Source organism: Chelonia mydas, chromosome 7 (assembly GCF_015237465.2).
Source record: "Chelonia mydas isolate rCheMyd1 chromosome 7, rCheMyd1.pri.v2, whole genome shotgun sequence".
In the NCBI taxonomy this organism is placed as follows: domain Eukaryota; kingdom Metazoa; phylum Chordata; order Testudines; family Cheloniidae; genus Chelonia; species Chelonia mydas.
The window spans coordinates 122,140,404-122,279,903 of NC_057853.1; the positions used below are offsets into that span (position 1 = coordinate 122,140,404).

The 139,500-nt window shown below is 56.5% G+C and overlaps 3 protein-coding genes across 5 annotated transcripts; all 3 read right to left on the minus strand.

Annotated features, from left to right (window-relative positions):
* Positions 1-5,693: 5,693 nt before the first annotated feature.
* Positions 5,694-65,278, minus strand: ARHGAP19 (Rho GTPase activating protein 19). Of its 2 annotated transcripts, none has more exons than XM_037905285.2 (12): positions 65,128-65,278; positions 37,430-37,695; positions 18,759-18,839; positions 16,651-16,860; positions 16,037-16,263; positions 15,384-15,470; positions 14,266-14,331; positions 13,229-13,417; positions 12,912-13,010; positions 10,975-11,067; positions 9,777-9,851; positions 5,694-8,885 (listed from the first exon to the last, which is right to left on the minus strand). In XM_037905285.2, the coding sequence occupies exons 1-12, from the start codon at positions 65,196-65,198 to the stop codon at positions 8,829-8,831; spliced, it is 1,521 nt and encodes a 506-aa protein (XP_037761213.1). In that variant the 5' UTR covers positions 65,199-65,278; the 3' UTR covers positions 5,694-8,828. The 2 variants fall into 2 exon arrangements, with proteins under 2 accessions (XP_037761213.1, XP_043407698.1); XM_043551763.1 differs by lacking the exon at positions 65,128-65,278 and adding an exon at positions 45,752-45,977.
* A 1,296-nt stretch (positions 65,279-66,574) lies between these two features.
* Positions 66,575-99,796, minus strand: LOC119566876. The gene is made up of 6 exons (XM_043551968.1): positions 99,791-99,796; positions 98,529-98,678; positions 90,133-90,201; positions 88,932-89,049; positions 74,633-75,166; positions 66,575-69,664 (listed from the first exon to the last, which is right to left on the minus strand). Exons 1-6 carry the CDS (start codon positions 99,794-99,796, stop codon positions 69,222-69,224), a joined length of 1,320 nt encoding a protein of 439 aa, XP_043407903.1. The 3' UTR covers positions 66,575-69,221.
* A 10,283-nt stretch (positions 99,797-110,079) lies between these two features.
* Positions 110,080-135,372, minus strand: RRP12 (ribosomal RNA processing 12 homolog). Of its 2 annotated transcripts, XR_006292277.1 has the most exons (35): positions 135,097-135,328; positions 133,156-133,388; positions 132,374-132,457; positions 131,549-131,625; positions 131,016-131,118; positions 130,516-130,632; positions 130,095-130,233; positions 129,644-129,771; positions 129,182-129,280; positions 128,958-129,049; positions 128,661-128,772; positions 128,350-128,447; positions 128,050-128,164; positions 127,232-127,374; positions 123,509-123,630; positions 122,700-122,764; positions 122,390-122,552; positions 121,659-121,813; positions 121,030-121,097; positions 120,558-120,651; positions 120,107-120,265; positions 119,898-119,978; positions 119,582-119,687; positions 119,091-119,198; positions 118,473-118,630; positions 117,457-117,548; positions 114,523-114,675; positions 114,030-114,199; positions 113,632-113,748; positions 113,062-113,111; positions 112,737-112,815; positions 112,243-112,310; positions 111,529-111,611; positions 110,338-110,556; positions 110,080-110,302 (listed from the first exon to the last, which is right to left on the minus strand). XR_006292277.1 is itself a non-coding variant. In XM_037905096.2 (34 exons), the coding sequence occupies exons 1-34, from the start codon at positions 135,362-135,364 to the stop codon at positions 110,454-110,456; spliced, it is 4,002 nt and encodes a 1,333-aa protein (XP_037761024.2). In that variant the 5' UTR covers positions 135,365-135,372; the 3' UTR covers positions 110,080-110,453. The 2 variants fall into 2 exon arrangements, 1 of the variants encoding a protein (XP_037761024.2); XM_037905096.2 differs by having other exon boundaries at positions 110,080-110,556; positions 135,097-135,372.
* Positions 135,373-139,500: the final 4,128 nt, after the last annotated feature.

Consider the following 139,500-nt stretch of genomic DNA (forward strand, 5'->3'; position numbering starts at 1 on the left):
CTCTCTCCCAGGGCCAAGCCGCAGGCTCCTCCACCCCTGAGCCTGCTCACCGCAGTCCCCAGGGGGACCCCATTACTGCACAGTCCTTCTCGCTGGTCACACACTCCCAGGGGTTAACCGCCCCCTGAAACCGCTCCTCTCTGAGCCTTCAGCACGCCTGGTCCCCGTCAATCCCCCTTCGTTTTACTGCTCCCCAGTCACTTACTGCAGGAAGCGCCGTCCACGGGGTGCAGTACATCCCACCGCTGCCACCAGTTGTCACGGAGTCCCGGGGCGATGCTCTGGAACTGCTCCCCATGAAGCCAGTCAGGACTCTGGGGAAGTCTCCTTTCTGTGAGCAGCCTGTCTGCAGGACACACAGCTCACCCAGCTTCCACCTTCCTGGGTCTGACCTCGGACCATTCAGCATCCTCTGCCCCTCCGTGCGCTTCCCACAGCCAGTCCGCCCAGGCAGGGTCTTGGAGAAGTCAGAGGGTCCTGCCCCCCAGCTCCGCAGTCAGACGGGACTCTCAGCCAGCCAGTAAAACAGAAGGTTTATTAGACGACAGGAACATGGTCTAACACAGAGCTTGTAGGTGCAGAGAACCGGACCCCTCAGCTGGGTCCATTTTGGGGGGCAGTGAGCCAGACAACCACGTCTGCACTTCACTCCATGTCCCAGCCAGCCCCAAACTGAAACTCTCTCCAGACCCTCCTCCTCTGGGCTTTGTCTCTTTCCCGGGCCAGGAGGGCACCGGATTCCTTTGTTCTCCAACCCTTTAGCTCTCACCTTGCAGGGGGGAGGGCCCAGGCCATCAGTTGCCAGGAAACAGGGTGTCGGCCATTCTCTGTGTCCAGACCCCTGCACACACCTGCCCTCTAGGGCTCTGCAATGATCATACACCCTTACCCCACCCCCTAGATACTTAAGAACTGCCTAGGGGAAACTGAGGCACCCCCACATTATTCAGAGGAAACATTAAGAACAGTCCCACTTCGTCACAGTGCCGTCACGGCCATGTGATCCTTGGCAGCCTCAAAGTGTCCAGGGTGGAGGGCAGCTCTAGCTTCTCCACCTGTCACTCCTCCGGGGAGTTGCCGGACACCGGACTCGACGGTCCCCTCAGAGGAACCGAACTCAACGGTGCCAACTCCTGCTGTTTGGGCGCCCACTGCTCCTTCGCAGGATGCACTGGTGATGCGCCTATCGGTCCCGTTGCCTTTGGCATAGGGGAGCGCCCCCCATCGGTCTTCCTATGCTGCTTGTGAGACACTGGTGAATGGGGCAGTGCTGGGCCGAAGCGTGCAGTGCCCGGGAACGCCAGGGCCGAGGGTCTCTTAAGTTGGAGTCCTTCCTCAGCACCGTGTCACGTACCGAGGCCGGGGCGCTCCGAACGGACACGCTCGGTGCCGGGTCCTGACGGTCCGCGGCAGGCTGGGGACGAAGAGCAGTTTCCATCTGCAATTACTTCAGTCGGAAATCTCGCTCCTTTTTCGTCCTGGGGCAGGAAGCTCTGCAGATTTGGCACTTGTCTGTTTGGGGCGCTTCCCCCAGGCACTTCAGAATGAGTCGTGGGGGTCGCTCATTGGCATAGGCTTGCTGGGTTTGAACCCCTGGGCTCGCAGCACGTCCTGGAGCCCAAGGGGGAAGGTTTAGAGATTGGAGAAAAATATGCCACTCCCCAACCTTATCTATCACTATATACACTTTATCCACTAACTGAGAACTAAACTACAGCAATCAGCAAGTACGCTAAGGGAAGCACTTGCTAGGCAAGCGACCGCAGTTCCAGTGACGGTCCCTGGCGGTAAGGAGGACCTGAGGAGACGCCGGGCTGGCAGGGGCATATTCAGCGCCATGAAGGCACCACTTCAGAGGGCTCCACAGCCGACCGACGGGAGCTGCGAAGGGAAAAGTTTCCGAGGGCCGTGCACAGCTCATTGGAATCGACAGGAGCAATCCCTCGAAGAACTCCGCCTTCCCTCCTGCAGCCACAACTCCAAACACGGCAACTAGCCCCAGAAAGGGAACCTACCGCCGGGACACATGGAGGGAGGCTGACTCCTGAGGTGAGCCAGGCCAGACAGGAACAAGCTGCTCCCAGAGGGGGCAGGAACGGTGGGTTTGACTTCTTCCCTTTTCATGCGGGAGGGTGTTAGTGGGATAGGCCCAGCACCACCCTCTGTAAATTACTCTGTGACTGGATCACGTGTGTCCCCCCCAACTCCCTCCATGCGCGCCCTGCTGGGACTGGCTGGGCTTTGTGGGGCTATGGGGCAGTACAAGCAGTGTCTTTGCTGTTAGCTGAAAGCCCTGGGAGAAGCAGAATGACACACACTCTCCCTGGACATCTGGCAGTGGGAGGTTTGAAAACGCCGCTCACTCGGTCAGCTCCCGGGACGCCGTGTGAATTAGGACGGGGCAAAGTCCTTTGCTAGTTGCTCCATGATTCAGATGCACCCGGCTGGGGCTGTGCCAGCCCTCAGGCTGCCAGGCAGCTTCCTCCTCCCCCAGCAAGGCACAGACCAGTCTCGACACTGGAGGGAGACAGTCCCAACCATGGAAGAGAAAGATGAGAAGGTGCAGGTGGGGCTGGGAGGGTGGGCAAGGGGACAGGAAATTAACCAGCTGGAGGCCAGAACTCTGTAGCCTAATTACAAGCCTGCTCCTGCTCCCATTGAAGCCAGTGCCAAAGCTAACAGTGGGTCAGGCCCAGCCAGCTGCAGCTCAGCCTACTGCCAAGCAATGAGGGACTCTGAGTCCCCTTGGCCCCTCCCCAGCATGGCCGTGGGCCTCCAGGCCGGGAGGAGAGACCTGAGCACTCCAGGTAGGCCCAATGGCTGAGCGTCTGGGAGGAGGAAGCACCGACTGGCTGGCTGTGATGAAGCAGGACTGTTCTTAATGTTTCCTCTGAATAGTGTGGGGGTGCCTCAGTTTCCCCTAGGCAGTTCTTAAGTATCTAGGTGGTGGGATAAGGGTGTATGATCATTGCAGAGCCCTAGAGGGCAGGTGTGTGCAGGGGTCTGGACACAGAGAAGGGCCAACACCCTGTTTCCTGGCAACTGATGGCCTGGGCCCTTTCCCCCTGCGAGGTGAGAGCTAAAGGTTTGGAGAACAAAGGAATCAGGTGACCTCCTGGCCCGGGAAAGGGACAAAGCCCAGAGAAGGAGGGGCTGGAGAGAGTTTCAGTTTGGGGCTGGCTGGGGACATGGAGTGAAGGGCAGACGGGGTTGTCTGGCTCACTGCCCCCCAAAATGGACCCAGCTGAGGGGTCATGTTCTCTGCACCTACAAGCTCTGTTTTAGACCATGTTTCTGTCGTCTAATAAACCTCCTGTTTTACTGGCTGGCTGAGAGTCACGTCTGATTGTGGAGTTGGGGGCCAGGATCCTCTGGCTTCCCCAGGACCCTGCCTGGGCGGACTCGCTGTGGGAAGCGCACAGAGGGGCAGAGGAGGCTGAATGCTCTGAGGTCAGACCCAGGAAGGGGGAAGCTGTGTGAGCTGTGTGTCCTGCAGACAGTCTACTCACAAAGGAGACTTCCCCAGAGTCCTGCCTGGCTTCGTAGGGAGCAGTTCCAGAGCATCACCCAGGGACTCCGTGACACGGGCTACGGAGGGAACAGAGCGTCTCAGCCCAGACTGCTCCCCAGTCTGCATTTGCACTAAAATCAGCCCCCGTGAAGTTCCTGCTGAGCAGTGCCACCACCGATCCCAGCACCAGCAGAGCATAGTGCTGGGCACGGCTTCCATCTGGCCTCCTCACAGGGATTAGCCCCGGAATTAAACTCCCAGAAATCCTGAACATCTTCTCCCTCCAGAGGATCAAAAGGAGAGAGGATCAAAGCAGGATGGAGACCGACACAGCCTCAGAGATGGGGTCCCGCAGACGAGCTGCCAGCCAGACATCGGCTCCCAGACGAGGCTCCGAATTCCATGGGAACACAGCCCAGAGCTGTCTGCATCTATCTTCATACACAATTTAGCAGCCTCAGCACAAAATCTAATGCCCATTACCAAGGGGATGAGAAAAAAAAAGTGTCATTTATTCACCCAGCCAAAATTATCACTTGTTCCAGGCAAGCTACGCTGTAAAAATGATTTTATAGATAGAATCCTGTCTCCAGTCCACGCAATGCAGCCAGCGCTGGGGTGCAACATAACAGCTGTTTGACAGCTCCCAGCACACCACATGACAATAGAAAAGATTAAATGAAAATCACACGTCAAATTGAAACCAGAGTGAAGTGATTCAAGGCAATTTAAATAATTGATTTAAATGAGGTTGAGGTTTCGTAAAACTAATTTGACAATTTGTGCTGTTGAAAATTTAGATTACAAAGTATTATGAAGTAAATGATAAATGCTGCGGGTTTTCCCCCCATACAACTCTGGGCTGGGTATCTCATCTGAATTTACAAAACTACTACAGGCAAAAACCAAAATATTGGAAATTAAGGCCGCAATTTCTGTAACTTTCCTCACGCCTAGCCCCATTGACTTCAATGCCACGGCTTGTCTGCGTAAGCCTAAGCACGGGCCTAAGTGTTTGCAGCATCAGCAGCTAAATCTGTATTTTTATAAAAAACTTCTCTTGGTTTGTATAAAATCGGTGTCACTTTGAAACCAAAATGCGTCAGAGTTAACACTGCAGAGGGAGTTTGATTTCCAGTACACTAATGAAGTCACAGGGGCCTGCTTTTAAACACGCAGGCCAACAGTTCCCCTAGGAGCCATCTTTGGGTAGCAGAGGATAGAAGTTTCAGACTTAGGAGCACAGGAGCCCTGATTCCAGGCTGCCAGCCCCAGTGGAGGAGGGCAGCCTGGGCAAAGCATTGCAGCTCTTGCCTGGTGGAGGCTCACTGTATGGGAAGGGAGTGTTGGTTGCAGATGGTACACAGGCGGTCTACTTATCCAGTTTGTGTCTGAGCTCTTCTCACAACAAGGACATTAATGAAGCCCTGGGTTGATCTTTTACAGCCCAGAGGAACATTTTAAGTGTGAAGGTTCTTGGCAGAAAAAAAAGACTCTAGAATCCAAAATTCTACTAACAATCAGGAAACTAATTAGGGAAACAAGCACAAACCATCCACGTCAGCTATTTAAGACAATGAAATGGGCAGAAAGCAAAGAGCGAGCAGCGTACACATTTAAAAAAAAAAGATTTAAATTAAAACCTCTGATTTTTATCCACCCAGATTAAAAGTGGTGGGGTGCTTACGGAGGCCAGCTGACGGAACAGCAGGTGTGGGGGACCCCTGCCGTTTGCAGGAAACCTTTAAAGACCCTGAATGGGTAGGAGCGTGGCTTCACAGTGTCTCTAGCCTCTGTTTGCCAGAAGCTGGGAGGGAACGACAGGGGTGGGTCACTAGATGATTCCCTGTTCTGTTCAGTCCCTGTGGGCAGCTGGCACTGGCCACTGTCGGAAGACAGGACCCTGGGCTAGATGGACCTTTGGTCTCCCTCCCAGTATGGCCGTTCTGATGTGCCTCCTCCCTTCCACCATCCCGCAGGGTCACCGCTGCCCGAGCCACCCCGCCATTCCTCGGAGTTGCCCATGCCCAGCTGCTTGACTCGTCGGTGCTGTTGAGACCAGATGAAGGGACTGGCTTGGTCAACAGCTATCCCCCCATCCCCACAGCAAACAAACCCACCCCCAAATCCTCATCAAACAGCAGGAGGTGACCCAATGAAGCCGAGAATAAGCCACTGAGTGTAGAGCGCTAACAAGCCTTTAATATGGGAACTCCCCGTTAAGACAGACAGTCAGACATTGCACATATAAATAAGGACAAAGATTAAAAACGACACTGAATGCCCCGGCTCCAGGGCCAGGCTCGCTAGGGCCACATCAACAGCAGTGCCGCTCCTAGCAGATGGGGCTCCGGGCACAGCCCAGGCTAGGGGTGCTCCGTAGCTACTACAGCCCCTGTGCCCATAAGTGATGAGTTGGCACCCAGTGGTTTCTTGCAGCTCCTGTGGGCTCTGCAGCTGGGCTGGCAATGTCCAGAGACGCACCACGAGACGCAGAGAGAAGCAGACTGGAACAGGACCAGGACAGGGCTCCAGACTCTCCAGCCTGGCTCCAGACCTGGTGGAACTGAGCCAGGCCAATCGGGATCCCAAACGGTTACCTGGCAAGTGCCCAAACTGTCAGGAGCCCCAAGGCCATACCTCAGCTGTCTCAGGGAGGGGCGGGCCATGGAGTCCCAGAACACGAAGGAGCCAATGGAGGAGCAATCTGGGACCCACAGTATTCAAGGAGCACCTTGTTGATTAGAAATGAGGGCAGGCACGGGACTCATCCTTCCCCTGGGACCTACAAGCCCCCTCACTTGGGCACCACACCCAACCGCAGCCAGAGGGTGGGGGGTTTGTGAGCCATGCAGAATGCAGGGCTGATACTGTTCAGCTGGGAAGGACAGAGACCAACCTCTCCTAGCTAGAAAACGAGGCTCAGCACGACACAGCATGTCCTTGAGCCAGGGAAGGAGATGCTGCTCCACTCTGTATGCCAGACAGAGCCCCCTGCATGGCGCCGCTTCGGGGGCATTTGAAGGGGAGCTAAAAACCCACCTTTCCTCACAGCTGTCTGTGAACGTGAAGCAGTTTGGAACCTTTATGAAGAAAGTGACTCACGGCTCCATTAAAGGGGGGGCTTGGAGGGGGGGAGTTATTTTAAACTAACACACAAATCCAGTACCTCCAACTGACTCTCTGTTGGTGGCATTTAGGGATCCAAAGGGGGGACTGGGAGTCTGGCCATACCCACCTCTGCCACTGTGTGGGGTGTCCTGGGCAAGTCGCATGCCCGCTGCGTGGCAGCACCAGGAACAGAATCCTAGCTCAGGCCCCTACCTCCACTAGCCGTGCCCTGCCCACTGGCCACGCTGCTTCTCTGACACTGGACCAACAGGGCAGAACTTGGGGCCAGGGACCTGCATGCACAGCTCTGCCCCTTGCCTAGAGCTGGGCTCACCTCACTGCTCGGTCTCTGTTCACACCTGATGTCACCAATCCTCAGACATGGAGAATCTGCCATGGATGGAGCTCTACCCTGCTGGCCCCGGCAGGTTAGGAGACAATTGTAATTGGATTTCAGTGATTACTTGCTCCATCTAGGAGGGCTCAGAAGGGTTTAGCCGGCTCCCCTACTGATTAACCCTTTACTTCACAGTGGTGATCTTGTGTATCGCCATACACCAGAGTGCTCACACAGACATGTGGCTGAGGTATTGGCTTAGCAGAGTACTTCAGCTTAATGAACCAGACAGCTGCCGGTGACCAGCTGCCATGGGGGCTTATTCTGGGTCTAGGTGATTTCATCCCATTTCTGCAGCTCTGAGCCAAGATCCAGTCTTCTCCCGCACCTCGGGTGACAGCTTGCTAACTGATTGTTCAGGCAGTCTGCAGTCCCTGCCGATCTTAAAGGTGTATGTGATCAGCATACTGGTTACAATACACAGCCCGCAGGCCATCTTCGGTACCACTGACAGAGGGAGGTACGTACCCTAGGGCACTGGGCCTGGCAAACCTATCTCCAGCCATCACTTGGAAAGCTGCCGGTAGCTTCCAGCACCCACCAAGCAACACCCTCGCCCCTGCACTGCTCCCACGAGGACTCTGCCTGGCTGCCGTGGACACCTGCTTCTGAACGATGGGAGGTCACATCACCATGTTAGCTCCAGACAACCTGTCTGCCTCCCCCTCCCACCTCCTTTCCCATTCAAGAGATTCTGCCTGGCTCAGCACCCCCTAGATAGAGACTGTGAAAAGCCATTAGCTACCCCCTCCTTGTCCTCCAGACACCTCGACCACGGAAACAACTGGGAGGTGACCAGCACGGTGCTGCGGCAATGCTGAATGTGCCAGGCAGTCGGCGGCTGATTAGAAAGGAGACAGCCCTTCCAGGCTTGGCAATCAGCGTGATGGGAGAGGAAGCAGGGTGCAGGGAGGTGACAGGTACATGGAAACACAATCCACTCCAGACGCAGAGGAACCTGCCTTCCAGCACCTCCCGGCAGGAGACACAGCCCTTGCGTAAACAAGCACTCTGAAGTATCCTCAAGGTTCCCTCTATAATTATGTCTGACCTTTAGTTAAAGACCACACAGTCTGTTCCCTGGGCTGGTTTCACTGGGTGCTTTCTACAGACTACCCTTTAAGTAGCAGGGACTGTGGCTAAGGGGCTCTGTTAACATCAAGATGATGAGAGTTTATTCTGGAATCTGCTTCTTTGCCATTAGACATTAAGATGTCACCCCGCAATTCCCCTTATACCGCTGCCATTCCCCCCGGTCCCTGCAGCTGCCATAGCCTAGCCAGGCACGCAGCCTGTCAGGAATGCAGAAATGACCCCTGGGGTTGGGGATTTGAGGTGCTGCAGCCATCCTCTGACCTCCATGGATACCCGCACGGAGAGACTACTGCCCAAGAGTTAGTAAGACAGTTAGCTGCCTGGCTGCGGCTGACCGCTCTGGTTGTTGATGGGAGGCAGGGCGTAAAAACAAGACAAACGTGTTAAAAGCTCAGAGAGTGAGAACCCGGAGCTCTGAACAAAACCAGTGAATACAAAGCTCCTGCCTTCTTCCAACGGGCTCTCCAGCCCTTCCTCAGACACACCCTGCAGGTGCTTGGTTAGATAGTGGTTTGCCCATATTAACATAGAGAAGTCAGCGTCCTCATTGTTCTTGCAGCAGGCCCCGTTGCAAGCCAAGCACTGGTGAGCTGGATTAGAGGGATCGCCGGAGGCTGCGGCACTGAGTCCTCTCACAGCTTGAGATGCAGCAGGCATTAGTCACAGCTTACACGTCCAGACTTCTGCTGCACACAAGGGCTGGTGCCTGGCTGCTCAGATGGACGACTCCTTGGTGGAAGGCACAAGGGCCTGCAGATGTTTACGGGAGTCCTGGGCCAGAGGAATTACAGCCGTTAATACGCCCGAAAGGCTGAGTATAACTGAGTGTGAAGGGCTCATGTTTCTCTCCCCGCAAGCCGAGGTCTCGGGGCAGCCCCAGTGGTAGGCGAGTGGAAGACCCTGGGTCTCACAGCTATTCAGCGTCTCCTGCGAGCTGGCACAAGGTATGAACAATCCCTACAGGGTCAGTAACTGGTCACCCTCCTTTCTCCTCCACTAGCACCCGCCAAGCCAGCGCCCATCTCCTAGCAGACCTCAGCTCTACCACCACCATGCTGCTTCTGCGTGTCACTCTGTCCCTCCCTCCTAGACCAGCTGCCAGCCCAGCAAGTTTCAGACAGCGTGTGTTTTCTGACAGCACTGTCCTGGGAAGTGCCTGGCTGGGGCTGACATTCAGCACTGGGAGCTGGGATGAACTCCCTTCCCAGGGGGCTTTTAACCGTGCCCTAGAGCAGGCCACGGCTTTAACCAGCACATTCCAAAGCGCCACACCTCTGCTCGCCAGCAGCCTGACAGCTGCACCTAGTCAATATTTTCATCCTACCCACTCATTCTGGGTATGGAAGCCCAGCGTGAGACTCCCGCCCTGACTTCCAAAGGGGCCAAGCACACACAGCAGACTGCAGCAACCCCCGTCTTTAATACAGAGAGAAAGACCCATGGCACTGTAGCTCCCAATACGCAATGATCCAGGCAACTTAAACCGAAATGGAGTATTGCATGCTGGGATCTGTCATCCTGCAGGCCCCATTCCCATATTCAAGATGAAGGCAGGCACAGACCGCAATTTAGAATGCAATGGGCTGCAGGGGTTTACACATACTGGAGTGGTGTGGAGATCAACATGTGTGTATGGTACCTTGTGCGTGCAGAATTTCTCACCTCTTTCCTGCCCTCAGACAATTTCAGCCTTGCTCGGGTCCCATGACTTGCTGGAGATTCAGGAGGTCTCTGTAACTGGACACAGTTTAAATGGTGAGACAGAGGCAGAAGGGTCAGAGGGAGCAGAGACAGGCTGGGGGATAAACTGACACTCCAAGATCTTCCTTGCAAGCAGACCATGCTAAGTAGATGGTTAGTCTCTTACCCAAGTCCAAATTCACTTCGACTGGCACAGGACATGGTGTTACCCACACCCCACAAAGGACAACGATCTCCTGTGCAGGGAGTCGACTGCCTTTGCCTTAAACTGCTGGTTAGTCTAGATTAACCCACCAAACAGACCTGGCCTGGGACTGAAGGAGTGAGAGGAAAGATGCAGAGCTGGCCTGGAGGTAAATATGAAAATAATCTGAATTCAAATTGGAACAGTGCAGAGAAGGGCTCCTAGGATGATCAGGGGAACGGAGAGCGAGCTTCTGAGAGGAGACTGGAAGACGGTGGCTTATTCAGCCTAGCACAGTGCAGGCTGAGAGGGGATCAGTTGTTTTCTATAAATACCCTGGGGGTAAACAGCTGGGAGGGAGAAGAGCTGCTGCAGCTAAAGGACACTGCTGGCACCAGAACAAAGGGAGCTAAGGCTGGAAATGAGAAGGTGGTTTCTAACCCTCACAGGGAAGCAATCTGGAGCGGCCTCCCAGTAGCAGCAGTGGAGCAAACAACCTGGAGCTTGATAAGTCAATGATGGGGACAATCTGACAGGACTTCCCTGAGATATCAGGGACTGGACTCCTGTGCTCCTAACATGAATCTTCAGCTCAGTCCCTCAGAGAGCGCCATGGCAAAGACCATGGTGAAGTGGGAGAAGCAGCTTTAGGAGTGTGAGAGCGAGGCTGATATAATGGGATAAACTACGGAGGGCAGAACAGCCAGGAGAGAACTTCCACAGCACAACTAGAGCCAGAGGAGCTCCACCCAGGTGAGACTCAGCACTGAACTCCAGGGCTGTCTCCATCCCAAGCCTTGGGTTGCACAAAGGGCTGTCCCCAGAATGGCATCTTCTGGCCTCGTGTCTGATTGCAGACAGATCACCCACAGGCCCAGACTCCAGTAGAGAGCAGCCAACACGCCCCTGTTGAAGCAAAGTCCATGTACCACCTCCCCTCCAGGCAGCACATGCAGCCCCAGGCCCAGCTCTTACCAGGTGGAGGCTCTCTTTGCTGGCTCGCTCGGATTCTGGTGTGGAGTCCCTGCTTTTCCTTTCCAAGATCAGCGGGTTCCCCAGCATCCTCCGCTGAGTTAGAAAAAAGAGAGGGTTGTTGGTAAGTGCTGTGAGAGGCCTTAAGCAGGGAGGGGAGTGCTGGGATAGGATGAGGATTCTGGGTTCAAATCACAGCCTCACATGGCCAGCAGCTGGATGTTGGGAAAAGAAGCAAAAGACTCCCTGCAAACAGGACCATCTTGAAATCTGACCTAACAAGGTTTGCTCAAAGGAAGGTGTGGCTGGGCACCTCCTCCCAGCACTTCCCCCCTCTGGCAGTGGTGGGGCCTGGGGTAAAGCAGCCACACTCCGGACAATGTTTCTCTTCCCCTGCTGGGTTTACTTATCAGGATTTTGGAGGTACGCCTCGGGGCAGGCCCTAGGAGGGCTCCTCCATCAAACAAAGAGAAACCAATTTACAAACACAAACCTTTCCCTGCCCCCTCGCTGGGGGGGGTGGGTGTTGTCCTGTTGTAGGCCCTGGGGTGTCAGTCCTTCCCCTAAACAGGCATTCAGCCCTCCTCTCCCTCTCTCACCAGAGGAGGGGTTTGTAAAGGTCTCCAGCAGCCCTTAATTGGACTCAGGTGTCCTGAACTGACCTGAGGTAACCCGTTCTCAGCTGGTAGGAAAAAGGGTCTTTATCATTCTCGTACTGTCTTCCGCCATTCTCTTGCAGCCATCAGACTGACTTTGTCACAGAAGGATGCAAGACACTCACTTCACTTTGCATGGGCACAAACACTGGGCCTGAGACCAGAATGGGCCCGTTTAGCCTGATATCCTGTCTCTGACAGTGGCTGACACAAGCTGTCCACAGGAAGGTGTGAAACACCCCGAGGGAACTGGGCAGTTACCCACCACGAGGGAAGTTTCTTTCCCCAGCTGTCAAGTGGTGGCCGCCTCATGCTCTGGTGCAGGATGTTTCTATCCTCACACCGACATTATCGTTCCCCTTTCTCACGAACCTGCAGACATGCTGATTATCAGGAGAAGCCGCTAATCCCATATCTTACTAGCTCTGACAGCCGGGGCAGTGAGTTCCCCAACTGGTTATGCATGGTGTAGAAAGGTCTTAGCAGTTTTACTTTTAAATTAAAGCTCAGGAAAAACTTCTTAACTATAAGAGCAGTAGACCAATGGAACAGACACCTCGGGAGGCTGTAGAAGCTACTTCGCTGGAGGTTTCCAAAGGAGGCTGGAGCCATCTCTCTGGGATGGGTTAGACACCACAAATCCTGCCTCTCGGCCAGGGGTTAGACTAGCTCAATGTTTCTCAATGACCAGTCTGTGGACCGGCACCGGTCCCGGAGATCTCCCTGACACAGGTTAGGAAGGCAGCAAGCCGGTCCCTGGTATCAAGAGGGTTGCGAAACGCTGGACTAGATGACCCCATGATTTACATGTGCTGTCTCCCAATGTCGTTGCTCTCCCGTTATGCAGGGTAACCAGAGCACAGTCTGTTCTTTCTGCGCCATTCAGTATTTCGTATCCCTCTCCTGGCCCCTCTCTCCAGTAACCCGCCCCAGGCTTTTCAGTCTCTCCAGAGCTTGTCGCCTGTTCCTGGGCCCCTTCTAGGCTGTTCTGGAGCCGGGGTATGCCCCGCGTATGCCCCGGGGCTGATGTAGAGGATTGGAATAGTCTCCGTTTTGTTTTCTATCCCTTTCCTCAGGCACCTCAACACTTGGTTTACTATTCTGACCACTGCACTGGAGCAGGGGGCGTCACTAAGCCGGACCATCCCAACACGCTGCAAAGAGCCAGGCCTGTGAGATTCGGGAGCTGCCCCGAAGCATAGGAGATGGCAGCAGGCAGGGCCAGAGAGGGACTTCAGCCAGAGACCCGCAACAGACAGCGCTCTGACGGGGAGCTGCAGTTACCTTAATGAGGCCGCTAAAGGAGCGGGATCGGGTGCGCCTCTGTACCGGGGGTGTCGGTGCATCGGGCCCAGGAGTGAGAGTGCCGGGATGCTTATGAAACTAGAGAGAACACGCAGGGCAGCATGTTAGGTGTAAACCAACTATGATGTTATCTTCCAGTCACCCCACCCAGCTACCTGGCTCAGCTCTAGGGCACAGCACCCCAACCCCCCTGCCTGCTCAGGATCCGTGGGTGGCTTTGTGGGCGAGCCCTGCCTCTGGGAGCCTGCAGCCAGTGGTGTGCTCCCTCGGACCAGCCCCTGCCCATTGAATACTACCTGCCGGATGAGCTTTTTCTTCTTAGCAGAGTCTGGCATGCTGTGGACGTGGTGGAAAAGCTCCTTCAGCGCCTCCTCCGTGCGCTGCTGCGTCTCCTCCCGGTGGCAAGGATCCAGCCTGCTCCGCTTCTGAGACTTCATGGGCTGGAGTTCCTTGGACCCAGCAGATGTCAGCAAATCCAGGTCATCCTGGGAAAGTTCCCACGTCATGTTCCCACGTCACTCCCTGCCTAGTGCCAGCCTGCTGCGCTCCACAGTGTGGGCGCGCCCGCGATCCCAGAAAGCAACATGACTCGTGACAAAACCCAAACCAGCCATTGCGTCTGAGGGCCCGCAGGAACAGCTGTGCCGGCACCCGTGCAAGTCTTGGTCATACCCCATTCCCACTGCTGTGCAGCAACGGTCCACTAACAAACCCATCAGAGCTGTGCCCAGCGCGGGGGCGGCAGTGAGGTGACTTCCCCTGGCTCTTCCTGTCCCCTGGACACCACTGGGCAGCAGCTCCCCCAGGCCGAGAAGGACTTGGTGCAGCTCTCCCTTCAGCGCATCATTCCAGTTCCTTCAGCTAGATGGGGAAGGGCTGGTTTGCTGGAGAGCAAGGGGAGAAATTCTCTTTCCCCATCTAGTGGAGGGTCTGATCCCCCTTGCTGCAGCAGCCTGTACTGCCCCCGGACCACGAATGGCCTGACCCCAGTGGTTAATGTGAATTGCTCAGGTTGGTTTGAACATGACAGCCCAGCGAAGAAGTATCTAGTCACTACACATACTGCGTCTGGGGACAGATAATAGGCCTGGTGTTAGATCTGGGGGCTGCCATGGTGTTCATGCTCCAGCTCCTCCCTCCTGCAAAGGTCCTGATTTCCCCAGTGCCATCACCCGGGTGATCCTGAGCCATGGTCCCATGGCAGCTTTCCCAGGGACCTGCTAACTCCAAATCCCCCTCCACTCTCTGGGCAGATCCTGTCCTTGGGAGTGACACGCTTTCCTCCCAGCACCTGCCCCTTCCCCGTGGGCAGCCACTCATCTGCTGTCCTCACCTTTGAAGCGTGCGCCCTGGACCCCAGGTAGTGCAGCCTGGCACATTCTCGAACGTATGCTGGAGCCTGGACAGGGGGGGAAGGTAGGCAGTGAGCACAGGCGAAAGCTGGCATTTCCCCTGGGCCCTGGACCACACTGCACACCCCACCAGCCCCTCTGGACTCACAGGAGCTAGTGGCTTCACTAACGCTTTTCTCTGTCCAATGCAGTAACAGTGATTGTGGTACAATGCGCTTCTGCTGAGACACGAAACCAACCCCAATGGAACAGAGAGAGTATGGCCAGCCCAACGTACCCTGAAAAGGGTCTCCAGTGCTTTTTCCACATGCAAACAACTGACCCAGTCGCTGGCACCCCGAACCAGAGCCTGACTAAGAGAGGAAGAAATGTCACCTAGAGACGGTATGGCCTTGCAGAGAGAAAACGGGCATGCTGAGAACGGCAGCCCCAGGCCTCGGAGACCCTAGCACGACTGAGGAGCGTGCTGGATGGCCAAGACACACCCTACCCTGCAAATGAATTCGGTCCTCCCCGAGAGGACCTGGACTGGTGCAGAGAGCCCCTTAGCAATGTCCCATCAACCCACCCTGAACCTGGAGCATGCAGAGCTGGGCCTCTCCTCGAGTCACAGCCCACCAGCTCAGCCCCAGCCCTGGGAGAGGCTTCGCCATGTGCATGAATATCTATGAGACCGAGGACATCCCACCTGGATACAGATTCAGCTCCTACCAGCACTCACCACGGGAGAGCCCCAGGAGGAGTTCTCCCGTAAATGGGGACCCTAAGTTCCCCAAAAATGGCCCTTGTGAACGTCCCCTGTGAAACAAACATGCTTCGGAGCCTGCCAAAGCCAGTGCCTGAACTGGCCTGCAGAGGGTGCTGTTACTCTGCCCTGTGCTTTCAACCAGCAAAAGGAGGAAGAGGCCAAGTTCAGGCATCGCAGACCTGTGCACTTTGCTTCTGCTGGGTCACTAGCTTGGCACGTCTCGGTTACCCCTCTCAGGAGAGCACAGGCAGCGTCACCAGCCAGCCGCAGCACCCTGAGAGCCCCTCCAGAAAGGGTGTGTGGAAGCGACAGGGAGGGCAGGGGTCCGAGGCCCCCGTGGGGCGCACTGACCTTGAAGAGTTTCTGCGAGTGTTTGATCATGAAGGCCATGCCGTCATTCAGCTTTGTGATATTCTCCTGCAGGTCGTTTGCTGTCACCTGGCGAGGGGACAAAGCCCAAGCACGAGCATTAGAAGAGGAGGAGGCTGAGTGTGCTGGCCGACTTTCCGGGAAATTCCTGTCCCTCTGCTCTGGCCTCTATTGCACTGGACACAGATCCAAAGCCTGCGCCAGGAGGACAGCCCAAGGTCTCAGGCACCTGCACTTCAGAGCAGAAGTTTAGCAGCAGGCACAGGTGGCCCTGCAGAGAAAGGGCTGCGGTGCATCCCCCAGGCCACATGCATCGCTCACAAGGCAATTCTTAGGAACAGCAGGAGTCTGGTGACTTTTCAGAAGTATTGAAAAAGAGGAAGCAATATACACGGCTGTCAGTCCTATGGCAGGCAGCAGCCATGGCACCAGCATCTCCCAACACAGCTCTGCCAAGGCCCCTGAATCTTGACTGTCAGCCCAGCCCACTCTCCCACTCCTGTGTCCCCCACACAGCCTGGCCAGCACCCTCCAGTCCTGGCCCACAGCCTCATCTATTGTTGTAATCCGGAGCCCCTCCCAGCTCCGCTGCTCTTCCCTGCAGTATAACCCAGTTGCTGCTAAGGGTTGCTTACATTTCTGGGCCACAGGATGTGAGGTGCAAACATGAGAGCCAGGTTGTGGGCAGACATCTTGTTCTTGTCCTGTTTCTTGGCCGTCTGGTAGAGCAGGTCCAGCAGCAGCTTAAGCAGGTTGCGATTGGGCGGGGGGAGGATCAGGAAGAGCAGCTGCAGGGCTTCGATCTGCCGCTCCTTATCCGGTGTACTGGTCTTGTTCCCCTTGTCATCAAACTGCATCAGGCCTGCAAGCCAGGGCGCAGAAGCTGAAGCCACTTGGAGCCCCTCAGGTCTCCGTAACTAGGAAGCTAGGTCCATACTGACCAGTTACCGCCTCCAACCCCCACCAACCCTCCCCCTCATACATTGTACTTCTCCAGACATACCTACCCTGGCTCCATCACCCCCGGGAACCCTCCACATGCTGTTTAACTCCTGCCCATGGGGCTGAAAAGTACACAGGAAAAACACCCTCGGGGTCATTCGCCTTTTGGGTCCCTCCCCTGTCAGAAGACCCAGTTCCCGAAAGAGACAAACATTTCAGTGTGTGGCCCATTGACATAAGCTGCCCTCGAGGAGGCTCGCTCAGCTCCCATTCCTCGTGTCTATCACTGCCCCCGTTGCCTACTCACCTGCAATTTTGAGGTGGGCTTGGAAGTGCTTGTGTGTCAGCAGGGGCTCTGGTAATTCACCCAGGAACATCTTCAGCAGAGAGGCCACATCGTTGGAGTGAAACTCCCCCGATTCCAGGTCAATATCAGACCCGCTGTTCAGGGCATCCTTCAGGGTCTGCTGCCTGAGACTGTTCCCTGGCACTCGAAACAAGCCCTCCATTCGCAGATCTGCTTGGCAGGGAGTGGGAAAGAGATCATTCACCGAGAGGAGGGGGCTCCCGACCTTTGACACAAGGAGCCCTCTCCCAATTTCTCTTCTAGCCACCTGTATGGGATCCCATACAGAAAACCTTACTCAGCGGGCTATATACAGCCCCAGGGCCCCAGGATGTGCCCTACAGCTCTGGCAGAAGGAATGCTTGCAAAATCAGAGAGGTGAGAGACAGCCTAGGAGCTGCTACAGGTGACTCTGGGTCACAGCACCAGCACATAATCCAAGCAAAACGCTCAAGTTTGGAGCCCAGTGTTCTGCCCTGTGCCACAAAGCACAGGATTCACCAAGGGCAAGTCATGCCTGACTAATCTAATTGCCTTCTGTGACGAGATAACTGGCCCTGTGGATGAGGGGAAAGAGGTGGATGTGTTGTTCCTTGACTTTAGCAAAGCTTTTGACACCGTCTCCCACAGTATCCTTGCCAGCAAGTTAAAGAAGTATGGGCTGGACGAATGGACTATAAGGTGGATAGAAAGTTGGCTAGATTGTCGGGCTCAACGGGTAGTGATCAATGGCTCCATGTCTAGTTGGCAGCCGGTATCAAGTGGAGTGCCCCAAGGGTCGGTCCTCGGGCCAGTTTTGTTCAATATCTTCATTAATGATCTGGAGGATGGTGTGGATTGCACCCTCAGCAAGTTTGCAGATGACACTAAACTGGGAGGAGAGGTAGATACGCTGGAGGGTAGGGATAGGATACAGAGGGACCTAGACAAATTAGAGGAATGGGCCAAAAGAAATCTGATGAGGTTCAACAAGGACAAGTACAGAGTCCTGCACTTAGGACGGAGGAATCCCATGCACCGCTACAGACTAGAGACCGAATGGCTAGGCAGCAGTTCTGCAGAAAAGGACCTAGGGGTTACAGTGGACGAGAAGCTGGATATCAGTCAACAGTGTGCCCTTGTTGCCAAGAAGGCCAATGGCATTTTGGGATGTATAAGTAGGGGCATTGCCAGCAGATCGAGGGACGTGATCGTTCCCCTCTATTCGACACTGGTGAGGCCTCATCTGGAGTACTGTGTCCAGTTTTGGGCCCCACACTACAAGAAGGATGTGGAAAAATTGGAAAGAGTCCAGCGGAGGGCAACAAAAATGATTGGGGGCTGGAGCACATGACTTATGAGGAGAGGCTGAGGGAACTGGGGATGTTTAGTCTGCAGAAGAGAAGAATGAGGGGGGATTTGATAGCTGCTTTCAACTACCTGAAAGGGGGTTCCAAAGAGGATGGCTCTAGACTGTTCTCAGCAGATGACAGAACGAGGAGTAATGGTCTCAAGTTGCAGTGGGGGAGGTTTAGGTTGGATATTAGGAAAAACTTTTTCACTAGGAGGGTGGTGAAACACTGGAATGTGTTACCTAGGGAGGTGGTGGAATCTCCTTCCTTAGAAGTTTTTAAGGTCAGGCTTGACAAAGCCCTGGCTGGGATGATTTAATTGGGGATCGATCCTGCTTTGAGCAGCGGGTTGGACTAGATGACCTCCTGGGGTCCCTTCCAACCCTGATATTCTATGATTCTATTCTGTGATTCTATGATTCAAGTTGCAGTGGGGGAGGTTTAGGTTGGATATTAGGAAAAACTTTTTCACTAGGAGGGTGGTGAAACACTGGAATGCGTTACCTAGGGAGGTGGTGGAATCTCCTTCCTTAGAGGTTTTTAAGGTCAGGCTTGACAAAACCCTGGCTGGGATGATTTACTTGGGGATTGGTCCTGCTTTGAGCAGGGGGTTTGACTAGATGACCTCCTGAGGTCCCTTCCAACCCTGGTATTCTATGATTCTAAAGCAACCCCAGATGACCCAGCAGGATGCACCCTGGGAATGGCAAGCTGGCAAGAGAGCTGAGAGTCACTTACGCTTGTGCAGGTATTCGATGAGCTGCGAGACCTGGGCGATGCCCTCCTCGGTCAGCGGGGAGCCAAACACCATCCCTTTATCTGGGGAACAAAGCAATCCAGTCAGCACACATGGGACAGGAGCAACTCAGGCATGGCACCTCTGGGCACAGGAGCCACAGAGCTTAGCAGGCATTTGTCTACTGTGAGACCAGGATTTCCAGCAGGGGGTTCTGTTGCTGGGAAACTAGTGGCCAAGAGAGTTGGGGTAAAGGTCAGAGGAGAACCCTACTCCTCTGACATCACAAGCACCCCAAATACTTTTACCTTGCAATGGCTGTGTTCCAAGGGGCTTTCATCAATTTGCTGTTTATATCAATGCAACTGCAGATTCTCACCAATGTTCTAAATAAAACATATTACTGAACCCCCGTAAGGAAAGCCATGTCAGACCAGGGACACTTCAACCTTACAGGATGTGTCAGCTACAGACCAGACCCATTGGGAGCAGGATCCCTATTGGAGCGGGAAAGTTAAACAAAACACAGCTTCCCCTCCAATTCTGAGCTTCCACGTGGAGCTTTAATGCAGGTAAGCAGGGGACTAGAGAAGGCCCAACTGTGGCTTGTTTAACTCGACACTGTCAGCTCAATAACCCTTTGGGACTCAGTTACAATACAGCAGTCCCCAAACGCAGCGCGGATGGGACCAAACCATTTTCACCATGCCCCCAGGCTGCGCCCCAGTGCTAAAGCCCAAGGCTGTAACAGGCTGGGGGCACGTTTAAAGCACAGCCACTTCTGATGGTGTTGAGGGACTCTCATTTTGTAAGCAACTCCCCAGGTGGCTGATTTGACAGTGAAGAGGACAATGTTGCTGGGTGCCTGGGGAAAGCGAGGCTGGTGCACGTGCAGGGGGCAGTCGTAAGAGGTGGGGGGCAGAGGAACAAATACTGAAGGTGAGGGCAGCTGTGGCCTGACTGGAGAACTCCCATTGCTGGCATTCTATAAGCTCCATTTCAGGGTGGCCAAAATAAAATTAATCCTTGCCTCCTGCCCCAATTGCTCTCCTGCGTGTGTAAACAGAAGTGAAAAGTGCCAAAAGGCAGACAAGGAAATCACCAGGAGAAATGGGGAGCTCGGAGGTAGGTCCATATGGAGGGGTGGCGTCTTCACAATGAACACAGTGAGACTCTCATCTCACTCACTTGGGGTTTGCTTATGTCACTTGGGGGCACCAGCCAAAATGCAGGTGCAAGATGCCAGCCTGAGCACCCAAGCCTCCGCTCAGCAACTCAGGCTCACGAATACCAGAGCAAAAATGATGCGCACAGGCTGAACAGGGAGACGCCTGGATGGAAGGAAAGTGTTAGATGAGAAGCATATTCAACCCTAACCCTCTTGCTTAACCAAGACAGAAAACTGTTCCTATCTGAAGAGAGACTTTCCAGTGTGGAACAGTGTCAACAACAGACAGGACAGAAATCTGCCTAGAATTTCAAACAAAGGGAGAGTTGCTGGTGAATAACCTTGTTCATCAGAGAAATACCATGTACAGATAACAAGAATGCTCTGTTCTCCAAGAGCCTGATCCAATGCCCACTGGTTATCGCAGCAACAGGATCAGGTCCTTAGTGAACAAGGACAGTCTAATAGATCAAAGGGAATTGATCACAGAACTAAAAGTTAGTGGTTGCTTAGGTGCAAGTGATCGTGACTTGATCACATTTACAACGTGCAAACAGAAAAAAGTCTTAACCAGTAAATATAAATAAATAAATAAATAAATAAATACACACACACACACACACACACTTGGTGCTTTAAAAGGGACAATTTCACAATGCTGAAAACAATTGAGCCAAATCAACTCGGAGGAAAAAATTAAAGAATGTGAATGTGAATAACTGGGCACTCTCTAAGAACATTTTATTACATGTTCAAAAAGCAACCACTGATAAAGAGGCTACAAACAATTTGAGTTAAAGGGGAAGTGAAAGCAAGTATACATTTAAAAAAAACAATATATAAACAAATGGAAAAAAGGAGAGGTTGATAGTAATGAATATAAATTGGAAGATAGGAAAGGTAGAAAATTGAAAAGGGAATCAAAAAGACCTATGGCCAGCAGAGTTCAGAACGATAAGAAGGAGGGCTTTTAAAAGTATGTTAGGAGCAAAAGAAATCCTAACAATGGTATTGAATAATGAAAGAATGGCACAAGCATTCAATAAATATTTCTGTTCTGTTTTTGGGAAAAAGCCAGCTGATATATTCATAGAAGATGATGATGAGGAAATACTTTCCATTCCAACAGTAACTAAGAAGGATTTTAAAAGGCAGCTACTAAAGTTTGATATTTGTAAAAAAGCAGGTGCAGCTCAAGAGCTGCAATCAAGAGGTTTAAATAGCTGGCCAGCGAACACTCTGGACTGCTAATGCTGATTTTGAATAAGTCTTGGAACACTGGGCAAATCTCATGAGATATCTAAGTACTAGTCTGAGGTCCCAAGTTGCAGTAGGGATCCTTAACTTGAGCGTAGAGGTTCCCCAAACCCTTAATAAACCTTGAAGACATAGGTGAGCAAAGAAAGAAAACCATTCTACTGGAGGATGAAAAGCTGATACTGTAGCCAAGTGAACCTTAATCGAGCTAATTGATGACCCTGGTTTCTTTAGGTCCAACAGGTAAGCCCAGGATAGCTGAAAGTGATGAAGATTCAGACACAAGCCAGTGGTGTTGACAACAGTGGCTGAATCTGTTCCACTTCTGCAGGTAAGTAATTCAGTTTTACTTCCTACTGTTGAGTAACACTTGTACTTTCACAGAGCAGGTAGATTCTAACCCCACGAACCATCGAGGAACCATGCTCTGATGCGAAGGACTCCTAGGTTGGGGTGAAGTAAATGATCTGGATCTTGGAAGAGCTGAGGAATCATAGAATCGTAGAATATCAGGATTGGAAGGGACCTCAGGAGGTCATCTAGTCCAACCCCCTGCCAAAGCAGGACCAATCCCCAACTAAATCATCCCAGCCAGGGCTTTGTCAAGCCTGACCTTAAAAACTTCTAAGGAAGGAGATTCCACCACCTCCCTAGGTAACGCATTCCAGTGTTTCCCCACCCTCCTAGTCAAAAAGTTTTTCCTAATATCCAACCTAAACCTCCCCCACTGCAACTTGAGACCATTGCTTCTTGTTCTGTCATCTGCTACCACTGAGAACAGTCTAGATCCATCCTCTTTGGAACCCCCTTTCAGGTAGTTGAAAGTAGCTATCAAATCCCCCCTCATTCTTCTCTTCCGCAGACTAAACAATCCCAGTTCCCTCAGCCTCTCCTCATAAGTCATGTGTTCCAGTCCCCTAATCATTTTTGTTCCCTCCGCTGGACTCTTTCCTATTTTTCCACATGAATGATCAGAAGCTTGATCATCGGGTGGACACATAGGTGAAGTAGGTCAGGATACCAAGCTTGTCTCGGCCAGATCGGTACTTTAAGGATAACTCTGACTTTGTTGAGTCTGATCTTGTGTATCACTCTCAATACTAGCAGTGTTGGAGGAAATGCACAAAATAGTCCCTTCATCCAAGATAGGAGAAAGGCGTTCCCCAGAGAGTGACGGCCTAGACCTCTACTTGAGCACAACAGATAACATTTCTTGTCCTGGAGTTAGAGCAGAGGTTCATTTTTGGAAGTCCCCAATTTTGGAATATACCATGGAGAATTTGAGAGTCCAGCTCCCATTCCTAATCCTGGGAAAAGCACCTGCTGAGAGTATCGGCTGTGGGGTTCTGAACACCAGGGAGGTAAATGGCTGAAATTTGGATCTGATGGGCTATACACCAGATTCACAACATTATTGCTTTGGTGCACAGGGAGGGGAATCTTGCTTCTTCTTGTTTGCTGATACAGAACATGCAGGCCATATTGTCCGTCACGAGCCTGATGGATTTGCCCCTAATGAGGGGTAAGAAATGAAGGCAAGCATTCCTGACTGTCCTGAGTTCCAAGAGGTTAATGGGGAGACTGGTTTCCGGAGGTGACCATTTGCCCTGAGCCATGAGGGTATTCAGGCGAGTTCCCCATCCCAACAGAGATGCATCAGTTGTCACTGTTGTTGTTGGAGTTGGGTAGATGAAAGGAATGCCTGCACTGACGCTGAGTTGATTTTTCAACCACTCTTGGAAATGCTTTACATGAAGGGGAACAGCTACTTGCTTGTCCAAACTCTCTCTGGTTGATAAATAGATTGTTCCGAGCCAGCCCTGAAAGCAACCAAGGCGTAGTCTTGCATCACTGGTCACAAAGGTGCAAGCTACCATATGACCCAAGAGCTGTAGATAGTTCTTTACTGAGGTTCAAGGACTCCCTTGAATGGTCTTGATTAGACTTGATAAAGCTATGAATCTGTCCGTGAGAAGGTAGGCCCTGTCAACAAATCCTAGCATGCCCCTATGAACTATATTCTTTGTACAGGGGTTAATGTGGATTTTCTTAAACTGAGCAGAACACCCAATTCCTGGCAAAGAGAAAGGGCCACCTGAGTTGATGACAGTACTGCTTTGTAAGATCAGCCCCTAAGCAGCCAGGCCTCAGGATACCGGAAGACTAAAATTGCCACCGGACGAAGGTAAATGGCCTCTACCACTAGGACCTTTGAGAACACCCTTGGGGCTTAGGAGAGTCCGAAGGGAAGTACTTTGTATTGAAAACGTTCCTAAGGCGTAGGTATTTTCTATGAGATGAATGTATTGCTATGTGGAAATAGGCATCTTATAGGTTGAGGGCTAAAAACCATTCTCTTACCTCTAGTGAAGGGATTATAGCTGCCAGAGTCACCATCCTGAACTTTTGAAACTTTACGAATTGTTTAGTAGAGTTAGATCCAAAATCAGTCTCTACCCTCTGTCCTTCTTTGGCACAAGGAAATACATCAAATAGAACCCCTTTCCTTTGTGAGGTTCTAGTACCAGCACGATTGCTCCTAATCAAAAGAGAGAGTCTATTTCTTGCCTCAGAAAAAGCTCTTGAGCAAGGTCCCTAAATAGGGACAGGGAAAGGGGGTGGAAGGGAGGGATGTAAAGCAGATGGTGTAGTCTAATGTTATGATCTCTATAACCCCCTTGTCTGTAGTGATCTGTCTTCAAGCATGCTGGAAATGGAAAAAGGGGGAGCTGGGCAAAGGGTTGCAGTTGCTGAACTAGAGGCGTGGGAGGATTTGAACCCTCAACTGTCCTGTCAAAACTGTTGTTTCTATGATGACTGGGTACTTGTGGAAGGAGGATGAGCAGCCCTCTTCCTCTGGAACTTTAGTCTTTTCCTTGGGGATTCAGTAGATCTCTCAAACCCAGAGAACAGAGCAGGGCAAGATCTCTGGGCAGTTTGTGACCTATTAAATTGTTTTTTATTCGTAGGAGTATACATACCCAGAGATCTTAACATGGCCCTGGAATCTTTTAGCATTTGAAAAGAGTTGTCCATGATTTCTGAGAACGACTTTCAACCATTGAAGAGGAGGTCCTCAACAGTGTTCTGAACCATGCTTGGGAACCCTGAGAGTTGGAACCATGATGCACTGCTCATAACTGCCGCCGCAGAGATGGATATGGCACCAGTGTCTGCAGCATCCAAGGACACTTGGAGACATCCTGGCTAACAACTGACCCTCCATTATGATGTCCAGAAATTGTTTCCTCTGTTCCTGAAGATGATCAATAAAGACCAGAAACTTATTATAGTTTGTGAAATTATATTTAGCCATGACCGCCTGATAGTTTGAAATCCAAAATTATAGGGTCATTGATGAATAGGACTTCCATGCAAAGTGGTCTAAGTGCTTTTGGTCTTTGTAATATGGAGTAGACTCGGAGTAGTGTTGCTTACCCTACTCGTTCACCGTATCCACCACCAGAGAACTAGGTGGGGGATGGAAGATTAAAAATTTGGAGTCCTTGGAGGAGACATAATATGACTAGATGACCTCCTGAGGTCTCTTCCAACCCTAATATTATATGATTCTATGAATCCCATTCTTAGGCACTTAAATAAGGGTATGTTTACACTATGAAATTAGGTCGATTTTATAGAAGTCTATTTTTTAGGAAGCGGTTTTATACAGTCGATTGTGTTCGTCCCCACTAAGCGCATTGAGGCGGCGGAGTGCGTCCACAGTACCGTGGCTAGGGTCGACTTTCGGAGCGGTACACTGTGGGTAGCTATCCCACAGTTCCCACAGTCTCCGCCGCCCATTGGAATTCTGGTTAAGCTCCCAATGCCTGATGGGGCAAAAACGTTGTCGCAGGTGGTTTTGGGTACATCGTCAGTCGCCCCTCCCTCCCTCCGTGAAAGCAACAGCAGACAATCATTTTGTGGCTTTTTTCCTGAGTTAACTGCGCAGACGCATAGCACTGCAAGCGGGAGCCCGCTCAGCTCACCGTCACCACTGCTGTTGCGGGCAAGTCTACTGTGGGGGCTGCTGTGATCCAAATAGCCAATGCAATCATTGACGGTCTGTTATCAAGCATAGTGACTCTGGGAAATGTGCGGGCCTTTTTAGATTTTAGGTGCATCATATTCCTGTCCTTTGTCGCTGGTGAAGGAATTTTGCAGCCGCACATGCCACACGTAACAGCTCCAGGGCTCTTGCTCTTTTGCCTTGGCCACACAGCAGCAGCTCCTGGGTGCCTTCGCATCAATGGTGAATGGCTCCACCGCTTCCGCTGCAACTCTGCAGCAGACAGGACAGTAGGACTGCTAGCTGTCCTCATCAATGGTGTTTTGCTCGCTCCACCTCTTCCGCTGCAACTCTGCTATCCTGAGCTCCTGTGAGCTGGAGGCTTACCTGCCTCAGGCTGCTCTCCCAGCCGGCAGCACCACGTGGTCACACCTACCCCAGCCTACCCCTTGCTCCCATGGCTCATGAAGCCTTGGCAGTAGTAAGGAGCAGTTCAACTATAGTCTGAGCAAGTGCAGAATGGTGGTAAAATGTGCCTTTGGACGTTTAAAAGCTCGCTGGCGCTGTTGGTCAGACCTCAGTGAAACCAATATTCCCATTGTTATTGCTGCTTGCTGTGTGCTCCATATTATCTGTGAGAGTAAGGGGGGAGACGTTTATGGCGGGGTGGGAGTTTGAGGCAAATCGCCTGGTGTCCGATTTTGAGGAGCCAGACACTGATTAGAAGAGCACAGCAAGCCACGCGGCGCATCACAGAGACTTTGAAAACCAGTTTCATGACTGGCCAGGCTACAGTGTGACAGTTGTGTGTTTTTCTCCTTGATGCAAACCCGCCCCCTTTGTTGATTTTAATTCCCTGTAAGCCAGCCACCCTCCCCCCTTTGAAATAAAGTAACTATTGTTTTGAAACCATGCATTCTTTCTTTATTAATGAAAAAAAATTGAGATAACGGACAAGGTAGCGGCAGGTAGTTTTGGGTACATGTCGTCAGTGACCATACCCACCCTCCCTCCCTCAGTGAAAGCAATGGCAGACAATCATTTCTCGCCCTTTTTCCTGGATTGCCCACGCATACGCCATAGCTTTGCAAGCAGGAGCCCACTCCGATCACCACTGCAGTTGTGAGCATTGTAAACACCTCGCATTTGCCCTTGGAGATTTTTGGCATATATATTGGCATTACGTCTTTTGGAACGGAGTTCTGATGGCATGGATTCGTCTCCCCATACAGCGATCAGATCCAGTACCTCCCATTCGGTCCATGCTGGAACTCTTTTGCGATTCTGGGACTGCACAGTCACCTGTGCTGATGAGCTCACCACGCTGGCCAAACAGGAAATGAAATTCAAAAGTTCCCGGGGCTTTTCCTGTGTACCTGACTAGTGCAGCTAAGTTGAAAGTGCTGTCCAGAGTGGTCACAATGGAGCACTCTGGGATAGCTCCCAGAGGTCAATACCATCAAATTCCATCCACACTACCCCAAATTCGACCCAGCGATGTCGATTTTAGCGCAAATTCCCTTGTCGGGGAGGAGTACAAAAATTGATTTTAAGAGCCTTTAAGTAGACAAAAATGGCTTCGTCATGTGGACGCGTGCAGGGTTAAATCGACCTAACACTGCTAAATTTGACCTAAACTCGTAGCGTAGACCAGGGCTAAGTGTATAAGTGCAAAGTAATGCACACTGGAAAACATGATCCTAACTGTACATGCAAAATGATGGGGTCTAAATCAGCTGTTACCATTCAAGAAAGAGATCTTGGCATCATTGTGGACAGTTCGCTGAAAACATCTGCTCAGTGTGCAGTGTCAGTCAAAAAAACCCTAACAGAATGTTAGAAACCATTAGGAAAGGGATAAATAATAAAACAGAAAATATCATAATGCCGCTGTATAAATCCCTGGTACGGCCACACCTTGAATACTGCCGTTCTGGTCGCCCTATCTCAAAGAAGATAGATTAGAACTGGAACAGATATGGAGCAGGGCAACAAAGATGATGAGGGGATGGAACAGCTTCCGTCGGAGAGATTAAAAAGGCTGGGGCTGCTCAGTGTAGAAAAGAGATGACTGAGGGTGTCGATATGCTAGAGGTCTATAAAATCATGAACAGTGTGGAGAAAGCTGCTGAAGAAGTGCTATTGTCCTAGTCATGTAATTCAAGAACTAGGGGTCACCTAACTAATGAAATTAATAGGCAGCAGGTTTAAAATAACCACAAGGAAGTATTTCTTCACACCACACACAGTCAACCTGTGGAATTTGTTGCCAGAGGATGTTGTGAAGGTCAAAAATATAACTGGGCTCAAAAAGAATTAGACACATCCACGGAGGACAGGTCCATCAAGGGCTATTAGCCAAAATGGTCAGGGATGCAACCCCATGCACCAGGTGTCCCTAAACCTCCAATTGCCAGAAGCTGGGACTGGACAACAGGGGATGGATCACTTAAAATTTCCCTGTTCTGTTCATTCCCTCTGAAGCACCTGGCACTGGCCACTGCCAGAAGACAGGATACCAGTATAGATGGACCATTGGTCCGACGCAATATGGCCATTCTTATTGTACAAGGAGCCTGGGCACCTAACTCAGGACTGAGTTTTCCCAGAGAGGTGCTTGCTACTGTAGGGAAGGGCTAAATATCTTAACATTAAGAGAGAATTCCCCTCTAGCCTAGAATTGCAGCTCTGAAACACCTGCCAAAACAGCTGTAGTATGGATGTGATGCATAACTGTGAAAACACTTCTAGATTGTATCAAGAAAGGTCAACCTCTCCAGGCTATTCTTAATAGAACCTGGGCTGGTGGAGACATCAGTTCTGAAAGCCATTAAAAAAAAAGGTTGCCTACCTTTCGTAACTGTCGTTCCTCAAGATATGTTGCTCATGTCCATTCCAATTAGGTGTGCATGCGCCGCGTGCATGGCAGCCAGAAGGTTTTTCCCCTAGCAGTACCCGTCGGGTCGGTCCAGGCGTCCCCTGGAGTCACGCCTCTGTGGCGCCAAATATAGGGCCCTGCCAACCCGCCACCACCTCAGTTCCTTCTTGGAGGTTTGCTTTGACAGAGGGGTAGGTTTGTGGGTATTGGAAAGGTAGGTAACTGGTTTTTCTTCTTTGAGTGATTGCTCATGTCAATTCCAATTAGGTGATTACCAAGCCTACATTTTGGAGGCGGGGTCGGAGCTCAAAGGTTTGCTGACTGTAGCACCGCTCTGCCAAAGGCTGCATCATTTCTAGCCTGCTGGGTAATGGTGTAATGCAAGGTAAAAGTGTGGACTGAGGACCACGTCACAGCTCTGCAGATTTCCTGGGTCGGAACCTGGGCCAGGAATGTCCTTGTGGAGTGTGCTGTAAGCGGAGGGGCAGGTATCTTTGCCCAAAGAATTTCGGCATGGATCACATCCTGTATCTGGGCTTGCTACGATTGGGCGAAGACTAGAAGCCCTTTCATTCCATCTGCTACTGCGACAAACAGCTGAATGGACTTCCAGAACGGTTTCATCCGCTTGATATAGAAGCCTAACGCCCAGCGAACGTCCAACGAGTGACGTTTTTGCTCCGTGCTGCCTGCGTGTGGCTTAAGGTAGAAAACTGGAAGATATCCTGGTTAACATGAAACTGGGAGACAACTTGAGGAAGAAAAGCTGGATGTGGTCTAAGTTGAACCTTGTCCTTATTGATGTGAAATGAGAGCTCCGCTTGGGACCAGAGGCCCTGAGTCCTGCAGTCTCCCAGGTGTGCGCCCCAACCCAACGCTGACGTGTCTGTCACCAGCGAAAGGGATGGCTGTCGTCTGACGAAGGGGACAACCGCACACACTGCCTATGCGTCGAGCCACCGTAGAAGGGACTCGAGGACCGGTCGAGGTAAAGTGACGATTTTGTCTAGACTGTCCCGAATAGAACGATACACCGAAGCCAGCCACGCCTGAAGAGGTCAGAGTCTCAGTCTGGCATGCTATACTACATAGGTACAAGCAGCCATGTGGCCCAGAAGCTTTAGGCAATTCCTTGCTGTGGTGGTAGGGAACTGCCTAAGACTTCGTATGATGTCACACAGGGACCGGAAATGTGACTCCGGGAGGTACGCCCTCGTCTGTGTAGAGTCCAACACTGCCCCATGAACTCTGTCCACTGAACGGGGGATAGGGTTGACTTCTGTACATTCAGTAGAAGGCCCACGTTGTCAAAAGTAGCCCTTATGAAGCTCACTTGCACCTCCACTTGCACCCTGGAGCGGCCCTTGATTAGCCAGGTGTCGAGGTATGGGAATCCCTGCACCTGATGCTTGCACAGGAAGGCAGCCACAACTGCCATGCACTCAGTAAACATTCAAGGAGCTGCTGACAGGCCGAATGGATGGACTGTGAACTGATGATGATTGTGGTTCACTACGAACCTCAGGTACCTTCTGTGAGACGGCGTTATTGAAATATGAAAGTAAGCATCCTTCAAGTCAAGGGCGGCGTACCAGTCCCCTGGATCCAAGGGATAATGGAGGCTAAAGAGACCATGCAAAACTTCAGTTTCTTTATGAACTTGTTGAGCTCTCGCAGATCTAGGGTGGGCCTGAGGCCGCATTTGGCTTTCGGTATTAGGAAATACTGGGAATAGAAGCCCCTGCCCTTCAGCTCCCGAGGAATCTCTTCCACTGTCCCCAGCGTTAGGAGTGTGCACGTCCTGTGTGAGGAGTTGCTCGTAAGAAGGGTTCCTGAAGAGGGGTGGAAGGGAGGGAGAACTGGAGAGAGTATCCTCTTTGTACTGTTCAGAGTATCCAGCGATCCAATGTAATTTGGGCCTACGCAGGACAGTCGGCACAAGAAGGTAAGGGGGGAATGGATCCAGAGTCCAGACTGGTGTGTCGCCCCCAGGCACACCTTCAAAAGTTCTGCTTCTGGCCTGAGGACTGTTTTGCAGGCCCAGAGCTAATGAAGGGGGAGGGCTCTTTCTGTTGTTTCTATTATGCCTCCGAGAAAAATCCTGCCCGTTTTGTGGGTGGTAAAAATGAGTCGTGGGTTGCGGCTTAAAGTGCCTGCATTGTGTAGCCAGAGCATGCAGACCCAGGGACTTGAGGGTGGCCCTCGAATTCTTGAGGCTATGAAGCCGTGAGTCAGTCTTTTCTGAAAAGAGGGCCGAGCCCTCAAAGGGGAGGTCCTGTATAGTCTGCTGGATGTCATATGGGAGCCCTGAGACTTGCAGCCAGGAGCTCCTCCTCATGGCTACCCCAGAGGCCATGGTGTGGGTGGCCGAATCAGCCACATCAAGGGCTTCTTGGAGCAAGGTGCAGGCAATGAGCTTAGCCTCCTCTACCAAGGAGAACACTGCCCTGGAGTCCTCCGGCAGTAGCGCCGTAAACTTGACCATCGTGCCACACGATTTGTGGCTATACCTACTGAGGACAGCCTGGTGGTTAGAAATTCGGAGCTGGAGCCCCCTGGTGGAATAAATTTTCCTCCCAAAGAGGTCCAGCTTTTTAGCCTCCCATTTTTTGGGGGAAGGGCCCTGGTACACTTGGTACTCCCGCTCATTTGATGCTGCTACCATAGGGAGTCCGGTGGGAGATGGGTGTACAAATGCTCAAATGCTCTTAGAGGGAACGAAGTACTTCTGCTCATTCCTCTTCACTGTTGGTGGTAAGGAGGTGGGGGTGTGCCACAGTATCTTAGTGGTGTCCTGTATGGTCTTAATAAGTGGCAGGGCTATACGGGAGGGACCAGAGGGGGCGAGAATGTCCACCAGGGAATCTGATGTCTCGGCGACCTCTGCCTGGATCCCCAGGTTCTGCGCCACCCTTCCCAGCAGCTGCTGGAGCACTCTGCTGTCCTCCAGGGCCAGGGCCGTCAACGTTTCTGCCACCGCCTCATCAGGTGAGGATGAGGACCTAGCTGGGAGAAGGTCCTGTTCTCTGCCCTCGGCACCAAGGGGATCCCGCAGTGCCTGGTCTTCTGGCGCAGTCGGTGCCGGGGTGGCAAACAATGGGTCCTGCCCCGGGTGAGGTGCCAGAGGCATGTATAATGCTGAGGCCACCAAGGCTGACCTCGAATGGGACCTCTGGCTCTGGCCCTGACGGAACACCCAGGGGGTCCAGAAAGGCCACTGGGCGGGACCCTGCCACTGACCAGGCCCTGGCCCTGGATGAAGCTGCTGCCTTTGTCTGTCGGACCTGGACTGCCTGCTTCTCCTGGACCTATAGGACTCTATTTCCAACTCCGAGGACTCGCTGTAAGATGACCACAGAGAAGCGGTGCCCAGCGGTGCCAGAGAGCAGTGCCTGGAAGTCGTGGACCAGTGCAGCTCCCCTATCCATCCGCTGGTGGATGGTACGAGCGATTGATGTTGTGGGGATGGTGACTGGTGCAGAACGATCACCGGCTTGCCTCTGGACGGCACTGAGGGTGTCACAGGTGCTGCTGAGACGGAGCTCAATGTCCTGTCTCATCAAGGATGGGAAGGCGGTGACGTGAAAGTGCTGAGGTCCTTGGCAGCCTCGAATGCCTCCGGAGAGAGGAGTGCTGGGGGCCCAGACTCAACTGGTCCCATGCTGGGGCAGGGACCCTAGCTAGAGGACTCGAACTCATGTGGCCTGACATGGATCTCATGGTGGCGGACTTCTGTGCTGGTCTGGGAGTGGGGGAGCAGCCCCTTTTGGGTCTCCTCTTCTTGTGGGGCACCGGACATCGCAAACGGTGCTTCCCACTGCCCTGCATGGATCCACTATGTGGGGAACTGTGCTGGTGCCAAGGGTCTCTGGCAAGTGTCCTTCCTCGGTGCCGATTCATGTATTGGCGGTGCCAGTGCACTGTGCACCGATGTCGAGGTGCTCAGCGTCAGCTTGGATGACCTGGGGCCCAAGTGGGGATGGAGGGCAGCCCCATCAGAAGGCTCTTGAGGTGCTGATCCCTCTCCTTCTGAGTCCTAGGACAAAATCCCCTGCAGATCTTGCAGCGTTCCTTTTGGTGGCTCTCCCCCAAACACTTCAAGCAGAAAGTGTGGGGGTCACTCCTGGGCATAGACTTGCAACATGCTGCACAGGGTTTAAACCCTGGGGAGAGGATGGAAGGGGGGGGGCGTACCCCCAAACAAAAACATATATAAAACTATACTATACACTAACTACTGTGACTAACACTATCTCACTATTTACAGAAAAAGTTCAAGACTGCTAGAGAAGCGCTTGCCAAAGCAAGGGATAACGAGTATTCCGGCTAACCGTCACAGGCGGTAAGAAGGACCTGAGGTGGCGGCGGGTCGGCAGGGCCCTATATTCGGTGCCATGGAGGCACGACTCCAGGGGGTGCCTGGACCAATCCGATGCTAGGGGGAAATCTTCTGGCTGCCGTGCACACGGCGCACGCACACCTAATTGGAATGGACATGAGCAATCACTCGAAGAAGAATCAATGCGCTAGACCAGGCAGGGCCAAGCTGTGGCTCATGAGCTGTATGCGGCTCTTTTACAGTTAAAGTGCGGCTCTCAGAGCCCCCTCACGTACCACCCCCCATGCTCCGCTTACAAGACTGGGCAGGGGAGAGCTTGGGACTTCTGCCATGCAGCAGGGTGGTGGGACTAGGGGCTTCTGCACTGCAGGGAGGGGGGTCTAAGGGCTTTAGACCAGCAGGTGGGCATTGGGGCAGAAGCCCGGCACCCCCGCAGGCACCACCCTCTGGTACAGGTTGTGTGTGTCCTGTGGCTCTCGAACATCTGAAGGTTATTGTATGCGGCTCAGAGAGTCAGTAAGTTTGGCCACTCCTGCTCTAGGTGAATACAATGAATAAACCCACCAAACAAATGAAGGAGGAAGCCTCATAAGACCTCCTTAAAAGGCTGACAACTCTCCTCTCAAGAGATCATCATAAGAGCTTAAAAGAGGCAGCATTGCCTTCAAAGGAAAGGTTTCAGAGTAGCAGCCATGTCAGTCTGTATTCGCAAAAAGAACAGGAGGACTTGTGGCACCTTAGAGACTAACCAATTTATTTGAGCATGAGCTTTCGTGAGCTACAGCTCACTGCATCGGATGCATAAAAGTGGAAAATGCAGTGAGGATGTTTTTATGGCTGACTTAGAACAACGCTTCCTCAGCTCTTGTCCCCTAATACCCCTGCTCTACTTGCGCTATATTGATGACATCTTCATCATCTGGACCCATGGAAAAGAAGCCCTTGAGGAATTCCACCATGATTTCAACAATTTCCATCCCACCATCAACCTCAGCCTGGACCAGTCCACACAAGAGATCCACTTCCTGGACACTACAGAGCTAATAAACGATGGTCACATAAACACCACCCTATACCGGAAACCTACTGACCGCTATTCCTACCTACATGCCTCCAGCTTTCACCCAGACCACACCACACGATCCATTGTCTACAGCCAAGCTCTACGATACAACTGCATTTGCTCCAACCCCTCAGACAGAGACAAACACCTACAAGATCTCTATCAAGCATTCTTACAACTACAATACCCACCTGCTGAAGTGAAGAAACAGATTGACAGAGCCAGAAGAGTACCCAGAAGTCACCTACTACAAGACAGGCCTAACAAAGAAAATAACACAACGCCACTAGTTGTCACCTTCAGCCCCCAACTAAAACCTCTCCAACGCATCATCAAGGATCTACAACCTATCCTGAAGGACGACTCATCACTCTCACAAATCTTGGGAGACAGGCCAGTCCTTGCCTACAGACAGCCCCCCAACCTGAAGCAAATACTCACCAGCAACCACACACCACACAACAGAACCACTAACCCAGGAACCTATCCTTGCAACAAAGCCTGCTGCCAACTGTGCCCACATATCTATTCAGGGGACACCATCACAGGGCCTAATAACATCAGCCACGCTATCAGAGGCTCGTTCACCTGCACATCTACCAATGTGATCTATGCCATCATGTGCCAGCAATGCCCCTCTGCCATGTACATTGGTCAAACTGGACAGTCTCTACGTAAAAGAATAAATGGACACAAATCAGATGTCAAGAATTATAACATTCATAAACCAGTCGGAGAACACTTCAATCTCTCTGGTCACTTGATTACAGACAGGAAAGTTGCGATATTACAACAGAAAAACTTCAAAACCAGACTCCAGCGAGAGACTGCTGAATTGGAATTCATTAGCAAATTGGATACAATTAAATTAGGCTTGAATAGAGACTGGGAGTGGCTAAGTCATTATGCAAGGTAACCTATTTCCCCTTGTTTTTTCCTACCACCACCCCCCACCACCGTTCCTCAGACGTTCTTGTTAAACCCTGGATTTGTGCTGGAAATGGCCCACCTTGATGATCATACACATTGTAAGGAAAGTGATCACTTTATTTAAGCTATTACCAGCAGGAGAGTGGGGTGGGGGGAGAGAAAACCTTTTGAAGTGATAAACACCCATTTTTTCATGGTCTGTGTGTATAAAAACATCCTCACTGCATTTTCCACTTTTATGCATCCGATGAAGTGAGCTGTAGCTCACGAAAGCTTATGCTCAAATAAATTGGTTAGTCTCTAAGGTGCCACAAGTCCTCCTTTTCTTTTTTCGAAGGAAAGTTAAATCAAATCAATTAGGTACAGCTGCAGCTACTTGAGAGCAGCAGCCCCCAGCTACGCCTTTTCAGTAGGCAGCTGGTCTCAATGGGACGCCATGGCTGATGGTAAGTGGGTATCAGGATTGCACAGATTGAGTTCATTAGTTTCTGCCCAGCTGGGTGGAGAGAGAAAACTTATGAGAATGTCTGGGCCTGCCTTGACACGTGGGAGGGCGATGTGGGCAACAGAGAAATACTCCTGGAAAGGCTGGTAAGTCCAGTAGGGCATAGTGCCAAGACTGTGCTGTGGGTGCCAACTAGCGATAAGAAGAAAAGGCAGAGCATTTAAATAGATCTCAGAACATTTGAAAACTAAGGGCTAGATTCACAAAGGGACTTGGGCACCTACCTGCCTCTTAGGCGCATAAGTCCAACGGTTTGGCACTACTTGCATTCACAGAACCCCAGCTCAGCTGCCACTTAACCTGTAGGCCCCTCGATTTCCCAGGCACCTATGTTCATGCCAGTAAAGTCCCCGACATGCCTAAATTTCCACTGCTGGGCACGAGCAAAACCACCTAAGTCCTGATGCTGCCGAGCTGCCCAAAGCCCTAGCACATGCCTAAGCCGTGATGAGATTCTCAAAGTAGACATTCCCCCACCTGTGGGCCTGATCCAATAGGTATGCTCTGAGCATGACTAACCCACCCAAAAGACAGCAGGGACAAGAGTTTGGGGGACAGGCATGTATTTTCCCCCTTATACTCAACAGTACAGCGGTTAGTGCACTCTCCTCAGATGTGAGGCCCCCAGGTTTGTCATCTCCACTCTGCCTGACATGGAGCAGGAACTCAAACCTGGCTTATCCCCACCCTGGGGTAGTCAGTCCCCTGACCATGGGATATGGGGTCAATCTCTCTCACCCAAATAATATTTAATTACATATACAAAGTAGAACAGCCTCAACAGGAGAGCTCCAGCCCAGAATGCTCAATAGCCAGATGGTTAGGACCCTTTCCTGGGGTGTGGGAGACCTGGGTTCAAGTCCCTGCAGCTACTGGTTATAAAGGGATGGTCTCTCTTTCACTCTGGTTGGATGTGTTCTGCCAGAAAGGGCTGATCTGGCTTAGGCACCTAACTCCAGGAATCCTGAGCAGAGACAGGCCCTTCCCTCCAGCCCAGAGTTTGGCACCTGGGTAAAGGCCTGGTGAGCCTGAGCGTTATTGTTTCTCAACAAAGCTGGTCCTCTGGCTTTCTATTTTCTCAGCCTTTAGTAATGCCCAGTTGTTAATATGGAAGGCCTACAGTGCCCGGAAAACTAAACCAAGGAAAACTCTGCAAGTTCTGAATGGAAGCTCAGAACCCTGAGGGGCAGAAGCAAGGTGCTTGGACCTCTTCAATTTGACTGATTGCATAGACCTGTCCATGCAAGTCCATACAAGTCTGATATAACCCATCCAGTTAGACTGACCTTGTTCTCAGACTGCCACTGTGACGTTCCCCTGGTGTTATCCAGACCAGTGATCTGCTAGGTCACTCCAATCCTTGACTCTGAGAGCCAGCCTTACCCTGCAGAACTGCTGCCTAGCCACTCGGTCCCTAGTCTGTAGAAGTGCATGGGATTCTTCTGTCCTAAGTGCAGGACTCTGCACTTGTCCTTGTTGAACCTCATCAGATTTCTTTTGGCCCAATCCTCCAATTTGTCTAGGTCCCTCTGTATCCTATCCCTACCCTCCAGCATATCTACCTCTCCCCCCAGCTTAGTGTCATCCGCAAACTTGCTGAGGGTGCAATCCATCCTATCATCCAGATCATTAATGAAGTTGTTGAACAAAACCGGCCCCAGAACTGACCCCTGGCGCACTCCACTTGATACCGGCTGCCAACTAGACATGGAGCCATTGATCACTACCCATTAAGCCTGACAATCTAGCCAACTTTCTATCCACCTTACAGTCCATTCATCCAGCCCATACTTCTTTAACTTGCTGGCAAGAATACTGTGGGAGACCGTGTCCACTGTGGGAGACACCACGTCCACTGCTTTCCCCTCATCCACAGAGCCAGTTATCTTTAATTTGACTGATTGCATAGACCTGTTCAAGTTTGATATAACCCACCCAGTTATAGACTGACCTCATTCATTCTCAAACTGTCAGCTCTTCAGGGCAGGGAGCATGTCTTCACACATGTTTGTACTGATTCTGGCACAATGGGGCTGCCTTCTCACAGGGGTTTGGGGGAGCGGCAGGAATCTGAATACTCAATAAGACTTCCCTGAGAAAGGCTGATACTTTGGGAATGACGAGAACAGGTGCAGAGATCTCCCTGCAGCTACCCCTGGGGTCAGACACCACAAATCAAGCAGAAACAAAAGAGGGGGCCTACCTTGGATTCACTGCTAATTAGATTCACTCTTGGTTTGGCTCCTTCCTTCAGGCTCGGGGCCCTAGTCTGGGATTACAGCCCCAGGGTACCAGGCAATGAATAAACACAGAGAGACAAGCACTGTCCTGAAGAGCTTACAATCTAAATAGAAGAGGTGACACAACAGGTGGATGCAACAAGGAACATATGCAACACGCCTGGCTCCCAAGAGTGCTTAGAGAGAGAGTATGGTATGCGGTATAGCTAATGGAATCTGATTCAGGACCACAGTGGCCCACATCAAACCATGGAGACAGCTGCCAGGCAGAGCATAGTGCCTACCTTTACGCTTCAGAGACATTAGGGACCGAAAAAATCCAGAGGTTGTGCCAATGCCACCAGGCAGCTTGGGGTCCTCCTCCCCCATCAGCTGGGCCAGCTCTGCTCCCGGCAGGTCGATGAGCCTGGTGATGTTGCTGACCACTAGCTCTGTGAAGACTTCAGGCTTCTCATGCCGCAACTTCTCCACAAAGAAGTCAGGGTTGAAGATGACTGTTTGCCCATGGAGGGAGGAGTCATTGCAGATGACAAACCTGCAGATGGCATCACTGGGAAAGAAAAAGAAGACAGGTTGTAAAATATTTCCTCCAGAATTCACTCGTACAACCAGTGTCCCCCCAAATCCCAGATCACAGGTCTCCTGAGCAACCTCACTCTGGAAAAGACACCTACTCGCACTGGAGCTGCCAGTGTGTTCTTCAAAACCACTGCCTGTCCAATGCTTGCTATTAATCCACACCATGCGCAGCTTCAGCCGAGCTGGGACAACAGCTCTTCTTGGTTTTGTTTGTTAACATTATAATTAACAACTGTACCCAAGACAAGATGCACAAAACAGTACAAGTGTCTCACAACTCTGTCTAATAAACCTTGCCAGCAAGATTTCAGATCACTAAATGCTTCAGGGTAGAAATCTCAGAGAAAGGGGAAAAGCCTCAAAAGCAGCTACTTTAATCATTAACTAAACTTTAAACCTGAAGGCTCTAGTCCCACTACCAGAGCAACTATCACTGGTGACAGGGAGCATATCCCCAAAGAACCATACCCGGTAACAAAAGCACAGCCACACATGGAATGCCACCATGTAGCCTGCAACTACCTTTATTTTTAATACAGAGAAAGGCCCACAGAAACCTGGGCCCCAAGCGTACTCAGATCACGATTAGGGACTAAACACTGGGACTGGATTCTCCACTAGCTGCTGTAAACCAATAATTACAAATAGCAATTAATGGAGAAGGCAGAAAAAAATCCCATACTACACACAGAAAGGGATTGTCTCCCTGTTATTTGTGAGCTTCAATAATTATCTGAACAACTATATGCGTCGGTGATGTCATTGACATGAACTGTGACCGTGCAGACCATTGTTGCAACCAAGGTCCTATAGTGGCACCAAATTTTGTACAAAGGAGGTCAAGTAAGGTGTCTGTGAAAAGGTTATGATTTGCTGGTTAGGATTATGTTATCTGTACGCACGTATCATTTTGTATTTAAAGATATAAGTATTGGCTCTATACTGTCTGTATTTCAAACTTGTGCTATGCTTCTGGGTGACACCCCAGACAGTTTGGCATCAGTACTGCCTAGTCTGCTTGCTGGCCCATTAAGAACCATCAGTTATACAACTGACCCATTGAGAGAAGGCAGATACACCTTATGACTCAGCAAGGCATGCAGAGACATGCCTATGGACAGCACTCTAAGGCTTGCAAGCCATGTGCTGGGCAGCTTGTGTTTGAAACAAAGGCGCACAGGCCGCATGGCAAGAGACTATAAAAGGCAGCTGCATCTTCTCCATTTTGTCTTCAATCCTGCTTCTGACCTCTGGAGGAACTATACTTGACACTGAAGCTCTGAACAAAGGACTGAACGACCAAGCCAAGCTGGGATGTTTGTACTACAGACACTTAATTGGTTTAAATCAGCAGTAATCCCATCAAGCCTGAAACAAGCCTTGAACGGCTAAAATCCGTATGTTGTTTATGTTATAACCTGATATATAGACTGTGTCAACTCTTCTTACAGGTCCAAAATCCAGAGTTTGGTCAAGAAGACAGAGGCCTAGCAAATAGTGAACAATATTAGCTGAGAAGCAGAACAAACAAAGGACAACCTTGCTTTTTGCTTCGTCAGCAAGAAGCCAGGTGGAAATTATAATTGCGGGCTTTATCTCAAAGTTGAGAACAGACCATGGGAATGAAAGGGGCCCTGTTTCTTCTGTAGAAGAGGGGCCTTCCTACACACCAGCCTTAAGTTTATGGAAGAGGTTCAAACATATCAGTATGAGATATGATATCCTCCCTCTCACAGATGTGCACCTCTCCTCCAAGCCATTGCCAGTACCTGCCTTAGAAACACAAATGAATAATTAAAAGACAACCTTTATTGCTATATACTTTTCAATTGTCCTTTGCTTTAACTCCTAGATGCGTACGTGTTGGACAATCAAGGGAGCTACTTCATTATCTATGGATCCCAAATCAGAATTCAACATATATATTTTATACTAACACACTTTATATATTGTTTAATGGAAAACACCTGTGTACTAATTAAGTGTCATGTGTTAACCTGAAACCATGGGCGGAGACATTATGTAACCTTTTGACCATTGGCTACTGTGCTTATCTGGTCTTGCTGCTAGACCTATCCAGGGGTTTGGCACTGCCTACCCCATCATCTCCCTCCGCCCATGGAAAATCCATATAATCCATTGTAATCAATTGTTTGGCAGTGTCTCTGAGCCTAATAAGCGAGGTGACACTCCGTCAGCACTGTACGTAATAAACCCATGTGCTTGATTTTACACAGTGTCCATATTTGTTCCTTCAAGCCTGAACGAAGAACTTTGCAATTGTTGTATCTATTTGATTCCATTTAACCAGTTTTAAGTCTCATTTATATTTCTTTCTTTTTATAAATAAACCTTTAGATTTTAGACTCTAAAGGATGGGAAACAGCTTGATTTGTGGGTAAAATCTGACTGGTATATTGACTGGGGTCTGGGGCTCGGTCCTTTGGGATCAGGAGAACCTTTTTTCTTTTACTGGGGTGTTGGTTTTCATAACCATTCATCCCCATAAGGAACAGTGCTGGTGGTGATACCGAGAAACTGGAGTGTCTACGGGAATTGCATGTATGACTTCTGGTTAGCCAGTGGGGCAAAACCGAAGTCCTCTCTGTTTGGCTGGTTTGTGCGCCTCAGCTAGTAAAGGAACCCCAGCCTTGGGCTGTAACTGCCCTGCTCTAAGCAATTTGTCCTGAATGGATACTCTCAGTAGTGTCCTGCCAAAGGCCGCTTCGTTACAGCATCTTTGACCTAAAAGGCAGAAAAAACGGTTACCCACCTTTTCGTAACTGTTGTTCTTTGAGATGTGTTGCTCATGTCCATTCCATTGTAGGCGTGCGCGCGCCCACGTGTGTGGTCATCGGAGATTTTTGCCTTAGCGATATCCATAGGGCCGGCCATGGCGCCCCCATGGGTGCGCTCTCAGGCACTGGTATATCAGGTGCCACCAGCCCTACAGCATTTCAGTTCCTTCTTCCTGACAACCCCGACAGAGGGGCAAGAGGGCAGATAATGGAATGGACATGAGCAACACATCTCGAAGAACCACAGTTATAAAAGGTAGGTAACCGTTTTTAATTCTTTGAGTGCTTGCTTATGTTGATTCCATTCTAGGCGACGCACAAGCAGCATCAACGGAGGTGGGCTCAGAGTTCACAGTCTTGCAGCACTGCTCTACCAAAGCTAGCATCGTCTCAAGCTTGCTGGGTCAGAGCATAATGAGTCGCGAACGTGTGAACGGACGACCCGGTAGCATCTCGACAGATCTCTTGGCTCGGTACCTGTGCCAGGAAGGCTACCAATGACGCCTATGCCCTAGTTGAGCGTGCCGTCATGATCACTGGCGGATGCAGGCTGGAACCCGTGATCCAGGACGAGATCCTCTGAGCAGGCATTGGGCAACCCTTCATCCTGTCTGCCACTGCAACGAACAACTGCATTCACTTGTGAAATGGCTTCGTTCTATCTATGTAGAAAGCCTGTGCCCTCCGGGTGTCCAGGGTATGTAGCCTGCATTCCTCATCTAACGCATGAGGCTTTGGAATGAAGACTGGTAAGTATATGTCCTGGCCAGTATGAAATTGGGAAATAACCTTGGGCAGAAATGCCAGGTGTGGGCACAGCTGGACCTTGCCCTTATAGAAAATCGTACACGGTGGCTCCAAGGCAAGCGCCCCGATCTCAGACACCCTATAGGCTGACGTTATCGCGACCAGGAATGAAACCTTCCAGGAGAGAGCAGAAGCCAAAGGCTCAAAGGGAGATCCCATGAGCCTTGACAGCACAAGATTCAGGCCCCGAGATGTGCGGATACAACCGCTCCAGACCCTTCAAAAACCATGCCGTCATATGGTGGGCGAAGATAGACCTGCTTTAGAATGGAGGATGGAACACTGAAATGGCAGCCAGGTGGACCTTGATCGAAGAGATGGACAAGCCTTAGAGCTTGAGGTGCAGCAAATAATCCAGGATATCTTGCAACTGGGCCTCCGAGGCCCGAATATGACACCCCAAGGTCCAACATGTGAACCTTTTCCACTTCGCCAGATAGGTCGCCCTGGTGGAGGGTTTCCTGCTGCCTAGCAAGACCTGCTGAACATGGGTCGAGCATACCCGTTCGTCTGTGCTTAGCCACACAGTAGCCAAGCCATCAAGTGCAGCATTGCCAGGTTCGGGTGCAACAGACTGCCGCGGTTCTGGGACAGCAGATCTGGCCGAAGTGGCAGTTGTAGCAGGGCAGCTGCCGAAAGGCTCAGCAACGTGCCGAACCAGTGCTGGCAAGGCCGTGCGGGGGCCTCTAGGATAATCTTTGCTCTGTCTTGCTTGACTTTCACAAGGACCCTGTGAACCAATGGCACTGGGGGGAAGGCATACATCAGCAGGGTATAGCCCTGAGATACTATGTCCAGTACCCAGCAGTCCAAGGTGACCCGCAACCAGGACAAATGGTAGGGATGAAGGTAGTTGAGGAAAGAAAACGGTGGAGCCGAGGGGATTGACTGGGGCCTTGCGCGCTCACTTCTGGCTTCCGGAATGCTTTGCCGGGCCAGGCTGCTCAGGTGAGCGGGAGGTGGAAAGGCAGTGACGACCAAACCCAGTGTCTCTCTCCCTCCTTCTCACAGACCCCAGGCAAGGCTGCCAAGACCTTGGTGGTGGAGGTGGCTGGAACTGCTTGCGCACTGACTGTGGCGAATGCATGCCCAGTGAGCGAAAGGTGGATCTGGTGTCTTTCAGCCCATGGAGTCTCACATCCGTCTGGTCAGAAAAGAGACTGTTCCCATCAAACGGGAGGTCTTGCATGGAAGTCTGCATCTCCTGGGAGAGTCCGGTGGTCTGAAGCCAGGAGTTGCACCACATTACCACCACGGATGCTACCACCCTGACTGCTGAGACCGCCGAATCCTATACCATTTGGAAGGAGCAACTGGCCATCGCGGTGCCCTCCTCCACCAGAGTATCAAACTCTTAGGAGTGGGTACTGCCTCCTCTGCCTCCGGGCACGCCTCTCGCACCGAACCTGGTGCCGTCAGTGCCATGAACTGCTGCTCCAAGACGGCGGCAGACAAGCGGAGCGAAGGAGGCATTGCCATGACCGGCACTCCCCACGTGTTCCAACAAGGCCACTGGCTGGGCTGCTACTGCGCCGATGCAGCCTCGGGCACCCATTCACGCCGTTGGGGTCTAGGCGAGGGGCTAACTCTCCCTTCCGTGCCGGAGGAACTGCCTTCCGGAGACTATGGTGGTGAGCACGCAAGGGCATTGGTATCGGCAGGAGTGTTGGTCCGATACCACTCACAGGAATCGGAGGACCTTTCATGGGGATAACGGCTCCGACGGGAGAAGGCCAACTGCGTGGCTCCGGGGTAGACAGGCGGCCTGAAGTGGGTCCTTTGCCCGATGAAACCTGGCTTTTCTTTCCTGGCACCAGGGAGTCATACTTCCTCGCCTTCTTTTTAGGCACAGTCGATGGGGAACAGTGCTGGGCTGAAGTCGGTGCTGGAAGTGCACTTCACACCGATGCAGAGGTGCTCAGCAAATCCTGCTGGGATGGCTCGGAGGCCAGACGGAGGGTGGACTCCATGAGGAGAGCCCATAATCGAATATCCCGCTCCTTCTGCGTGCTGAGCTGAAAGTTCTTACAAATACGGCACTTGTCTTTAATACGTGCTTCCTCCAAGCACTTGAGACAGCTGCTGTGGGGGTCACTCACAGGCATAGACCTGTTACAGTCTGCGCAGGGCTTAAATGTGGGAGACTGAGGCATGCCGCGTCCGGGGCAAAGTCCCGACTGGGACTCTACTAACAGCTATGAACATGTAACAGCTACTGAACATCAGCTACTAAAAAATTAACTATTTACCACTCCCAAAGGCACAAAGTCTGAAGACGAAAACTGCTAGCCCTTGCTAAGCAAGGAAAGGCGCTCCGACTAACGGCCACGGGCAGTAAGAAAGAACTGAGAGGGCGTAGGGCTGGCCGGCCTGATATACCAGCACATGAGCACGGCACTCAAGGGGGCATCACAGCCGGCCCTACAAATACTGCTAGAGGCAAAAATCTCCGATGACCGCACACACCTAGAATGGAATCGACATGAGCAAGCACAGAAGAAGGACTGTGGTGTCATTTCTAGGATACGTGACCAGAATAAGTGACAAGAGAACTTGGGACTTAGACTCCACAGTGGACAGTACTTGCTGGAATCACTGTAAACAATGGACTTGCAGCCAGCACTCTGCAATTTGTGCTGAGTGAGAATCCCAGCAGAAACCCTCCTGCTGTCACTACTATACAGGCGTGATGAGGGCTATTTTGAGAAAATGCTGGAGACTGAAAGGATGCAAGGCAGATGAGACTGGCAGAATCATCTCAGAGTAACAAGCTATGAGGGGTTCACAGCTGCATCCTGTAGGGTAGCCTAGGCAGCATGCTACTGATTCCAGTATCACCTGATGGGTTTCTCAGCCGTTTGTTGCACCTAAGGACTTAAGACCAAAATGGAGCAATGCAGTACCAACTGCCAAAGACACCTGCTGATTGATCTCCCAATACTCACATTGTTACAAAAAGAAAAGGAGGACTTGTGGCACCTTAGAGACTAACAAATTTATTTGAGCATAAGCTTTCGTGAGCTACAGCTCACTTCATCGGATGCATTTAAAAACACACACAAGTGCCAATTCTTCCCAACAATGTGGAGCCAGGGCTCCGTCCTGAAATCTGTAACAACCCACTTTGATCCAACACAAGTCCTCTTGCTGAGTGTGAAGAGTTACAAAGGGATCTCACAAAACTAGGTGACTGGGCAACAAGATGGCAGAGGAAATTCAATGTTGATAAATGCAAAGTAATGCACATTGGAAAACATCATCCCAACTATACATACGAAATGGTGGGATCTAAATTAGCTGTTCCCACTTAAGAAAGAGATCTTGGAATCATCATGGATAATTCTCTGAAAACATCTGCTCAATGTGCAGTGGCTGTCAAAAAAGCTAAGAGAATGGTAGGACTCATTAGGAAAAAGATAGATAATAAGACAGAAAATGTCATAATGCCACTATATAAATCCATGGTACGCCCACATCTTGAATACTGCGTGCAGTTCTGGTTGCCCCATCTCAAAAAATATATTAGAATTAGGAAAAGTACAGAGAAGGACAACAAAAATGATCAGGGTATGGAACAGCTTCCATAGGAGGAGAGATTTAAAAGATTGGGACTGTTCAATTGGAAAAAGAGACGACTGATGGGGGATATGATAGTGGTCTATAAAATCATGAATGATGTGGAGAAAAAGTGTTATTACCCCTTCACATAACACAAGAACTGGGAATCAACCAATGAAATTAACAGGCAGCAGGTTTAAAAACAAACATAAGGAAGTACTTCTTCACACAACGCACAGTCAACCTGGGGAACTCATTACCAAGGGATGTTAAAGACTGAAAGTATAAGCAGGTTCAAAAAAGAATTAGATAAGCTAATGGAGGATAGATCCATCAATTGCTATTAGCCAAGATGGTCAGAGATGCAAACCCACTCTCTGGGTGTCCTTAAATCTCTGGCTACCAAAAGATGGGACTGGATGACAGGGGATAGATCACTCAAATGTCCTGTTTTGTTCATTCCTTCTGAAGCGTCTGGCACTGGCCACTGTTGGAAGACAGGACGCTGGGCTAGCTGGACCATTGATCTGACCCAGTCTGGCCATTCTTATGAGGTGGTTTAATATTTAGACTCAGCTACCTTGCCTGCAATGATCCTCTGTTATTCACTCACTAGCAGTTTTTGTTCCCCACACAGTAGATATGCAAATACTTTCTAACAGCTACATCAAGAAGCACAAACTATCTGCTCCCTCCACTGCTAATTACGTCTCTAGATTCACAGAGAGAAACCCCACTGCACTAAAATCAAATAACTCGCCAACCTAGAGCAACCGACAGGATCACCATGCATATTCCAGAGGTTAGTTTCAGTAAATTCAGTAATGCCTAAAGCAAAAATAGATAGAAAACCAAATCTCTTACATGAATGCTGAGAGCTTTTGGAGAGGCATTGGGAAGCAAAGACACCGAGAAAAGAACTTGCTCCTTGTTTCCAACAACAAAGACACCCGCCTGCCCCAGCACAGCCTGTGCAAATTCCACGCATGCTACAAGACACAAGGGTGCATTATTGGGTCTGAAGGGCCCCCTTGGCACACACTGGGCATCAGCCGTCACGCAGAGACAAAACTGAAAAGAAAAGCTGGATAAACTGATTATGTCACTTCCCAAAGGCCAGTGTAGCTGGAGTCTCATGGCAACCAATTCCATCTGCATGGAAACTAGGGCTTTGAATTAGGGACACTTTGGGCTTAAGTAATGTAACTAACAGGAACCTACCAAATGGGCCCCAGTTTAACCCATCTATACGACAAGTGAAGCCATGTCACCAGGTCCCCTGTCTGGGCTGAAGCATGGTTCCATTTTGTAGTGACTACAGAGCCGTCACCATGTCTCTCAATCATGCTAAAGCCATATCTTAGGACCAGTGATGGCCAACCTGCGGGCCGCATGCAGTGCGTCATAGTAATCTGCTGACGGGGTACGAGACAGTTTGTTTACATTGACCGTCCACAGGCACGGCCGCCTGCAACTCCCAGTGGCCGCGGTTCGCCACTTACAAAGACACTTGTTACACTTGTTTGTCTGAGCGATTGGCTGAACAAGAAGTAGGACTGAGTGGCTCTAAAATTTTACATTGTTTTATTTTTGAATGCAGGTTTTTTGTACATAATTATACATTTGTAAGTTCAACTTTCATGATAAAGAGATTGCACTAAAGTACTTGTATGAGGTGAATTGAAAAATACTATTTCTTTTTTTTTATACAGTGCAAATACTTGTAATCAAAAATAAATATAAAGTGAGCACTGTACACTTTGTATTCTGTGTTGTTATTGAAATCAATATATTTGAAAATGTAGACGACATCCAAAAATATATAAATGCTATTCTATTATTTTTTAACAGTGTGATTAATCGCGCTTAATATTTTTAATCACTTGACAGCCCTAATTTAAAGGGATTTTAGTCCTGCTTTCAGTCTCAGAAATGTTAATTCTGTTAATTCAATATTAATTTTATTAACAATGTTAATGCCCAATGTAAATTAGAGAGTAATTTCTAATGTCTCCATATCAAATGTTCATTAGAGCTTCCCTAAATCCTCTCTTAAATAGAGGAGATACATTTAAGTACCAAAGGACTAGAAGATAATGCATTTCACATCATTCCACTACAGGTTCCTCCATTTTTTTCTGTCCCTCCCCCCCCCGCAAAAAAAAAATCTGGGATGAATCCTGTCTGACCCTGGAAATTTGGCTCCGGCCATTCTCGTTCCTTGATTCTTGTTCTGGCACAATCTCAGTTTTCTGTAATATTTCTTCTTCCTTCCTGAAGAAAAATATGCCTTTGTGGCATCTGTGTCCCCATCTTCCTTTGTGAGGACCCAGGCAAAGAATCCATTACATTTTTCTATTTAGTATTTCCTGCATCTCCCTCAACCCTTGATATCTCCTAATGAACTCACCATTTCCTTCATTAGCCTTTGTCTTCTATGTTCTAAACATTTCTAATTTATTATTAAACGTGGAGTCTTTCTTCCATTTTCTGCCTAATTGTGTCATAAACGTTAACCCTTTTACTGCTGAACGTTAGGGCATTCCCACTGTGCAATGACTCTGATGGAACGTTGGCCCTTCACTGAGAACCTACGTAGGAGGTACACAGCATAGCACTGGAGATGAACTTTTCCCCATCTGCCAGGTACGTCAGGTAGCACTCAAGTGGTTAACTTACTTCTGGCCTTCCAGCCTCCCAGTTTTTACCACTCTCCCAGCCAGGAAGGTCTGTGCTCCATGCCTTCCATCACTGCTCGCAAATGGTTCCTCCACTCTTAACTCCTGATTTACCTAGGTTGACGTTCTGCTCTGGCTTTACATTGTCTGGGGTTGCTTCTAACTTCACAAACACAGATTTTACACTCATGTAACTCCATTAAGTCAACAGAACTTACTTCTCGTGTATCCCACTATAACGGCAATTCTCAGTCACACAGCCTGTCTCTTTCCTGGAGACATTTTCCATTCACTTCCTTTATTATATTATCCCATTTGTTTGCTTCCCAAAATTTCTTTCCACAAACTCAGTTAACCATAGTTTGCTAGCTGAGGTCTCACTTTAGTCCTGATCTTCAAAGACCTCCATAGATTGACTCAGGCTACACAAGGGATCAATTCATCCTGCATGATTGTGACCTCTGACAAAGAATCATAGACTATCAGGGTTGGAAGGGATCTCAGGAGGTCATCTAGTCCAACCCCCTGCTCAAAGCAGGACCAATCCCCAATTTTTGCCCTCGATCCCTAAATGGCCCCCTCAAGGATTGAACTCACAACCCTGGGTTTAGCAGGCCAATGCTCAAACCACTGAGCAGCTGCACTCCACTGAAATAATGGCACTGTTACCCCTAGAGTGAGACTTGTGTGCCTGATAGCTTTTCCTGCAACTTGTCCATGATCGTGAGACTCGCTCCCAGAAGGTGCTAGGCTCACCGTGAATCTTATGAGCAAAATTAGTGCCCACTGTTTTGTCCTAGCTTTCTCTGTAATAACAAAACCTTGGGCTAATTAGGGGGAGGGGAGGGGAGCGGGAAAGGAAAACAAGCGATTTGTTCCTTTATTGTGTACTTTGAGATGATGAAAGGCACTCAGATACCATGGTGATGAGTAGTCTATAAAAGGGAAGAGGAAAGAAATCCTAATTACAAACAAGGCAGAAAATAGAAAGGACATGTTTGAGCAAATGCCCGTCTCCCCTTTGCTGCTGTTCTGTGAACTGTGTGTAGGTGAGGCATATCCATTCTCCCTGTTTGCCCTGGGTATAGCAGGCAGCAGCACTGGGCTTTGTCTGAAGGCTACACACTTGCGGTGTTGCAGATTAACAGGATTATTGCGTGCAATGCCTGTGGGGGCTTTTTTTCTGTGCAGAAATGGGGTCCTGCTTTACATTTCCATTTTGATTATCAATAACGATACCCAGGCATCTTTGTGTACGAGGAAGGGTCACTGATAAAGTGACCTTTATAAATTAAAAGGCCCACTGAAGTGCAGGAATCGGAAATTGGAGGCTGTTTCCAGCTGTGTCAGTCAGAGATGGACAGGCAGCGAGGGAAACATGGAACAGGGAACAGAAAATGGAAGAACTGCAGATGGGTTCATAGTAATAGGATACTGCAAGGGCGTTTTGGGAAGGCTTCAAAAATATGCTGCGATGGGGTATGCAAACCCCACATCGGACAACAAAGGGTTAAGGAGCTGCCCCACACTCAGCCAGCCCTGCCCCACCCGCAAGAGATGCTCAGGGAGCTGAGCGGAGCAGAGCAGAGCAGAGCAGCTCAGCTGGGGGCAGGTCTGGGAAGAGAGCCCACCTGCAACTGCAGCCCCTGAGGGAAGGGAGTACCTGCTTGAGATACCTCCTGGGAGGGAGGCATTCCTTCTCTCTCACATTGACTCCCTTTGTTCGTGTTAATTCCCCTTGTGTTGTTTAAGGACAACGCCGGATCACTAGGCCAGGCTCCACACGAGTGCAAACTGCCACCGATGCCAAAAGCCCAACTGGCCACTATGAAAGCTGGCACTAGGGGAGTGCGCTAGCAAAGTCCAAGGCAATGGTGGGCAACCTGCAGCCCGTCCGGGTAAGCCGCTGGTGGGGCGTGAGACAGTTTGTTTACATTGTTCGTCTGCAGGCACGGCCGCTTGCAGCTACACTTCTATGATTCTATAGCAGGGGTGGGCAAACTTTTTGGTCCGAGGGCCATATCGGGGTTGCAAAACTATATGGAGGGCCGGGTACGGAAGGCTGTGCCTCCCCAAACAGCCTGGCATCCGCCCCCTCCCACTTCCCGCCCCTGACTGCCCCCCTCAGAATCCCTGACCCATCCAACCCCCCCTGCTCCTTGTCCCCTGATGGCCCCTTCCCAGGACTCCCTGCCCCTAACTGCCCCACCCCCCATCCAACCCCCCCTGCTCTCTGACTGCCCCCCTCAGAATCCCCAACCCATCCAACCCCCCCTGCCCCTTCAAGGCCCCCTGCCCCCGGAACCCCATCCCCTATCCAACTTCCCCTGTTCCCTGTTTCCCCCCAAGACCACCAACCCATCCAACCCCCCTGCTCCCTGTCCCGACTGCCCTGCCCCTTATCCACACCCCTGCCCCCGACAGGCCCCCCGGGACTCCTATGCCTATCCAACTGCCCCCTGGCTGCCCCCCCAACCCATCCAATCCCCCTTGCTCTGCCCCCTAGGACCCCCGGCTCCCCACCCCCTTACCATGCAAGAGCCAGCCACGCCGCCACACTGCCTGGCAGGAGTGGAGCACTGAGGATGCGGGAGAGGGGGGACAGCAGGGGAGGGGCCGGGGGCTAGCCTCCCCAGCCAGGAGCTCAGGGACCGGGCAGGATGGTATCGTGGGCCGGATGTGGCCCGCAGGCCGTAGTTTGCCCACCTCTATTCTATAGAATAACTTATTTTTCTATAAAAAGAAAAGGAGTACTTGTGGCACCTTAGAGACTAACCAATTTATTTGAGCATAAGCTTTCGTGAGCTACAGCTCACTTCATTGGATGAAGCTCACGAAAGCTTATGCTCCAATAAATGTGTTACTCTCTAAGGTGCCACAAGTACTCCTGTTCTTTTTGCGAATACAGACTAACACGGCTGCTACTCGGAAACTTATTTTTCCATATACATTTTAAATATAAATATTTAGTAATGTTTGCATAGATTATATTTACGAGCTCCTTAGGACAGGGACAAGCTTTCTGTTGTGTGTCCCTGATGCCTTGCACAAGGGGTGCTAATCCCTGACTTGTATTTTTTTAGAGTCTACTACATATAAATAATAAATCCTAATAGAAAACACTTCCTTGCTGAAATTTTGCCCTGCTTCCCTCACATTTATTTAGGTTACTCTAAATTAAAAGATAAAGTGTTGTACAGGCTTCAGATTTCACCAGTAACGCATCTTTGCAAACAATTTGCATTGGCTAAGTCGTGGAATTTAGAATATTCCAGTTATTACTACAATCTGTCATAACCAAATTGAGTTTCGTCAGTTAAAGCAAACAGACCTGAAAAGCATCATTGCCCACCCTCCGCTGCGGATCGAGAGACGTAAAGAAAAGCGCCCTGGCTTGGGAAAGTCAGATTGTCTGTTGCTTTAAATCTGCTCTTTCACTACAACAACACGGCAATAGCGAGGCTGATTACGGCGGACGTGGCATTTTCACCGACCTCCGCTATTCAACTGCTTAGAACTTTCTGAAAGAAACTTACATTTTAGAGTGAAGTTGCTCTAAGTTCTGGTCTGAGCCCAGAAGTTAATTAGTTCTTGAAAAATGTTAATAAAAGTCCATTTGTCCCCAGAGGGGAAAGGCAGCAGCTTTACATCAATAAAGTCTAGGGAAAAGGACAAAACGGGAATCTGGGCGGGAGCTGCACAGTGCTCTGTACTGCTCCTCTAGCTAGACTGAACGCTGAATAATCTGTTTAATGCTTAAACTCTCCCTTTCTGTGTAACCTGATGTCGTTCACACGGCACATGCACGTGCTATAATCAGATTAAAAACCTCATTGTAACGTAGCCATGCAATGGGGCACAAATAATGCTACTAGGGGAACCTTAACTCTGACTCCCTAGATTGTTGTCCAATTAAAGTCTCATCCTTCATACCACAGCGGTGCAACATTGTACATTTAAAAATGAAAAACAGCATCGATTTCCTCAGCTTTCAGGGCTGCACAATCTTTGTCATTGGCTCTAATTATTTTTATTTAAAATCCTTAGAGAGGCAGAGCTGGGAGGCAGGCTTGGGCCCAATCCTGCTTCCACTGATGTCAACCCAAACTGGCTTTTTCCATAGAACACTCCCTCTCGTTGTCTAATTGAATGGCAAGTAGCCAAGCAAATGTGGAGACACACAGCCTCCTGCAGAAGGAAGGGGCAGGCAGCCATAGCACCGGGATATGCACCAGACACCAAGGCACACAGAAGAACCCTGGCTGTTTTCATCAGCCACAGGATTTAACCTCTCACCTTAGAGAGGCCATTCCTCGGAGGAACAGAATTTCCATAGCTTCGATGTTGCAACCTCTAATTCAAGTTGTGAGTTTCTAAAGAAAATATGGTTTGTTCTAAAACACTCTTGGGGCATATGCGCTTGTGGTGGCGTGTAGAGTGCAGACACCTCGTGCCCAGCTAGCACGGGTATAAAGAGCAGTGGAGACAGCGAGGCACAGCTTAGGCAAGTAGAGTGCCCTACGTGTCTGAACCCACAGGGTCTGCACCCTAACCGGCTTTCTACACGTGGGCAGCGCCTCCCCCATCTACACTGCTATTTTTAGTAGGGTGGCGGTCTGCTGCCAGAGCCTTCCCTCGCCGCAGGGACAGGCTCCGGCAGCTATGTATGTCAGGGAGTCCCCGGGCGATGCTCTGGAACTGCTCCCTACGAAGCCAGGCAGGACTCTGGGGAAGTCTCCTCTGGGAGCAGCCTGTCTGCAGGACACACAGCTCACCCGGCTTCCCCCTTCCTGGGTCTGACCTCGGAGCATTCAGCCTCCTCTGCCCCTCCGTGCGCTTCCCACAGCAAGTCCGCTCAGGCGGGGTCCTGGGGAAGCCAGAGGGTCCTGCCCCCCAACTCCACAGTCAGACATGACTCTCAGCCAGCAAAACAGAGGTTTTATTAGACGACAGGAACATGGTCTAACACAGAGCTTGTAGGTGCAGAGAACAGGACCCCTCAGCTGGGTCCATTTTGGGGGGCAGTGAGCCAGACAACCACGTCTGCCCTTCACTCCATGTCCCAGCCAGCCCCAAACTGAAACTGCCTCCAGCCCCTCCTCCTCTGGGCTTTGTCCCTTTCCCGGGCCAGGAGGTCACCTGATTCCTTTGTTCTCCAGCCCTTTAGCTCTCACCTGGCAGGGGGGAAGGGCCCAGGCCATCAGTGGCCAGGAAACAGGGTGTCGGCCATTGTCTGTGTCCAGACCCCTGCACACACCTGCCCTCTAGGGCTCTGCAACGATCATACACCCTTACCCCACTACCTAGATACTTAAGAACTGCATAGGGGAAACTGAGGCACCCCCCCACTATTCAGAGGAAACATTAAGAATAGTCCCACTTTGTCACAATGTACACATAGCCTTTGGAAGAAAATGTCTTCAGGCTCAGCGCTTTTCTGCAGGCGAAAGCATTTCCAATAGAGTACTGTATATGTTTTTCTGCTATAACTATCCCGAAACTACACCCCACCACTTTGTTTATGCTGGTTTAAGCTAGTCACATGAGAAGTAACTGCAACCACACCATTCTGCACTGCTTCTGAAATAACCAGTCAGCTTCTGGGCAGATATCCCATGGTGCAATGTTCCAGTGCTAGATTCTACGCATTCTGGGATTTTTTTTTTTGCAGCATATTGTGAGATACCTACCAGAACCTATGGGAATTCTGGCACTCAAACTCCCATGATTCCTTTTTTGGTATCCCATATTTCATCTGGTTTTAGTAGGCCAGCACCATTTTCAAACTTGTCAGACAGCATGGAGGAAGCACTGCTGAGCGCCAGAATCCTGACAGACATTAATATAAACAGCGCACTCCAGATGTATTGACGGTCATGCAGCCAGATGGCTTTGGAGGAGTTGGGAGCCAGCCATTGCATAATGTCACGCAGATATTGCTGGAGGAGAAGAAACCGAGCAGTTACTTCTGCATGACATTTTCCTGGAGCAGCTTCACTCCACCGAGCGCCACTTTTGTGTTTGGCCACCCGACACCAACTGGTGGGACAGGACATTGCTAAAGAATTGGGATGACCACCAATGGGGCAGAACTTCAAGATGTGGAATGCTGCTGTCCTGAAGATCGCTGCAGAGCTCACTCCAGAGCTGAAGCTGCAGAACACCAACAGGCCAGTTCCCATCAGCATGGAGAAGCGTGTGGCCATCATTCTCTGGACATTAACACACACGTACACCCCACTTGCTATCGATCAGTAGGCTAAACAGTTTGGTGTTGGTAGATCAACTGCTGGGGCTGCTGTCACGGAGGTTTGCACTGGTGTTGAGGGTCCTGCCGCCTCAGTTACAAAGCTGGGAAATTCACGGGAGTTGATGGATTTATATGGTTAGGGTTCCCAGATTACGTAGGGGCTATTGATAGGACCCACATGCCTGTAATTTCCTACCCCCTCAAAAAAGACCAAATACGCCACGTGAGGCCTCGGCATTCACCAACAGAAAGACTGACTACCATGGCAGCTCGATGTCTAGTTGGCAGCCTGTATCAAGTGGAGTGCTCCAGGGGTCGGTCCTGGGGCCGGTTTTGTTCAACATCTTCATTAATGATCTGGAGGATGGCGTGGATTGCACCCTCAGCAAATTCAGGGATGACACTAAGCTGGGGGAGAGGTAGATACACTGGAGGGTAGGGATAGGGTCCAGAGTGACCTAGACAAATTGGGAGGATTGAGCCAAAAGAAATCTGATGAGGTCCAACAAGGACAAGTGCAGAGTCCTCCACTTTGGACGGAAAAACCCCATGCACTGCTACAGGCTAGGGACTGACTGGCTAAGCAGCAGTTCTACAGAAAGGACCTGGGGATTACAGTGGACGAGAAGCTGGATATGAGTCAGCAGTGTGCCCTTGTTGCCAAGAAGGCTAACAGCATATTGGGCTGCATTAGTAGTAGCATTGCCAGCAGATCGAGGGAAGTGATCGTTCCCCTCTATTCGGCACTGGTGAGGCCACATCTGGAGTATCACATCCAGTTTTGGGCCCCCCACTACAGAAAGGATGTGGACAAATTGGATGAGTCCAGCAGAGTGCAACAAAAATTATTAGGGGGCTGGAGCACATGACTTATGAGGAGAGACTGAGGGAACTAGGCTTATTTAGTCTGCGGAAGAGAAGAACGAGGGGGGATTTGATAGCAGCCTTCAACTACTTGAAGGGGGGTTCCAAAGAGGATGGAGCTTGGCTGTTCTCAGTGGTGGCAGATGACAGAACAAGAAGCAATGGTCTCAAGCTGTAGTGTGGGAGATCTAGGTTGGATATTAGGAAACACTATTTCACTAGGAGTGTGGCAAAACACTGGAATTGGTTACCTCGGGCGGTGGTGGAATCTCCACCCTTAAAAGTCTCTAAGGCCCGGCTTGACAAAACCTTTGCTGGGATGATTTAGCTGGGGTTGGACTAGATGACCTCCTGAGGTCTATTCCAACCCTAATCTTCTGTGATTCTACGGACTTCACTAGTAATAAAGAGAGGTGGTCTGGAAAGGTCCATGGTACCAGGATCTTTATGACAAATAGAACTTTGCTTCCATGATCACCAATTGACATTGGTGGTGAAGGGGTGTGATTCCTCCAGTCGTTATAGCAGACCCAGCTTACCCTCTGCTCCCTGGCTTATAAAGCCTTTTAGTGGATACTTTGATAGGAGAAAGGAGCTGTTTAACTCTCCCCTGAGCAGCTGCAGAATGACAACGGAGAGTGCATTTGGAAGACAGAAGGGAAGGTGGAGGTGCCCGATACAAAGGGCAGAGAGCATCCGAGAAATACCTACTTTGTCTTATAAGTGCTTGCTATGATTCGAACAACCTCTGTGAGAGCAAAAGAGCCTCCCTGAAGGCAAAGGGGCAGAAGGACTTGTGGAATTTTGCGAAAGCCAGAGAAACTGCCTCTGCAAAATCCCCCAACTAGTCAGGGAAGTGCCGTGGTCCCACTCTGAGAGCAGGGGGTAGGTGAGGGAAATGAATGTAATGTAACCAAGGCCATTAATATGCTTTGTGTAATGATGGTAGTAGGAGTGGATGTTCTTAGGTAGAGCAGGACCCCGCCAAATTTCTTTTCAGCCAGTTGTAATAAAAAACCATATATTGACATTGCAAAAGTTAAAACCAATAGAAAAGAGACAGACCGGCCCAAAGTGCTGAGAATACATCTTTGCACCAATAGGGTCACACAAACACATACATGGCCTTGGGGGAGGGAGGGGTGTGAAATGGCAGGGAAATGGCTTGTCCCTTGGAGTTCAGGGAGAGGGGAGTCCCACTGTCCTTGACAGACTGCAGAGAGCAATAGTGTTCTCCAGGAGATTGGTCTGGTTCTGTGTCACAGTTGGCATCTTTTCCTGAATGTCCCTTGGTCCAGCCATGCATTCCCTTGACTGCTCCCTGTCCTCACTCCTTCTGAGCCAGGAACATGAAACCTTCCCTCCACTCTATAGTTTCTGCATACCAGCAAGACAAGGCAGGCACGTATCCTCTCTCTCTTCCCTTGGACTTTTGCCAGGCATTCAGAGATTGAGAACACTCCTCTCTGCCAGGGCTGTGGTGTGTCAGGTGCCAGGAGAACAAACAATATAAGACGTTGTTGTCAGAGTATGGTTTCCACGCCAACAGTGATAAAATGTCACTCCCCCACACCCAAATTTTGGAATTCCCTTCCCCATGCTCTTCCCAGTCTGGGACATGCTTGGAGATGGTATGAGGTTTTCCACCTTATTTTCCCCCTCCCCCAGGACCTCTGTACCACTGCTAAGTAGGGGGAAAGCAGCAGGTCAGCTTAACTTCTGAACCCAGAAAGAATCATAGAATATCAGGGTTGGAAGGGACCTCAGGAGGTCATCTAGTCCAACCCCCTGCTCAAAGCAGGACCAATCCCCAACTAAATCATCCCAGCCAGGGCTTTGTCAAGCCTGACCTTAAAAATATCTAAGGAAGGAGATTCCACCACCTCCCTAGGTAAAGCATTCCAGTGTTTCACCACCCTCCTAGTCAAAAAGTTTTTCCTAATATCCAACCTAAACCTCCCCCACTGAAACTTGAGACCATTACTCCTCGTTCTGTCATCTGCTACCACCGAGAACAGTCTAGAGCCATCCTCTTTGGAACCCCCTTTCAGGTAGTTGAAGGCAGCTATCAAATCCCCCCCTCATTCTTCTCTTCCGCAGACTAAACAATCCCAGTTCCCTCAGCCTCTCCTCATAAGTCATGTGTTCCAGTCCCCTAATCATTTTTGTTGCCCTCCGCTGGACTCTTTCCAATTTTTCCACATCCTTCTTGTAGTGTGGGGCCCAAAACCGGACAGTGCTCCAGATGAGGCCTCACCAATGTCGAATAGAGGGGAACGATCACGTCCCTTGATCTGCTGGCAATGCCCCTACTTATACATCCCAAAATGCCATTGGCCTTCTTGACAACAACAAGGGCACACTGTTGACTCATATCCAGCTTCTTGTCCACTGTCACTCCTAGGTCCTTTTCTGCAGAACTGCTGCCGCCGAGCCATTCGGTCCCTAGTCTGTAGCGGTGCATGGGATTCTTCCGTCCTAAGTGCAGGACTCTGCACTTGTCCTTGTTGAACCTCATCAGATTTCTTTTGGCCCAATCCTCCAATTTGTCTAGGTCCCTCTGTATCCTATCCCTATCCTCCAGCGTATCTACCTCTCCCCCAAGTTTAGTGTCATCTGCAAACTTGCTGAGGGTGCAATCCACACCATCCTCCAGATCATTAATGAAGATGCTAAACAAAACCGGCTCCAGGACCAACCCTTGGGGCACTCCGCTAGACACCGGCTGCCAACTAGACATGGAGCCATTGATCACTACCCGTTGAACCCGACAATCTAGCCAACTTTCTATCCACCTTACAGTCCATTCATCCAGCCCATACTTCTTTAACTTGCTGGCAAGAATACTGTGGGAGACCGTCTCAAAAGCTTTGCTAAAGTCAAGGAATAACACGTCCACTGCTTTCCCCTCATCCACAAAGCCAGTTATCTCATCATAGAAGGCAATTAGATTAGTCAGGAATGACTTGCCCTTGATGAATCCATGCTGACTGTTCCTGATCATTTTCCTCTCCTCCAAGTGCTTCAGAATTGATTCCTTGAGGACCTGCTCCATGGTTTTTCCAGGGACTGAGGTGAGGCTGACTGGCCTGTAGTTCCCTGGATCCTCCTCCTTCCCCTTTTTAAAGATGGGCACTACATTAGCCTTTTTCCAGTCATCCAGGACTTCCCCCGATCGCCATGAGTTTTCAAAGATAATGGCCAATGGCTCTGCAATCACATCCGCCAACTCCTTTAGCACTCTTGGACGCAGCGCATCCGGCCCCATGGACTTGTGCTCGTCCAGCTTTTCTAAATAGTCCCGAACCACTTCTTTCTCCACAGAGGGCTGGTCACCTCCTCCCCATGCTGTGCTGCCCAGTGCAGTAGTCTGGGAGCTGACCTTGTTCGTGAAGATAATGGAGCAAATACTTAAGCAATCAATTTGCCAACATCTAGAAGATAATAAGGTGATAAGTAACAATCAGCATGGATTTGTCAAGAACAAATAGTGTCAAACCAACCTGATAGCTTTCTTTGATGGGTTACAAGCCTTGTGGATGGGGGGAAGCGGTAGACGTGGTATATCTTGACTTTAGTAAAGCTTTTGATACTGTCCCTCATGACCTTCTCAAACAAACTAGGGAAATGCAACCTAGATGGAGCTACTATAAGGTGGGTACAAAACTGGTTGGAAAACCATTTGCGGAGAGTAGTTAGTGGTACAGTGTCATGCTGGAAGGGCATAAAAAGTGGGGTCCCACAAGGGTCAGTTCTGAGACTGGTTCTGTTCCATATCTTCATCAATGATTTAGATACTGGCTTGCAGAGTACACTTATAAAGTTTGCGGATGATACCAATCTGGGAGGGGCTGCAAGTGCTTTGGAGGATAGAATTAAAATTCAAAGTGATCTGGACAAACTGGAGAAATGGTCTGAAGTAAACAGGATGAAATTCAATAAGGACAAATGCAAAGTACTCCACTTAGGAAGGAACTATCAGTGGCACACATACAAAATAGGAAATGACTGCCTAGGAAGGAGTATTGTGGAAAGGGATCTGAGGGTCATAGTGGACCACAAGCTAACTACGAGTGAACAGTGTAACGCTGTTGAAAAAAAAAAAGAAAAAAAAAAAAGCAAATATCACTCTGGGATGTCTTAGCAGGAGTGTTGTAAGCAAGACATGAGCAGTAGTTCTTCTACTCTGCACTGATTTGGCCTCAACTGGAGTAGTGTGTCTGGTTCTGGGTGCCACATTTCAGAAAAGATGTGGACAAACTGGAGAGAGTCCAGAGAAGAGCAACAAAAATGATTAAAGGTCTAGAAAACATGACCTATGAGGGAAGATTGAAAAAAATTGGGTTTGCTTAGTCTGGAAAAGAGGACAGAGGGGACATAACAGTTTTCAAGTACATAAAAGATTGTTCCAAGAAGGTAAATTGTTCTTGTTAACCCCTGAGGATAGGGCAAGAAGCAATGGGCTTAAATTGCGGCAAGGGAGGTTTAGGTTGGACATTAGGAAAAACTTCCTAACTCTCAGGGTGGTTAAGCACTGGAATAAATTGCCTAGGGAAGCTGTGGAATCTCCGTCATTGGAGATTTTTAAGAGCAGGCTAGACAAACACCTGTCAGAAATGGTCTGGATAATACTTAGTCCTGCCACGAGCGCAGGGGACTGGACTAGATGACCTCTCAAGGTCACTTCCAGTCCTATGATTCTATGATTAGTGGTATCTGGACAACAAGGCAGCATCTAGCAGTCCCTGGAACAAAGTTACTTAAATCCTCCTATACAGTCAGTACCCAGACAGTTTATTGTAACGCAACACGGAATACTTATTGGTGGAGGTTTCCTTCCCAGTAGTGTGCGGCTAGCAATCCACCTGCGTCTCAGGGACCATCTCTGGGAGTGTCTCTTCATGGGTCTCTGGCTCAGGTGTGCTGAAAATATCGTAGCTGTCTGGGGAAATTTCTTCACAGGGTCTGTGGCCAGTTCTAAACAGCCACAACGTAGCAGGATTCTGCAGTGACCTGGCAAAAATCCAATCCAGCTCCTCTGAATATGCACATGTAGCAGGAGCATTACTGATGGGCTTGTTTTGGTCCCTCTTTTGGTCCCGTTTTCATAGTTCCGCTTGAGCTTTGGTTTTGGTGGGCACAGGGGTGCGTCCCAGGAGTGCCCCTTTTCCCACAATTGTTCCAATAGCCACTTGTAATATCCACATCCTGGTAAGGGCTGTTAAGATGGGGGTTGACATGCTCCTCTCCCCAGAGGGCAAAGACACTCAGGCCCTCCAGACAGGGCCACACAGAAATACAGGCATGGCTGCTAGAATGGACTTCAGGTATGTGAACTTACCAAAGGGTAGAATCACAAAGGGACATACCTGGCCATATGCTAGCAATTAAAGAGAGAGGAGAGAGACAGAGACAAGGTAGGTAAGGAAATATCTTTTACTGGACCAACTCCTGTTGGTGGAAAGTACAAACTTTAGAACCTGAAAGTTTGGACCTTCAACCAAACACCAAAAGAAGTTGGTCCAATAAAAGATATTACCTTACCTAGCTTGTATCTCTCATTTCTTGAGATCAATGTGGCTACAACACCACTGCAAACAGCATTTAAATAGGCAGGTGACATCCGGACAAGAGGACCCTGGAGCAGTGGAGGGCACATGGGTAAACAGACAGGCTAGTCTAGGTATAAAGTAGTACAGAGTGGGATAGCAGTGGGAGGACGGCTTGAAGTGAGGTAGTTAATTCAAAATGGGGATGTATCCACATGAACCATATACCAGAATATATACTCATTCCCGACTAGTGTTATGCCGCTTGCAGAGAGGATTAAAGCAGGATAAGACAAGAGATAAATCAAAAAATAACTTGTATGGACGCAAGGCAGTTGATGTCAGGGGGAAAAAAAGCTGTCCTCAGAATCTGGAAATTGGTGGGGGATCCCCCCACCCTGAAACATGTATTTCGTGACTGAGCCACGACCAGAGGGATGCATCAGATTTCTCTTCCATGTACTCAAGCAAACCCAGGGAGCACTGACAGAGATTCCTGCACTATCAATAATCCCCTCAGCACTTTTACAAAAGTAAATTACACACATTAAATCAAACATGTTAAAAAAGTTCCAGACAGAAGTGAGTCTAAGGAGGGTCCTCCTCAAAGGGCCTCTCCCACCCTAAAGCACGAGCCAGCCCATAACCCAGCTGTCCCCTGCAGGGTACCAACCCCACCCGCGAAATGTTGAGAAGTCTCCACAACAAAGCAGAATAATGTCAGGATCAAAGCTGAGCTCTGGCAAAGCCGGGGGAGAAGCCAGGTCCAGAGCCACCCAGAACTTCCTGCCTCAGAGGATCACAGCTGCCATGTCATTACACAGGGAGAGAGGGGAGGGAAGCCAAAGGCAAGCCCATTAAAACGTCTCTTGGGAGAGGGCTGGCAGCCAGTTACCCCTGTGCTGTGCTCTTAGGGAGCAGCCTGCCTCATCCTGCACGAGCTGCCAGTTCTGAACGGTCCGAGGAGAACGCCCCCACGCAGTGCACACTGCTCTCACCCAGCCAGGAGGCGGGAAAGGCCAGGAGCACTGGAGCGAGGGCTCTGCATCAGGAAGAGAAGGATGCAACTTTCCTGCCAAGTGCAGATAATAAAATAGCGTCGTCCTGACAAAAGCTGCAGCCCACAGAGGTGGAGGATCCCGCCAGGCCATAAGCCTTTGAAACAAACAGCTGGATGGGCTGCAATAGCCTCCATCATTCTCCCCAAACAGAACAGGGGGTGTGTGGCACCTCAGAGACTAACAAGGTTATTGGAGCATCAGCTTTCATGGGCTACAGCTCACCCCATCGGATGCATGTGTTACCCGTCGGATGCCACTTATATGGTGGTGACCAAGAGGATCTGCTGCCCTGCCCCACAGGGTGACGGGGCTGCAACACCCCCTGTGGGAGAAGCCAACACTTCTGTGTTGAAAAACAAAATGAAAGCCGAAACCTCAAATAAATGTGTTAGTCTCTAGGGTGCCACAAGTCCTCCTGTTCTTTTTGCGGATACAGACTAACAGGGCTACTGCTCTGAAACCTGTCTTTCTCCCAGTTACTTCCCCTACACCGATTCATACAGACAGCTTGGATTATGGAGAACAGAACTCTGTATGGAACAGAGAAGGGGCACTGTGAACAGTTTAGAGAGTAATTTTATGCAAGTTTGGTTCAGTTCTGCAATTTAACCAGGATGTGTGCTTGCTGGCTCTATGCAAGGGCCTCACAGAAAGGACAATGCCTGAAAGCAACAGAATGGGAGTGACGCAGGCAAATGGACCTATCTCCAGAAGCCAAAGTCCCAGAGCCAGAGGTGAGAGAAAGAACTAAAGGAGAATAAGTTCTAAAGTAACTAAGAGAAAGCTGCATGAACCTGCTAAAAAAATAAATATATATATATAGAGAGAGAGCTATTTGCTGAGGAGGGAGAAGTGTCCGACACCAGCTATGGCCAGGAAAGGAGCAATGGGGGCCAAATGTGTCACATAATCAAGCCTTGGTGGACTTCAGTGTGACTGCTACTTAATACATCAAAGAGCCATTTCAGTGCCAACCTATTCCCCCCGCCCCCATTTGTTTTCCCCACTGGTTATATGCTTAGATGAGCTGTCCCTAAAACCCCACCCACCCTTACTTGTCTGTGTCCCCACACCGGGGCAGTGGGGGGAGGAGGGAAGAAGAGAAAGAGGAGGAGGAACAGGGGTAAGGTGGCTGAGGCTAAGGCTAGGCTTGTGGCCAGGAGAGGTGCCACAGCCAGGGGCCGAGGCTGGAGTGGGAGCAGAGCTGCAGCCAGGTGCGGCTCCGCTCCCGGCTTTGCCCCCAGCATTGGTCTCAGGTCGGGAATGGAGCCACGACCAGCGGCTGGTGTGGGCATGGGAGTAGAACCGCACCAAGGCTGGGACCAGGGACGCAGCTGGAGGCAGGATCAGAGCAGAGCAGGGAGGGCTTCATGGCGATCCCTCCCCACCCCTGGGCAGGGTTTCTTGGGCTGCCCCCCCCCCCCACTCCAGACACTCCTCCATGCCTCCCTAGAGAGGTTGCACCCCACACTTTGGGGACCCTCTGCCTTACACTGTAAGCTATTTGGGGGCTGGGGCTTGTTATTTCCTGCACACAGTGCCCAGCCCAATGAGGAATCAATTCCTGATTGGCACCTCTGGACACACAGACACACCCCAGTTCAAATGTGGGGTGACATTTTACACAGTGCCACGAACATGATCACTAGAACAAGGACACTGACTATGCTGGGTAGACGGAGGCACCTAGATGCTGCTTTGGATTGTGTGGGCAAGTAATGCTACCCCACCCCCTCTTCCGAGCAGACAATGTACTGGAGTGTAGAAGAACAAGGATCCTGCTGTCCAAGCCCAACAAAGCCCTGGATAAGAGCAGGAGGGGGTGTTACATGCAGTCATAGAAATAACTGCAGAAAGAACCCTGCTGGAGCTTGGGTCTGGAGGGTTGCCCAACAGGACAGGAATGTGTTGTGGGTTTGTTTGTTTGTTTTTTTTAAGTAAGTCTGTCTCCATGCTAGATTTTAAGTAAGTGTCACTGCCCAGGGCGGGGGGTAGAAGGGTGAGTGATATCAAGATTGTCCTCAGATAAGGCATTTTCAGAGAGACAAGATGCACTGAACCAGGAGCTCTGCCACAAGCTTCCTGCAGACCCACACACCACTCACCTAAACTCCATTTGCCTCAGTTTTCCTCTCAAATAGGGATTGCACTTGTACTTCCCTCTTTTGGTTTGGCTGTTTAGACTGAGCTCTCTGGGGCAGGGGCGGTCTCTTAGTAGGCATTTGGACACAGGGTTAGTGTAGCCGTATTGGTCTCAGGATATTAGAGACCAGGTGGGTGAGTGGATCTTTTATTGCAGTGGTTCTCAGCCCTTACAGACTACTCTACCCATTTGAGGAGTCTGCTTTGTCTTGCGTACCCAAAGCGTCACCTCACTTAAAAACAACTTGCTTACAACATCAGACATCGAAACACAAAAGAGGCACAGCACACTATTACTGAATAATGGCCGATTCTCATTTTTACCATGCAATTATAAAATAAATTATGCGGAATATAAATATTGTACTTACATTTCAGCATATAGAGCAGTATGAACAAGCCATTGTCAGTATGAAATTTGAGTTTGTACTGACTTCACTAACGTTTTATGTAGCCTGTTGTAAAACTAGGCAAATATCTAGAGGCGTTGATGTACCCTCTGGAAGACCTCTCCGGACTCCTGGTTAAGAACCACCGTTTTGGTGGACTATCATAGATCATAGAATATCAGGGTTGGAAGGGACCCCAGAAGGTCATCTAGTCCAACCCCCTGCTCGAAGCAGGACCAATTCCCAGTTAAATCATCCCAGCCAGGGCTTTGTCAAGCCCTAACGTGTGCCAGCGAGAGAGACAAGCTTTCAAGCTCCACAGAGCTCTTCAAGTTTGGAAAAACTATTCAGAGGGCTTGTCTACACCACGCAGCTTTTAGCAACAAAGCTGTGTCCACACAGCCTTGTCACTAAAAGTCAGCATGTGTAAATGCTCCTCATTGGCCCAGTTGTTGACAAAATACCACCCGCTGGCTGAGCTGGAGTTAGCTATTTCCCCTTGTTTTTTCCTACCCGCCCCCAAACGTTCTTGTTAAACCTGGATTTGTGCTGGAAATGGCCCACCTTGATGATCATACACATTGTAAGGAGAGTGGTCACTTTAGATCAGCTATTGCCAGCAGGAGAGTGGGTTTGGGGGGGCGGGGGGCAGGGGAGAGCAAACCTGGATTTGTGCTGGAAATGGCCCACCTTGATGATCATACACATTGTAAGGAGAGTGGTCACTTTAGATCAGCTATTGCCAGCAGGAGAGTGAGGGGGGGGGGAGGCATTGTTTCACGGTCTCTGTGTATATAATGTCTTCTGCACTCTCCACAGCATGCATCCGATGAAGTGGGCTCTCGCTCAGGAAAGCGGAGGCTCCGGTACATGGGTTAGTCTCTAGGGTGCCACAAGTCCCCCTGCTCCTTTTGCGGGGCCCGGCCGCTGCTCGGACACCTCTCGGCACAGCGCCCCGGCGGCCGGCCCCCGCGGCGCAGATAAACCCCCCCGCCCCGCCCCGCATTTCGCAGGGCAGGCGCCGGGGCAGCTCAGGCTCGTCTCCGAGGCCTCCGGCTGGCGGCGGCCCAAGAACCCGGCGGCGGCGGCGACAGACCGTGTGTGGGGGAGGGGCGGGGGGGCAGCCCAGGAGCCGTGGCCCGCTCGCGCCCCGCGAACCGGCGCCGGGGGGGGAGGGGCGGTTCGCCCCCAGCAGCGTTCCCCCTTCCGGCCCCCCCGCCCCCGCCGGAGCCAGCCAGAGGCCGAGCCGCGGGGGGCGGGGTTTGACCGGACCGGACCGGACCGGACCCCCCCGGCCGCGCACCTACCTGCCGCCCCGCCGCGCAGCGGCTCCTCGGCTCCCCGCCGCCATCTCATACCTGCCGCTCCGCCTCCCCATTGGCCCTCCGCGCCCCAGCCCCTGCAACGCGATTGGCTGGAGCGAGCGCCGTCCCGGGGCGGGGCCCCCAAAGAGCGGGGCCGCCATTGGCCGGTTCGAATAGTCAACAGACGACGCGCGCGCTGGCCGGCCGGGCGCCGCCGGCTGCGCAAAGGGTCCTGGGGGTTGTAGTTTCCCTGAGTGGGAGGGGGATCAGCAGGCCCCGCCCCCAGGCTGAGGACACGCCCCAGGGCGGGGAAGCCGCGGGGGTGGGGGTGCAGCAGCCCCTGCCTGTGGGGGGGAGGGGGCAGGGGTTCCCCAGCTGCCAACGCTGCCTGGGCTGGCACAGGCCAAGGCAGTGGGGACGTGGCAGCCCCTCTGTGTGGCCAGGGGCAGGGGGGTACCTCAGGTCCCCCCCTCGCTGCAGCCCTCAGCACATGGGCAGGCCAGGGCCCCTCCAAAGGGGGTGGGGGTCCTTGTCCCCGTTGCACAGCCAGGGGCCGCACGGGGGAAGGGCTTGCCCACACCCCAGGGCGGAACAGTCCGAGGCAGATCTGAGACACCGCTCGTACCCCCGGCCCCCCGCTCCGTTCTGCTGGGGCCACCCCTGCTGTTACACCTGGTTCCTCCGACGTCAAGGCAGTTAGTCTGGATTTACACGGGTGCAGCAGAGCCCAGCCTGGCCTGACGTCATTCCCCGTTCACTGAGCAACTGACGGGCGAGTCTGGCCGGGGAGGATAACTCCTACCCAAGTCAAACCAGGGGTCGGCAGTAAGAGGAGAAGTCGCTGTGGGACCCATTCTCCCATTAGCCTACGTCAGAGGTTCTCAGACTGTGGTCCGCGAGCTCCATTCAGGAGGTCCGTGGACAGTTCCCTCTGAGGTGCCCGCCTGGGCGGCTGCACACAAGAGAACAAAGGGCCACCCACCTAATTAGTGGAGCCGCACAGGCGTGGCTCCACTAATTAGGTCTGGACCCTGGAGAAGACACACATGTAAGGTGTCCTTGGGGGAATAGCGGGCAGTGGGGTGAGAAGAGGGGGTGGGGGAAATTTTGGACATGCTGGGCTCTGGCAGCCAGAGAAAGAGACGACTTTCCCCAGCTCCAGGGCTGTGGCTGCACTTTACAACAGCTAAGGGTACAAACAACATTTGGAAAGATCATTAAGTGGTCCGCTGAGACCCTCAGCAATTTTCAAGTGGTCCGCGAAAAAAAAGATTTGAGAACCACTGGTGCGTGATGTAGGGGAGGGCAGAGAGGGAGCTGGAACTCACCGAGTGCCTTTAGAATTCCTGCGGCGGTGGCTTGGTTCCCCTGCTGAGGAAACCAGGTCCTTTGCTCCGGGGTCCCCTTAGCTCATGTTGGTTACCTCAATGACTTGAGGGAAGGTGCCCAGCCAGAATCCACTCCCTCCCAACTTGCACAGCTCCTGTGCAGGGGAAAGGGAGGAACGTGCCACAGAGACAACACACATACAAACGTCCACCTAAGCAGGCAGAGGTCTGCATGTGGAGAGACCCTGCTATGCAGTTTTCAGGGGGATAATCTGGCTTGCAACATTTAAGGCCTGATTTTCAGAGGTGCTGAGCACCCACATCACCAGCTGGATTCAGTGATCCATAAAACCTCACCACCTTTACAAACCGGGCTCCTGGAGCCTGACAGAACATGAGCAATAAACAACACTGGAGGTGTAGGAAGAGCAAGTCATGTCAAAAACCTGGGTTGGTTTTTTTTTGACAGAATTGACCATCTTTGGACAAAGAACACAGCAGGTTTCTGGCCTTAATAAAGCACCGGATACGGTGATTCACAAAATCATATTAAACGATAGAATTCCAGCTGTCTTGGATAGGAGCATGGTCACATAGACTAGAAACTGCTTGACAAATAACTAACAATAATAGAGCCATAAAATGACCATGGCATATGGACTGACTTGGAGGTGGGTCTGGTGAGGTGCTTCGTGGTGGGGTGGTAGGTCTTATCTTTTCTTATTTATTAAATGAGCTGAAAAAGGGAGCAGGTCGCGACAAAATCTTCAGATGATGCAAAACTGAGAGAAGCTGCATCCGCCAGGAGGACAGAGAAATTATACAAAAGGTTACGTATGTTAGAAATATTGGCAGGGAATTACAGATGAGATTCAACTTGGATAAATGCAGCTGATGCATCTGGGAAAATAAAACCATCTGGGAAAGAGAAACCTAGGAGTAAGGACCAGATGGATGAGGAAGACAGTGAATGAGGAGAGTGGGCAGAGAATTAAGCAGCAGTTTGCAATGCATTATGCCAGAAAGAAACAAACCTGATTTGGGGCTGCTGAAGCAGAAGCGTGACACGCAACAAGAAGCTGGTATTCTGATGTACAGCCTTCAATACAGACAGACACAACTCTTTTATGAGGCCAGATCCTGATAAGATCTTGCCTTTTTTCTCAGTCCTCACTCAGGGAAACCCCCATTGAAGTCTAACTTCTGACCCGAGTCAGCTAAAATAGTAAGCAAAAAAAAAAAAAAAAAAAAAATTCACAGTGGATATGACCTTGTATTCTGTCTTGTGGATATGACCTTGTATTCTGTGCCCATGGGATTTGCCACAGAATCCATCCCTGCCACAGAACTGTGTTCCTCAATCTCAGCCTGCATTTCCAACAATGATGCTTCAAGGTCTCTTCTGGTTGTACAGGTAACCTTGAAAACATGGGCCAGGTGAAGTGAAGCAGTGTTTTGGTCAAGAAGCAGCAGGCAGCCTGAAAGACTGGCTCCGAGAAAGGTGGGCTGCTCCATCATCACATGGGGTGTTAATGCCAAAGAGTATTTAAATGTCAATATGTTTAACTATTTCACTGCCGCTCTTTTAGCTAATGTGCAGTCTCACCATCTCCAGCTGCCTCCTTACTACCCTCATGCCAAAAGCCCCAGTGTTTGTGTGTCTCTCTCAAATGCACATGCAGCTCCCTTGGCCACTCCAATGAGTTACTTATTTTCACTACCAACATCTAAAGTGTGGGACAGCATCAGATAAATGGAATGTAATATCAGAATAACTCAGAGGACACTGCTGATTGGATTGTGCACTTTCAGATTTAATTTAAAAACTCTCTTTTTAATTAAAATTAAGCTCCTGCCAAATTTCCCAACTGCTGCCTCACAGCCATGCAGAATCCAGGGACCATGCCAGAGACTCCAGGCCCAGCTTGCCATTGTATACCCAGGGTTTTGGCTTTGGGATCCATTCTCTCCTTCATAGAAATACCAGCTCCAGGCTCCAGTGGGAGTTGTGTCTGAGTAAGGACCGGGAGATAGCACCATAAGGAGCTCAGGGTTTGCTCTGGGATTCTGTGGTATTTTGGGGAGTTGACTCCATGTCCCAAAGGATTTTGGGATTCGTATCAGTATCTTGCATCCATTCTTGGAACAAAGGAAACCTGATCAAACTGAGGTTGGGGGAAACCCTAACTGGAGAAGGAGGGAGCCATTGCCCTCCACCTGTTCCTATCTCCTGTTGCAATAGCCCTCCAAAATATTAGCCTGCCCAGCACGAAGAGAATACACAACTAGATTTCAAGCAGGTACAAAGCCTACACTAAGAACAGGAGGACTTGTGGCACCTTAGAGACTAACCAATTTATTTGAGCATAAGCTTTCATGAAAGCTTATGCTCAAATAAATTGGTTAGTCTCTAAGGTGCCACAAGTCCTCCTGTTCTTTTTGCAGATACAGACTAACACGGCTGCTACTCTAAAGCCTACACTGTGTCACACAGACTGAGCCATGCACCACAATAGTGACCGAAACGCCTCACAACAGCAAACACGCCACAAACAACTCAGCAACAGACTTCCACACAAGAGCAACAACGGAACAGCGGAACTGCTAGCTAGTCAGCTGTTACACCAGCTGCAATCCCTGCTGCAGTAAGCCTCCACTTGGTCCCCTAGCACCCGGGAGGAGGGGAAAGTGTGCAAGCACGAATGCATGTGCACCAGGGTATCTCTCACACAATTGTGCCAGGACATTGTGAATAATGCATGGCTTTCTCTATTGTGCACAGGCTGGGTTTGCACTGGGCGAGGCTCTTGGGCCCGCTCTCTTCCCACAGGAAAGGAGCTGTGGCTCACTGGGCTGAGAATCTCTGGAGGATTTGCTTTGCTCCCCTTTCATGGAATTTAAGGTCCACAAAGATCTTCCAGTCCTGGGCACTTGCCCTCCCGACCTGACACAGGAGCCTTGCAGTTTCTTACTGATCCAGGGCAGGAGTGGGGGGAGGCTCTCGTGGCAGGCGTTGCGGAAGGAGGCTGAGGAGATGCAGAAGAGGAGGGGGTCCAGGGCACTGTTGAGGTACCAGAGAGGCAGTGAGAGGTAGGTCTTCAGCCAGGTGTAGAGCACCAGGACGCTGGTGCTCCAGCTGTGAATGTAAATGTGCATCAGGGATGACGCCGTGTCGGGGAAGTTGCAAAAGAAAAACGCAGCCACCACAGCACCTGCATGGAAGAGAGGAGAGAGATTAATGCCCAGCCGCATAGCACAGGGCTCCTTGCATAATGGGATTATGCAACCATGGAAATGACCATATCATTGTCCCTCTTTTAGAACCTGATGCACAGTTGCACCCCCAAACTCAGATTTCATTACAAAAATGTCTCTCTCTGCCCTTTTGGTTTCAAAGAAAACTTTCAAAACGTGACCCAACTGTGACCAACACAGTGACACCTGCCTGAGTCTGCAAAGAGCCTGAAACCACAGCTCTGGAAGAGAAAAATTACACCTTGTTTATCACGATAAACTTCAAAATCACATTTCCACTTGAATATTTTTAACCTGCTCTTGTCGCAATTAACACCTCAGCTCGCTATAACAGAGAGGTCAGAAAGACGGTTTAATTTCTCTGTTTTTTCAGTATTTCTTTTGTACATGTGACAATGCTTTCTGTATAGGTAGTGTCACTATGTCATGTAGAAACAGGGAAGAGAAAAACATTTTAGAAGTAAGAAAATGGGATGTAAATCGGCAGAAATCAGCCAAGTGCTAATGGGCAGAGAGATTACTCTTAAAATGTTTTTTATGTTTACTGGATTTCATCTTGAGGGGTTCCTTGAGATTTTAACCCTCCACACTCAACCATCTCACTGCTGATCGTTAGAAGAATGTAAAGTAAATAAAATAAAAACTAAACAATAATAATCTTGCTTCTGTCCTTGCTTTTAAACAAGCTAAATAAGCAAGCAAGAGAATGTAAGGGAAAGCACAAGGCTGCACCTTTCAGTAACAAGAGAAGATAAGGGGCTAATCGAGCAGCAGGAAGGTGTTAAGAGAAGATGCAAAGTCTGCAAAAAAGTGACCATGGACACAAGTAACCCCGCTCCTTACCTCTCTCACCAGATACAAAAGAGGTGTTCCATCACCCCCAGGCCCCCAGACCGGAACAGGACCATACACTGGAAGGGTGGTACCAGGGGAGGGACACTACAAGTATAATTCAGTTTGCCAAGAAGAGGGAGGGGGAAGAGGGAGCTCCGTCGGCGTGGGGTGCTAGGGGTCAGGAGAAGGAGGGGGTTCCAGCGACTAGAACAGCAGCTGGGGGAGCGGAAGAGGAAAACTCTATCAGCGTATAGCGATAGCCCGACTGTGTGAAGGGCTTTGAAACATGCTTGTTTGGCCCCAATAAACCCATCCCGTTGCCTGCTGACTGGACTCTGGACTGTTATGTTAAGTAAGGGTGGCAATACCAGACCAGCTCTCAGAGTAGCAGCCTTGTTAGTCTGTATTCGCAAAAAACAAAAGGAGGACTTGTAGCACCTTAGAGACTAACCAATTTATTTGAGCATCAGCTTTCGTGAGCTGCAGCTCATTGCAACCGATGTGGCCACTGAATGCATCGGATGAAGTGAGCTGTAGCTCACGAAAGCTTATGCTCAAATAAATTGGTTAGTCTCTAAGGTGCCACTCGTCCTCCTTTTCTTTTTGTGAATACAGACCAGTCCACCCTTACTTCTGGGCTCCTGCTGGCGGGGCTCTGCCTTCAGAGCCGGGCTCCCGGCCAGCAGCAGCCGCCACTCTCCAGCTGCCCAGCTCTGAAAGCAGCACCAGCGCCAGCAGCAGGGCAGAAGTAAGGGTGGTAGAACCGCAACCCCCCCTACAATAACCTTGCAACCCCCCCCCCCCCAACTCCTTTTTGGGTCAGGACCCCTACAATTACAACACTGTGAAATTTCAGATGTAAATAGCTGAAATCATGAAATTTATGGTTTTTTGAATCCTATGCCAAAATGGACCATGAATTTGGTAGGGCCCTAGATATAGTGTACTTAGACTTTCAGAAAACCTTTGGCAAGGTCCCTGACCAAAGGCTCCGAAGCAAATTAAGGAGTCATGGGCTAAGAGGGAAGGTACCGCCCAAGAATCAGTGACCGGTTAAAAGACAGGAAACAAAGGGTAGGAATAAATGGTCAGTTTTCACAATGGAAAAATGGGGGGGAAAGAGTCCCCAGGGATCTGTACAGGGACTAGTGCTGTTCCACCTATTCATAAAAGATCTGGAAAAGGGGGTGAACAGTGAGGTGACAAAATTTGCAGATGATACAAAATTACTCATATAGTTAAATTCTAAACTGACTGTGAAGAGTTACAAAGGGATCTCATAAACCTGGGTGACTGGGCCACAAAATAGCAGATGAAATTCAGTGTTGATAAATGCAAAGTAATGCACATTGGAAAACATTATCCCAACTGTACATACTCAATGATGGGGTCTAAATTAGCTGTTCCCACTCAAGAAAGATCTTGGAGTTGCCATGGATAAGTCTCTGAAAACATCCACTCAATGTGCAGTGGCTGTCAAACAACCTAACCGAATGTTAGGAACCTTTCGGAAAGGGATAGATAATAACAAAGAAAATATCATCATGCCTCTCTATAAATCTATGGCACGCCCACACCGTGAAGGCAGTTCTGGTGGCTCTATCTCTAAAAAGATACATTAGAACTGGGAAAAGTACAGAGAAGGGGAACAAACATGATCAGGGTATGGAACAGCTTCCGTACAAGAAAAGATTAAAAAGACTGGCAGTGTTCACCATGACTGGTGTGGAGGAAGTGAGCAGGGAAGTGTTATTTACCCCTTCACATAACACACGAGTCAGAGATCACCCAATGAAATTAACAGCTAGCAGGTTTAAAGAAAACACACGCAAAGAAGTATTTGCAAAGCATATATATATATATATATACAAAGCACAGTCAGCCTGGGGAACTCATTGCAAGGGGATACTGTGAAGGCCAAAAGTAGAACTAGGTTAAAAAATAACTAGATCAGTTCCTGGAGGACAGGTTCATCAATGGCTATTAGAAAGATGGCCAGGGACACAACCCCAAGACTCTGTTTGCCAGAAGCTGGGAGTGGACGACAGGGGATGGATCACTCGATAATTGGCCTGTTCTGTTCATTTCCTCGGACGCGTCCGGCACCGACCACTGTGAAACAGGACACTGGGCTCAATGGACCATTGCCCTGACCCAGTCTGGCCGTTCTTATGTTCTGATACGGGCTCAGGGGCCAGGAGCTGCAGTCAATGTTTCCTGGGATGGGGAATGAGGAATTCAGCCTTCCTCCTCCACATTTAACGTCACCTCTTGCCCTGCCCAGCTGAGGGCGGGATGGGGAGATGCAGCCCCTCCCAGCACTGCGATCCTCAGCTGCCTCCTATGCGCCAACCCCCCAGATCAACTCCCACAACTTCCCTCGGTGCCAAATGCCCCAGCAGCCGTGCCCAGCTACCCCAGATCTCCGCCTGCCCCTCCCAGTTGCTCACCACCACACAGAAGCCTGCAGCACAATGAAAATCCTGGGGCAGCGTACAAGGAATGATTGATTAACCAGCTGTACGGATTGCACTGGACTGGGCAGTAGGGGGCAGTAAGGGAGAGAGGGCTGGGGGAGCAGAGCCACTGAATTCTGGTGCCTGCCAAGCGATTCCAGGGTCCCTATCGAATAATTTAGGTCCAACATGCTGAACGAGCCACAGGGCCTTGGTTATGGATGGGGCCGGGCCAGGCCATGAGGGAAGTAGACAGGGTTGGGACTGGACCCTGCGGTTTGGCTCAGCTCCGGCCCCCAGGAGGGATGAGCCCACCGACAAGGGAGATTTGCAAAGAGAGTGTTCACTGTGCTCGGCACAGAGGCTGCCGCGGGGACCGACTCCATTCGTGGCTGCAGGAATTCTTTCCTGCAAAGGGAGCGTGAGGGAATTGGCAATCCCCACTAGTGGCCAGGATCCTGCCCGGCCAGGGCGCTGAGCGAGCCAGCCACCTGCGGAGCAGAACCCGGGAACGGAACGCGCGGCTGGAAGGAGGCAGAGGCGTCTGCTCAGCCTTCTGGAGGCGTCTGACTCAGAGTGGAGACAGGACGGTCTCTTTGTTCCGGAGGCGCTGGTCACCGTGCCATAGCACAGGTTACACTGGGCTTTGCGTGTGGACTGTGAGCTCCTGGGGCAGGGGGCACGTCTCCCTGTGTGTCTGTACCACACAGAGCCAGGCCGGCGCTCTTCATGCCACAACACTGAGAACAGCAGTGTCAGGACTGCACTTCCTGCGGGGCAGATGGGACCGGTGCATCAGCGGCTGACGCTGTCGGGATGACTCTGCTAGGAGCATGTATTGGCTTGACGTTCTCTCCCTGCACGGGGGCTGGTTAACTCCTAGGTGCACCCTGGATATTGGATGTGGCAGTCGGATTTATGCAGCTTTTCACTCCTCCAGTTCGTTAATACAAATTATTTATTTTACTGATTAAAACGAGTCTCAAAATATGGTTTAGATTTTCAAAGGGGCTGGAGGAGGGGCAGGATACCCTCCCAGGCCCCCCACATTGCCCCAGGCCCACTGGACCATCCCAGCCTCACTGGACTGCCCCAGCCGCGCTGAACCGCTCCAGGTGCACCAGACCACCGCAGGCCCAGGCCCACCGGACCGCCCCAGGTGCAGTGCGTGGGGCAGTACACGATGTGATAAAACAAGCAGGATGTGATGCTGCTCTGTGGACGTGGGTGTGATAATACATTGATCTAGCCCCGGGTCTGCCACTGACTCGTGTGACTTGGACAAGTCACTTAGGCCCAGATATTCTGAAAGTGGCCTCTGAGTTTGGGGCTCGGTCTGAGCCAGCTGGGGCCCGACTTTCAGAGGTGCCGAGCATGCATCCTGACCGGGGGCTCCGGGTATGCGGCAGCTCTAAGAATCAGGCCCCAGGTGTTCAGAGGTGGCCTCTTAGAACTTGTCACTGGGGATGAGAGGCCACGTCTGGAAGCGTGGGGTCTTTCCGCGCCCGCCCCCCCCCCGGCCTCCCCACCTGTGAAATGGGCTGAAGACATGCCCTGCCCCAGGGAAGTGCTGCAGGGCCCTGGGCCAGAAGGCGCCGGGGAAACACTGAGCACCGTTCAGAGGCTGTCACTCACCCATGAGGTGCTGGGCCTTCTTCTCCGACGGAGGCAGGCTCCCGGGGGGCTGGCGGACCTGCCCGGAGAAGCCCCCTGAGCAGGGGTGGGTCAGGCCCATCTCCTCCCGCTGCCAGCGGGTCCGGCTGAGGTGGCGGAAGATGAGGAGGTGGAAGGTGACGATGGCGGCCAGGAGGAGCAGGAAGCAGAGGACACTGCACGCTTCGATGATGCTCTTGTAGATGACGTACGGCTCGGGCTCCAGCATCTCGCAGACGGTGGAGAGGAAGACACTCTTCTCCCGGCGGGTGGAGGTGTAGTCCAGGATGCAGGCTGACGCCTTCCCGTAGACCACGGTGAGGGGCGCCGAGCTCAGGAGGGCCAGCAGCCAAATGAGGGCCCACAGGTAGGCGACGATGTCCAGCTGGTGGTGGCGCCGATCAGGAGGTGCTGGGGGTCTGGCTGGGTCGCGTGGGCCCCCGCGGTGCTGTTCCCGGCCAAGTGGTTCGGAGCGGTCAGGTACCCCAGGCAGTCGCTGGCCCCAGCACCCAGGGGCTCAGAGCCGTTGGTGCTGGAGCTGGGGGCCATCCAGGCAGCCGGGGGGCCCTGGGGAGCCGGGGGGCCTCACCAAGGAGCTGGGTTCACTCTCCAGGGCCAAGAGAACTGCAGACGCAGCTTCAGAATCCGACCCCCCTCAGCCGAGCGCTGTGTCCTGCCTCCGCGACGGGGGAGAGCAGGGAATGCTGGGAAGGCGCGGGAGCATCGGTGAGGGCCCCGGGGTGGACTCGGGGCAGGTTTCTCCTGGTTCAGCCGGACTCCTAGGCTCTGCAGCCGCCGGCCCCTCGAGGGAAAGCAATGAGCTGTCATGGTTTGTCTCCCTCCCTGCAGAGGGGCCCCGAGGGGCCGGGGGGGGGGGGACGGTTCGGTGGCTTCACCCTGCCCACCACCCTGAACACCAGGCCCCTTCCCAGCCCTCCCAGACGCTGGCCGCTCCCCCTCTCCCGCCGGAGGGGCTGCTGGGGGAGGCAGTGGCAGGGTTGGGGAGAGGACCCAGGAGTCCTTGGCCCCAGCCCTGCCCACTAGCCCACGCTGCCCCAACGTCAGGGGCTGGGGAGGGCGGCAGGCCGTAGTGTGCCATCCACTCAGCTGCCTGGGTGCCGCTGTGCCCCCACGGCGGCAGACCCCTGGCCCCGCAGAAGGCGGCTGGAGCAGGATCCCAGCCTAGATCAGCGCTAGAGCCAGGCAGCCGGGATACAGGGAGCTGGGAACAAAGCGGGGGAGGGAGGCTGCTGGGCTGCACCCCCTGGCCCCTCACCATGGCCGGGGGAGGAGCACTGGTGGGGGGGGCAGGTCTGAGAGCCCAGCTCCCGTCGGTGGGCCCAGCCCCAGGTCCCAGCGCACTGCACGGCCCCGCAGCGAGCAGGCTCCCCCGGGCAGCTCCCCCAGCAGGGAGCGCTCTCCCTGGGTCCTGGCCCTCAGCCCCACAGTGCCATCCGCACCACGTCCTCGCCGGGGGCTGGAAGTGTCCGGGAAACATAGCGACCCCCACCCCACACCCCTGGGCTGCAGCTGCTGCCAGGGCGAGGCTGTTCAGGGCGAGGGGCAGAGGCCTGCCCGCCCGCGCTGACCTGGCAGGGCCTGGCCGCACCAGAGCCAGGTGTGTTCTTGGCACGGGGCAGCGGACGCGGCATGTGGGTTTGTGACGCGGGTTAGCGGCAGGCTTGCGCCCCTAAGGCTGCAGGCCGCGTTGCTGGGTCCGCACTGCTCGCGGGCCAGAGCACAGCTGGGTTCGCAGAGCTGCCCTGCCCCGAGCTGGTGGAGGTGGGGCTGAGCTCCCCAGGGGCCGCCCGAGGAGCCGGCTCTGCCCCTTTCCTGGTACAGGGAGGGCACAGGCCACCGCTCCTGGGTCTCCCCAGGTTGTCCCTCGACACATCCTGGGTGGGGGAACCAGGATACTCAGGGCTCCCTGCACGACCAAGGGGGGACCTGGCAGCACCTCCCCGGGCTAGCGGGGAGAACGACTTTCTAGGAAGCTGCTCCACAAGGAGCTGCCCTGAGCAGAGGGCCCTTCCCCCTGGGGCAGATGGAGGGGCTGCTGGGGCACACCCGGCCCCCTCCCCTCCTCCACCCCCCCTACTGCCAGCCTTCACCCCACACACACCACAGCCTCCCCTGCGTGCTTCTGGGGCAAACCCCTCCCCTTCCCTCCTCCACCCCCCTACTGCCAGCCTTCCCCCCACACACACCACAGCCCCCCCCCCGTGTGCTTCTGGGGCACACCCGGCCCCCTCCCCTCCTCCATCCCCCCCTACTGCCAGCCTTCACCCCACACACACACCACAGCCCCCCCCCCGTGCTTCTGGGGCAAACCCCTCCCCTTCCCTCCTCCACCCCCCTACTGCCAGCCTTCCCCCCACACACACCACAGCCCCCCCCCGTGTGCTTCTGGGGCACACCCCCTCCCCTCCCCTCCTCCATCCCCCCCCTGCTGCCAGCCTTCACCCCACACACACACCACAGCCCCCCCCCCGTGCTTCTGGGGCAAACCCCTCCCCTTCCCTCCTCCACCCCCCTACTGCCAACCTTCCCCCCCCCCACACCACAGCCCCCCCCCCCCGTGTGCTTCTGGGGCACACCCGGCCCCCTCCCCTCCTCCATCCCCCCCTACTGCCAGCCTTCACCCCACACACACACCACAGCCCCCCCCCCCCCGTGCTTCTGGGGCAAACCCCTCCCCTTCCCTCCTCCATCCCCCCCTACTGCCAGCCTTCACCCCCACACACACACCACAGCCCCCCCCCCCGGGCTTCTGGGGCACACCCCCTCCCCTTCCCTCCTCCACCCCCCCCTACTGCCAGCCTTCACCCCCCACACACACACCACAGCCCCCCCTGCGTGCTTCTGGGGCACAACCGCTCCCCTTCCCTCCTCCACCCCCACCACTGCCAGCCTTCACCCCCCACACACACCACAGCCCCCCCCCCGCGTGCTTCTGGGGCACACCTCTCCCCTTCCCTCCTCCACCCCCCCCATTGCCAGTGTTCACCCCGCACCTCCCCCATCCCCCCGTGCTGTGGGGCGCCCCCCGCGCTTCCCCCGACTTCTAGCGCCGGGGACCTCTCGCGTGCACCCCCCGCCCGTCTATCCGCCCCCCGTCTGTCCGCCCCCCCGTCTGTCCAGCACCCCCGCCCGTCTGTCCGCCCCCCCCGTCTGTCCGTCACCCCCGCCCGTCTGTCCGCCCCCCCCCGTCTGTCTGGCACCCCCTCCCGTCTATCCGCCCCCCGTCTGTCCGCCCCCCCCGTCTGTCCAGCAGCCCCGCCCGTCTATCCGCCCCCCCCCGTCTGTCCGGCACCCCCGCCCGTCTATCCGCCCCCCCCCCCGTCTGTCCGGCACCCCCCGCCCGTCTGTCCGCCCCCCCGTCTGTCTGGCACCCCCGCCCGTCTGTCCGCCCCCCCCGTCTGTCCGGCACCCCCGCCCGTCTATCCGCCCCCCGTCTGTCCGCCCCCCCCCGTCTGTCCAGCACCCCCGCCCGTCTATCCGCCCCCCCCCATCTGTCCGGCACCCCCCGCCTGTCTATCCGCCCCCCCCGTCTGTCCGCCCCCCCCCGTCTGTCCGGCACCCCCACTCCGGGGCGCCGGGTCCCCCACTCACCTGTGCGGAGCCTCGCGGCGCTGCCGGGAGCCGGGCTGGGGGCTGCGGCGCTGCCAGGCGGCGGGGCGGGGGGCGGCTCCTGCCCAGGGACCTGCCCCCCGCCTGCCCCCCACCCAGCCGGCCCGGGGCCGCCGCTCGCTGGCCGCCCCCCGCTCCGCCAGGCACCGTCCGCCGGGCTCCCAGGGCGCAGCCCGATCCCCCCAGCCCGGCTCCGCGCTCGGGGCGCAGCGACCTGGGGCCCGGGAGTCGGGACAAACAGGCCGAGCCTAGGGATGCTGGGGGCAGCCCAGAGCAGCGGGGGGGCAGGACCCCGGCCAGCGCCCCGACCCCTGGGCATGGGACACCCAGCCAGCGCCCGGACCCCCCCGGGCATGGGACCCCGGCCAGCGCCCAGCCCTCCCTGGGCATGGGACCACGGCCAGTGCCCGATCCCCCTGGGCATGGGACCCCGGCCAGTGCCCAACCCCCCCGGGCATGGGACCCTGGCCAGTGCCCGGCCCCCCCTGGGCATGGGACCATGGCCAGTGCCCGATCCCCCTGGGCATGGGACACCCAGCCAGCGCCCGGCCCCCCCCGGGCATGGGACACCCAGCCAGTGCCCGACCCCCCCGGGCATGGGACCCCAGCCAGCGCCCGGCCCCCCCGGGCATGGAACCCCGGTCAGTGCCCGACCCCCCTGGGCATGGGACCCCGGTCAGTGCCCGACCCCCCTGGGCATGAGACCCCAGCCAGTGCCCGGCCCCCCCTGGGCATGGAACCACAGCCAGTGCCCGATCCACCTGGGCATGGGACCCCGGCCAGTGCCCGGCCCCCCCTGGGCATGGGACCACGGCCAGTGCCCGATCCCCCTGGGCATGGGACCCCAGCCAGCGCCCGGCCCCCCCGGGCATGGAACCCCGGTCAGTGCCCGACCCCCCTGGGCATGGGACCCCCGGCCAGCGCTCAGACCCCCCTGGGCATGGGACACCCAGCCAGCGCCCCGACCCCCTGGGCATGAGACCCCCAGCCAGCTCCCGGACTCCCCCGGGCATGGAACCCCGGTCAGTGCCCGACCCCCCTGGGCATGGGACCCCAGCCAGCGCCCGGCCCCCCCTGGGCATGGGACCCCCGGCCAGTGCTCAGACCCCCCTGGGCATGGGACCCCAGCCAGCGCCCGGACCCCCCTGGGCATGGGACCCCAGCCAGTGCCCCGACCGCCCTGGGCATCGGACCCCAGCCAGCGCCCAGACCCCCCTGGGAATGGGACCCCCCCAGCCAGAGCTCCGACCCCCCTGGGCATTGGACCCCGCCAGTGTCCAGACCCCCCTGGGCATCGGACCCCCAGCCCATGCCTGACCCCCCTGGGCATGGGACCCCAGCCAGCGCCCAGACCCCCCTGGGCATGGGACCCCCCCAGCCAGAGCCCCAACCCCCCTGGGCATCGGACCCCAGCCAGTGTCCAGACCCCCCTGGGCATGGGACCCCAACCAGCGCCTGGCCCCCCCCCAGGCATGAGACCCCCCCAGCCAGCGCCCGGCCCCCCCCCGGGCATGGGACCCCAGCCAGCGTCCGGCCCCTCCGGGCATGAGACCCCTAGCCAGCACCCGGCCCCCCCAGGCATGGGACTCCCGCCAGCGCCTGGCCCACCCTGGGCATGGGACCCCAGCCAGCGCCTGGCCCCCCCTGGGCATGGGACCCCAGCCAGCGCCCCGACCCCCCTGGGCATGGGACACCCAGCCAGTGCCCGACCCCCCGGGCATGGGACCCCAGCCAGCGCCCACCAGGTGCGTGACCCCAGCCAGCACCCCGACCCCCCCGGTAATGTAGCACAATAACAGCCCCTGCCCTCTCCCCTGCACTGGCAGCCACAACGGTCCCAGCTGGCAGCAGCGCCCTGCAGCAACAGAGGGGCAGAAACGCACCTGGGAGCACCGAGGGGCAGCGGGCGGCAGAAGGAGCTAGGCCCCCCCCCCACCTGGGCTGGCGTGGTGTGACGAAGTGGGGCTGTTCTTAATGTTTCCTCTGAATAGTGTGGGGGTGCCTCAGTTTCCCCTAGGCAGTTCTTAAGTATCTAGGGGGTGGGGTAAGGGTGTATGATCATTGCAGAGCCCTAGAGGGCAGGTGTGTGCAGGGGTCTGGACACAGACAATGGCCGACACCCTGTTTCCTGGACACTGATGGCCTGGGCCCTTCCCCCCTGCAAGGTGAGAGCTAAAGGGTTGGAGAACAAAGGAATCAGGTGACCTCCTGGCCTGGGAAAGGGACAAAGCCCAGAGGAGGAGGGGCTGGAGGGAGTTTCAGTTGGGGGCTGGCTGGGACATGGAGTGAAGGGCAGACGTGGTTGTCTGACTCACTGCCCCCCAAAATGGACCCAGCTGAGGGGTCCTGTTCTCTGCACCTACAACCTCTGTGTTAGACCATGTCCCTGTCGTCTAATAAACCTCTGATTTACTGGCTGGCTGAGAGTCCCGTCTGACTGCGGAGTTGGGGGCAGGACCCTCTGGCTTCCCCAGGACCCCACCTGGGCAGACTCGCTGTGGGAAGCGCACGGAGGGGCAGAGGAGGCTGAATGCTCCGAGGTCAGACCCAGGAAGGTGGAAGCCGGGTGAGCTGTGTGTCCTGCAGACAGGCTGCTCACAGGAAGGCGAATGCCCCAGAGTCCTGCCTGGCTTTGTAGGGAGCAGTTCCAGAGCATCGCCCGGGGACTCCGTGACACGTGGTTGCTTAGCCAAGGGAAGCTGCATTCACATGAGGGACCCTTGCATTTGGCTGCGCTCCCCCTGGTCAGACCAGCTACGGAGCAAGCCCTGTTTCAGTGCTAGGTGCAATGGGCCAGATCCCCATGGGTGTAAATCTGCATTGTTCCACTGGAGTTAATGGGCCAAGATGCCCACTGAATCATAGAATATCAGGGCTGGAAGGGACCTCAGGAGGTCATCTAGTCCCACCCCTGCTCAAAGCAGGACCAATCCCCAACTAAATCATCCCAGCCAGGCCTTTGTCAAGCCTGACCTTAAAAGCCTCAAAGGAAGGAGATTCCACCACCTCCCTAGGTAACGCATTCCAGTGCTTCACCACCCTCCTAGTGAAAGTTTTTCCTAATATCCAACCTAAACCTCCCCCACTGCAACTTGAGACCATTGCTCCTCGTTCTGTCATCTGCTACCACTGAGAACAGTCTAGATCCATCCTCTTTGGAACCCCCTTTCAGGTAGTTGAAAGCAGCTATCAAATCCCCCCTCATTCTTCTCTTCCGCATACTAATCAATCCCAGTTCCCTCAGCCTCTCCCCGTAAATCATGTGCCCCAGCCCCCTGATCATTTTCGTTGCCCTCCGCTGGACTCTCTCCAGTTTGTCCACATCCCTTCTGTAGTGGGGTGTAAATCTGCATTGCTCCGTTAACGTTCATGGGCCCAGATCCCCACTGGTGTAAATCTGCATTGCTCCACTGGGGTCAGTGAGCAGAGGGGGTTCCAGTTGCGCTGTGTTGACTGGCACCCCCTAAACTGCGTGGGTTTAATTTCAATGGACTCTATGGGCCCAAAGAGCCGAAGGTCTTAGCAGGACCCACCTGACCCAGGCACTGTCCAACATGAGACCGTTTTAAAGCCGGTTCAGGGTTTGGTACCCCGGCTGGGGCCCAGGGCAAACCCACCAGCCAGCCACCTACCTTGCAGCCCTTCATTAGAGCTACGGGAAGGAATGGGGGCGGGTTAAAGCCGTAGAACTGTGACACATTAACCAAGGCTTGCCGCTGAGCCTACCCCAGGGACACAACGTTCCCTTTTCGCTGGAGAGAGGCTTTAGCAAGGCCCCCCATGTCACAGGCTCTTAGCTGGTATCGAGGTGGTAATAGCCATCCTTGTGGGGGGAAGAGAAGCAGCAAGTTGAGACGGGCTGGAGCTGGCGTCATTGTTACTGGTGTTAAAGCCCGATCCTGCTTCTTTTCAGACAAACCGAGACGAAGACACACAAAGGGAGCCGGGAGAAAGCGCAGCTTCTGCCTCTGATGTTGACGCTCACTTGCAACCTCACCTCTGGAGAAACATGGGCCCGGCCCGTGGTCTGATCAGCCAGGCTGAGACCTGGCAAACTCCCACCAGCACAGGGAGGTTTTAGGTCCCAGGCTTCCCGCCGTGCTGCAGAAGATGCAGTCGTGGCTGGCTAAGCCCCCCGCTGTGAGAGCGGAAAGAGCAGACAAGAAAGGAGGCTTGGAGACAGGGAGGGGGAGACAAAGTCTCACATCCCCGGTGATGCTCAGAACGTAGCCCAAGAGGGGGAGGAGACGATGCCCTCGGGGTCCCTCTCTCGGACGGGCTCTGAGCAGGACATTCCAGGCTGAGGAGGGCCGGCGGCCCAGGAGATGATGGAGGTAGCAGCTCTGAGGGCGAAGCTCCCTTCAGCACCAATTTGGCTCCCCCAAGGGGAGTGGTGGGCAGAGCAGCTACATGGAGGGGGACTGAGTTAGAGGGGTCACGGAGTGTGGGGGAGTCCGGGCCCTGCACCCCTCTTCCTGGGATTCATCGAGACTCTCAGCCAGCCAGAAAAGTGGAAGGTTTATTGGACAACAGGAACACAGTCTCAAGCAGAGCTTGTGGGTACAACCAGGACCCCTCAGTCAAGTCCTTCTCGGGGGCAGGGAGCTTAGACCCCAGCCCTGGGGTTCCCTGCTTTCTACCACCCAGCCTGAAACTGAAACCAAAACCCCCCCAGCAGGCTCCCTCCTGCAGCCTTTGTCAAGTTTCCCGGGCAGAGGCGTTACCTCCCCCATCCCGGTCCTGGCTCAGGTTACAGGCTCTCAGGTCTCCCATCCCCAGGGAAACTCCCCTGCCCCATTCCCAGGTCAACACTCCCCCCTCCCTGCTGCATCCCATCTCTCCCCCCTTCGAGACTGAACTGAGCGGGTCACTCTGACCAGTGACCTGGGGAAGTTCGGGGCCCCCTCTCCGGGACAACGCATCCGCTATCATGTTGGCACTTCCCTTCACGTGGACCACGTCCATGTCGTAATCCTGCAGGAGCAGGCTCCACCTCAGGAGTTTGGCGTTGGCTCCTTTCATCTGGTGCAGCCAGGTCAGGGGAGAGTGGTCGGTGTACACGGTGAAGTGTCGCCCGAAGAGATAGGGCTCTAGTTTCTTGAGGGCCCACACCATGGCCAGGCACTTCTTCTCGATGGCCGCGTAGTGTTGCTCCCGGGGTAGCATCTTCTTGCTCAGATACACGATGGGGTGTCTCTCCCCCTTTTCATTCTCCTGCATTAACACCGCCCCCAGTCCCGTGTCGGAGGCGTCGGTGAACACCACAAAGGGCTTGTCAAAGTCTGGGTTTGCCAGAACTGGGCCACTGACCAGAGCCTCCTTCAGCGCCCGGAAAGCCTCCTGGCACTGCTCGGTCCAGACCACCTTGTCTGGCTTCCCCTTCTTGCATAGCTCAGTGATGGGGGTGGCTATGGCGCTAAAGCGGGGCACAAATCTTCAGTAGTATCCTGCCATCCCAATAAAGGCTTGGACCTGCTTTTTGGTGTGGGGAGCGGGCCAGTCTCTGATCACCTCCACCTTGGCCGGTTCCGGCTTTAGGCAGCCGCTCCCCACCCGATGGCCCAGGTAAGATACTTCAGCCATCCCCACCTTGCACTTCTCCGCTTTTACAGTCAGCCCAGCCCCCTGGAGTCGGTCCAGCACTTGTCTAACCTGGGACACGTGGTCCTCCCAGGTCTGGCTAAAGACACAGATGTCGTCAATATACGCCACGGCAAAACTCTCCATCCCCCTCAGGAGCTGGTCCACTAGGCGCTGGAAGGTGGCCGGCGCTCCCTTGAGGCCGAAAGGCAGGGTCAGGAACTCATAGAGCCCCAGAGGGGTGATAAAGGCCGATTTCAGCCGGGCATCTGCATCCAGCGGCACTTGCCAGTAGCCCTTTGTAAGGTCCATGGTGGTAAGGTACCGAGCTCCTCCCAGCTTGTCTAGGAGCTCGTCCGGCCTGGGCATGGGGTAGGCATCAGATACAGTGATGGCATTGAGCTTCCGATAGTCCACACGGAACCGGATCGACCCGTCCTTTTTGGGGACCAGCACCACCGGCGAGGCCCAAGGGCTGGCAGATGGCTGGATCACCCCCAAAGCCAGCATGTCCCGGACCTCTCTCTCCAGGTCCTGAGCAGTTTTCCCTGTGACTCGGAAAGGGGAGCATCTTATTGGCGGGTGCAACCCTGTCTGCACCCGGTGGACAGTCAGATTAGTGCGTCCACGCTGGTTGGAAAACAGCTGTCGGTACGGATGCAGCACCCCCCTGCCCTCAGCTTGCTGGGCAGGGGTTAGCTGATCCGAGAGGGGAATTGTTTCCAGGGGGGAACTAGCTCTGGTCCCAGGGAATAGATCTACTAAAGGGTCATCTCCCTGCTCCTCCCACTGTCCACACACGGCCAACACCACAGTCCCCCGGCATAATATGGCTTCATCATATTCACATGGTACACCCGGCGGTGGTGGGCCCAGTTCGACAGCTCCACCACATAGTTTACCTCATTGAGCTGCTTGACGACCTTGAACGGGCCCTCCCAGGCAGCCTGTAGTTTGTTCTTTCTCACGGGGATGAGAACCATCACCTGATCCCCGGTGGCGTAGGCCCGGGCCCGCGCCGTGCGGTCATACCAGACCTTCTGCTTCTTCTGGGCTCTGGCCAGATTCTCCCTGGCCAGGCCCATGAGTTCAGCCAGTCTCTCTCGGAAGATCAGGACATACTCCACCACTGACTCTCCATCGGGTGTGGCCTTCCCCTCCCATTCGTCTCTCATCAGGTCCAGGGGGCCCCTCACCCTCCTTCCATATAACAGTTCGAAAGGCGAAAATCCGGTAGACTCCTGGGGCACCTCCCTGTACGCGAACAGCAGGTGAGGTAAGTACTTGTCCCAACCCTGCGGGTGCTGGTTCATAAAGGTTTTCAGCATCATCTTTAGCGTCCCGTTGAACCTCTCCACCAGCCCATTGGACTGGGGGTGATAAGCTGAGGACCAGTTGTGCCGGACCCCACATTTCTCCCACAAACTCTGGAGCGGGGCCGACATGAAGTTGGACCCTTGGTCTGTCAAGACTTCCTTGGGGAACCCCACTCAGCTGAAAATGGTCAGGAGCGCATCTGCTACGGTGTCTGCTTCAATGGAAGCTAAGGGCACTGCCTCGGGGTAGCGGGTGGCGAAATCTACCACCCCCAGAATGTATTTCTTCCCCGACCGGGTCGTCTTGCTGAGAGGCCCCACGATGTCCATGGCCACCTTCTGGAAAGGCTCCTCTATGATGGGCAAAGCTCTCAACGCCGCTTTCCCCTTGTCCCGGGCCTTCCCCACCCTCTGACAGGAGTCACAGGATCGGCAATACTGCCGGACCGTGGTAAAGACCCCGGGCCAGTAAAAGTTCTGTAGCAACCTCTGCCGGGTGTGCCGGATTCCCTGGTGCCCTGCGAGGGGGATGCATGGGCCAGGTACAGGAGCTTGCGGCGGTACTTCTGGGGGACCACCAGCTGCCTCCTGATCCCACAGGACTCCCCTTCCCCTGGGGGAGCCCATTCTCGGTACAGGAGCCCCTTCTCCCACAGGAACCTCTCCTGGCAGCCTCTCCTCATGGTCCGTCCCTCACTGAGGTCGGCCAGGTCCCTGAGCTTCCGCAAGGAGGGATCTTTCCTCAACTCGGCCTGGAACTCAGCGGCTGGGGAAGGGATGGGGACCGGCTCCCTCTCATTAGCCGGGTCTGAGGCCACAGCCTCTCTGAGCCGTGCCCCTCGGTGCTCCCTCCCCACCAGGGTAGGGTCCTGCGCCTCCGGTGTGGTACCCTCCCCAGGGTCAGGGTGCAGTGCCCCTCGCCGGCTCTGGCTACGGGTCACAACCAGGGCGTTCTGGGGGTTGCTTTGCCAGTCCTCTAGGTCTCCCCCCATCAAAACTTCAGTGGGCAAATGGTGGTGTACCCCCACATCCTTGGGGCCCTCCTTGGCCCCCCATTTCAGGTGTACCCTTGCCACGGGCACCTTGAATGGGGTCCCACCCACCCCCGTCAGGGTCAAGTGGGTGTCGGGCACCACCCGATCTGGGGACACCACCTCGAGCTGGGCCAGTGTCACCTCCGCGCCCGTATCCCAGTATCCATTGACCTTCCTCCCATCCACCTCCAGGGGAACAAGGCACTCTCTCCGGAGGGACAGCCCCGCACCCACCCTGTAAACTGAGCACCCTGAGTCCGGAGCATCCGGCCCTCTGGCGGAGCTGGCCTGGGGTACTCTTCCCTCCTGAGCAGGTGGTAAACTGGTAGCCCCCCTTTCCTGGGTCGTCTGCCCCTCGTCCAGCTGGGTCCCTACCCAGTTAACCCTGGGTAGGTTGGGTCTGCTCAGTCTGTCCCTGAGCCCGGGGCACTGGGTCCGTACGTGGCCTCTCTGGCCACAGTGATAGCAGCTCAGGTCACGTTGGTCCCCTCGAGCGGGTCGGAGGGGCCCGACGCCAGGTGTTCCCCTTTGGAGGGGGTTCTCCCTAGTTCCCCGCTGGGAGGCCCCATGGTGACCCTCTCTCTGCATCGGGGGGGGCCTGTTCTTTTGGGACTCCTCCCGGCTACCCCCTGACCGACTGTTCACAAACTCGTCGGCCAGCTGCCCTGCGTGCTGGGGGTTCGCGAGCTTTTTGTCCACCAGCCACAGCCTCAGGTCGGAAGGGCACTGCTCATACAGGTGCTCCAGTACGAACAGGTCAAGCAGGTCCTCTTTAGTTTGGGCCCCCGCTGTCCACTTGCGGGCATATCCCTGCATCCGGTTGACCAGTTGTAGGTAGGTGACCTCAGGCGTTTTACGCTGACTCCGGAACCTTCTCCGGTACATCTCGGGGGTCAGCCCAAACTCACGGAGCAGGGCCTGTTTGAACAGTTTGTAGTCCCCTGCCTCCGCCCCTGTCATCTGGCTGTAGACCTCCACGGCTTTGGGGTCCAGTAAGGGGGTGAGAAACTGGAGCTTGTCTGCAGGGTCAACCCTGTGCAGCTCGCAGGCATTCTCAAAGGCCATCAGGAAGCTATCTATGTCCTCCCCCTCCTTCCGCTGGGCCAGGAAGCACTTATCAAAGCTCCTTGCAGTCTTGGGTCCCCCCGCACTCACCACAGCCGGGGCCCCACTGCTCCTCAGCCTGGCCAGCTCCAGCTCATGCTGACACTGCTTCTCCTTCTCCTCCAGCTTATACTGACGCTGCTTCTCCTTCTCCTCCAGCTCACATTTCTGTAACGTCTCCTCATGCTGATGCTGCTTTTCATGATCCTCCAGCTCCCTCATTTTCATCTCCCTCTCCCATTCCAGCCAAATCCGCTCCAGGGATGGGGAGCTCCGCCGGGAGGATCCCCTGCTGGCTGCTGGGGTCAGGGTGCCCTCAGTATTCGCTAGGCTTCCCCCAACCCCTCCCCTAGGCATAGGTAGGAAAGATCTCGGGATGTCCTTGGCAGCAGTCTGACCCCTCCCAGCCCGGTCAGGCCCCAGGGCCCACGCTGCGTCCGCCGGGCGGCTTCCCTCAGGGACAGGGATCGGGTCATCCAAGCGATCCCTCTCCTCCAACCGGACAATCAGCTGTTCCTTGGTGGACTTCCCAATGCGCAGCCCCCTCTGCCTGCACAGCTCCACCAGGTCACTCTTAAGGCGTTTAGCGTACATCTCCCGGCTGGCCACTCGCAGGCCGGGCAGCTTTCCACGGTTTCCAGGAAGAACCCCTAGTGTGCCAGTCCTTCTTGAGGTCGCCACTTCTTTGCCAGGGTCGAGCTGCAGACTCCTCCGCCCCTGGGACCGCTCGCTGCAATCCCCTGGGGGACCCTGTTACTGCAAAAGTCCTTCTCTCTGGTCACCCACTCCCAGGTGTTAACCGCCCCCTGAAACCGTCTCTCTCTGAATTTTTAGCACGCCCGGTCCCCGTCAATCCCCCTTCGTTTTACTGCTCCCCAGTCACTTACTGCAGGAAGCACTGTCCACGGGGTACAGTACATCCCACCTCTACCACCAGTTATCACAGAGCGTGGGGGAGTCTGGGCCCTGCAACCCTCTTCCTGGGATTCATCGTGACTCTCAGCCCGCAGGTAAAGCGGAAGGTTTATTGGACAATAGGAACACAGTCCCAAGCAGAGCTTGTAGGTACAACCAGGATCCCTCAGTCGAGTCCTTCTGGGGGGCAGGGAGCTTAGACCCCAGCCCTGGGGTTCCCTGCATTCCACACCCAGCCCAAAACTGAAACCAAAAACCCACCTAGCAGGCTCTCTCCTGCCGCCTCTGTCCACATTCCCGGGCATCGGGCAGAGATGCTACCTCCCCCTCCCCCTCCCCCTCCTGGCTCAGGTTACAGGCTCTCAGGTCTCCCATCCCCAGGGAAACTCCCCTGCCACATTCCCATACTCCCCCCACCCTGCTGCATCACATCACCCCACTCCCTACTGCGTCACAAGAGGCAACCCAGAAAATCCCAACACCCATCAGGCCAGAGCCTGTTCCTGGCCCTGGGATGGAGAAGAGCCAAAGGAATGGCTGGGAACTGGGAGAACTTGGTGCAAAATCGAGGCGGGAGGAAGGCAGCAGGTCAAGCATAAGACCAGGCCTGGCGCGGGGGAGAAATGCTCCAGTGCACTCGTGGGTTGGTGGCCGGGGGAACAGGAGAGCTGGATCCTGTGCCGTGCTCTTCCACAGCCTTACCCCGTGGCCACGGCACGTCCCTTCGGCTCTCTGGGCCCGTCTGCCCACCTCTCACCGGGGCGGAGGGCGTGGGGCCCTGCGCCTGAGCTGCGGTGCCACGGTGGAGCTGCAGCTCTACCTGCGGGTCCGGAGGCAAGATGTGGCCTGAAAGGGCGGCATGTGGAACCGAGGCCCCCAAGGCAGAGCGCCCAGCCTGAAACGGACGCCCCTGCCTCCGGTGACTCAGAGGAAGCCGCGTCGCCTGCCAGCAGAGCTGGTGATGGGCGAACGCGGCTCCAGGTCCTGAACGAACAAGGCTCTTCCCTGCAAAGGGCTCAGCACTGAGCCGACCGGATGTTTCCTTCCTCGGGCACAAGGAGCGGCCGCCTCGCAGGTCAGAGGGAGGCAAAGGGGCTCATGCCTCCCTGCGCTTCTCTCTGATGGGTGAAGGCAGCTGGACGGTTATTTTTCTGCCAGAAGGTGGGATTGGACGACAGGGGCTGGAGCACCCCGAAGTGCCCTGTTCCATTCATTCCTGCTGAAGCAGCCGGCCCCGGCCCGGCAGAAAACAGGATACGAGCCTGGATGGACCATTGGTCTGACCCAGCAGGGCCGTTCCTATGATGAGTCACTGCTCATCCCCTTCCCCAGCAGCTCAGCCCCTACTGGGGGAATGGAGTGGGGAGGGGGGTCTCTCCCAGAGCTGAGTAGCTGCAGGGCTCCCCCCCCGCCCCCCCGGGCAGGCTGAGACCCACAGAGAGCCCCGGGTGCCTGGAACAGCCATGTGCATTCATTCCCTGTGGCCGAGAGGTGCAGAGCCCCCTGGTACGCAGCAGGCTGATCCTGGGCTCCAGGCACTGCCCTGGGCTCGGGTGCAATGCCATGGGAGCAGGAGCAGGGCCCTGGGGACACGTGCCTGCCTTTGTGTTTGCCTGGCACTGTCAGTCTGCTGACTTGTGCTGCATGGTGCGGGCGCTCAGCGCTGTACATTCAATCCTCCACTGCCAGCACATCAGTCACATCCCCCCTGGGCTGGGGAGCTCATGGCGGCAGGGTCACAGCTGCGGACAGTGGAATCCCCCAGAGCCAAGGGTACCTCTAAACCTCGGGAGCTCAGAGCAGTCTTCCCTGTCTCCGGCACGGCCATCCCAGTGCCTGCAGACAGCACCACTGCAGGGCTGGTCAGAAACAAGCAGGGAGGTGCCTGGCAGCCTGTTCTCACCTTAGCAGAGAGGCGCTGGCTTTCTGGGGCTGGCGCGTCCTCCACCACAGCTCCCCCGTCACTGGGCGCCTGGCGCAGGGAAGAGCGGCAGAGCCGAGGGCACCCATGAGTGGTCACTGAAAACCCCAGCGAGGCAGGAAATCTTCCCACGCTGGGACACCCAGACACAGGAATGGGAAACGTCCGAGGTTTTGTCGGAGAGCAGGGCGAGATGGGTGGTCGGCTGTGGATGTGTCCCTCAGCTCCTGACACCAGCGTCCCCTTCTGCCTTCCCTCCAGCCCCCCAGTGCAGCCCCCCAGTGTGGGGAAAACAAAGCAGAAGAGGCCAAGATCATTTTAGTTGCGCTGCTCAGCCCAGAAAAAAAAAACCCTAACCCAGAAAATCCCATCACCCATCAGGCCAGAGCCCATGGGCTAACAGGCTGCATGTGTCGCTGCAGCATTTCCATCGCACGGGCACGGCAAGGCGTGAGAGTGAATTACGGGCACTTAGGGCTGGGCCCCTCTGCAGAGGCTTCCACAAGGACAAAGTAAGGTGAGTTTCTCCCCGCAGCAGTTACAGATTTCCCATTACCCAGTCTAGGTAAGCTGCTTTTCTGGGCGTTCCGCTACGTCTCACACCCCCATGGGGGCAGCTAAACTGCTTCCGCTGGGAAGCGGGAACCAGGACTAAAGCATTCAGCCAGTCACGAGAACCATTTGTCTCTCATGCGGAGACTGAGAAGGGGCAGGCTCATAGGGACTATGGACAAAGGCGTTCCCATTAGCTGACATCCCCCTTCCCCAAGGGTCGAGGAGTCTCAGACACACCCCGGACACAGAACTCTGGAATGCTGCCACATGGAGTGCGGGTCACATGCTTCGACCACGTTCTCGCTGGCCTCAGGTCCAGCTTTGAAGCCGAATGTGGCAAAGCAGGACTCAAATCAGGTTTCAGTTAACACTGCTCATTCCATTCCTGGTACGGGTGCAGCTTGCCAGTCCAGCCCAGGTGGGACCATGCCAAGGCCACTCGAAGGAGAAACGGAGGTTACTGACTCATAACCGGAGTCCTTCGAGCTGGACTCTGCATACTCCTCACCTGTCCCAGTGTGGGGTGCAAGTCAGACCAGTCAGGGGCCGGGTCACCACCTGCCCTGTAACTCTGGGTGCCTTAAATGCTCAATCTGTCCAAACATGCACGGAGCATCTGTGGCTCTGTCTTGGATCCCAGAAGCTTGCTTGTAACACCGGGTCTCCACCAGTCTTGGTTACCACCGGCCAAGTGACTCCAACCCCCGTCGTCATAGTTAACCCCCCTCCCCGGAGGCGGCCGCTAGGGCACAGGGGTCAGGCCAGTATAGCCACACCTCGGGGGGGGGGGGGGAGGGGGAAATCTGTCACACCCCTGAGAGACCGAGCTATGCCAGTGTAAGCTGCCAGTGGAGACCAGCCCTCAGGCAGAACCTTCCACAGGAAGCACAGGGGGCTGCTTCCCCTGGGCAAAGGATGACTTGGGGGTCTGTACCCCTCTCTCTTAAAGCCCAGTGAGCCGCTGAAATGGAGTTCCTTCAAGCCCTGAGGAAGGCGACAGAGGCTGGGGCTGACGGAAGCACCGTGCTGGTTTCTTCCCCTGCCGGTATTTGCTAACATGCAAATTAATCTGTTCCTGCCCTCTCCAAGCAAATGACTGGCCACCTGTCATGCAACTGCCACTGGACGCCGATGTCACCTGGCTGGAGGCGCTGGCTTGCCCTTTGGGAGAAACCTGCTTCCCCGCTCCCAGCCTGGTTTGCAAAACACATTTTAGTTCCACGTTTCCTTCATATTTGTATGGGCCCTCGGGGGGTTATCGTCCCGACACAAGGGTGTTAAGGATCAGCAGGGCATTAGCTCTCAAGCGATACCTCACATGACATTAATGAACTGGGGTACATGGGCCTGCTCAGGCCAGAGGAACCTCACTGCCAGATCCCAGTGAGCCCGTTGGGGTTCACCGCCCTGCCTTTGTCAGAGCAGGCCCTGAGGAGGTGGGGGCGGCCCAGGGGGGTGTCAATATGGTGCCCCGTGAGGGAATTGCTGGTTTTCGGTTTGCTTTTTTAAAACGTACAAAAGTCCATACAAAAAACTCCGTTAAAAGACCATTATGATGGTCACAAAGTCAAACACTCAACAGCTAGGAAACGGCAGAGTGAAGGTTGCCTGTCATGACACAGTCTGCGATGACAGGGGCACGCGCTGTTCTCCCTCAGCACCCGCCTCTGCCAGCGCACCGGCTGGGCCTGCTCCGGGGCTGGCTCAGGGCTGGGCAGCGACGGAGGCTGCTGCCTCGGGGCCCTGCCTCGTCCGAGGGCGCCGCGGGCTGGGCAGCGAGCGAGGCGGGGACTGCAGGAGGAGGGAGGACGATCCCGCGGTTAACGCAGTCGAATGCTGCCCTGGAGAACTGGAGTCTGTCCCTGCCTCTGCCACAGACCTCCTGTGAGATGCTGGGCAAGTCACTTAATCACACTTTCCCCGGGGGGTTACTAATTGCGTGTGCCTGGTTCTGTCGGAGCTCAGCAGCAGCCCCTGGGCTCTGACACACGCTGTGGACGTGCCGCAGCTGAAATCTGTCAGCGCTGTGCTTTGCGCAGGGATTGTGCTGCAAGGCGAAGGGTCCGGAAGAAGTCAGGTACTCGGTGTCTCATTAGTAGATATTTTTGACCGGAAGCTCCAGGTCTCAGGCCTGTCTCTACAGTGGAACTGACCCCTCCTCCCCCCACTTCTCATCTCACCCGGGGTGGGGGGGTGTGACAGTAAATCAGGGCGTGGGCAGTGCTGGGATCCCACAGTGGTGAGCAGCATAGAGGAAATGGATATTCCTGTCTTCAGAGCAGGGTTCGGATAGCGGCAATAAATAAGGCGGGGGGCCCGGACGGAACAACAAGGAGGGAACAGCCCCGAGAAGCTGCTCATTCAGTGAGCACCGTCCCTCCCGCGCGTGGGATGAGGCGGCGAGCGGGGAAATAGCGCGTGCCCACGTCCTTGCAGGCTGTGCTGAGGCTAATGCACCAGGGGACGCAGCCTTGATTCTAGCATTTCCTGACTTCTGCGAGGCAGCAGGGAGCGGGGAGCATTGACCTGGGGATGTTGCAGGGAGTTTTACTGGGACTGTCTGCGTTGGGGGAGACTTTCCTTGAGGGAAGATACCTGAACCTGTAACCTGAGAGCCCAGGAGGGGGGTTGGGGCGGTGACACCTTCTGCCCAGGAAACTGGACAAAGGCTGGAGGAGGAACCGGGGGAGGTTGGGGGAGATGGCTGGAGGAGGTTTCAGTTTGGAGCTGTCTGGGGAAATGGAGGGCGCCCCAGGGCTGGGGTCTAAGCTCCCTGCCCCCCCACCCCCCCAAGAAGGACTTGACTGAGGAATCCTGGTTGTACCTACAAGCTCTGGTTTGGACTGTGTTCCTGTCGTCCAATAAACCTTCCATTTTACTGGCTGGCTGAGAGTCAGGGTGAATCGCAGGAAGTGGGAGTGTAGGGCCCTGACTCCCCCACACTCTGTGCTGTTAACACATTGTGTGTGATATGTGAGGGATCCAAACACTGGGGATTGTTACCACAGAGAGGAGACAAACCCGAGGGGACGCCCGCCAGGGTGGGCTAGAGCTGGGAGATAAGGAGAACAGAAGTTCGCAGAGTCACAACACAGGAACAAGGGGATACTCGATGAAACTAAATGGGGGCAATTCAAACTGGATTAAAGGAAGTACTGTGAAACTCACGGCCACAGGAAGTCACCACGATCAATAATTTAGCAAGCTTCAGAGAGGACTGGGCAGCACGAATCTCCAGAGTGCTCATATTGGTAACGCATTTTGGGCAGGGATGTTAACCTCCTGCTCCAGGGCTCGAGCCAATCTCTATCGATTCGAGACCAGGATAAGACCTAATGGGGTGGGGGCAGATTATTCCACTCTGAAGCGGCTGGTGGTGGCCACTGGAAGAGACAGGGCTGGGCGAGACGGACCTCGGCTCTGATCCCGACCAGCAGGCCCCTGGGTTCCTCCATGGCTGCAAACCCACACAGCCCGTTGGCCCCCAACGAGACAGACACAGTGGGGCCCTGAACTTCCACCCCCTGCTCGGCCGGATGCTCCTTGCCCTGCGCATGACACTAATCCATAATGATGATACTCAAGAACCTTCTTCTTTTTCTCCCCTCCTCATCACTGGTTAAGTCAGTCCCTGCGGTATGGCAGAACCCCCTTCCCAGTCCCCTGGTCACTGGCATGGGGCGTTCCTCCTGCCCAGCCGCAGGCTCAGCGTCCCCAGGGAGAGGCATGAAGCTCGGAGCCCTCAGAACAGGAGCCCTGCTGAGCCAGACTCCCCCAGCCCCCCAGCGCTATCCCAGACTGCCTGCAGCACGGGGAGAGGGCAGCGCTTCTGGTGCTTCTCTCCTGTGCCAGGAGGCCAGACCTGCCGGGGATGGGCTGGGTGTAACAGCCCAACAGAGTCGAGGCCTCCAAACTGCTCGTCAGCTCGCCTGACGCCCCACCAGACACCCCAGCAATAACCATCTATCGCGTTCCTTGCAGTGCTGAGCCTCCTCGTGAGCCGCGTCTCAGTGTGTGTGGTACGCCCCAGTACAGCCCGGAGTCCGTCCCACAAAATCCCGCCGGTGAGCAGGTCTTTTAACAATCCGCCCTCCTCGCACGGTGTGGTTCCCTGCCACTGTCATCCTCCCATCAGGTCAGCCCCAGGCGTGGTTCAACGTTCAAACATTCTTTTCCTCTTGCCCTTCGTCTGGCGTGTCCCCTTCTCACGACTCCGGCTCAGGACGCTCCCACTGTGTGTGGGCCGTACTGTCCTTAGAGGTTTGGTTTCTTTTCCTGAGGTGCCTGCGGTGTCGCCCCACTGTCGGGTCATTGGCCACTTGCCCGTGTTATGGTCCTTGCTTCCCAGCTTGCCCCGCTGTGGCTTTGTGCCAGAACGTCCCTGTTTTGTCAATGGTTGTACGTGCGCCTTGTCACGCGGCTCCAGAGCTGGCAGGTCGCTCGCATCTGGTGCAGTAAAACGCTCGTCTTTTTCGCTGGCTTCTCCGTAGTTCCCAGGGGAGCACCCGAGTACCCAGGCTTGAACAATCGGCAGGAGAGTCGTTGTTCTCCGACTCCTCAGCCTTTGGGCACGAGGCACTAGAGCTCGGCATGGGGCAGCCTCTGGGAGGGGAGGGTCAGTTCCTGGGAACTGTTCCAGGGCGTTCGGGTTGTCAAAACTGTTCTTACAACATCCACATTGGTGGCCAAATCTGAGTCACTTGTTCCTGCCTGCCTTCCCAGAGTGCACTGGGGCCCGCCTGCCGTCCCAGAGTGCACCGGGCTCCACGGCCTGCCAGACCTCCCAGAGTGCACCGGGGCCCGCCTGCCGTCCCAGAGTGCACCGGGCTCCACGGCCTGCCAGACCTCCCAGAGTGCACCGGGGCCCGCCTGCCTTCCCAGAGTGCACCGGGCTCCAGGGCCTGCCAGACCTCCCAGAGTGCACTGGGGCCCGCCCGCCATCCCAGAGTGCACCGGGCTCCACAGCCTGCCAGACCTCCCAGAGTGCACCAGGCCTCCGGGGCATCCCCGTCTTCCCAGAGTGCACCGGGCTCCACGGCCTGCCAGACCTCCCAGAGTGCACCGGGGCCCGCTTGCCTTCCCAGAGTGCACCAGGCTCCAGGGCCTGCCAGACCTCCCAGAGTGCACCGGGGCTTGCTTGCCTTCCCAGAGTGCACCGAGTTCCAGGGCCTGCCAGACCTCCCAGAGTGCACTGGGGCCCGCCCACCTTCCCAGAGTGCACCGGGCCACTTTACCTTTCAGAAACGAGTGAATCGTTTTGTGAGAAAGCCACGTTCCCGCTGCGCGAGCCTCGGGGCGCAGCTCTGCGGCCAGAGAGCAGGGGGCCATGGAGAAACGGGCAGGCCAACGTGCTGAGTTAGAAGCCAGAGGCCTGCATCCCCCCACCCCGACTCCCCAGGGCTCCCGCCTTCTCCTAGCACCATCAAGCAGGAGCCCGCTGCAGCCCCATCAAGAGCCGGGTGACACCGGGGGCATCCGTTGCCTTTGAATTGGGCCCCCCGTGACCCCGGTGCCGCTGGCTGGAACTGGCACCGGCCGAGGTGGATGCCGCCCCTGGAACAGACCCCGGCTCTCCCCTGCCACTGGGCTGAGCTGGCTCTGGGGTGCGCGGGGGAACCCCAAGAGAAATCAGCAGCCTGGACTCTGATCCCCGCAGGGCATGGGGAGAAGGGGCCTTGGGTCACTTCCAAGGGCCAAGCCGTAACGACTGACTCTACGGGCACGAGCCGGACGCCGGCCTGGTGCACGGCCCCCACAGGAGCAGGCCTGGCCACACCTCACCTGCAGGGGGGCCCGAGAGAATCCCCACCGAGGATGTCTTGTGCCTGGGGGAGGGGTCTCAGAGATACGGGGCCCATCACGGAGCATGGCAGAGTCCCGGCATCACCCGCAGCTGCTCAGCTGTCTAGCACCTTAGCAAAGCACCGCCTGCTCCTGGCCCAAGACTGTTCTCGGAGCGTGGGGAGCTGGTGCCTTTCCTGAGCCTTTTCGTAAAGCCCTACACAGGAGTCAGCTGTTCAGAGCAGCCTGGCTCCAAGCCAGCCCACTGCCAGCACCGGGTCCTGCCAAGGAGCTGGATCACGGCAGGTAGCAGGGCCAGGGAGCACAGATCTGAGAGGGGGACAGGCTGGCCTGAGCCCCATGAGTCAAGCCTCTGCCGACCTCCTGCACTTCCATCCTCCAGCTCTTCTCCAGCTGCTGCGGAGCGGAAGGAGTAAAATGTGCCGAGCTGGCCATGGTCACAGTTTCGGGGTTCACTTCACCTTTGGCCTCCCGCCCAGACACCAACGTAAGGTTTCCAGCTTCCCAAGTGTCACCTCTTGCCCACCAGACCAGGGGTTGGGTTTGCAGTCCCTCCACACCGCCCTGGGATTTCCCAGCAGGTCTGACAGGGTCCAGAGCCTGTGGTTAACTCGTCCTGCAGGGGCTGGTGCAGGGTACATCCGTCCCCAGGTACACCCATCCCCAGCCAGCCCTCACAAAGCAACCCCGTCTTCTTAGGGCAAAAGCTGCACAGCAAAAACAGATTTGAGAGAGAATCATGCTAAGGGTCAGCCCAGCTCCACCCAGGGCTTAGGGGTGTCGGATGTTGGCTATTAGGAAAAACTAGGATATTAGATATATAGGTTGGATATTAGGAAAAACTCTTTCACTAGGAGGGTGGTGAAGCACTGGAATGCGTTACCTAGGGAGGTGGTGGAATCTCCTTCTGTCATGGAGTGTGGGGGAGTCCGGGCCCTGCACCCCTCTTCCTGGGATTCACCGTGACTCTCAGCCCACAGGTAAAACGGAAGGTTTATTGGACAGTAGGAACACAGTCCCAAACAGAGCTTGTAGGTACAACCAGGATCCCTCAGTCGAGTCCTTCTAGGGGGGCAGGGAGCTTAGACCCCAGCCCTGGGGTTCCCTGCGTTCCACCACCCAGCACAAAAGTGAAACCAAAACCCCCCCAGCAGGCTCTCTCCTGCTGCCTTTGTCCACATTCCCGGGCAGAGGTATTACCTCCCCCTCCCCTGGCTCAGGTGACAGGCTCTCAGGTCTCCCATCCCCAGTGAAACCCCCCTGCCCCATTCCCAGGTCAACACTCCCCACTCCCTGTTGCGTCACACCTTCCTTAGAGGTGTTTAAGGTCAGGCTTGACCAAGCCCTGCCTGGGATGATTTAGTTGGGGTTGGTCCTGCTTTGAGCAGGGGTGGGAATAGGTGACCTCCTGAGGTCCCTTCCAACCCTGGTATTCGATGATTCTATGTTCCAGCCCCTAGGCTGCGTTTGCTCACTTGGTTACCAGCTCAGGTCCCATCTGAGATCAAGAACCAGAGCCCCCTTGGGACAGCTCAGCCCTTTCTTCAGGCCTTGCTGTCTGGCCTCCTGGGACCATCACTCAGCCCCAGAGAGCCCAGTAGCAGTGCCTCACTCTCGAGCGCAGGGGAGGCCGTTCCGCCTCACTGCAGGCAGGTAACGATCAGTGGTCTATGGGGAAGCTCTGGCCCCTTGAGTGGGGCACAGCCACGAACAGTCTTGAGCCCACAATTGCCTGGCTAGGGCAGACGGCAATTAAATCTATGGCTCCCCATCTGGCTTGGGCAAACCAACGCAGCCCAGGCCCTGGGGCAGGGGCAGGGTGGTCGGCTGCCACCCCAGAGGTGGGGTTGTCAGTGGCAGGGAGACCCAGGCCCCTTCTACTACTCTGGGTCCCTGCCCTGGGCCCTACCAGTGGAGGGGAATCCTGCCACTGGGTCAGCGGGGATCCTGCCGAAACACGCTGACTCTCTCTCCGGCAGGAAAACCAGACTAAAGTCTAGTTCCTCAGGACTACTTCCTACCACAGTCTGGGCGTAGGGCTCTGTAGTCCACAAGTCCTCAGTCTCCTCGGGGCACTCGTCTGACAGCAGGCCCGGCAGCTCCTCGGGGCACTCGTCATCTGTCTCCTCCGGCCGCAGGGCACAGCTCCACTTGGGGGCTAGTCCAGGATCCTATTGAGATCCCAGCTCCCTGGAAGAGACGTCTGCTCCCTCCAGTGCTCCGGCCCCAGTTGAGCTCAAGGGCTCTCCTTTTATGCTTCCTGTCCTGCCTGAGGGGGGGATTTAGCTCTGCCCCAGGGGGAGTGTAGTGGTCCCTCACTCCAGTTTGGAGGGAGGCCACCGCCTCACTACAGCCAGGAACACACAAATACATGTCCCCTGGGCTGATGCAATGGGCTAGGGCCATTCCACAGCTCCCACGGTCTGGCTCATCTCACCGTAGCGGCTTTCTGAGGTTTCCCTGTTTTAAACACAAAATATAACGTGATCCCCCAAAGATGCCACGTGCAGCTGCAATATCTGTCCCAGCAACTGCTACAGAAAATCTCTGAGTCTGACTGGCTGGGAGCTGGAGCAGGGTAAGGAAGGGACAGAGGCTGGAGGTGGGTGAGGGTGGCTCCGGACTTCCCCTTTCATCTCTTCAAGGTCCCAGTGCTGCCCCAGGCTCAGGGGAGTAGACAGGCTGTTTGCCAGGCTGCTTTCAGTGGCATTGATTTGGAGGTGCCAGTTGCAGTAACGGATAGCCCTGTCTGAGCAGAGATTCTGTGCCCTCCCTCCCAGACACTCGAGGGGCTGCTTCCCCCAGGGTGGTTAGAGACCCTGCACCATAGGGTTTGCCCTCACTGCCCTGGACAGCGCTGTTTGTTCCTGCAGGCAGCTGGGGAGTTCCCAGTCCCCATGTCCCCAGGAACTGGTTCAAGGTGTTCCCAGGGCTCTGGCTGCAGCGTCTTCTTTAATTTCCATTTCTCTGAGTGGTGGATTGAGGATTGTGCTGGAATTTAAACTGTCGCTTTAAGAGTTGGGTTCCCCCACCCCAACCTTTCCAGATCCTGCTTGCACGCTCTGTAGCAAAACATTCGACTGGAATCCGTCTGAAAAGAGCCAGTTCAAAGCAGGGAGGAGGGGTGAGCTGTGCCTCTCTGTAGGGAGCAGCCTGTTTTGTTTCTCTCAATTTGGGGGTTCTTGTGTGTTCTGACTTGTGAGAAATAGGGTCATGTTGCAACCGTCCAGCACGAGAATTTTGTGCTCGTAAGCTAATTTTTCAGGTTGTACACTCATTTCACCGTCATCACGGGTCCCCAGTCCTCCCTCCCTGGCTGCATCAGGCTGTCAGACACATGGGAACCTCTCTCCTATAGATCATGCCCTTCAGTGGTGACGTTCCCCCTATGAGAACCATCCCACCAGGCATCAGCTGGGTCCCGGAAGACCGAGCTGCTGGTCAGTATCAGCACTCGAGCCTTGTGTCTGTCTCCTGCCCCTCGTGTATAAATTCATACCCACTTCTAATTCCGACTATTGCTTTCCAGAACGCCAGCACTCTCCCCCCAGGGCAGAGTCTGTGAGCCCTCAGCCAACGCAGTGGCCTCCACCGGACACTGCCCACTCAGGAATCTCTGGCACGAACAGCTGGCTGTTAGTCCTTCCTTAAATTTATTTTTAATTATCCATTGTCCTATTAGCATCATTGGGAACCAGAAGCACTGACTCCAGGAGAGAGCCCACGGAAAGCGAGGGAATGCCACACCCCTCAGAGGGTAATTCTCCAAAAGGGGCGTAGGTTTGGAGTTTAATGTACTTACCCCACATCATTCGGAAGCTTACTTTCCGTGGTGTTTGCTGAGGTATGATGTGGAGTTGCCAACTGGTGCTGTAAGTCTGTTGCCGAGGGGAAAACAGGTACCCCAATGAGAAAGTGTCGTTGTGTACAGTTCCAGAAACTCACTGCAACATGACTATGACTGCAGTTTTACTGTTTAAGTTAATTCCAACCCCCTCTTGTGGTGTTTATGAGTCAAAGCTACCCCACAGCCATGTATTGGCTTGGGTTTGCATGGGCAAGTTTGTTTTGTTTTCCAGAAATGCTGAAGCTGTTTAGCATGTGGCAAAAATGGCAAATAGCAACATTTTGCAATATACGAACATGAAATGTTTTCACGCCGCATATTCCTAATTGTCAGCGTGTCTCACCAGTGACTGATATCAGGGGGTAGCCGTGTTAGTCTGGATCTGTGAAAGCGGCAATGAGTCCTGGGGCACCTTGTAGGCTAATAGACAGGCTGTTAGTCTATAAGGTGCCCCACGACTCTTTGCCGCTTTTAAGTGACTAACAGTTTTTTACATTTTCAGTTGAAATTCGCTGAGCAGATCTCACAGTAAAACATGCCCCAGGGCCAGGCAATCACTGTGTAGTGGTAGATATGAATTCCACCTGTAATGCTTCTCCATTTGTAAGCTTTTGTACAGACAATGTAGCATCGAGTCTGCCTGGTAGAACGTTTCAATGTGTAATTGCCGACGCATGCAGTACCAGCCTTTGAAATAGTCTAAAATCTGGCTTTTGAATTCAGTGACACGCACAGTTCAGTATTAGAGACAACACTACACTTCGATGCTCACTAAGTAAAAATGGCAGTTTGGATACTAACGTATAAAGTTGCGGTCTATGAAGACATGGAGGTTACAAGCGCCTTAAAGCTTACACCAAAAAGAAAGACTCTCCACAAACTCTGAAAAATTTGTCTGTCAAGAAAATCCAAAGATTGCCAAACTGCCAAAAGCCATCATCACTGGGCAGAATCTGGTGCCATAGGCAGCAGAAGGCAGGAGAGAGAAATTGTACTGATGGCTACTGGATGAGTTGTCTAGGTTAGAGGATTTGCCATCAATGCTCCAGCACGAGCGTTGCGTTCAGAAACACACACGCAAGTCAAAATTGGTGCATGTCAGAGCTGTCTTGAACCCAGCAAAGAAAACAGACGCTGAATCAGAGACATCGTGTTTATCTGCTTCTCTAGCTATCACAGCAAGCCCGTCCTCCCGAGCCTGGGCCTGTCGCATTGTTTGCTTGAGAAAAAACAAAACAGACAAAATTCCTAAAATAGAAACCGTCAAGAGCGCACCGATCGAAAGAAGGCAGCACTCAAATGAGATGATGACACGTTGTGCAGAAGATCTGTGGAAGACTTGATTGCTAAGGACGCAGTTTATCACTCACCTGCCTTTCTTCCCACTTGAGTGAAACGAATCAAAGCAAAACCAGCTAGTTACAGTACAGTAGTCACCTTATGACACTGCATTTTGTCAGCTGATTGAAGAGCTAGACAATGACCTTATGTACAACGCCACGAAGGCTCTTCTGTCCAAGGGGCTACACAGATCTAAAGCCCTGCACTGCCCTCAGATGTACGCAGCGCAAGATATTCCAGTAGCAAATTACAGGCAAGATTAGAAAACCACTGTGGTTCTGCAATTTCGTTCCATGCACAGCGTGAACAAGGCCAGTCCACCATCGCTCCAGGCAGCGCAGTGACGTTAGCTGATCCTATCCAAGCTGCTAGCAAACTGAACCAGGAACATAAGTCATCCAAGTGTTTGGTGGACATTATGGTGAGGGAGCTGGATGAGCCGCTTCCAAATGAAAGTGGTTTGTATAACCCCTCTTCAATCCTTCAGTCTGAAAAAGCCAAAATGAAGCCACTGCATATTATCCAAAGCAGGTATTTGTAGTTTACAGAGGTCAGCTACTTTTGTCTCACAGAATATCAGGGTTGGAAGGGACCTCAGGAGGTCATCTAGTCCAACCCCCTGCTCAAAGCAGCACCAATCCCCAACTAAATCATCCCAGCCAGGGCTTTGTCAAGCCTGACCTTGAAAACCTCTAAGGAAGGAGATTCCACCACCTCCCTCAGTGACCCATTCCAGTGCTTCACCACCCTCCTAGTGAAAAAGTTTTTCTTAACATTGTTATACAGACAAAACTGCACAGGATTGTTTCAGGGGACAAGATGTCACATTTATTATAACAACACAATTTGATTTAAGACTAATATCTAATACCTATGTGTATAAACACCCCCCACCCCCCCAAATGTTCTGCAGCTGCTGATGGCCATATATGGGGTCGGGAAGGAATTTTCCTCCAGGGCAGATTGGACGAGGCCCCGGAGGTTTTTTGCCTTCCTCTGTAGCATGGGGCACGGGTCACTTGCTGGAGGATTCCCTGCTCCTTGAAGTCTTTAAACCACGATTTGAGGACTTCAATATCTCAGACATAGGTGAGAGGTTTATCGCAGGAGTGGGTGGGTGAGATTCTGTGGCCTGCGTCGTGCAGGAGGTCGGACTAGATGATCAGAATGGTCCCTTCTGACCTTAATATCTATGCACCTATAGTTACCAGTCCTGAATGTAGCTTGAGTTCGTGGCTTAGGTTCGTAGCTCGTGGCGGCTAACTGGCCAGGAAAGCCGGACACAAGAAGGGCTGGGTCTCTGTTGGGCAGCAGAATGTTACCCTCCAAAGTCTGCCGTCTCACCTATCCTTTTCGTAGACTTTAGTTTGAATCCAGAGTCTACAGGTCTTGCTGTGTCACGCTGCCTCTGGGTCCGGTGTGATTGATCACCCGTCAATTGCAGACATGACTTTCAGCCTGGGACCTGTCTTTGATGTTTCTTCAATTGTATTTTGTTCTTTTCTTTTTAGGGTGGACTCTTCTTGCTTTGTCAGGGCTGTTGTCTGCATCTTCAGCCGTTGGTGTTCACGCTTTATTTCATCAGGACAGTCTGGGGCTAGAGGTTGATTCCATCATCCATACGTACCTCATTCCCACATCTAAACTACACTAATCAGATTACAGCAGGGTTTTGCAAAAAATGAAGTGAGCGTTTTAAAATGGAGTTTGGGAGACGTTAAAATGGAGTTTGGGTTACAACATGGACACGTGTAAGGAACGGCAAACAGGGAGCAGAAGTTACAATGCTGGGGCAGTGCAAATTTCAGTGATTTAAGCAGCAATTGGATTGAAAGTGAAACTCAATTAGCCAGTTATTGGGGTACCTGGTTTTATGAATGAATGTAGTTTCATCGGCAGAGGTCGGAAAGATGAACAAGAAGCCGATAATGATATTGACTAGAAGCGTCACCAGCACCATCACATTTCAGCGATCCCTGTGCACGCCATTAGAGGCTGGTTTATGCCTGCCTGTTGCTGTGATGCGCTGAGGCCACAAAGAAAGCCAGTTGTGTCTCGGCATAAGACAGTCATTCAAAGTAACAGAAACAAAGGGAAACAGTTCAAAGTGGTAATTTTAACCCGTGGATGGGGTCATTATTGATCCCTGTTTCTATGGTAACGACACCACTTGACAGCTCCACATCGCACCTCATCGTAAAGCAGACGTAATAAGCTTTCAAGTGACATAGGACGTGCGTGTAGAGGGTGCACTATGTCACCCAAATTGGTGGAATCTGCTTGTCTCATCCCAACGGCATCAGAGCCGGCAGCCAGTGACAGTCGCTCATTTTCCTCCAGGCCCGTGCTGGGCTGTCACGGGGGCGTACTCCCCGCTGGGGCTCCTCCTTGCGGGCACGTCTGGGGAATAGCTCCGCTCGGTCCGATTCCCGTCTGGCTCTCGTTCGCACAGCGGCCCCTCTGGCATTCCAGGAGCTGCCATGCTCCCTCTTCGTGGCTCGGCACCACGACTCCCTCACTATGTGGTTCCCCCTTTCGGATGATCTGTCTCAGGCCATCTTCCGTTCTGCTGCCCAGACTGCGTCACTTCCCCAGCGGCGGGCAGAGGAACCTGGCCTGCTGCTCTGGCTTCCAGCTCAGGGACCCTCAAATCAGCAGCCGGGGTTGGCTCCATCCCAAACCTTGCGCGTTTCCCCTGAGCCTTCTCCCACTCGTCTGTCAGGCTTCCTTCTCCACCACGGCCTGGGTGCACCCAGGGCCTTGGCTCTCTCCCGGGTGTTCTCCTTTCCCTCTTTGCAGACTTCCGCACCCTGCATCTCCCTTGTGCTGTCAGCTCCTGGCTTTATATCACCCCACCTGTTCCACCATCAAGCTGGGCTGCTTAGGCCACGTTCCCCTCAGGAGTGGCCTGTTCGCAGCCTCATGAAACCCTTTCTAGGCTAGTGTGGGGTGAACACAGGGGTGTCCAAGGCTGGTGGGGTGCACTAGCAGACAGACACAGCATTCCCACCCCCTGCTAATGATCGCCGACAACCTCCTCTCCCCTCACCTGTTCACCGAGCCCGGATTGGAGGCTTGCACTGGCTGACTCCGCGCAGTCCTGTGTCCCGGTGCCCAGAGAATTAACGGTGAGACCAGACAAGCTCTGATGCCACTGAACTGGGTCAGCGGCAGGGGGGCACTGCAGGGCCCGGGCCAGGAGGGAGTCGGTGTCCAGCTGTCCAGGCAGGAGCCGATGGCTCAAGCTGCAGAAGCCTCTCCCCAGGGACAGGCTGGACACCCCCTGCTTGGGCCATGTACAGCCAGATGGGGTGAGACACTGCAGCCTGGGAACGGTTCTGCCAAGGCCTTGGGAGATGGGGAGTTAACGCCAATGGGTCTCCTCTACCCCGACCACCCAAGATCCTGTCTCCAACCCAGGGACAGGGCTGGAACCGGGCTGCAGATGCAGTGCCCCTGAGCCAGAGGCCAAGGTGGCTGGAGGGGAGTAATGGGGCAGAGAGGGGCTGGTGGGAGAGTCCCTGGGGCCCAGACTATGCCCCCGCCCCTAGGAAATGCCCTGCTGGCCCCCAGGAGCTCGTCGTCTCAGACATTCCCGTCACAACGGTGGTGTCCGGACTGGCTCAGACACGCCTGCAGTGAGAACAGAACCGCTCCCCTGGCTCCTGCCGGAGGGGACAGGGCAGCACGAGCGCTGCATGAATCCAGAGAAAGCGGGGCTGGAAAGCTCCTGGCTCCTGCCCCACAGCAGCAGAATGAAGGCAGCCAGGACGTGCATGCGGCTGAGAACACTCCGAACTCCCTACACCCCCTGGGTGCCAGGGTAACGGGCGCAGGACAGCGTGCAGAGAGCTCCCTGAACCCACAGCTCAGCGGTCAGCAGCCAGGAAAATGCCAACAAGACGTTGGGTTGCACCATTTTCCGATGCCATTCTATGCATCAAGGGTACGGCCTATTCCGTATGCCGTACGCAGGAATGCTTCCAGCTCCCAGCTCACCAGGAGAGCGCAGGACTAGAAGGGTTCAGAGAAGGGTGACAAGAACGATCCAGGGCCTGGAAAAACTGTCACATGGAGAGACTGAGCAGCGTGGAGTGGTTCCCTTAGGGGAGAGAAGACAGCACACAAGTAGATGCAACAGAGGGACACAAAACAATAGCTGGGAAAGAGAAGTAGATCGGACGCTCCTGTACTCCCAGCTCCTCACACAAGACCAAGGGCCATTCAGGGATGCTGAAATGTGGAAATCCAGCACCGATAAAAGGAAATACTTTCATGAGACTGTGGACCTCAGTCACAAGATGTCACAGAGGCCCAGAGTCCACGTGTCTGAAGCATAAGTGTCAAATGTGCCTCGAACATGAGTTAACATCTACAGTTCTCTCTCTGCCCTTCTAACTGCCTGTGGCAACCTCACCCACTGGCTTCCTCACACAGCTAGAGACAATAGGCATCAAGAGACGCATCCCAACAGGGGAATCCTGGAGAGGGAGCATTAATTAAGCTAAAGTTAAAATACCAATTCCCAGGAAAGCTCAGATGCTCAGGAAGAAACCTTCCAACTCTTCGTCCTTCAGCCCAAAGCTGCTCAGAATTTACTTGTGGATAAGACGCCCACCTCTAACTAGAGAATGCCTCTTGGGCGAGAGACCAGAATAACGGCTCTAGTCCGGTGCCAGGTCTCCATCGTCTCCTCTAGGTTAACCAAGGGCCAGAGTGGAGTGTAGAAAAAACAAGTATAAACTAGCTAAGAACAGCTTGCTGTGTGACTCAAACAGGCTGGAATTTCCACAGCTCAAACTTCCTGAGGGCTGCAGAAGTCCAATCTGTGTCTTTCACCCAACTTAGAAACTGTACACGTGTGCGCTGTACGACTAGCCATCTCTCTGTATGGCTTGTTCTACCAACACTTCTCTCAGCCCAGGATAAGCCCTGGAAGAGGTAAAATGAGAAGTATTGGATATAATCAAAGAACATAGGGCTCCTGCCCACGAGATTCCGAGGAACCAGCCGAGATTTCCTTTGTAACTGACGCTACGAGTGGTAGGAATTGCACAGCCCAAGCAGGAAAAGGGGATGCTGGGACATAAGTGCCGCTAACCAGGGTATAGCTGGGAACTGTTAGAAGACATTGCTTTAGAAAGGAGACCAGTCAATAGTCTGGGCCGATACTGAAATCCAGCCAGGCTGGGATTGATCTCGTTAGTTGCTGGTAAAGGTTGATTTCAGCTGACACACAGAAATCGAGGGAAAAAAATATCCACGTGGGTGCAGGAGGCTCCTCGCATGGCCCCCGGGCTGTAGAAACAGGAACGGGGGCTCCTCCTCGCTGGCCTACCCGAGGTCTCTGCCTGCCCTGCACCTGCCCAGGTCAGGCGCCACTCAATAATTGTCTGTCCCCCCTCCTCACCCCTCCCCCGGCAGTGTCCCACAGCTGTGGAGATTCAAAAAATAAAAACAAGAAGAAGTCAAACCTCATTCCACCACGCCCCGAGGACATTCCAGCAGATCCCAGCCGAAAAAAATGCTTAAAAAGAAACGTTGATATGATCTGTCAAAATGATAAACTCGAAGTCTGCCACAGCCAAACACAACCCAGGACAGGAATCAAACGACTCCACCGAGCAAAAGGCGCCCGGAAAGCGTGTTTGCAGCGTTGCTGGAGCCACGTTGGCTCCCGGGATATCAGCAACACGGTGGGGGAAGGAAAACCTTTGATTGGACCCAATTCTGTGGGTGAGACAGGCCAAGCATTTGTGCTTCCCTGGAGCCCTGTGCACGCCGGGAAGCGTCTCTCCCCCCACCAGAGGCTGGGCCAGTAAAAGATATTCCTCACCCCCCCCCACCCCACGTCTCCTTGAAAAAAATCACACATCGGTGCCCTCTACTGGCCGCTGCTGGAAGCGGAGCAGAGCCCAGAGCTGAAAGCTACAAGCCCGTTGGAAAGTCCCCAGCAGAAATCAGAGGGTGGCTTCCTCCAGCAGGGTCTGGACAGAGTACACACACCTGAGGCCACAGTGTGGGGACACCAGGGCTTACTGACCCCCCCCCCCCCCCCCCCCCGCCCCCAGCATCCTCACCCTTTGGCCAGGGTCACAGGCCCAAGGGTTGAGTGACGCCACCAAGAAGCTGCAGAACCCGACACGCGACCAGCACATGGTTTGGATTCTAACACTCATATTTCCACAGTCCCCGGCCCCAGCAAACTGGCCTGAGAGTTAAAACAAGAACTTTAAAGAACCGTTTTTGAGATTGCAAACGGGCCCCTTTCAGGCCAAACCATTCACACCGCTGGGCCTACGCTCCTGAAAGCGCGGTTCGGCCATGCACATCCTTGCTCTTGGGGACCGCACTTGGTACGAGAGAACTGAGGCTTGACTGATCGAGACATGATGGGGATTTGCACTGCTCCTACCAGCTCAGCCCCAGCCTTAGTCTAGGAGACCTGTGTGCCAGCCTGTCGGGGTGTGCTCAGGTTACACCTCGTGCCCTGGCTGGGTCTGTGCTTGACTGGCGAACCCTTCGCTCAGGCCAAGTTAATACACTGCTGGTGGTTAACAACCAAGTGCCCAGATGTGAGACGTGCTGCCTAAGGTAAAATGGAGGACGCCAAAGCTCCCTGGCCCCAGTGAAAGGGGTTACCCGAGTCGATTCCGTCCCAGTACAACACTTACCAACTGGGCACCGCTAGTTTGTTCGATTTCAGCTTTAACCCCCCCCGGCAAAGCAGGCCATTGCCCCGGTTCACACCCCCGGCAGGCTCCAAGCAGCACGGGACATTGTGCTCTACCAAGAAGAGCCAGAGTTACGAGAGGAAGTAGTCAGGGTTAGCTGGGCGACAGCCTCTACTGCTTCACGGCTTGAGCTGACCTGACCCATGGGGACATCCTGCCGTCTGCCATGGTGGCAATTCCTGTGCACCCCACAGACAATGCCCAGGTGAGGAGACCCAGCAGCACCCTAGCCCCGGGGGAAGGGAACGGGGCAGCAGGGGGTGTATAGGAATTGGGTATGCGACCCCCCTGGGGGTGCTCAGCGCTCAGGTTTGGACACTGTCGGAGCAGCAGTGTGGCTGCAGCAGGCCTGGCAGGGGGCACAGTTAGAAACACGGGGATTTAGTGCCCCCCGGGGCCACGGGGCTCCACCACGGCGTGTTTGCTGGGTACAGAGGACATGACAGGGGGCTCCGCGCTGGCCAAGGAGAGAAAGACCCACTGCACCATTAGCTGGGTCCTGGCTGGATTTTTTTGTTCCTCCTTCCTCAGGGCTGGGGCTCTGAGGCTCCCCAGAGAATCCCCCCAGGGACACGGCCCATGGGTCTTGCTCCCCTGCGCAGGGGCTAACTGGTCACCTTAGGAATCCCCCCCCCCGAGACTGGCAGCAACCTTGGGGGGGATTTGCCTCCCTCTGCGGGCAGCATGAGGTGCAGGCCCCACGCTGGGATCATCTGGCTGCCTGCCCTACTCACTTCCCGGTCAGGGGCCTCAGCCTGGGGGGGCCCCCTGCTCCCCCTGCTCCCCGCCTGTGACCACAGTGGTTTAGGCTTAGGCCCAACGCCGGGTCCTGGGCTGGGCTGGGGGACCTGTTGGCTCCTTTGCTCTGGCACAGCGGGCTGGCGAGGCTGCACTGCCAAGGCAGAAGATCGAGCGGCCTAGTTTCCCCAGCCCCGCTTTCCTCCCTGGTGCACTGACCAGCGCGGCTGCCCGGCGAGGCCCTGGCTGGGCCGTGAGGCCTTTCGGAGACATTCCTCAGCTCGTCCCCACCCTCTCCTGGCCCAGCCCAGCGGGGTCTACAGCCCGCTTCAGGGGGCGAGGGTCTCCTCGCATACACGCACAGTGCTAACAAACCACACGGGCCTCGGAGCAGCACGAGCCTGCATGCGGTGGGAGGCCGGGGGGGTCAATGCTCCCGCTCGGAGCAGCGGAGTCCAGCCCGGTTAGAGCGCCCCCGGCAGGCCCCGGCCCAGGGATGGGACACACCGCGCCCTAGCAGAGCCGGCTGGGACAGGCTGGGGGGACTGGCCGGCAGCCCGGCTCTCAGCCCCACAAGCCAGCGGGCGCGAACGGAGTGAGCGTACAGTTCCCCCAGCCTCCCCACGGCTGCTTTCTGCCCAGCCACACCCCAGAGTGCCAGGGCAGGTCCCGTTTCCAGGCCCCATGGGCGCAGGGCACTGGATGAACCCGCCATGGGTCTGAGCACAGCATGGGATGGGGGGGCAGCAGGAGGCTGCTGGGAGGCTGGAACCAGGCACAGCGGGGAGGGTTAATGGGCAGAGTTGGGGAGGAGCGATGGGGCCTGGCCCCGCCGCTCACTCTGGTGCCACCCCGGGCACTGTCCCCGCACAGCAGGGCCCTGCTGGCAGGATGAACGGCAAGGGAGCCGCGTGAGGTGGGCACCGTGTTTATTTCTCACCACTCTGGTTCAATGCAGCCAGTCACTGGCTCGCCCCACTCCCCAGCCTGGCTCCGTGACAAGGCAGCTTCCTCCTCCCCAAAACAGAGGGCCCAGCTGCAGCTGGGAGCCCACCCGTGTCCGGAACAAGGGGGGCGTGGGTGGCTCCCAACAAACCTCGCACCACCCGTGTCCATCTCCTCCTGCCGGGGCCACGCTGAGCCCCCGCCCTGCCCCCAACCACCAGCCCCAGGAAGGGCAGACGGGGCTCTGGGCGGGCAGGGAACAGCGTCCGGCCTGGGAGGGTCTTCGAAGATGGCAGCGGGCGTCGGGGGAAGGGGTGTTCAAAGCCCTGGGGGACCCCGCCTCACACGCGACGCTCCTTCTGGCGGTGCTTGCGGCCGGTCTGCGCACCCCGCTGGGCCCCCTTCATCAGCCCCTTGAACTGTCCCTGCATCTTCGCCTTCTTCCTGGGCGGGGGCAGGAGCAGGGGGCACAGGTTAGAGCGGGCACTGCCCAAAGCCAGCTGCACAGCAAGCCACCGAGCTGGGGAGCGCCTGGCCTCTCCCAGCAGGGGGCGCTGTGGGGAGGGGGGCAGAGCACTGGCTGTGTGTGTGTGTGGGGTGTGGGGGCCTCCCGGCTACTCCAGCCCCGGCCTCTCCCAGCAGGGGGTGCTGTGGGGAGGGGGGCAGGGCACTGGCTGTGTGGGGGGGGGGGGGAGGGCTCCTGGCTACTCCAGCCCCGGCCTCTCCCAGCAGGGGGCGCTGTGGGGAGGGGGGCAGGGCACTGGCTGTGTGTGTGTGTGGGGTGTGGGGGCCTCCCGGCTACTCCAGCCCCGGCCTCTCCCAGCAGGGGGCGCTGTGGGGAGGGGGGCAGGGCACTGGCTGTGTGTGTGGGGGGAGGGCTCCTGGCTACTCCAGCCCCGGCCTCTCCCAGCAGGGGGTGCTGTGGGGAGGGGGGCAGAGCACTGGCTCTGTGTGTGTGTGGGGTGTGGGGGCCTCCCGGCTACTCCAGCCCCGGCCTCTCCCAGCAGGGGGCGCTGTGGGGAGGGGGGCAGAGCACCGGCTGTGGGGGGCTCCCGGTTACTCCAGCCCTGGCCTCTCCCAGCAGGGGGTGCTGTGGGAAGGGGGGCAGAGCACTGGCTGTGTGTGTGGGGGGAGGGCTCCTGGCTACTCCAGCCCCGGCCTCTCCCAGCAGGGGGTGCTGTGGGGAGCAGGGCAGGGCACTGGCTGTGTGTGTCGGGGGAGGGCTCCCGGGTACTCTAGTCCCGGCCTCTCCCAGCAGGGGGTGCTGTGGGGAGGGGGGCAGGGCACTGGCGGGGGGGGCTCCTGGCTACTCCAGTCCCGGCCTCTCCCAGCAGGGGGCGCTGGCAGGGCCACACACAGGGTTACGGAGCAAAGGGATCTACTCCTGGCTTCACTCCAGTTCCAGCCCAGCCTCACCTTCGGTTGAGCTTGGCTCTGTTCAGCGGGATGTAGGCGTAGGGGTCCAGCCGGCCTTTCTTCTTCACGTCACCTCGGCCTTTCTGGGGAGCACACGGGGGGGTGAGGAACCAGCACACCCAGGTCGGGGCAGGCATGCTGACAGCCCTGGGCAGGGGGCCCCGATGCAGCCACGGGGCCAGCAGGGTCCAGCCCCACCCCTCTCACCAAGCCCAGAGCCCGGCCTGGCTGTAGCCACCTCCAGGACCAGGCAGCAGGGCTGCAGTCCACCCCTGGTCAGGGGCGGCCGCTGGGCCATGCCAGCCCTGCAGAGACCTGCTCCAGGGAGGGAACCAGGCCAGGAGACCGTGAGGGCAGAGAGACAATCCCAGGGAACGCACCCCAGGGCAGGGCCCCCTGCACCCATGGCCAGGGAAACGCTGCAGCTCCAGGCTGGGAAATGCCCCCAGGCGACTCTTCCTGTCGTGTGCAGGGCCTCGGGCAGCAGAGCAGCCGTGCCCCAGCCCCACACGCTGCAAAGGGGGGGTGCCAGGCAACAGCACTGCCCTGCCATCTGCTCCCTCCCAGGCCAGACCCCAAAGCCCCTGGACACGGGGCCCTGCAGCCAGGGGGGACGACACCCTCCCATCCCCCCCGGAATCTGCTTTATTCCACCCCCAGCTCCCTCAGCCTGCCCCCCTGAGAGCCCATGGAAAGTGCCTCCCCCTGCCTCACCTTGGCCTTGTAGTCTGCCCCCAGCACCGGCCCTGCGCCCAGCCGCCGGTGGATGCCGGAGCCTCCAGCTGAAAAATAGCAGCAAAACGTGCATCAGATGCAGCTCCGGGTCTGAGATTGGGAAGGGGGGGGGGCCCGGGTTCATGGTCTCAGCCCAGGGGAGGGCGAGAGGCAGGAACAGCACAGAGCTGGGCATCCCACACCCCTGAGTTCTGCCCCTGGCCGTGGGCAAGGTGGGGGCGATCCCCGGGGCTGCCAGGGTGTGCCAGTGACTGAGCCCAGCCTTGGAACCAGGCTCCAAGCCCAGCGCTCCCGCAGGAAGCCAGAGCCCACCCAGAACCCAGCTCCAGCCGCAGGAGCTGGGGGCTGGAGCCAACGCTGAGGCCTCGGGACGCCCCGCCCTCGGGGAGCCGGCCGGCTGCGCAGGGGCTGGGGGCAGCGGGCCGGCCGGCCCCCACGCACGCTGGAGCCAGCACCGTGCAGCCTGGAGTCACCTTTGTAGTGTGCCTGGGTCCCATCCTCCGGCTCCTCGTCCTCCACCTCCTCCCGGAACCGGCGCTTCTGAGCCTTCTTCTGCAGGGAGAGGGCAGCTCAGCCAGGAGCAGCTGGGACCCCCGCTCCCCCCATCCCTCTAGGGCCGCCATCCCCGCCATGAGTATCTGCTTTGCTGGTGAGGCCCTGCCCACAAGGCTGTGCCCCAGGCAGAGACAAGGGCCTGCCCTGGTCCCAGTCTCTCCCCGGAACGAGCCCCCACTGGGGCCGCAGGGCGTGACTGGCCTGAACCCTACCCCGGCCCTGGGGGCAAGTGCTGGTACTTACGCTCCGGATCCCCACTTCCTGCATCAGGTCGGCCATCTCCTCATCCACTCCTGGAGCAAAGAACAGCTGGGTCAGAGCCGGGAGCCAGGGCCCTGACCCACCCGGCACCGGGGCTGGACCTCCTGCCTCGGCACAGCCAGACGGAGGGTGGCTCAGGGACGGACACGGCTCCCCTGCTGCTGTGCCCAGCAGGGGTGTGGGGGGGCCCCAGGGTGCCTTTGCCAGGAGGGGAGACCTGCCTGCTATGGCTGCCCCATGTCACCAGGTGCGTGTGGCCGGGCAGCCCCACAGCTCAAAAGAGCGCCCCCGCCCGGCGTGAGGCTGCCCCAGCACTGCCCAGGCTGCCATGAGCCCAGCAGAGGGGTGACCCCAGACCCCATGCCCAGGGCCAGGAGACATTCCAGGGCCCATGCCCCATCACACAGCATGCCAGCTGCGGGCACTGGGGCAGGGAGGGGGCGGCCCAACGTGGAGCATTGGGTGGGAGGAGGTGAACCCGGAGCAGGTCGCTGAGCCTCCAGAGGAGGTGTGAGGGAGCCGGGTCCCCGCATTCTCCACCCGGGTCGGTACCTTTGGCTCCCTCGTCGTCCTCGTCCTCGGGGCCCTCGCGGATAACCAGGCGTCCGTCCGCCGACACCTTGAAGTCATGGCTCGCTCCCCTAGGCCTGCCGCTGCCCGGCTTCGTAGCTGGTTCAGCCGAGAGACAGAGGGGTTAGCGAGCCCGGGGCAGACGCGGCTCGAGCCAAGAGGTGCCCTGGCTGGGAACATGGCTGGCCAGCCACCCAACCCACCCCCAACTGGGGCATGCCCATGGCTATCCCCATCGTGCACAGCCCCCCAAAGCCCAGCCTGCGTGCACTGGGGGATGGGGACTGACCCGGACAGCAGGGGCAACGGCCGAGGTCCCCGAGCTGACACAGCCACGTCCTGCCATGGCTCAATGCTGGGCCCCGTCAGCCGCTCCTTACCCAGCACCCTCTGGGCCACGTTGGGGTCCAGAAAGTTGAGGGGTTCGTCCCCTTCGCCTTCCTTCAGCCAGGCCTGGCTCTTCTGCCGTGCCTGCTTCCTCTGCTCTCTGCCGCCACGCCTCTCGCCCTCCTCCTCCTCTGAGTCTGAGTCGGCCAGGAGCTCCTCCACGCTGGGACGGAGAGAGTCGGCAAAGGGTGCTGTGCCAGGCCAATGCAGAGTGCCCAGCACGAGACCCCCCAGCCCAGCCCAGCCCCGGGGCGAGACACCCTCGCAGCCCCATGCCACCCCCAGCATAGGCCCTGGGGCGCGAGAACCCCTCCCCAACCCCACGCCATCCCCCAGCGCAGGCCCTGGGGCGTCATTCACCCCACTCCCCCACTCCTGAGGAACCCAGCCCTGGGCCCAGGTGTCTCCTGAGGGACAAGCCAGGCAGCGCCGTGGCTGGCAGAGGCTCCCCACGTGCCAGGCCCTGGGCTGCCCTCCCCGCAGTACCTGTCTCCCCTGGGCTGCACCGGCACCTCCTCCTCGCTCGCGGCCACCGCCTGCTTCAGGGCTCGCTGCTTGCGGCTCCGGGCCTCCGCCTTGCGGATATTGAGCAGCACCTTGTGGAACTCGGCGGGCAGCAGCCCCCGCACCAGCTCGAAGCTGGGGGCCGAGAGAGAGAGCTCAGCAACCCCCAGCCTGGCACAGCCCCCGATCGACACCCCCGACACAGAGCAGCCTGCCCTCCCCCAGGCATGCACCCCCCGCACCAGCTCGAAGCTGGGGGCCGAGAGAGAGAGCTCAGCAACCCCCAGCCTGGCACAGCCCCCGATCGACACCCCCGACACAGAGCAGCCTGCCCTCCCCCAGACATGCACCCCCCGCACCAGCTCGAAGCTGGGGGCCGAGAGAGAGAGCTCAGCAACCCCCAGCCTGGCACAGCCCCCGATCGACACCCCCGACACAGAGCAGCCTGCCCTCCCCCAGGCATGCACCCCCCGCCCAGCTCGAAGCTGGGGGCCGAGAGAGAGAGCTCAGCAACCCCCAGCCTGGCACAGCCCCCGATCGACACCCCCGACACAGAGCAGCCTCCCCTCCCCCAGGCATGCACCCCCCGCACCAGCTCGAAGCTGGGGGCCGAGAGAGAGAGCTCAGCAACCCCCAGCCTGGCACAGCCCCCGATCGACACCCCCGACACAGAGCAGCCCGCCCTCCCCCAGGCATGCACCCCCCGCACCAGCTCGAAGCTGGGGGCCGAGAGAGAGAGCTCAGCAACCCCCAGCCGGGCACAGCCCCCGATCGACACCCCCGACACAGAGCAGCCTCCCCTCCCCCAGGCATGCCCCCCCCGCACCAGCTCGAAGCTGGGGGCCGAGAGAGAGAGCTCAGCAACCCCCAGCCTGGCACAGCCCCCGATCGACACCCCCGACACAGAGCAGCCTGCCCTCCCCCAGACATGCATCCCCCGCACCAGCTCGAAGCTGGGGGCCGAGAGAGAGAGCTCAGCAACCCCCAGCCTGGCACAGCCCCCTGATCGACACCCCCGACACAGAGCAGCCTGCCCTCCCCCAGGCATGCACCCCCCCGCCCAGCTCGAAGCTGGGGGCCGAGAGAGAGAGCTCAGCAACCCCCAGCCTGGCACAGCCCCCGATCGACACCCCCGACACAGAGCAGCCTGCCCTCCCCCAGGCATGCACCCCCCGCACCAGCTCGAAGCTGGGGGCCGAGAGAGAGAGCTCAGCAACCCCCAGCCTGGCACAGCCCCCGATCGACACCCCCGACACAGAGCAGCCTGCCCTCCCCCAGGCATGCACCCCCCGCCCAGCTCGAAGCTGGGGGCCGTGAGAGAGAGCTCAGCAACCCCCAGCCTGGCACAGCCCCCTGATCGACACCCCCGACACAGAGCAGCCTGCCCTCCCCCAGACATGCACCCCCCGCCCAGCTCGAAGCTGGGGGCCGAGAGAGAGAGCTCAGCAACCCCCAGCCTGGCACAGCCCCCCGATCGACACCCCCGACACAGAGCAGCCTGCCCTCCCCCAGGCATGCACCCCCCGCACCAGCTCGAAGCTGGGGGCCGAGAGAGAGAGCTCAGCAACCCCCAGCCTGGCACAGCCCCCCGATCGACACCCCCGACACAGAGCAGCCTGCCCTCCCCCAGGCATGCACCCCCCGCCCAGCTCGAAGCTGGGGGCCGAGAGAGAGAGAGAGCTCAGCAACCCCCAGCCTGGCACAGCCCCCGATCGACACCCCCGACACAGAGCAGCCTGCCCTCCCCCAGGCATGCACCCCCCGCCCACCTCGAAGCTGGGGGCCGAGAGAGAGAGCTCAGCAACCCCCAGCCTGGCACAGCCCCCTGATCGACACCCCGACACAGAGCAGCCTGCCCTCCCCCAGGCATGCACCCCCCGCCCAGCTCGAAGCTGGGGGCCGAGAGAGAGAGCTCAGCAACCCCAACCTGGCACAGCCCCCTGATCGACACCCCCGACACAGAGCAGCCTGCCCTCCCCCAGACATGCACCCCCCGCCCAGCTCGAAGCTGGGGGCCGAGAGAGAGAGCTCAGCAACCCCCAGCCTGGCACAGCCCCCGATCGACACCCCCGACACAGAGCAGCCTGCCCTCCCCCAGGCATGCACCCCCCGCCCAGCTCGAAGCTGGGGGCCGAGAGAGAGAGCTCAGCAACCCCCAGCCTGGCACAGCCCCCGATCGACACCCCCGACACAGAGCAGCCTCCCCTCCCCCAGGCATGCACCCCCCGCCCAGCTCGAAGCTGGGGGCCGAGAGAGAGAGCTCAGCAACCCCCAGCCTGGCACAGCCCCCTGATCGACACCCCCGACACAGAGCAGCCTGCCCTCCCCCAGACATGCACCCCCCGCACCAGCTCGAAGCTGGGGGCCGAGAGAGAGAGCTCAGCAACCCCCAGCCTGGCACAGCCCCCGATCGACACCCCCGACACAGAGCAGCCTGCCCTCCCCCAGGCATGCACCCCCCGCACCAGCTCGAAGCTGGGGGCCGAGAGAGAGAGCTCAGCAACCCCCAGCCTGGCACAGCCCCCGATCGACACCCCCGAAACAGAGCAGCCTGCCCTCCCCCAGGCATGCACCCCCCGCCCAGCTCGAAGCTGGGGGCCGAGAGAGAGAGCTCAGCAACCCCCAGCCTGGCACAGCCCCCTGATCGACACCCCCGACACAGAGCAGCCTGCCCTCCCCCAGGCATGCACCCCCCGCACCAGCTCGAAGCTGGGGGCCGAGAGAGAGAGCTCAGCAACCCCCAGCCTGGCACAGCCCCCTGATCGACACCCCCCGACACAGAGCAGCCTGCCCTCCCCCAGACATGCACCCCCCGCCCAGCTCAAAGCCAGGGGACAGCCCATGCGCTGGAGCCCCCCGGCTGGCCTGCGGCCCGAGCGCGAGCCCCGCAGCCCCCCCACTCCCCAGCCCGCTCACCCGAACTTCCGGATGAACTTGGTGAAGAGATTTCTCAGCTTCATGCGGAAGTGACGTCGCATGTCGTCCGTCAGGCGCCCCACGGCCTCCAGCTGCCGGGACAGAGCGCGTCACCCCCAGTCCCCGGGACAGCACGCGTCCTGTCCCGTCCATCCGTCCCCCCGCCCCCGGACGGCACGCGTCCCCCATCCCCAGCCAGCGCACATCACCCCCAGTCCCTGGGACAGCGCCCCCCCCGGGACAGAGCGCGTCACCCCCAGTCCCCGGGACAGCACGCGTCCTGTCCCGTCCATCCGTCCCCCCGCCCCTGGACGGCACGCGTCCCCCATCCCCAGCCAGCGCACATCACCCCCAGTCCCTGGGACAGCGCCCCCCCATCCTCCGCCCCGGGACAGATCGTGCCTGCCCCATCCCCATCCCCACAAGAGAATGTGCAGGCACCCCCCTACGATCTCCAGGGACAGGATGCGTGTTCCCCCCACCACAATCCCCCACCCCCATGGGACAGCACACTTCACCCCTGCACCATCTCCCCCTGCCCATGGGCCCCACTCCTCAGCCAGGCCTCACCCTCCCTGCACGGTCACCCCTGCCCCCCAAGCTCTCACAGCCCTGCCACCCTCCCCTGCCAGCTGGGAGGGGGAAGCTGGCGCTGGGTGGGTGCCTGGCAGCGGGTGCTCCCCCTGCGCGCTCAGAGCCCAGGCACTGGGCAGTCGGCCGGAGCCCAGTGACCCCTGGCAGCTGTTGTGGGAAAAGAGCCTCGCCCGGGCCCCCGCGCTGCAGGGCAGGCCTCGCGTGGGTCACTAGGAACAGCGATTGGCAGCATCCACCTCAGGGCCAGGATTGGGCCCCAATGGCCCTAGATGGGGCAGGCAGCCAGAGCAAGGGAAGGGCCCCTCCATGTGCCCCCAGCTTGTGGGCAGGACCCACGTAGGCCTGGCAGGGACCCTGTTCTAAGGGCAGCCGCTCCCTCTCTGGAGGCCCCCCGGCCGGCCCCCCCCCCGGCCCCGACTCACCATGGTCTGGACGTGCTTGGCCAGCAGCTGGGCGTCCACCAGCAGCAGGGCCGCCTTGAGGAAGCCCAGGGCCGCCTTGACCACGTCCCGCGTGCGCGAGCCCAGCAGCAGGCAGACGTTCTGCAGCAGCTGCTCCGCCACGGCCAGCCCCATGTGATCTGCAAGAGGCACAGGGCTCAGGCCGGGCAGCGGGGTCCCCCCAGCCCCCCAGGCTGGGGCAGCAGCAGCCCCGGGGGGTGGAGCCGGGGGAGAAGGCTGGAGAGAGTCTGGCTCAGGACACGCTTGCCCAGCACCACCTGTGCTCAGCGCCAGCCCCCTTAGCCATGGGGCGGGGCCTTCCCTCTCGCCCCGCCTTCTGACCGGCCTCAGCGCCCCTGGCCGCTGGCCCAGGGGTGCAGCGGGCCCCGACGGTGCTCCCCACGTGCACACAGCGCCCCCGCGGCTGGGGCACTTCCCACCCCCGGGCCCGGCTGCGAGTGCCAGCGGAGGTGCCCGGGGGCTGCCCCGGCCGCAGGGGGGCGGACACCCCTTGCTCAGCCCTGCGTCCAGGCGAGCAGCCGGGGTTCCAGCCCCCGCCCCAGCCCAGCCCTTCCCACCCCTCCCCACAGAGCCCCTCACCTCTGAACTGGAAGAGGAGGCGGGTCAACGCCAGCACGGTGCAGCTGACCATGGTGACCGAGCCCGTCAGCCCCGCGTAGACCAGGAGCAGGAACCGCTGCATGGCACCTGTGCGGGGAGGGACGGCCCCACGTTAGCTCGGCCCTGCCCGTGGCAGCTCCAAGGCCTCCCGGCTCCGCTCGGGGCCTCCGCCAGGCTAGCCCTGGTGCCCGGCCCCGGCAGGCCCCACTGCAGCCCACAGCACGGGCAGGGGACTGGAAGGCATGCTGGCCACCGGGGCCGTGCAGGACAGGCCTTTGCGCCCCACGGGGCCGGGACAGAGGGGTAGGCAGGGCCTCCCACAGAGGGGGCTGGAAGCAGCTATATGGCTGGGCTGGTGGAATGAGCATTGGAGAGGCCTTGGCATGGATGGGGGTGGAAATCGGAGGACCCAGGGGTCCAGAGCGGGCTGGGAGCAGGGCCCAGGCAGGAAGGGGGCAGGGACGCCTTACCTTGCGGCGTGGGGCCAAAGCGGAGGAAGGCCTGCCCCATCTCCACCAGCAGCATAAAGGCGTTCTTGCGGGCCCCCACCGACACCTCCTTGGTGCAGAGAATCACCTGGCGGCGCAAACACCATCAGAACCGGCACCCACCCCCGGCGCCCGCCGCCCGCCCCCTCCGGCGCCTGCCCCTGGCACCCGGCACCGCCCGCACCACGTTTTAGCGGCCCTCTGCAGGGAGCCCGCTCCCATAGAACAGCCCGGCTGCGTGCGCCACCCCCCCTGGGAACCCTCCCGCCCCAGGGGCCAAACCCCCCTCCCCGCTCACCTCTGGGACCAGGGCCACGACGAAGTCCTCGTGCTCAGCCGTCAGCTGCTTCACAATGTGGAACAGGCACTTTAGCCGTGGCTGGGGGGGGGAGCAGGGCAGCACGGTCAGATCCAGAGACACCCCTGTGCGCCCCCCCTTCCCCCCGGGCCATGCCGTCTGCCCCACGCCCACAGGTTCCTCATCGCCTGCCCCCAGCCCCAGCTCACCCTCTTGGCGGGGGAGGCGGTGCTCTGCAGGGAGCCCAGCAGATCTCTCTTCAGCTCCGCCAGGTGGCTGCGGACGAAGGCCTGGCAGGGGAGCCGGGGAGCCGCGCACACCTCCTCCAGCACGCGGTACGCCTTCTTCTGCATGCCGTGCTCCTTACTCTGTGGGGAGACGGCACCAGACACGTCAGCCAAGCCCCCGCCCGCACCTCTCCCCCCGAGAGCCAGCCTCAGACCCGCTCCACTGAGCGAGCCTCAGCCAGAGACCCCCGTGCCGCAGAGCCTCTCCGCTCCCCAGATCCAGGGAGAGGCGTCAGGAGCCAGGCCCCCTCCAGAGAGCCTGCAGCGAGGGATGGAGGGACCGGGGAGCCGGAAGTGGAGCACCCTGGAGGCCCCCGCAGGGCGCCCAGTCCCCTCCCGCCCCAGCTCCGCGGCCCCAGCCTGGGCGACTCACCTGCAGGGAGGGCTGGATGGTGCGGTAGAGGGCACCCAGGGAGGGCTCGTCGGTGTAGGGAGCCATGGCCACTATCAGGTCCAGGATGGAGAGCCTGCAGCAGAGGGGGTTAGCGGAGGGGAGGTGGGATGTCCAGGACTCTGCCCAGCTCCCTGCTGGGGGGAAGGATCTCAGCGCCGCGCCCCCCCCGCCCAGCAGCAGTGAGAACAAGTGGGGGGGACACTGGCCAGGGCCACACCGCCACCGCGAGTGAGACATTCCTAGCCACCAGCAGAGGCAGGCTCCAGGCCACCCCCCCAGCACCAGCAGGGCAAACAACCCACCCAGTCAGAAGGGGGATCAGGATGAGTCTGTGGAGGGGAGGAACTGTGGGGGTCCCTTCCAGCACTCTGTGCAGTGCCCCCCAGCAGCTCGGCTGTGCCCAGGCCCGGGGATGGGGCGCGGCAGGCAGAGCGCTAACCTGCGGCATTACCTGGTGAACTCGGTGCTGTCGGGGCTGGTCAGTTTCTCGCTGGCTTTCTCCAGGAACCCGCACACCATCTGCAGGAGGGGACGAGCCGCCGGCCCGGGATCAGTTCGGGGCCGCACCCCACCCGCGTAATCCCCGCTCAGCACGGCTCTGCCCACTGGCCCGCAGGAGGTGGCGAGCACGCGGCAGCCCCTGAGTAAGGCCAATAGTTCAGGCAGCGGAGCCTTGAGCCCCCCAGGGTCCAATCCCCACTGCTGGCAGCTCCCCAGGGTCCGCGCCGAGCCCCGCGCCAGCCAGGGACCCAGCTGGAGAGCGGCTGCCGGGGATCCGGGGCTCCAGAGGGCATTCAATACCTCCCTGGGGTGCGCTCCTCCCCAGCACAGAGGCATTACCCAGACACAGCATTCCTGTGAGGCCCCTGGCAGGGGGAATGACCCCCCAGCCATGCTCACTCAGCATCCCGAGGCCTGGGCTCCGCAGCGCCTAGACGCCAGCAGCTGGTTCTGCGGCAGGCCCCGCAGGGAGCTGCTTCCATGGGCTCCCCATGCCAGCGTTACAGCTGGCTGCGCTGCCCTATGCCGCAAAGCTACCCCCTGCCCCACAGGGCTGGTCCGCGCCCCCCCCCGCCTCACCTGCTGCTCAGTGATTGTCAGGTACGTGCGGACGGTGTCCAGCAATGAGCGCCGATGGGCTGCGCCCTCCCCAGCGTCCCCCGGCTGGCTGTACACATTGAACAGGATGGGCAGGAAGTTCTTGGCGAAGCGGCCGACCTCCGCCCGCTCGGCGTCTGGGGAGGGGCACAGAGCAGTGAGGGTCTGCACCCGGGGCCCTCGGACTCACCCACCGCCCCAAGAGGGATCCAGCTGCTCACGCCTGGCACCTTCTGTGACAAAGCAGGACTGTTCTTAATGTTTCCTCTGAATAGTGTGGGGGTGCCTCAGTTTCCCCTAGGCAGTTCTTCAGTATTTAGGTGGTGGGGTAAGGGTGTATGATCACTGCAGAGCCCTAGAGGACAGGTGTGTGCAGGGGTCTGGACACAGAGAATGGCCGACACCCTGTTTCCTGTCAACTGATGTCCTGGCCTTTCCCCCCTGCAAGGTGAGAGCTAAAGGGCTGGGGAACAAAGGAATCAGGTCACCTCCTGGTGCGGGGGGGGGGGGGGGGGAAGGGGGGGAAGGGGGAGGGCATTCCAGCACCCTGGGGGGCTCAGGGCTGACTGAAGGCCCTAGAGACTGGACCTCGGCCCTGCCGCACTGCAGCTCCCAGGCCGCTGAAGGATGCGCGCCTGCCCCAGCAACGTGCCCCTCCACCTGCCGAGTGGCCCAGTCCCCTTGCAGGGGGCACCCCAGGGCCCGGCCCTTACCTGTCTCGCAGCCCTTGCTGATGAGCGTGCGCAGGGCCTGGCAGACGGTGAGCCGCAGGTCTGCCCGCTCGCTGATGGCCATGCCCAGCGTCTGCGCCAGCCCTTTGAAGGAGGCTGCCAAGTCCGTGGGCCTGGTGCAGAAGCCTGGCAGCATGGTCCAGATCTGAAAGGTAAAGGAGGCGCGTGAAGGGGCGGAGGGGACACCAGCCTGACACGGCAGAGCCGCCCCTCCCGAGGATCCAGCCAGCCTAGCTGCGGGCCCTGCTCCCGGGAACCCCACCCTGTGACCCCCAGGGCCCGAGCCTCTCACCTGACACTGCAGCGTGTCATAGATCTTGGACTCCAGACTCTTCCCGGCCTGCGCCAGCTCCGCAGCTGCAGCAAAGAGACAAGGGAGGCGCGAGGGCTGCAGGGGATGCCCAGACCCTGCGGCCAGAAGGGCCCACTGGGATCCGCTCGTCTGACCCCTGGACAGCCCCGCAACGACCCCAGAGCCGGTCACCTGGATTTAAACACTGTCAGTGACGGAGAAGCCACCCGCCCCGGGGCGACGTTCCAGGGGTTAATTCCCTGCCCTGGCACAGACCCAGGCCTGATTACCTGCCTCGGTGTGTCTCTCTCCAGCTTCCAGCCCCGGGTCGCGTTAGATCGTCCTTGGCTAGACAGCAGCGCCCACCCTCCAGTACCCGTTCCCTGCGTGGGTACTTACAGACTGCGACCCCAGAGTTAACCCGGGGAGGGGCATCCCGGGGAGTGTCCCGGGGCCACCTGCGATGGGGCAAATCTGCCCATGGGGGGCAGCAGAGTCTGAGAGACCAAAGGCACCACCAGCCTCTGATCTCAGGGCCCCTGGGGAGCAGAGCACCCAGACCGTGGCCTCTGAACCCATAGCAGGTGGGCCAGGGTGCACCCCATCTACCTGCCCTGCCCTGTGGGGGCCATGTTGGCTCAGTGCCCCATGGGGACATGCCTTCTGGGGACAGCCCCCATGCCCCCCAGCAGCTCACCCCACCCCCAGTGTGGGGATACCCCCTGCCTCCTGCACCAGGCTGAATGGAGGGGTTGCCTGCAGCATGGCTGCGCCTCGCCTTGGGGCCCTCCCCCACCCCCGCTAGTTACCTCTGCTTTTCAGGGTGGCCGCCAGGGGCAGGAAATAGCTGGTGAAGAAGCTGAGCCGCGTGCCCTGGACGTGGTCCCGAATCACCGGCAGGAGCCAGCTGCGGGGGAAATCCAGCGTCTCCCTGGGGAGGGAACACACAGGTGAGGTGCAGCAGGGGGCGCTCCGCAGGATCGGTGCTTCGCCCCCCGTGCTGGAACAGCGTCCGGGAGAACGGGCCAAAGGCTCACACAAACCAAACACTCCACCACCTACGCTGGAAGCAGGAAGCTGCCAAGGCGACAGTGGGGCGAAAGGAGAGCTCCAGGCAGACAAGGCCGCTGCGGAGAAACTAAATGAACTCTTTGCTTTGCTCTTCCCGGCTGAGGGCGCGAGGGAAATTCCCACGCCTGAGCCAGGCTTCTTAGGTGACAATCTGAGGAACTGTCCCAGGCTGAGAGGTCACTAGAGGAGGTTGGGAACAAACTGATAAACAGCAATACGTCCCCAGGACCAGGTGGGATTCACCCAAGGGTTCTGAAGGAACTGAGACGTGAAACTGCAGAACTGCTAACTGGATTAAATCAGTTTCTGCCCCAAATGACTGGAGGGTAACTAGTGTGACGCTGATTATTAAAAAAAGGCTCCAGAGGTGATCCCGGCAAACACTGGCCGCTAAGCCAGGTTTCAGTACCAGGCAAACGGACTGAAACTGTACTAAAGAACAGAATCGTCAGACACACAGACCGATGAACGTGATATACTGGGGAAGAGTCAACATGGCTTTTGTGAAGGGAACTCAATCTTCACCAATCTACTGGAATTCTTTTAGGGGGTCAATAAGCATGTGGATGGGGGGATCCAGTGGCTATAGTTTACTTGGACTTTCGGAAAGCCTTTGACAAGGTCCCTCACCAAAAGCTCTTAAGCAAAGTAAGGAGTCACGGGATAAGAGGGACGGTACCTCTCACAGATCAGTGACTAGTTACAAGATAGAAAACAAAATGTAGGAAGATACGGTCAGTTTTCACAATGGAACAAGGTAAACAGCAGTGTCCCCCAAGGATCTGGACGGGGACCAGTGCTGTTCAACACATTACAAACGATCTGGAAAAAGGGGTCAACAGTTTGGACAATACAAAATTACTCAAGATAGTCCAAAGCTGACTGCAAATAGTTACAAAGGGACCTCACAAAACTGGGTGACTGGGCAGCAAAATGGCCGATGAAATTCAGCGTTGACAAATGCAAAGCAATGCCCATCGGAAAACAATCCCAACTATGCGTCCAAAACGCTGCAATCTGAATTAACTGTTCCCACTCAAGAAACAGATCCTGGGGTCACCGTGGAGAGTTCTCTGAAAACATCCACTCAATGTGCAGCGGCCGTCAAAAAAGCGAACAATGTTAGGAATCATTAGGAAAGGGAGAGATAATTAGACAATAAATATCATACTGCCCCTATATACGTCCGGGGCATGCCCACACCGTGAACACCGAGTACAGACCTGGCTGCCCCCTCTCAAAGACGACACATTAGAACCTACGCTCTCTGTAAGCTGCGTGGCCGTGCAGCAGCCCATTTAGCGCTGCGCAGGTGCCCAGGGAACCCGCCTGGGGACGTGCCGCAGCCAGGGGAGGGGCCCCCAACCTGCCACGGCCCTCCCCCAGCCCAGACCTCCCACAGCAGAGCTGCCGCCTCTCCCCCCCAGCCCAGATGCTGATTCAGGGAGAGAGAGCTGGGGGCGGGGGGGGGGAGGAGGGAAGAGTCCTTTCTCCCCACTGTAGCCCTGGAGCACCCTTCTGCACCCCAAAGCCTCACCCCCTGCACCCAACCCTCTGCCCCAGCCCTGAGCCCCTCATCCCCAGCCCCACTCCAGAGCCCTCACCCCCTGCACCCAACCCTCTACCCCTCCTCCCCAGCCCCACCACAGAGCCCTCACCCCCTGCCCCAGCCCTGAGCCCCTTATCCGGGCCCCTACCCCTCATCCCCAGCCCCACCACAGAGCCCTCACCCCCTGCCCCAGCCCTGAGCTCCTCCTCCCCAGCCCCACCCCAGAGCCCACATCCCCAGCCAGAGCCCTCACCCCCTGCACCCAACCCTCTGCCCCAGCCCCGAGCCCCTCATCCCCGGCCCCACCACAGAGCCCTCCCCACCAGCCAGAGCCCTCCCCGCCTGCCCCAGCCCTGAGCCCCTTATCTGGGCCCCTACCCCAGAGCCTGCCACCCCAGCCGGAGCCCTCACCCCCTGCCCCAGCCCTGGGCTCCTCATCCCCGGCCCCACCCCAGAGCCCACACCCCCAGCCAGAGCCCTCACCCCCTGCACCCAACCCTCTGCCCCAGCCCTGAACCCCTCCATACCCCTTGGCCCCACGCCTGCCGCATGAATTTTGTTACGTGCACCAACATGGAGGTGATGGATCACACGTCGCTTCCATATTGGCGCACATAAAATTCATTCCACACACGGGTGGGAAAAACTAGAGGGAACCTTGGTGAGAACCGGGAAAGGTGCAGAGAAGGGCAACAAAAGCGATGAAGGGGATGGAGCATCTCCCGCACGAGGGATTAAAAAAGCTGGGACAGTTCATCTTGGCAAAGAGAAGACTCGGGGGAGAGGATCCAGGTCTATAAAATCGTGACTGGCGCGGAGAAAGTGAAGAAGGACGTGTTATTTGCTCCTTCACTTCCTAGGCGCCGACTCCATGGGCGCTCCGGGGCTGGAGCACCCACGGGGAAAACAGGGTGGGTGGTGAGCACCCACCGGCAGCCCCGCCGATCAGCACCTCCCGCCCGCCCACGGGGGATCCGCTGTTCCGAGGTGTGCAGGAGGCGCTGGGGCGGAGCGGGGCGGGAGGAGACCGGGAGGGGTTGGGGCCTTCGCATAACACACAGAATGGGGTCACCGAATGACATTAACAGGGCGGAGGGCGAGAACCTCCGCATGGAGCACGTCACACCACACAGCCAGCCTGTGGAACTCCTTGCCAGGGGATGCTGAAAGGGCCAAAAGTAGAAGTGGGTTCAAAAACCAACTCGGCAAGTTCCTGGAGGACAGGGCCAGCAACGGCTACCAGGCAGGAGGGGCCACTGGTCTGACCCAGCATGGCTGTTCTTACGCTCTTAGGAACCTTTCAGCGGGCCAGGCCCCCGAGGGGTCTCACTCTTCCTCCTGGGCTGTAGCACTGACCCTGGGGCTCCGTGACACCTGGGAACTGGCTCAGGAGGTCAGACGCAGCCTGACCGGGGGGTTCACTGGAGCGTGGCTGGGCTGCCCAGAAGGGTCTGTGCTGTAGCCTTCACCCTCTGGGCGGGGCGAAGGGCTTCCAGCCCCCATGGCCAGGGGACTAATAGCCAGTTCCCTTGTTTGGAAGGGGCTGCCTGTGTCCCTGGAAACACTCAAAGCTACAGCACAAGCCTTCTGCAGGAGTCTGGCCTGGCTGTATTCGCTGCAGGGAGCCCCGGGGAGAGACAGGGACTGCTGGTGCCGGAGGCCCGGTGGGGAGTCCTGTCCCTGCGGTGCAGAGAGAGGCCCTGGGTCCGGCCCACTGAAGGGGTCACCCCCGGCAGACTGGGGACAGCCTGGGGCATAGACCAGACCCCATGACTCCATGCAGATGCGTAAAGGTTTAGGGCTCCTGGTACAGCCCTGTTGGGATCCGGCCCCTGGACCCGTCCAGCTGTTTGTCTGAAGGAGGGTGAGGCCCAGCCGTGGCTCCCTGCAGCTGCCTGGGGGTCGTACTTACTCCGTGCCGTCTATCTCCAGGGCCACGGCCTGCAGCAGCACCTCGGGGCCCATGCTGGCCACAGCAGCCCCCACCGCCCGGTCCAGCTCGCTGGTGTGGGGGAAGTGTGGGGAGTGGCGCAGGTCGCACAGGGACTGGAGACACTGCAGAGCAGAGACGGGGTGGTCACACGGACTCCTCCCCGAGGGTCCCTGTGCCAGAGAGCAACCCCCATCCAGAGACAGGTGTGTCCCCCGCCCGCCCCACTGAGACAGTCGCACGCCTGGCCACAGTCCGAGACCTTCTCAGAGCAGATCCCCAGGCGCTCTAGGTGGGGCCATGCCAGTGCAGCCACCTCTGAAGAGGAGCGCAGCCAGCACCAGCCAGGGTGGACTAAGGAGGCAGGACCAAGCCTACCCAGAGATCTCTGGCCCCAGGACAGCGCTTGGAACCTCCTTCGCCCCGGGGCAGGAAGGGCAGAGCCGGCCCACAGGGCCATGCAGCCCCTTAGCCATAGCAACCCGGGCTCCGGGCAGCAGGGTGCCATGCACACACTCCCCCACTCTGGGCCAGCTGCTGCAGCGTAGGCCAGCCCAGGTCTGGGAAGCCGCTGCTGGACTCCCCCTCCACCCTGCTACCCTGGAACGGCCCTTGGAATGCCCAGGACAGGGCTTTAAGCGCCCACTCGCCACCCAAATGCCCACATCTGGGAAGCCAGCGCCACCGACCGGCTCTCAGCAGCCACTGTATCATGAGAAGCATTTGCAAGGCCCAGCCCCAGAGCCCCGAGCCCAGGCCCCTCTCCGAGCGAGCACCCAGGGCTCTCCCTGCCCCCTTACCTTCCTCATGAAGGGATGGCACTGCTTCCCGCACGTCTCGAAGAAGGCCCGCAGCACCTGCAGCACGGAGGCCCACGCCGCGTGGAATCGGTACGTCAAGCCCTCCTCCACCGCCCTGCACCGGGAGAGAGCGCTGGCTCAGCACCGCCCGGGGCTCAGCACCGCCAGCCACTGCAGGACACACAGTGCCGGCACCCATCACCCGGGGCTCCCCGCGGGGCAGGCACAAGAGCCCGGAGGTGGGGAGGGAAGGGGGCCACGGGGCAGCCCCAGCCCCACAGCCAGGCGGGCCCCGCTCACCTGAACATCCTGCAGACGTGGGAGGCGGGTCCGGAGGCGGAGGCAGAAACGGGCCCCAGCTCGGCCATGTGGGGAGCAACGCACTCGCTCAGCAGAGCCTGCAGGGGGCAGTCAGGACGGAGGGGTTAGCCACGCCCCTCAGCCCCATGCGGGCCAGGGACGGGAGCAGGCTGCAGCGGGGCAGATCCCAGCGTGCAGCGCTCCACCGCAGCCTGCCCGAGCAAAGCCTGGTGCCCCATTGCGGGGGCTGGAATAGCCCCCCCAGGACAGCCAGGCCAGGGCGGGACGGGGGGAGCAGCTGCTCACGGTACCTTGAGCGTCTGGGTCGCGGCCGCCAGCACCTGTGGGTGGGGGGAGAGGAGGCAGCTCACGGCAGCCGTGAAGAGCCGGGGGAGGTGTCCCCAGCACAGGTCCCTCTGCAGCCTGCAAGAGAGAGAGGGTCCAGCACCAGGGAGAGCCCCTGCCCGCCCCCCTTCCCGCAACAGGGGCCCCCGCTCTCCCTCCCATCACCCCCCATGGGGTCCCTGCCCCCCCCCCGTCCCCAGGGGCCCCCGCACCTGACCCCCCATGGGAGCCCCTGCCACCCCGATCCCGGGCCAGCCCGTTACCTGGCCAGGTTGCCGTGTGCCTTCTCCATGACGGCCAGCCAGGCCAGCAGGGGCTGCAGGTCGTTCTCGCTGGGCGTGTAGTCATACAGGGCCTGGCGGGGCAAGGCGGGGCGGGCTCAGTGAAAGATGCCCCCCTCCCCATGACCCGCCCCCCCTCAGCCCCCTCCCCGTGACCCCGCCCCCCCCCTCAGCCCCCATCCCTCAGCCCCCTCCCCGGCACTCACGGTGATGATCTGGGCGTTGAGCTCGGCAGACAGGCACGCCAGGCCAGGCTTGGCCGTGAAGAGGCTGTGGAAGGCCTGCATGGCACACGCCGTCACCAGCTGCAAAGGACACAGCGTTAGGGAGCGATGGGGGAAGGTGCTGCCCTACTGAGCCCCTCGATCCACAGGCCTGGGCAGATCCCAGCCCCAGCCGGGAGCCCCACGAACGCTGCACCCAGCGGGAAGGGGCGGGATTGTCGCAGATGGAGTCCAGGTGTCCCCCGCACACACCCCGGTACCCTGCAGGGCCCCCTTGCCTGACCCCGCGGAGCTGGCCCCGGCCGGCAGGGAGCGGGCGCTGTGCAGTCCTAGCCCTGGTGTGTCACGGCCGGGAGACAGCGCCTGGTCGGTCCCGGGGCGAGAAGCTGGGGGCCGAGGACAGTGATGGGTCCCCTCCCTCCCGGAGCCCGGCCGGCTGCTCACCACATGGCTGAGGGTCATGACGCGGAGCAGGGTCTCGCAGCAGGTCTTCACCGCGGCCAGGGGCAGGCAGGGCAGCAGGTCCCGGAGCAGGGTCAGGACGTGCAGGGTGGTGGTGGCCTCCTTGGTACCTGGGAAACGGGGCAGAGATGAACACACAGAACAGCCCCCTGCTCGGCCCGGCCAGTGAGGCCCCCATGACTGAACCCCTCTGCCAGGGGCTGCCAGGCCCTGAGAGCTCAGCACCGAACCCACAGCGCACAGCTCAAGGGCAGCAGCATGGGGGCCAGGGGCCAAAAAGCCCAGCACAGACCCCAGAGCCCGGCAGTCACCCAGTAGCCCCACGTCCCAGCCAGGTCCCCATGCACCTCCCACAGCCGTGCACCCCACGTCCCAGCCAGGTCCCCATGCACCCCCCACAGCCATGCACCCCACGTCCCCGTCCCTCCCGTACCTCCAGACTTCTCGATCTCCTGCACACAGAACCGGGCTGTGGACTGTGCAGCTGGGTGGTGTGTGGGAGCCGTGTCCCCGAACAGGAACTCGCTGCCCTTCAGGATGGAACAGACGCCGTGCTGCGCTTCCTTCCGCACCTGCCGAGCATGGGAGCGGGGTGAGCAGGGGGTGCCCCAGGCAGCCTCCTGCCAAGGATCAGGGAGGCCAACACCTGCAAGGGCCAGGGCTGGGAGCCCCTGGAGTGCACCCGCCTGCTTGGCCAGCCCCCGCGGGGCTGGCACCCCTGCGCCCAAGGCATCGCACAGACCAGGCAGCTCCAGACCCAGGCCCTAGCAAGACCCTGCAGACTGGGGCAGAGCTACACAGGGCCCCACTTGGGGGGCAGGAGGGGGCACCCCACAGGGTCCCGATGGGCTCACCTTGGGCTTGGCGTGGACCGTGAAGCTCAGCAAGCCGTGGTAAACCTGCAGCGTGACGGGGTAGCTCCAGGCTGCCAGGTCCTGCTTCCGTAGCAGCGTGGCCAGGCAGGAGAGCACCTGCAGGGAGAGACCAACAGGGACACGTGGGTATCGGTGCCACCCTCCCAAGCCAGGGCAACTGCCTGGCTCCCCCCACCAGCCCCCCAAGTCAGGCTGCTCTTCCCATGCACGCCTGACCCCCCCCAGCCCCAAAAGTCAGACTGCCCCTCCCCCGCACCGAGCACCCCCACCCGCCTGACCCATCCAGGGACGGCAGGAACCCCAGGATGCTGGGGGAGACACACGCACCCTGTCCTTCCCCCCCCGCAAGCTCAGCACAAGGGGATGGCCCTGTACCAGTCACACCCTCGCTGAGGGCAGGGAGTCCGAGCCAGCTGCCCCAGCTCACAACCCCCAGCCAGCTGCACCCCAGTGACCCCCTGCCCACGTCCTGCACTCACCCACCGCAGGGCGGAGGGGCCGCTGCTGGCCTGCGAGGCCATGATGCTCATCAACACTTTGGAGGTGTCCGAGAACTTCTTTATCAGCACGGGCCCTGGCACCCTGCGGGCGGGGGGGGAGGGCATCAGCATGGCTGGGGGCCCGCCACGGGGAGGGAGACAATGGGAGATGCGCTGCACTGCCTCCACCCCACACCCCCAGCCGCGATTCCCAGCCCTTCCACACCCCGGAGCTCGAGGGTGAGACCCCTTGTGAGTGGGACCCTCCGCCACGGGTGGTCCTGCCAGCTCAACTCGGAGACACCAGCCATCAGCGGCCACACGGCCCCGCACAGGCCCCTGGGCTCAGAGCCGCACACGTTACAATGCTTCCTGCAGCCCCCCGCCCCGTGCCTCCCCCCAGCCCAGCCAGCCTGCAAGCAGCACCCCGCATTGTCCCCTACACCTTGTTTCCATCCCTGGCCCCTGCCTCACCCTGCCCGGGCCCCAGCCCCCCGGGGCAGTGAACTAACCCGTGGGCGGGGGCGACTCACCGCTTCAGCACCAGGTTGAGCAGGTAGGCGACAGCAGCCAGCGACTCCGGCGACTCCACGGCCTCCAGCGTCGTCATCTGGCAACACAGCCGGGGTGAGGGGGGCGACCCCGCTGCCGGGCCCGGCCGGGGCGAGCCCGGGGGCGGCGGGCGACCCCGCTGCCGGGCCCGGCCGGGGCGAGCCCGGGGGCGGCGGGCGACCCCGCTGCCGGGCCCGGCCGGGGCGAGCCCGGGGGCGGCGGGCGACCCCGCTGCCGGGCCCGGCCGGGGCGAGCCCGGGGGCGGCGGGCGACCCCGCTGCCGGGCCCGGCCGGGGCGAGCCCGGGGGTGGGGGGAGGGAGTGCCCACGACCCAGCTGGCGCTCCATGGCAGGGATAGCAGAGCAAGCAGCCTCTGGGGCTGCACCAAGAGCCACTCACGGATCCCCAGCCCATCCCTCTATGCACGGCAACCGCCTGGCCGGGATCCCCGGCTGGACACCCCCAGGCCCACCATGGTGGAGTCCATGTCCCTCAAACTCACACTGCCTGACGGCTTCACCTCTGGCTCGCTGAAGGAACCACCCCCCTGCCCCAGGGCTCAGCCCCACCGAGCACAGCGGGGGGGGGGGGGGTGTCCAGCACCTGGCCCTCCTAGCCAGAGCTCTGTTGCCACAGTACCCAGGGCCCTGCACGGACACCCCCGCAGCCCCTGGCCGTACGCAGCCCATCCAGCTACCCCGGGACAGCCCAGTGCAGAGGGAAGGTCACAGTCCCTTCCAGCGCCCCCTAGCACAGGCTGCTCCCCACCTCTAGCTGAGACCTGCCCCACGCACACAACCACTCACCAGCGCAGCGAAGTACTCGGTCTCACTCTCCGTGCCGCCCTGTGAGCGGATCACCTCCGTCACCGCAGCCAGCACGGCACAGATCTGCGAGAGCACGCAGGAGGGGACGGGTGAGCACCACAGGACGCAGGCCTGGCCCCAGAGCACGCCGCCCCACCCCCTCCGCAGCGTCCGGGCCAGGCCGAGGGGCAAGAACCCGGCCCCAGAACACGCCACCCCTCCCCCTCCGCAGCGTCCGGGCCAGGCCGGGGGGCAAGAACCCGGCCCCAGAACACACCGCCCCACCCCTCCACGGTGTCTGGGCCAGGCCGGGGGGCAAGAACCCGGCCCCAGAACACGCCACCCCACCCCTCCACAGCATCCAGGCCAGGCTGGGGGGCAAGAACCTGGCCCCAGAACACGCTGCCCCACCCCTCCACAGCGTCCAGGCCAGGCTGGGGGGCAAGAACCCGGCCCCAGAACACGCCACCCCTCCCCCTCCGCGGTGTCTGGGCCAGGATGGGGGGCAAGAACCCAGCCCCAGAACACGCTGCCCCACCCCTCCACAGCGTCCAGGCCAGGCTGGGGGGCAAGAACCCGGCCCCAGAACACGCCACCCCTCCCCCTCCGCGGTGTCTGGGCCAGGATGGGGGGCAAGAACCCAGCCCCAGAACACGCCGCCCCACCCCACCCCCTCCGTGGGCAGGGGGCAACGTGCTCACAAAGGCCCCAAAGTGCACATCCCCCCCCCCCGAGGCAAAGGCCAGAGTCTCCCCCGCCCGCAAGCTGAGCGCCCCACCCACCTCTCTGTGCGCCGCGGAGTTGGACTCCCAGAACCGCTGCACTTTGCTGAAGGTGACGTTGGTGCAGTCGCTCAAGCCGCTCAGAAAGGTGCGCGAGGACTTCTCGCTGACAGCGGGTCCGTCGTCCTCCTCCATGCGGAGCTGGGCGCCCTGGCCCGGCAGCTCCGAGCGCACGGACCCCGACTGCAGCTCATTGTGCAGCTTCAGGGCATCCACAGTCAGGTCGCTCTTCTCTGTGGGATGGACATGTTCAGGGCCGGCCAGACCAACACCCGAATTTCCTCCCTTCCCCTAGGCTGGCGCCCTAATCCTCACACTGCCATGCAGCCAACGCACCCAGGCACCCAACACCTGGCCTCGCACGGGTCCTCCGGGCCGGGCCAGGCCTGCAGCGCATGGACCTCTGACGGCCTGGCAGGGTCACAGATCTCCAGCGTGTGGAACGAGAGCCCTGGGCCAGAACCACCGAGGAGGCAGAGCTGTGAGCGAGGGAGCAGGGGGTCTATAAGGCTGCTCACCAGGGTGCAGACACCCCAGGCCAGCCCATCCAACCCAGCCTCCTCCCCCTCAGGAGGCAAAGCCTTAGGCATGCTTGGCTGTGCTGTGTCAGGGTAGGGGGGTCCTGGAACTCAAGAGCCCTGTCGCCATCTCCTAGCCAGTGCAATGCGGAGACGCCGGCAGCGTCCAGGTAGCTTCTGATTCCCGCCAAGGTAGCAGGCAGCTCTCACCACCTGTGGCCCCGGCTGTGGCAGGTAACTGTGCGTTGCCAGAGCAGCATTTCCCTTCCCGAGCTGAGAGGCGATACTTCCAAACGGGTGAGAGAAACAAATCCCAGCCAGCGTTACCCGCAGCACCTGGGTTTTCAACACCCCCAGGGCACAGGCCGTGCTTTGGCCTCCTGCAGCTCCCAGCACAGGAGTCAGTGCCAGGTCCGGTTCCCAGCACCGCCCCCCGGCACTCACGACACCAAGGGGTTTATAACCCGGGCACGTTTTCCTGGCATCTTTCAAGTCCAGGGACGGCGGCCCGGCACGTCAGGCTTTGCATCACCTGCTGCAGTGCAGTCGCACCCAGAGGCCCCAGCCAGGATCGGGACCGCTGCGCTCCGCTCAGACATGCAGGCCCCGACCCAGAGCCCGTGATCTTCCCACACAACCCCCACCTGGGACAGCGGACGCAGCCTGCCAACCGCCCAGCAGCAGGCCCCATGGCCCGGTGCGGGTCAGTTCTGCCCCGAGACCAGCACCCCGACAGACAAGCCGTTCCCCCCAGTCCCATGCTGCGCCCCACTCCCTCCCCCGTCCCCCAGGGAGCTGGAAACTGGACTGAGCCACAACGTTGCACTGGGCCAGAGCCCAAGGACCGCCCCACCCCCCTGCAGGCCCCAGCGTCTCCCTACAAGCACCCCAGGGGGACCAGCCTGCACCACCCAGCGCCACAGGAGACCCGAGAAAGGGGCTCCGCACGGGGGGCAGCCTGGGGGCCCCAGCACCAGGAGGAGCAGGGTGTGAAGATCGATGGGGTGGCTTGTGCCCCAGGCCCCTCAAGGACAGAGTGCGGCCCCCCGCGTCCCGCAGCCCCACCTGGCGCCCCCAGCCCCGCCCCCTGCCTAGCCCTCCCCAGCCCGGCCCCCCAAGCCCCGCTTCCCACAGCCCGGCCCCCCACTTCCCCCGGCTCCCCCCAGCCCCGCCCCCTGCCTAGCGCCCCCAGCCCCGCTTCCCACATCCCCGCCCCCTGCCCGGCCCCCCCATCCCCGGCCCCCTGCCTGGCCCCCCCAGCCCCGCTTCCCCCAGCCCCGCCCCCTGCCTAGCCCTCCCCAGCCCGGCCCCCCCAGCCCCGCTTCCCACAGCCCGGCCCCCCACTTCCCCCGGCTCCCCCCAGCCCCGCCCCCTGCCTGGCCCCCCCAGCCCGGCCCCCTGCCGGGCCCCGGCCCCCGCTCACCCGCGGGCCGGCTGAAGAAGCGGCTGCGGGCGGCCAGGCGGTGGCGGCGGCTCTCGGGGTTGCTGTCGCTGCTGTGGCCCTTCTGCCAGCGCCGGAGCTTGCGGGCGGCCCCGGAGCGGAGCCTCCCGGCCTTGCCCATCGCGAGCCTGGCGGGGCACAGCAGCCGCGGCGCCGGCCACGCGGAAACCACGTGCGGCCCACTTCCGCCCTCTCGGCCGCCCCTTCCGGCCCCGGAGTGGGGGCACTTCCGGTCTGGGCTGGACGCCATCTTTACTACGGGCAGAGGGGATTTTTTTTTTTTTTTTTCCCCTCGTCGGCCACGGCCACTACTTCCGCCCTCACTGCCAGTCTGCCCCCGCCCCCGCCCCGAGAGCCTTGGGGGGCACAACTGGGGCAGCTGCGTTGGCCCCTGTGCCCTGCGTGCCACGGGCCTGGCCCAGCACCGGTGGCACCGAGGGGCTCCCCCCATCCAGTTCAGCCCCGCCCCCGCCCCAGGGGGCTTCTGCCCTAGAGCCCCGCCCTGCGCCCACACAGCACCCGTGGGAGAGCCCCGGAGCCGGCCCAGAGCGGTCACAGCCTGAGTTCTCGGAACCGGCCACGGCCCTTGGGGGCCTTGGGGCTTTCGGGAGCCGCCAGAGCCGGAGGTCAGAGGGGCTGAGCCCCACGGGCTCCGGAGGGAGTTGTGGCCGTCTCCGGTTTGTCACCACAACCATTGAAAGTCATGAACCAGGGCCCTCAGAATCATGAGATGAGTTTGAGAATCAATGTTGGGCCTTTTATTGGCCTTCTAATGCTGGTGCCTTTAGGGGTCACATTTCCAGGCCTTTACCCACCACGGCTAGGGCTGGAACCCTTAAAGGAAACTGAGAGTCGGACCTAATCCCATGACTCTGGGAGCTGGGGCTTTCAGAAGAGCATGTTGTGCCTAACCACTGCCCTTCGGGTAGGAAGCCAGTCAGCTCTTTTATGGACCCAGGTGGCTGAAACAACAGCAGCCTCCACCTCAAACTCAGGCATGTCACCGCCGAAAACAAAGCCACACGAGGGTGGAAGGGTTTCGCTGGCTATTGTTTTGTGAAGGTTTGGGTGTCTGTGAAAGAGGCAGAAAGACCAGAGAAGATGAGAGAAAAGGCAGCAAGGAAGCACCACACACAGCAACACAAGCACCGGCACTGTGGCCCCATGAAAGCCGAGAGAGAGTGGAGGGCTTTTGGGCAGAGTGCTGTCTGAAAGGGGCTCGGAGCTGTGAGCAAAGAAACTGTCTCCTACAGTTCCATTCCTGCTGTGTTCAGGGGAACAGGACTTATTAACAGGACTTAACAGACAGCAAGTTTAAAACAAACACAAGGAAGTACTTCTTCACACCATACGCAGTCAGCCTGGGGAACTCCTTGCCAGGGGATGTTGTGAAGGCCAAAACTATAACTGGGTTCAAAAAAGAACTAGATAAGTTCCTGGAGGCTAGGTCCAGCAATGGCTATTAGTGAGGATGGGAAGGGACGCAACCCCATGATCTGGGTGTCCCGAGCCTCTGTTTGCCAGAAGCGGGGAATGGGTCACAGGGGATGGATCCCTTGATGATTCCCTGTTCTGCTCATTCCCTCTGGGGCACCTGGCACTGGCCAATGTCAGAAGACAAGACACTGGGCTAGATGGACCATTGACCTGGCCCAGTCTGGCTGTTCTTATGTGGACTTTGTTCATTATTTGTACATGCACAGGGTTGTACCCGAGATACCTGTCTCCATCACCAATTTCTCCTCCTAACAGAAACAACCTGCAGGGCCCTGAACTTTTGCTATCCACTCGGGCCTAGAGTGGGAACAAACACCAAATGTCATAAGAGTTGGCAACAGTGTTGTGGGCAACCAGCACCTTTGAAAACCAGGGCTCATGGGTCTCACAATGGGCATGCAAACTCTGTGACCGCTGTCGCACTTCCTGGAAAAACAACGGGAGTCCTTGTGGCACCTTAGAGACGAACACATTTATGTGGGCATAAGCTTTCGTGGGCTATAACGGTTATAGTCCTTTTATGAAAGCTTCTGTCCAAATAAATGTGTTCGTCTCTAAGGTGCCACAAGGACTCCTCGTAGTTTTTGCTGATACAGACTAACACGGTGTCACAGAGTCCCCGGGTGATGCTCTGGAACTGCTCCCTATGAAGCCAGGCAGGACTCTGGGGAAGTCTCCTTTCTGGGAGCAGCCTGTCTCCAGGACACACAGCTCACACAGCTTCCACCTTCCTGGGTCTGATCTCGGAGCATTCAGTATCCTCTGCCCCTCCGTGCGCTTCCCACAGCCAGTCCGCCCAGGCGGGGTCCTGAGGAAGCCAGAGGGTCCTGCCCCCCAACTCCACAGTCAGACGTGACTCTCAGCCAGCCAGTAAAACAGAAGGTTTATTAGACAACAGGAACACGGTCTAGAACAGAGCTTGTAGGTGCAGAGAACAGGACCTCTCAGCCGGGTCCATTTTGGGGGGCAGTGAGCCGGACAACCCATCTGCCCTTCACTCCATGTCCCCAGCCAGCCCCAAACTGAAACTCTCTCTCCAGCCCCTCCTCCTCTGGGCTTTGTCCCTTTCCCCGGGCCAGGGGGTCACCTGATTCCTTTGTTCTCCAACCCTTTAGCTCTCACCTTGCAGGGGGGAAGGGCCCAGGCCATCAGCTGCCAGGAGACAGGGTGTCGGCCATTTATGTTCACTGGCCCTTTGCTCTGCAACAATTACACCCCCTTAACCCACTACCTAGATACTTAAGAAATACCTAGGGGAAACTGAGGCACCCCTACAGTATTCAGAGGAAACATTAAGAACAGTCCCACTTCATCACACATGGCTACCACTCTGAAACCTGACACTTCCTGGAGCAGCTTGTGCCCATGAGCACCTACCTCAGGGCAGACGGCCAAGAACAGGGCAGAGACCCCAGCCTGGTGGTGGGTTCTATAATTAGATTTCACCACGCCAGTTTCAGATGGGAACTCCTGGGTCACATACACACCAATAAGTTACCATCTAAATCCTAAAAGTAACAGAGTTGCAGGGATCTGTCAATTCAAAGTGTCTTTCAGGGCGGACCCAGGAGGCAGCCCCTGGGGCTCTCTGGCTTCAGTTTAGAGTCTCGGACCCTTCAGAGTTCAAAGAAAAAGATGGAAAATTTTCCTGTGGCTTTGTTTTGTTACCTTCCTTCAGCTTCCAAGCCCACAGGCCCAGCTTCCTTGCAAGTAGCATTTCCCAGCCCCAACAGGGTCATCAACCAATCCTTTGTACTGCAAGTTCCTTAATGGCCCACCTGATTCTGATAGTCCTTCTGGATGGGATGCAGGGATGATTCCCATGCCTGGGTTCACAAGTTCAGAGCAAACATTTTCAAAACGTACATATTTTCTTGTACCCTGGAATCCAGGCACTGCAAATAAGATTAATGCCGGCAGCAATTTACAAGCATTTCCTAGAGTCTAAACATTTCTATAAGTCTAATACCTGTTTTGAGCAAAACTAACACACAGGTGACCTGCTCTGGTCTCCAGCTACGAATTTGTCAGTTCTTAGCTTATGCCTGTGTGACGAAGTGGGACTGTTCTTAATGTTTCCTCTGAATAGTGTGGGGGTGCCTCAGTTCCCCTATGAAGTGCTTAAGTATCTAGGTGGTGCGATAAGGGTGTATGATCATTGCAGAGCCCTAGAGGGCATGTGTGTGCAGGAGTCTGGACCCAGAGAATGGCCGACACCCTGTTTCCTGGCAACTGATGGCCTGAGCTCTTTCCCCCTGCAAGGTGAGAGCTAAAGGGTTGGAGAACAAAGGAATCAGGTGACCTCCTGGCCCGGGAAAGGAACAAAGCCCAGAGGAGGAGGGGCTGGAGGGACTTTCAGTTTGGGGCTGGCTGGGACATGGAGTGAAGGACAGACGTGGTTGTCTGGCTCACTGCCCCCCAAAATGGACCCAGCTGAGGGGTCCTGTTCTCTGCACCTGCAAGCTCTGTTTTAGACCATGTTCCTGTCATCTAATAAACCTCTGTTTTACTGGCTGGCTGAGAGTCAAGTCTGACTGCGAAGTTGGGGTGCAGGACCCTCTGGCTTCCCCAGGAGCCCCGCCCGGGCGGACTCGCTGTGGGAAGCACACGGAAGGGCAGAGGATGCTGAATACTCCGAGGTCAGTTCCCGGAAGGTGGAAGCAGTGTGAGCTTTGTGTCCTGAAGACAGGCTGCTCACAGAAAGGCGACTGCCCCAGAGTCCTGCCTGGCTTCATGGGGAGCAGTTCCAGAGCATCGCCCAGGGACTCCGTGACAGCCTGCAGCCAGGGCAAGAGCTGGCATCTGGCCTGCCAGCATCGCAGCCACCTTTGAAAATGTAAAGAAATCCGGCCCATTTCTTCAGCCAGGTCAGAGGCTGGCTGCTCTCTG

Coding starts and splice junctions, on each gene's coding strand:
- LOC119566876 (XM_043551968.1), bottom strand. Junction 89,050..90,132: donor GCCAGCGCCTCTCTGCTAAG/GTGAGAACAGGC, acceptor CCGGACCCGCAG/GTAGAGCTGCAGCTCCACCG. Junction 75,167..88,931: donor GGACGTGCCGTGGCCACGGG/GTAAGGCTGTGG, acceptor AACGGCTCTGAG/CCCCTGGGTGCTGGGGCCAG.
- RRP12 (XM_037905096.2), bottom strand. CDS start 135,364: ATGGCGTCCAGCCCAGACCGGAAGTGCCCCCACTCCGGGGCCGGAAGG. Junction 122,553..122,699: donor ATGACACGCTGCAGTGTCAG/GTGAGAGGCTCG, acceptor TTTACCTTTCAG/ATCTGGACCATGCTGCCAGG. Junction 114,200..114,522: donor GTGCAGCCCAGGGGAGACAG/GTACTGCGGGGA, acceptor TCTCCGTCCCAG/CGTGGAGGAGCTCCTGGCCG.
- ARHGAP19 (XM_037905285.2), bottom strand. CDS start 65,198: ATGGGGAGGCGGAGCGGCAGGTATGAGATGGCGGCGGGGAGCCGAGGA. Junction 13,418..14,265: donor CCAGGGCGCACGCTTCAAAG/GTGAGGACAGCA, acceptor GAACTTTCCCAG/GATGACCTGGATTTGCTGAC. Junction 13,011..13,228: donor AGAAAAAGCTCATCCGGCAG/GTAGTATTCAAT, acceptor TGTTCTCTCTAG/TTTCATAAGCATCCCGGCAC.